The sequence below is a fragment of the Lissotriton helveticus genome, chromosome 7 (assembly GCF_964261635.1).
Source record: "Lissotriton helveticus chromosome 7, aLisHel1.1, whole genome shotgun sequence".
Taxonomy (NCBI): Eukaryota; Metazoa; Chordata; class Amphibia; order Caudata; family Salamandridae; genus Lissotriton; species Lissotriton helveticus.
In genome coordinates, this window is record NC_136068.1 from 1893740100 (window position 1) to 1893884278 (window position 144179).

Genomic DNA, 144179 nt, shown 5'->3' on the forward strand with positions numbered 1-144179 from the left:
TGCACCCGAGAAAAACAGACGCACACCATGGTGAGTGAGACAGACTTGCGTTACTGTACCGATCCAGTACATGCAGGTGGTGAAGCTCTTACTTTTCTATTACGGGTGGCACTGAGAATACTCTGTTAAAAGGGCTACTGCTTAATTAATTTAGCTTTCACCCTACAGTGCAAATGAGTATTAGAAAAGGAAAATGAAGAAGCTGAATAATCTGATTATCTATCCCTTCACATGGCATGTATTTGATGACATATGGGATGATGGGATGACTTTAGGTGCTTTGCTTATTATTGAGTGAACAGTGATACACCCACACATGAATGACGTACTACTAATAAACTAAAGGTATTAAGAGAGGTAGGGAGTGTCCACGGTAATAACCGGATATATGCTGTGCTTGCAGTTGCAATACAAACTACTGCTACTATTCATGGTAGTATTTGGACAAAATTACAACTTCTTTTCCTTGCCTTTCCTACACTGGAACGGACGTGCGGGTGCAGTGTTACATGCTCTTCAAAGTAACACTTAGTTCATCCAGGGACCGTCTACTCTCTCTAGATACACATATGCTATCTAAGAGTCAGATAGTACCATGAATGATCCAGGCATCCATCCATTCAAAGTATATGCACACATACATTTTCTGTTTCACCCACCCAGGCTGTTCTCCTTCCACCCATCCTTGCTTCATCATTCACCCAGCCATGCACCATACCATATTCTTTCCTTCCCAGCCACCTCGGGGACCAAGCAAACACATATCATTCTTCGTTGCCAGTCATCATTACATTTCTCGTCCTTCCACACTTACTTACACCCTTCTTTCGCTTTTCGTTCATCCCATCCATCAAGTTCATCTCAGATCTGATTGGGATTCTTCTCGCCAAACACTTCACAGCTAAGTCAAAGTACTTTTAGAGGAGGCTACTACCTGGTTTATTTATAATACACCCATGCAGAAAGCACACTCTGCAGTCTTTAATCTCAATAAGTAAGGAATATATAGCTTACCTCTGCCCGCCACCACCGTGTCATCCCCCACAGAATTGTCCGGCACTTCCACCGCTTCCTCCCCAGAGTTGTCCTCGTCCAATGCCACCACCACCTCCGCGCTGGCCCCGCCTCCAGATGTTCCACCTACAAAGTACATTTAATAATGTTAGAATACACCACTCACTACTATATAATATTTGGTCTAGGAGGAAGAAAGAAATGTGAAAAAAAACAGTATAAAATTTAATAATTTGTGACTGTCTACTCTAAAGTAAAAATGTCCCTTTTTCCAGGGAAGGCTGTTGTCTTGCTGCACTTTTTGGCACAACTGATGAATGCTTGCTTTTTATTTTTAACACGCACCACTTTTTCTCCTAACAGACAGAAGCTTGACTTCTAAGAACACGAGCAGGATCAAGTTCAAACCAGGTGAGAGCTCGGCTCGACCACAAGAAATGTGTCCAATTAATCGTCAGCACTAAGCACTTTTCCATTTTCAGTTAAACGTTTACTTTTATGACAAACTTGATTTTAATAAATGTGTTTACTTTTAATAAAGCTTTTAAACTTAAATAGAGTCTGTGGTTTTTAGTCCTCCAGACTAGAGTGGATGAGCTAAAGGTTTTGCAATTTTTGCAAGCATGATTCCGTGCCTCTGACATCATTGGGGAATAATCATCGGTGACTTTGGGAGCTAAATGACTCTGCCACACTATCTAGTCAGTAAGGAGATTGGGGGTTCAACTACAAAGTCTGTTATCACTGAGGTATGTGGAAAGTCTAACAGCACCTATTATAATTGATAAGCTAAGCAATGCATTATTTAGTGTCCATAGTTCTGTTTGTGCAGATTTGTCCCTGCAACAGTAGTAGAATGGATTGTCCTCCTATCCAAACCAAAAGTAAAGTAGTATTTTATACTTTCTTGGTGGTCATTCAACTTTTTATTGTTGGCAATTGTCAAAGCATAAACATTTAGAAGACTTGAAAAGACATTATGGACAATCCCAGAGGACTGCACTCAGTGCATAGAGCTATTGCTGACTAGAATATGAGTCCAATGGAATTGCCAAATGTGCAATCTTAGTTAGCTACACAGACAGACTAATAAGAATAATCTAGTAATACCACAGGGAGTCATAGTCGAGGCAGGATAAGAATTTAGATCCAGTCTACAAGAAGATCAAAGACGATTTAGAAAAAATCAAATGAGGAACGCTCGGAAAAAATAAGTACTCTTAATTAAAATTAAAACTTACTGGGGCCAGCAAAGGAGCCCTCGCCTGCCCAATCCTGGCCTGCATCCTGAACAGCACCCTCCTCCTCCTCCTCCTGTGTCCTCCTCTTGCCCCCTGGGGGAAGCTGATGTACAACATGAAAGAAAGAAAAACAGAAAATATGGATGATATTTGTCAACCAAATCAAACATTTCAAAAGAACTAACAAAATATTTTGGCGAAATAGCAAATAGACAACTATTGCACGGGATATATTATTGACCAATCTCATGTGGTCTACTACGTTATTAGTATTGCTTGATTTGCGGACCGTCGAATTGGAAACTTCTTATGTAACTCACTAAACAAAGTACTAAAAAGGTTTGCCTAGGATTGGCAGGCAGCAGTCCGCAGCACGCGAAGTGACAGCCAAAGTCCATCGTTATTGCAGATCAGCGACAACACTAAAGTTTCCTACTGCATTAACCAGTCATTAAAATACTCAAACTATCAATCCACCACCACTATTTCTTCTTATCGCCATGTGTACACAGGAAGGACTGGACTTGAGTCTGTAGGGGCTGATTTAGAAGCCCCTTGCGGCTCTTTTGCTCCATTGTTGCGTGACTTTTGTGACGCAGCAGCAGCACAAAAGAGGCGCAATGGTGCGGCGTATATTAACAACGTGACGCATATGGGAGATGCATCACGTTGTAAAGCCCTGCGCCATCAGGGGGCGTTCCGGCGCAAGGGAGGGCGTTCCTGCGCAGGAACGCATCCTAAAAGTGGCTGAGGGAAATCTACAAGATTTCAATCACTCACTTTAAGGACAATGATGCGTGACTCAAACCCCGCGCCTGCTTGAAGCAGACGTACGGCTTGACGCAGCATTGGGGAGATAGGGCACCCCAGAGCATTGATGGAGCTGCGCCATCGTTGCGACGCAACTCCAGCAATGCGCCGCCCTTACGGCACAGATGCGTAACGCTTTGGTGACGTTTTGGGCCCATGGTGCGCCGCATTGTAAATACGGCGCACCATGGGTGATAGTGGCGTGGCACACAATTACTGGCGCATCCCTGCTACTTTGCAGGGATGCGCCGGTAATTAAAATTCTGAACCTTAGTGTGTAGCATTACGCAGTTCTTTATACTACACTCATTCATAATTTCACAGGCCAATGAAATGAACACAAATTCGAAAACAAATAAGCATAGTAGCAACACTACTGAGAAGGAGAGCAGTGCACCTGAAACGCACAGAAGATTTTGAAATATAATTTACCTACAATGTAATGAGCAGCATTATTGCTATTGGTAAAAAACATACATTTGCAATATAATAACACAGCAGGAGAAAACAGAGTAGTAAAGAAATAGCTACTACTACTCACCAAGCCCGGGGATCTCGAGGCCAAGCAGGTCGAGCAGATCTCGTTCACGGGTCATGACATCCGTCCAGCGGTGGGTGGCCTGGTTGTAGGTGCGCCGGACCCGAGAGTGGTGGTACATGGCCCAGCACACCTTCTCCCACCGCTTCCGGCGCTCCCAGATCCCGTACCCGCTTCCGATCCTGCCGTCTGCCATGATGGTCCTGGGGAGGTGGCGCTGTACATAGAACACTAGTGCGGCCATCTCCTCCGTGCTAAAGATCTCCTGTGGCATCACTAGCTCCCCCCTCAAATGCCCGCACGGGAGCCGGGCACGAGGTGCGGGACCCTTCCCCTTCTCGGGATGCTTCCCGGCTCCCTTCACCATGGTCTGGGCAGAAAGTAATAAAGAAAATAGAATAGGGAAGAGAAGAAAAGAAAAGAAAAGAGTTTAAAAAAGTAGTTTAAAATTAACCAAAAGTAGCAGTAAACACAAAAATATAGGGCTAGAAAAATAGAGGGATAGATAATAAGTAAAATAGATTAAAAAAAACTTCAAACAAGCAAAGGATGGCAGAGATTTAGAGAAGATACAAAAAGCATGCCCAGAACTATAGCAATGAATGAGAAACAAGATGGCCGCGCCCGTTCACGACCGCGCAGGTAAGTTCGCGCGAGATTTTCCTCGCGAACACTTGCGAAATTGTACTGGCGAGCCGCACACTTTGCGAGATTACACTTCGCACCCGGAAACGGAAATACGTCATGCAAACAAGATGGCCGCGCCCTTGAACGACCGCGAGGATAACTTCGCGCCTTGCGCTATAAGCGGCTCGCAAAAAAACGCACAAAACCTTGCGAACTAACACGCTGAAAAAAACAAATCGCATATTCGGACGAATTCGCGGCTTCCGAATCCTATCTCGCGCGTGTTCGCGCCCCGCGAATCCCACGAAATTGCAGAAAAACGAGTTTTGCTAAACTGAAAGCACTCGGCAGGTGCAAGAGTTCAAACTCATCATTAGTAACCATTCCCTGTAGTGCTTCCTGACTGGGGCCCCTCCAGAGTTCAGTTGCTAGTTGCAACAATTGTATGACCCTGCTCTGACCCTCACAGCAGGCTCATAGAATAGCTACAAGTAGGCCACAAAGGTCCTGGAAAAAAAAATTGCACTGCAACAGAAAGCAAATTACTGATAAGGAACCAGGTGCCAGACCTGGAATTTTAAAACAGTGACACATTAATAAACTAACCCCAAATTAATTCATGTCAGTTGAAGCAGGCAGGTGTGCTTGCTTTATCCCCCCCATAATCTACAGTGATGATGAACCAGAGAGTGGCATTGTTGTAACAGAGGGTGGCATGGGTGAAACAGAGGGTGGCAGTGGTGAAACAGAGGGTGCTGGGAACCTGTGATGATGAACCAGACGTAGAAACAACATAGTCGCGACCGTTGAGAGCCGACAAGTAAGTTCGCAATTGCGAACTAGTACCAAACCCTCGTGAACTGGCAGAAACCCTTGCGAACACAAAATTGCGAGTTCACAAATTCGCAAAATTCACGAACGCCAGATTCGAAAAATTCGCCCATGCTTACAGACCACAGCTGCGTACACTTCAGCTTCAGAAGAACTACGACTCACTACTCACTACCACCCGCAACAGGTTCCCCGCAGAAACTGGAACAAGATCACCACCGACCAGCTCACCACATCTCTGAAACAGAACCCCCCCGCCAGCTCAACGGACCCCATCCAAGCAGCCCTCAACCTCGCACAGTGGATCACCAACTGCGCTGACGACCTCGCACCCCTGAAAAACAACCCCAGCAGACCCGGCAGCAAGAAAGTCTTCTGGTTCAACGACGACCTCAAGAAATCCAAGAAGAACTGCGGTACCCTCGAGAAAGCCTGGCGCAAAGACCCAACCACAGACAACATGATCGCCCTCAAGCACGCCTGCCGCATATACCACCAGCTGATCCACACCACCAAGAAGACAGCATTCAAGGAACGAATAGACCACAACGCACACAACAGCAAGGAACTCTCCAACCCCAGTGCAGGAAATAATGACATCACTCCCTCACAAGACCTCTGTGACTCTCTTGCCTCATTCTTCCACAGCAAGATCACCGACATACACAACAGCTTCGGAGCACAGACCATGCACCCAACCGCCGAACCGACGCCCCCCACCAGCACCCTCCGCACCTGGACCCAGGTCAGCACCGAAGACGCCATCCACACGATGAATGCCATTCACTCCGGATCACCAACCAACCCATGCCCCCACCACATCTTCAACAAGGCTGACTCCGTCATCGCACCCCAACTCTGGGATACCATCAATTGCTCCTTCGACACCGCCACCTTCCCGGAGAGCTGAAAGCATGCCGAACTCAGCGCCCTCCTGAAGAAACCATCAGCAGACCCCACCGACCTCAAGAACTACCGCCCCATCTCGCTCCTCCCTTTTCATGCAAAAGTCATCAAGAAGATCGTCAACAGACAGCTTGCCGCCTTCCTCGAGACGAACGGATCCCTCGACCACTCGCAGTCCGGCTTCCGAGCCAACCTCAGCACCGAGACTGCCCTCATTGCAGCCACAGACGACAACGGTGCCCTGCTCGACAATGGGGAAACAGCGGCCCTCATCTTCCTGGACCTCTCCGCAGCATTTAACACTGTCTGCCACCGCACCTAGTACAGCGCCTCAGCAACTCCGTAATCCAAGATAAGACACTAGAGTGGATCATCTCGTTCCTCGCCGGTAGAACTCAGAGAGTATGCCTCCTCCCGTTCAGATCCTAGGCCACCGAAGTCATCTGCGGAGTACCTCAAGGATCATCACTCAGCCCCACCCTCTTCAACGTCTACATGAGCCCCCTCGCAGCCATCGCACACCAACACAACCTCAACATCATCTCCTACGCCGACAACACCCAGCTGATCTTCTCCCTCACCAACGACCCAGCCACCGCCAGGACCAACCTACACGAAGGGATGAAAGACGTAGCCGAGTGGATGATGAACAGCCGCCTGAAACTGAACAAGATGGAAGTCCTCATCCTTGGATCATCACCCTCTGCCTGGGACAACTCCTAGTGGCCCCCTGCCCTGGGCAGCGCACCCAAACCTACGGACTACGCACAAAACATGGGCTTCATCCTGGACTCCTCCCTCTCCATGACTAGACAAGTCAATGCCGTCTCGTCTTCATGCTTCAGCATACTACGCATGCTCCGAAAGATCTTCCGATGGATCCCCACCGAAACCAGGAAGACGGTCACCCAGGCCCTCGTCACCAGCCGACTGGACTACGGAAACACCCTCTACACCGGAACCACAGCCAAACTATAGAAAAGGCTCCAACGCATCCAGAACGCCTCCGCACGACTCATCTTGGACATCCCCCGACACAGCCACATCTCCGGACACCTAAGAGACCTGCACTGGCTCCCTGTCAGCAAGAGAATCACGTTCCGACTCCTCACCCCCGCACACAAGGCCCTCCACGACCTGGGCCCAAGTACCTCAACAACCGCCTGACCTTCTACACTCCCACCCGCCAGCCACACCCTCACCGCCGTCCCACGCATCCATAGAGCCACCATTGGAGGAAGATCCTTCTCCTACCTGGCAGCCAAGACTTGGAACACCCTCCCCATCCACCTCCGCCTGACCCAAGATCACCTCTCCTTCAGGAAGCATCTCAAGACCTGGCTATTCGAGCTGTAACAGACCCCCCCCCCCAAGCGCCTTGAGACCCTCCGGGTGAGTAGCAACCTATATAAATGCCTTGATTGATTGATTGATTGATTGAGAGGGGATTTAGATACAGAAAAAGGTGGCCGCCATCTTGTAGAGGGTTCTGGTGTCTCCGTATCTCTGTGTAATGAGGGCAGGCCCAAGTGTGGCAAAGGGGATGAGGCATTAAGGTGGTGTGTTTAAGAACACAATACATAAAGGAGCCTTTGCAAATTTCTGTAGGGAGCACTGGGCTTACTAATAGGTCGGGAGCCACAATGGGCCACAGTGTTAAAATACAGGGATGGGAGAAAAACCCACTAAAATGCACGGGCTGTCATGTAGCACTGTGTTAATGATGGAAGGGTCGGTATTCTGCACGTACCGGTTCACATTGTAGGTGGGGCAGAATAGGTATCTGTAGAGTTAGGGGGAAGCTTACTTAAGGTACATTAGGCAGGTGTGGTTAGTGGTTACTCAAATTGTTCCACGGTATGTTGTCATTCAAGCATGTCTAGTGGGTAGACAGGCAGTAGCCCACCTCTGTTCTTTATTCAGTAATTTTTCTTGGCTGTTAGGCACATTCAGGTTGATCGTCTCAATCACTACCCATCGAATGTCGTTGGTGGTGTGGCCCATCTCCAGAAAGTGGTTGGTCAATTTGGTGGTGTTCTTTTTGCACCGGATGGTGCTACGGTGTTCACAGATGCGTGTCTTTATTTTCCTGCTAGTCATGCCAATGTATGAGAGGTTGCATGGGCAGGTGATGCGGTAAATTACATGAGTGCTGTTGCAATTGGTGTGGGTACGCAGTTCCCATAATTTCCCTGGTACCAGGGCCAGAGGCTTTGTCGTGACACTACAGTCACCACAGGTGAAATGGCCTGTGATCTTGGGGAGACCCCATGCATTGGTGATGGTGTTTGTGGCGATTTGTGTAGTTTTTGGTCTGGTTGAGATAATAGCATCTTTTATGGATCTGGCTTTTTTGTGGGAGATGAGAGGTGGGTCACTCAGTGGTCTGGGGTGAAAACTGGAGAAGTGTAAAAGGGAGTTACGTGCAGTGGGTTTGTAGTGGGTTTTGCCTTTTAGGAAACATGCGGCTGCCTCTATGTCTAGATCCAGAAAGGTGGTTCTCTGTGTGTCATAACTGTAGGTGAATTTTAGGTTCTGGTCACAGGTGTTGAACCATTTGCAGAAGTTGGTTAGTGACTCTGTGTTGCCTTCCCAGATCAGTAGGATGTCGTCTATCTATCTCTTGTAGAATTTTATTTCTGGAAATGTAGACACATTGTTGGTAAAAAGGTGCACAGATTTGAAATGGTGGTCATACAGCCCTGCTATACTGGGAGCGAAAACGCTCCCCATGGATGCGCCGTATGTCTGTAAGTATAGCTTGCTTTCGAATTCAAACATGTTTTCTTTTAATGCAAGTTTTGCACAGTCCCATATGAATTTGGTGGATGTCCGTAGGGCCAGTCCGTGTTGGCAAGTGCAGTTTCTAGAACTGTTAGTGTGTCGTCCTGTGGTAAGCTGCTATATAGACTTTCCACGTCCAGACGGACAAGGAGAGATGTTGCAGGGTTATAGTTCAATCTGTCTAGGAGCCTGAGTAGGTCTTTAGTGTCCTGCAGGTATGTGTTGGTGATTCTTACCATGGGCTGGAGGAAGAAATCGCAGTAGCGTGATAGTGGTTCCAGAAGTGACCCAATGCCGGAGACAATGGTTCTTCCTGGTGGCGGTGTCTTATTCTTATGGGTCTTTGGTACAATATGGAAGTATGGGATTTTGCCTTCAGTAGTGGTGAGGAACTTTGCTTCACTGGCAGTGATGAGGCCTGTTGTTTCAGCTTCCTCGACTAGGCTGGTGATGCGGGCTCTGAGCTCGTTGCTCCGATCTTACTGTAATCTCCTGTAATTTTTGGTATCACTCAGAAGCCTGATGCATTCCTTTCTGTAGTCCTCTTTGTTCATGATTACCGTGCCCCCTGCCTTGTCGGCAGGTTTTATGATAATTGCCTCATTGGTTCTGGAATGGGTTCTGGAATGGAGGGATGTACGATCTTTGTTGCTGATATTTTGGAAGTAATGTCCCTCTTGGAGTTCCTCAATGTCTTTAAAAACTGCCTGTTCGTATACTGACATTTCAGCTGGGATCGCAGTTGGTGGTGGCATAAAAGTGGATTTAGTCCTGAATTTTGTGTCTCCATCCGCTTTACTGGATGCGTCGAAAGGGGAGTTTTCAAAAAAGGCCTTTAGCTTTAGTTTCCTGAAAAAGGAAGCCAGTTCACAGTGTAACTGGAATTTATCCAGTCGAGCTGTGGGCACGAAACCGAGCCCCTTTTCTAGGACTGCCTGTTCGTCTGGGGTAATGGTGTGTGTGGATAAATTTGTCACCAGGCTTACTCCGTGCTGGGCCCTGGCTGTTGTTCCTTGGCTTTGCTCCTTGTTACTGCCCCGTCGGTCTTGTCCTCCCAGTGTACCTGATTGCCCTGACGTCTTTTGCCTCTGCCTTGTGGGCCTCTTCCTAAAAAAGGGAACCTTTGATTGTGGTTGGGAAAGGGCTGAGGAGGTGGGGGTCCACATGGCTTGTTCCATTCATAGCCATACGGTGGGTGCATTGGTGGGTATTGGCCTGGGAAGTGTCCTTGTGGGCCAGATGGGATTGGGGTCCAGGATAGTCCAGTTAGGATTTCTTCCTCTTCCTTGTCTCTTCTTATAACTGTTGGCGCATGAAGTGCTGCTTCCAGATGAGTCCTCGTCTGAGGATGCACCAGAGGTGTCGCTATTAGAGGTTGCCTTGTAGTCCGGTTCTGAATACAGGTATGTCTTAGCGTATGAAAACTTCTTCAGATCTTTTTGGAATTTGTTTATCTTAGTGTTAGATTCTCCTTGTATTCATTGATTTCTTTGTTTGTCTCATCCAGTCGTTTCTTGAAGGACGTGATGGTAGCTTTGAAATGTGCCTCTGTGGTCTGGATTTCTATCAGGATGGCGTCCGAGAGTCTCTTCACTGTCTGGATTATCAGGATTATCCAATCCCTGGTGCATCTCCACGCTATTTCTGCCCAATCTTTGCTGAAGGTGGGGTCATCTAGGAAGATGTGTGGCGCGTTGGTTACTATCAAACCTCTGGGCGCTGTGTTATTTCTAAGGTACTCTGTGAGTATTACTCCATGAAGGATGGTACGTATACGGATGCGTTTCTTCTCATTAAGGCTCTCCCAGTCCGCTGGTTGGGCGATGGTCGTGCCCATATTGAAATCTGCCATTAGTGGTGGGTTAGATAGGATGTTGTTAATATTGTCTAGGGTGAACCCCTAACCTGGATTCTCGCCATGTTACAGCGAAGGGTGTGTGCACTATGTCGAAAGGGGTAGCTCAAAAAAGGAAGACGGCTCTCACAGCTGTGCACTGTTGAAAACGTAAGGCTAAACAATAGCCTTTATCCTGGTTGCCCCAGAATACCCCTGTCCTGCAGAAGATCTGCACGGCAGAGGCTGTGAATTAACCTTGCGTCCTAAGTCAGATCGAAACGTCGACGCCCTTACATAAGCATAGAGTTACCTTTTTGTGTCTCCTACCATGCAAATTTTGAATATTATTCTGCAGTTTCATACATGACTCAAATTGTGCATAAATATAAGTGGAGCTAGGCTGCTCATGACGGTGAATGATAACCGATCATAGTGCTGTTTGAAAATAATGTGCATCTCCTGTTTTTTCCTATGCCACTGAATTTCCTTCCCTTTTTCTCACTGAGCACACCTCATTCTATTTAGCACATTCCCTCTTTTGGAGCAACCTTTTTTCATGCAATTGATGTTTCTTGAATTACCTATATCGTGAACACTAACCAAAACCAGTACATAAAATTACTTGGTGAACATATATTTATTTTTGGTTTGGTCTGTCTGTCTTGCCTCGTGTACAACTGAGTTTCATGATTATATGGATTCAGGTTCTCAGAAGGCTGCCTCAAGTTGTGATCCCTAGGCTCCTATCCAAATATATAAATCATGTCATTTCAATAACTTTATTCGGTTATATTAGATTAATAACCATGAAAGTACATAAAAAGCACAACGTATAGAATACAAATTATACTTGCACAATTAATAACATTTGAGTTCATACAGATTCATGTAATAGACTCATTACGTTTGAGAATTCAGATGGTTATTGATTTTCGTGAGATAAAAACCTTTTTTAAGAAAAGCAGAGACTGAAGCCACAGAAAATATATTATCAAACTTCTGGATTGCTAAAAAGGCAGGTCGACATATTCTTAAATTCATATACGTTAACATGGGCATAATCCACCTTTTTCTTGGAGTTGAATAAAATTTATACAATTTACAAAAAAATAAAATATGGATGTCAGATTGACTGGACAAATCGTCGTAAAGACATTTAATAATTCCATTTGACCAGTCGTTTACAATAGGAAAACCTGAACAGAATACCAAATCTAAAACGAATCAGGAGAAACCTTTCGAATTCTCTCATCTGCAAAGTTAGATAGGGTTGAATAACATTCGATATTGTTATAAGTTGGTGAGAGAGCACTGTTTTTTTAGTCATCTCTAATGTTTTCCTACGATTCTCCAGATAGGTTATGCATAGCTTTTTCAGTAGTTTCCTCGGAGTTTATAGACTTGATGAATAGCAATCTCCTACTTCTAACTTTGTTACCCCATTGACCAGAACAATAAAAAAAATACCCAAATAGGGGAAAGTTTGAGTAAAGTCTAATGGTTTGGAGTCAATGTACATAGCTCTCTTTCTCTTTTTTGAACGCGAACCGCAATTCATACAAAAGGTTTTAACACAGTTGACTTTCAAATCCAAATTGGTCATAAAAGTGGTAAAGAAGGTAATCATTTTTTGCATCGCTACGGGGGTCATTGCCATCAAAACTGCATCATCAGCATAAATTAATGCTGGAATTGGACGATTTGATGCCACCGGCATATCTTGGCAATCTTGCAGCAAGGTTTTTTAAAAATCATTAATATAGATGGTAAATAAAAATGAGGCAAGGACACATCCTTGCCTCACACCCCTTGCAATGTTAAACATCCTAATACATTCACCATTCTTTCCAAATCTAATAGAGGCCTTGGCACCATTTTACAGGTTTCTAAGGAATTGAATAATATTATCCTCCACCCCCAAACGTTCTAAAATTAACCATAGCTTGCTGTGGGTAACACAATCAAAGGCGGATGTTAAATCCACAAAGGTTAAAAACATCCTACCTCCTTTGGCTTTAGTATACTTCCCTAGGAGTATATATAAATTAAGGCACTGATCTACAGTGCCAACACCTTCCCTAAAGCCATATTGTAGGTCGCTGATAATCTTGTGTTCATCTGCCCAATTATGCAACCTATTTAGGATAACTCTACCAACAATTTTGACTGTCTAGTCGAGCAACGATATAGGGCGATAGCATGCGCAACTAGTCCTATCGCCCTTTTTAAATATAGGAACTATAATCGACTCATACCATGCCTGAACCAAACCAGCCGACACAGACGCATTAAAGAGTCGAGTAAGCAATATCGCCCATAAGGTCTTAATATTTTTAAAGATGTCCACCAGAACACCATCCGGACACGGTGCTTTGCCCCCCAGGCTCAATTTAATACTCGTAGATACCTCTTCTAAAGAAAAATTCAAGTTTATTATACTCCTTAACGGATTAGTCCAGTCCGCCTCTACTATCTCCTTTTGTTTTTCTTCTGTCGAAGCCGGCACGCTATAAAGCATTTCAAAATGTCTCACCCATTCAGCTTCGGAAATAGCAATCTCAATCCGTGCCCTAGAATTATCCTTAAAAAAGGGTGCATTTACTACCTTCCAGAAGGCTGTCATGTCTCGCGATTGGGAAGCTTCAGTTAATGCTTCCCACGCCTCCCTCTTCAGTGCGTCCCTACTTGTTTTTTGCGCCGTTTTATATACCTTACGGAGTTCCCTGATCAAATTCTGATCCTTATCAGTATTATTCAAGGCCCGTTTAAGCTTAGAATAGGCCTTGGTGCACATCGTGTCAAACCAGCTTGATCTTTTACTTTTCGGGTTTTTTAATTCTACCCAAAGACTATCCTTTATATGTGTCGTTATTATCTTAAAATTATTAATTAGCTCAGTGTTGTTGGCATCCATATCCAAACAAATATTAAAACTTGCTTTTCAAGTCCCAATTAGTTTACATAAAAAGTCTTCTGTGACTACCTTGGCCCATTTCAGAGCATATCGGTCCTGTCCTGATAAAGTATTATTGCTAGGATAGGACCTAGGTGTATTATCACAATTAGTAGCAAAGTTTGGATCTAAAATTTCGACCCTGATAGGGAAGTGATCACTTAAAGGGTTTTCCAGGGTACTGTAGTTAGAAACATTATCTCCATAACATGAGGATATCAACATGAAATCAATTATCGAGAATACCCCTCTACCATTGAAAGTGGCGGAAAAGGGTATCTCTGGTTGGCACATTTTATTGGCAAAACCTATATCATTTATAAAAACAATTTCATTTAGAGAATCCCCAGTGTCTGTGTGATCAAAATGTGTCAAGTTTATATCCTTATCCGACGTCAGACCACAAGCCCCCTTTTCACCCCTATGACATGTGGCGCAATTAAAATCACCCCCCCCCACCCCACACAACAACAAACTCTTTAGTTTCCTTGCTTGATAAACTGGTAAGGTCAGTTCTCAGGGTTTTCAAAACTACAGGGACCTCCACTGTGGGAACGGTATTATAAAAATTCACAATCAATAAATAACATTTTTTGTCTATATGTAACCCAACCATGAGATAAAAACAATTATTATAAAAAACCTAAATTCTTTCACATTTGAAAAGGTTCGATACATAGGTGCAGAGCCCACCTTTGGCTCTGCCTCGTGGTGAATCTATGGCTGATGTAAATATAGTTTTAAAACCATTCAAATGTTATACTTCGAGAGCCTACAATATGATATTCATTAATAAGTTTAACCCAATACGGATTATCTAACTTGGCTCTAAGTCCAGCAATATTCCAATAAATAATAGACCAAGTACCCTTGTTCATACGGTTAATAAGACTACAAAGAGTCCCAGCATTTTCTATATTGCCATTATCAGTCTCTTCATTCAGGTTAAAGGCCCTGGTTTCTGCTTCATGTCCTGTATCAGAGTGAACTAACTCCTTAATGATATTGGATGGGAGAGATTGCTCGGTAAGCATGATTTCACCTGATTATCGATTGCCATTTGTGGTAAATGGTTATTAGTATCAGTACTTTTTGGATTTACATGTTCTATTATTGGTCAATCTACTCCCCCAAGCCCCGTCAGAGATTCAAAGTGGTTACCAATTGGGACATTGAATTGATTTTCTAATGGAAAAATGGAGCCACCACAATATAAGTTATAAGACAAGGTGCCACCATAAGGTTATGGGTAAAGGACAATAAGCTTCTGCCAATGAATCAGACAGGGTTTGTGGCAAATTCAGGAACCCGCACCAATTTGCTAGCAATATCAACTGTAGTCGACAGGGCAGTTTTAACCTCAAGATTAGTTCATTGCTGCTTTGTTGACTTCAAAGCAGCATTCGACAGAGTCCCCAGGGAGGCCCTATGGGCCAAACAAAAGATGTGGGGGATTCCAGAGAAATTACTAGAGGGAATAATTCAGCTCCACACTAGGACGTGGGTGCGGGTGAAGTTGGGGACCGGCACACATCTCTCACGTAAAATAATGACAACCAAAGGAGTGAAGCAGGGATGCGTGCTGGCCCCCCTTCTTTTTAATCTATTTGTAGCAGACCTGTCAGTGGCTCTAGAAGACACTAATAGTCACTCTCCGAAGGTGGGTGGCATGATTCTAAGTAATCTTTTATATGCCGATGACTTGGCTCTCTTCAGTTTAACCAGGGTTGGGTTACAAAGACTCCTCGACAAATTGTTTGATTACACGATCAAAAACCTACTCGAGGTTAACCTGAAGAAAACGCAAGTAGTTACATTTGGTAAGAAACGATACACAGGGGCGGTTGGTCATTCAACAATGTCAGTTTAGAAATTGGCCAGTCCTATAAATACCTAGGCGTCCACCTGGACTCAAAATGTGGCTACAAAAAACAGCGCGGAGAGATCGGAGCCAAAGCAGTGACCCTAATGGTGTCACTAGGCAAACTTGCAAAAGATCTTTCCGGCCCAACCTTAGCTCCCCTCTTGGAGGTAATGAGAGCAAAAGTTGGCCCTACTTTATCCTACGGGATTGAGATTTTCAGTGGTAAAATGAACACAACCTTGAACCAACAGACAAATTTATAAAAGGGTGCTTCGGCTGACAAAGACATACTCCGCAGCACAGATTAGGTTGGATATGGGGCTGACAAACTACGAGGCCTCAGCCACCGGGGAGTACCTTAACCTGTGTCATAAGTTAAGACAAGCTGAGCCAGGAACTTTAGAATCCCTAGTCTGGCAAGAAATCAGCCAGATTAACCCAGGGGGTTTGTACGGACTACCTTTTACAGACGCCATTAAGCAAATGTCAGCAAGCGATCTGTGGGCCCTAAACCCTGGCCAGATAGCTTTTAAAAAAGCCATAAAAAAATGTGTGAGAATGACTTCTTGTCTCACTGATAAAGCACTTTTTCTGAAACGTCGCCACCCCTGGGCCATGATACATTCCTACAGACACCCAGCCCCAGTCAGTTATTTGGCCAGCACATACCCATTATACTTGAAACGTGGCTTCATTGCCATCAGACTGGATGACTGGCGGTTCTTGCAGGACTTACCATCATGGCGACGTACATCGGAAGATCTCTCCTGTAGAGGGTGTGGGAAAACAGCGGAAACCATGTTGCATGTAAGTTGCCTCTGCCCATCCTTTAATACAGAATGCAGGTCCGGACTAAAATTAGAATGGAATAGGTTGGGGGTTCGGACCTGCAGGCAAGCCATCATGGCAGCCTTAAACCCAGAAAACATAGTGCTAAACATAAAATTTACAAAATTTGTTCAGTGAGCATATTACATCTTTAACTTAAGGAGACCATGCTAAAGTGCTTAATTTTCCTTTCTCTCACACCGAAATGAGTAACAACTGGCATTATTTTCAGTAATGTTAGACATAATCTGGTGATACTCAATGCAAGCTGGTGCCCTGTTTTAATTTTTGTGATTTTAAAATACACTACGAGACAAAAGTCATGTTTTTTTTTTAAAGATTGCCAATGGATTGTGTTTTTATATTTATATTGTGTTATTTCTTAGAAGTTTTTATCTAAATATTTGGTCAGGTTGTGAATTTGTAAATTGTTCTAAAGATATGTTTTATATCTAAATAAAGATTATCATACAGGTGCCACCATAGATAGCGGGTGAGGAAGGGTAAAAGTAGCTTAAATCGAAAGAAAGAATGCCTCCCAAATTTCTATGATTCTGAAAGCCACTTATATACCGTACCACACATGGGTCTCTGAAATTAACGATGATGCAATTTCCTTCAATGTCCTTTATTCTATGGCCCACCCAACTTACTCTGCATACATTTAAAATTTCACCATGTAGATCAGGTCCTGTCCTGTTTCTACTCAGCCAAAACAGTACCTTATTTTTCAGCTCATGATAAGTTTCAATCTTATCACGTTTCAGCTCAGGGACACCTGCTAACACAACTACATATGGGTATGAATCCGGGGGGAGATCTAATCTTTGACTGTTACTATAACCTTTATTCCTCAATTGTTCAACTTTATCAGATTAATTTGTCCTCGATACATTCTCAGGACTCCTTTCATCTCTGACTTTCTGACTATCAACATGACCTCCCTTTTCCATTAATCTCCCTATCCATAATACCTCACCGTCTTCCCTGCCACTTACTGGTCTGAGTGGTTCTTTATTTACTGGCATGGTATTCTCACGGGATATAATCATTTGTCTATCAGGGGATAAAGTTATAATTCTTTTTTGGGGGGATTTAGACTCCACCAATTTTTTTAATAATGCAGAGTTAGCCTGAGTGGTTTGTTCAAGTGACCCTAACTGTTCACTAATCCTTTTTGTTCGTTCCAATAATTGTAGGATTAAAGATTTAAACAAGTGTTCAATTTTTTCTAGCAAACACTTACGGCCAGATTCATCAAGGGAAATTGCGCTCGCAAAGGGCCAGATTCTGAGAATTGGGATTCATAATCCCAAGTGCAAAATTTGCTATTACAGATTTAGCATTTTAGCGAGGAATAGCATTTAAGGAATCTCTATTTGAGATTCCTTAAATGCAATTCATGACATTTTAAATTTTGCGAATTCGCAATTTCCGGCCGCTATTTACCGCGAAGTCTGACTTCGTGGTAAATAGCCGAAACTTAGAAAAATGCACTTTAGTGCATTTTTCTAAGTGGTATGTTACACACACACATGTCCTTTGGACATGTGTGCGCAAAATCAGGCTACATTTCCATTTCAGGGGTGCTACAGGGTGTCCTTTGGACACCCCTGGCACCATTGAAATCGCAATCTTATTTGCGATTAGCAAATTGCTAATCCCAAATAAGGAATGACTCCCCATTCATTCCTATGGGCCTTTAGGCCCATAGGAATGAATGGGGAGTCATTCCTTATTTGGGATTAGCAATTTGCTAATCGCAAATAAGGAGGCTGTAGGAATCGCAATTTATTTTTTTATTTAAAATCTTTATTTCGGCAAAATAGCCATAAAAGACACATGAATATACATACATAAAAAGAATTTGAATTCCAATTAACAACTGTTTATTTTGCAATTTCTACATAAATCCCGATTTGAGAGTCCTTAATAGCGATTCCTTAATAATCGCTATTAAGGACTCGCAAATCGGGACCATGATGAATTTGGCTGTTAGCCTCCATTAGTAGTGGCTCAGCTATGTCGGCAGGTAGTCTATTGGAGGGGGACCGGATTTCACGGATTGTTTTGTATTCGTTTTTATGCCCTCTGTCAGTTTTACCGCTACCTTAGGTAATACGACTTTGGTCTTTTTTCCCCCTCGTTTCCTCTTAGAGTTGGGGCCTAGCACCACTGAACGGTCAGATAGATTAGGTTCAGTTAAACGCGTATTCGCCGATTGAGTAGATATACAAAGGCCAGGGTCTGTTGTTGGATAAACCATAAAGGAATCAGCGCTTGCATCAATATCGCTTGAGTCCAATATCGTTGATAAATCATGTCGATGTAGTGTTTTAGCATCGAACTGGGAGCTAATTTAACCAGCACCAGATGTCCTATAAGGAGCAGCAGGATTCAACACACAGCCCGCGATTCAAACAGGCGATAAATCTTGTCAGGAAGCCCCTCTGAACGCTGCGGCACCCGCAAAGTGGGTGCGGCGAGGTTTCTTGAGGCGTCTGGTCCGTGGACGGAGCACAATCTCGTGTGCAGGTGTGGGCAGCCCCAAGGACTGTTGGGACAGGCAGTCTGTTAATTCTATGCGGGCGTCACTCGTCCAGCACCCGATGTCCTATTAGGAGCAGCGGGATTCAACACACAGCCCGCGGTTCAAACAGGCGATAAATCTTGTCAGGAAACCCCTCTGAACACTGGGCGAGGTTTCTTGAGGCGTCCGGTCCGTGGGCGGATCACAATCCCGTATGCAGGTGTGGGCAGCCCCAAGGACTGTTGGGACAGGCAGTCTGTTATTTCTAAGCAGGCGTCACTCGTCCAGCACCCAATGTCCTATTAAGAGCAGCAGGATTCAAAACACAGCCCGCGGTTCAAACAGGCGATAAATCTTGTCAGGACGCCCCTCTGAACACTGCGGCAGCCGCGAAGCGGGTGTGGCGAGGTTTCTTGAGGCGTCCAGTCCGTGGGTGGAGCACAATCTTGTGTGCAGGTGTAGGCAGCCACAAGGACTGTTGGGACAGGTAGTTCGTTAATTCTATGCGGGCGTCACTCGTCCAGCACCCGATGTCCTATTAGGAGCAGCAGGATTCAACACACAGCCCGCGGTTCAAACGGGCGATACATCTTGTCAGGAAGCCCCTCTGAACACTGCGGCACCCACAAAGCGGGTGCGGCGAGGTTTCTTGAGGCGTCTGATCCGTGGGCGGACCACAATCTTGTGTGCAGGTGTGGGCAGCCCCAAGGACTGTTGGGACAGGTAGTCCGTTAATTCTATGCGGGCGTCACTCGTCCAGCCCCCGATGTCCTATAAGGAGCAGCAGAATTCAACACACAGCGTGCTGTTCAAACAGGCAATAAATCGTGTCAAGAAGCCCCTCTGAATGCTGCGGGACCCGCGAAGCAGGTGCGTCGAGGTTTTTTGAGGCGTCCGGTCCGTGGGCGGAGCACAATCTTGTGTGCAGGTGTGGGCAGCCCCAAGGACTGTTAGGACAGGTAGTCCGTTAATTCTATGCGGGCGTCACTCGTCCAGCACCCGATGTCCTATTAGGAGCAGCAGGATTCTACACATAGCCTGCGGTTCAAACAGGAGATACATCTTGTCAGTAAGCCCCTCTGAATGCTGCGGCACCCGCAAAGTGGGTGCGGCGAGGTTTCTTGAGGCGTCCGGTCCGTGGGCGGAGCACAATCTCGTGTGCAGGTGTGAGCAGCCCCAAGGACTGTTGGGACAGGTAGTCCGTTAATTCTATGCGGGCGTCACTCGTCCAGCACCCGATGTCCTATTGGGAGCAGCAGGATTCAACAAACAGCCCGCGGTTTAAACAGGGGATAAATCTTGTCAGGAAGCCCCTCTGAACGCTGCGGCACTGGCAAAGCGGGTGCGGCGAAGTTTCTTGAGGCGTTCGGTCCGTGGGCAGAGCACAATATTGTGTGCAGGTGTGGGCAGCCCCAAGGACTGTTGGGACAGGTAGTCTGTTAATTCCATATGGGCGTCACTCGTCCAGCACCCGATGTCCTATTAGGAGCAGCAGGATTCAACACACAGCCCGTGGTTCAAGCAGGCGATAAATCTTGTCAGTAAGCCCCTCTGAACGCTGTGGCACCCGCGAAGGGGGTGCGGCGAGGTTTCTTGAGAAGTCCGGTCCATGGGCGGAGCACAATCTCGTGTGCAGGTGTGGGTAGCCCCAAGGACTGTTGGGACAGGTAGTCCATTATTTCTATGTGGGCGTCACTCGTCCAGCACCCGATGTCCTATTAGGAGCAGCAAGATTCAACACACAGCGCGCGGTTCAAACAGGCGATAAATCTTGTCAGGAACCCCTCTGAACACTGCGGCACCCGCAAAGTGGGTGCGGCGAGGTTTCTTGAGGCGTCCGGTCCGTGGGCGGAGCACAATCTTGTGTGCAGGTGTGGGAAGCCCCAAGGACTGTTGGGACAGGTAGTCCGTTAATTCTATGCAGGCGTCACTCGTCCAGCACCCGATGTCCTATTAGGAGCAGCAGGATTCAACACACAGCCCGCGGTTCAAACAGGCGATAAATCTTGTCAGGAAGCCCCTCTGAAAACTGCGGTAACCGCGAAGCGGGTACGGCGAGGTTTCTTGAGACGTCCGGTCCGTGGGTGGAGCACAATATCGTGTGCAGGTGTGGGCAGCCCCAATAAATGTTGGGACAGGTAGTCTGTTAATTCTATACGGGCGTCACTCGTCCAGCACCCGATGTCCTATTAGGAGCAGCAGGATTCAACACACAGCCCGTGGTTCAAACAGGCGATAATTCTTGTCAGTAAGCCCCTCTGAACCCTGCGGCACCTGCGAAGCGGGTGCAGCGAGGTTTCTTGAGGAGTCCGGTCCGTGGGCAGAGCACAATCACGTGTGCAGGTGTGGGCAGCCCCAAGGACTGTTGGGACAGGTAGTCCATTGATTCTATGCGGGCGTCACTCGTCCAGCACCCGATGTCCTATTAGGAGCAGCAGGATTCAACACACAGCCCGCAGATCAAACAGGCTATAAATCTTGTCAGGAAGCCCCTCTGAACACTGCGGCAACCGCAAAGTGGGTACGGCGAGGTTTCTTGAGGCGTCCGGTCCGTGGGCGGAGCACAATCTCATGTGCAGGTGTGGGCAGCCCCAAGGACTATTGCGACAGGTAGTCCATTAATTCTATGCGGACGTCACTCGTCCAGCACCCGATGTCCTAATAGGAGCAGCAGGATTTAACACACAGCCCGCGGTTCAAACAGGCAATACATTTTGTGAGGAAGACCCTCTGAACGCTGCGGCACCCGCGAAGCAGGTGCGGCGAGGTCTCTTGAGGCGTCTGGTCCGTGGGCGGAGCACAATCTCGTGTGCAGGTGTGGGCAGCCCCAAGGACTGTTGGGACAGGTAGTCCATTAATTTTATGCGGGCATCACTCGTCCAGCACCCGATGTCCTATTAGGAGCAGCAGGATTCAACACACAGCCCGCGGTTCAAACAGACGATAAATGTTGTCAGGAAGCCCCTCTGAACGCTGCGGTACCCGCGAAGTGGGTGCGGCGAGGTTTCTTGAGGCGTCCGGTCCGTTGGCGGAGCACAATCTCGTGTGCAGGGGTGCAGGTGTTCTTTGACCAAATGCTTTTTGTAAATTAGGTTCTAGGACCACTGCATTTCGTATCGTATAATAGGAGTGTAGCTGCTCTCTGTGAGATTTTAATTGACTTTTTTAAGGCTTGGGACGTTTGGTTAATAATTAATTAATGCTATCATATGTGTCTACATCATCTGTGAGGGCTTGGGTAATCTAAATAAGTCATTTGAACTTACGACAGCACCGGCACTTTTTTATTTTGAGAGTGAGAGTACAGGCACTTCTCAAGAGAAATGCAATACCTTTAAATGGAGAGTAACAGCACTTCTCAAGGGAAATGCAATACCTTTAATTGGAGAGTACAGGCGCTTCTCAAGAGAAATGCAATACCTTTAATTGGAGAGTACTGACACTTCTCAAGAGAAATGCAATGAGTTTAATTGGAAAGTACTAGCACTTCTCAAGAGAAATGCAATACCTTTAATTGGAGAGTATCGGCACTTCTCAATAGAAATGCAATACCTTTAATTGGAGAGTACCGGCACTACTCAAGAGAAATGTATTACCTTTTAATGGAGGGCACACACACTTCTCCGGAGAAATGCAATATGTTTAATTGGAAAGTACCAGCACTTCTCAAGAGAAATGCAATACCTTTAATTGGAGAGTACCGGCACTTTTCAAGAGAAATGCAATAGCTTTAATTGGAAAGTACCAGTTAACAGAGTACCTGCACCTTTATTTTTCCAATTCAAGCACTGGTGATGCGTAAAGTTGTGGTCTGGAGGATAGCGGTTAAGGGCAGAGGGGTTAGAGTCAGACAGCAGTTACCTGTCCCCATTATTTCCTTTCAGTTTGTCTCCCATGGTGCTGGCAGCGCTGTTAACACTTCGCACACTCTACCACACTTGCACTATTAAGGTTTGTGGTCTCACAGCCCTCAACCCACGGCGCTGCACGGCCACACTGCACATGTGATAAGTTTATCAGTTCGGCTCACTTCTGATGTGCGTCTGCCTAGGAATTTTGAACAATATTACAGAGCTGACTTTTGTAAAACATCTAACATGATCTCTGAAGACACAGAATTTCAGACTCACTTTCAAAGGCGAGATAAACACAAACTGGAACATGTACACTTACTCGAACAACACCCCCCATACACTCACACACATACAGATATATATGCACACACAAACCAAAGGACACACAATTGCACTCAGTAATACTGATGCACACCCATATTTACACTCAGATGCCTATGGAACCACAAAAGGGAAGATATAATGGTTGTTTAATGATGAAATAAATGCAATGATTCTTAATATTTGTACAATATAACAAACAAACAGAATTAATGTACAATACCTATTTAACATTTTTTAACATGCATAATATATGTACTTCATAATAAAAACAACTACGCTTAAACAATACTCAATAAAAGCAACTAAAAGATGCAAAGTACGTTGTCTTCCTTCACATGGTCTTTAAGGGTGCAATATTCATCTGGTTTCGGGATTCTGTTTAATAGGAATCGAACATAAAACGTTCCTTTAGTAATTTTATTCCACAAATTCATTAACATTTACAAGGCCAAAAGCTCTAACACACACAATTACAAGTCCTATTGCACTTCCAATGCTTGTTTATTTTTCTCACTTCACTGCTCTTTAATACAATATACCACAATTATCCCACAATTGCAAGAAGTGATTAAGTTAAAACTCCCAATACTGGCAAATAGGGGATAGGCAATTCGGAGCACAAAAAGATGGGGGCACACCTGAGGGACTGGTAGCCACGCTGCAACTGCGCTCTACCTCAACACATGAGGCAGGCCGTCACGGTTGTGACCGCTTTTCCCCTCTTTTGCTCACCCGATTGCAAAGTTAGGCCAGGTAACATAACATCATTTGACCGCTGTCCAGGTCGCTGGTCCAAAAGCCCCTAAAATCATCGGCTTAACTGACCACTCAAGAGGATCATCAGAGTTTGCTGATTTGCTGCTTGCTCTGCATCACTGCATCATGATGTCCTGGAGTTTCTGGGCACGTACAAGAACAGTCAGGCTCTCTGGGAAATCTCCTGTTAAAAAATGTAAAAGAAAGACTTAAATACCCGGGTATTTATATAAGTGTGAGAAAACAGGGCTATTTGCAGTGCCCCCATGTTTAACTAGATACTGGTGCCTATTGACTCTTGATTTTGCCTTGGGCCCTGCTAACCAGGCCCAGGGCCAGTGATCTATTAAAAGATAAATAATAACAAGGTGTAATTACTATTGGTATGACTGCCTGTCTGTAGGCCAGTAGATTTAATGCACTTAAGTGTGCACTGCTGAGTTGCCTGCTGTCATTTCAAAAGACAGCCCTGCTTTGCAGGCTGCTTTAAAACAAAACTAAGCCCAATTTTGACTTTGGTATCCAAGGTGCTTCCAAAGTCTTAAGCTTCCTAACTTTTACATATAAGTTACTCCTGCTATATAGCCTGGGCGCACCCATGGAAGTGTGCTATGCCACAACAAGCAGGGATATTCTAAAATGTGTTTTATATGCCCTGGTGAGGAAAAATCTGCCAATTTAGATTTCCCCCTTTGAGGTGCTCTATAGGCTAACATGGAGAGGCGTTATCTAACTTTAGTAAAGTCTAACTATTGACGGGAGTGAGCTAAACTAATAATTCAAAGTGGCTCAATAATATTTAAAATACATACAACAATTTGCCATGGTTAGGTTTATTATAACTATGACAGAAAATAAGTAATTCAACTTGTTTTTGTGATGTCCCTGGACATAGCTCTGGATCACCCTCTCCTGATTGGCCAACATTTGAGAGGCTGGGCCAAGCTGCTTTGATGAGGTGTGAAGTATCCTGATTGGAAATAAATAGACATCTCATGGGAGGAGGTCTGCTGCTGCCGAGAACTGGGAAGGAAGGGGGATGGGAAGCCAAACTGGTCTTCAAAAGCAGAAAGACAGGAAGGGCAGGAACCAGGCCCACCCTACTTCCTGCACCGCCAGCCAACAGGGAGCCACTGTAATTGATTTAGCAGAGCGGTGGGAAAGGGAGCATTAGAGAAACTTGGTCACCCCGGTAAGTTGGGTTAGCCAGTTCTAAAGCTCCAGGAGAGATTTTCCCATTTTGAATTTTTGTGAACAGTGCTTTCTAGTACAAGAATGTGCCACACGTCAGGGAAAGTGCTAATCACAGGGGTGCTGCTCGCAGCCGTAGTGTTTGGGTGTTGTGACTCTGCTGCATTCCTGCTCCTGGGACCATTTTTGTGCATTTTAAGACTCTTGCCGAATTAGGCTGAACTCTGGACGAGACCCTGAGGGCGCGGGACTGCGAGGACCAGCACTCTTTGCGGGCTGTCATCCGTCGCACCTGGGACCTCTTCCCGCCCCCATCTCCCTGCAGTACTTTACGGCTCGCGGCAGTAGTGTTTGGGTGTTGTGACTGCTGCATTCCTGCTCCTGGGACCATTTTTGTGCATTTCAAGACTCTTGCCGAATTGGGCTGAACTCTGGACGAAACCCTGAGGGCGCGGGACTGCGAGAACCAGCACTCTTTGCGGGCTGTCATCCGCCGCACCCGGGACCTCTTCCCACCCCAATCTCCTCATATTTAGTGGCGCCCATATCCGCGAATCGTGGGACGCGTGCGGGCGCGCACCGGGAAAAGCCCGGGACAAGGGCAGGACCGTCTGTAGCCGTCCGAGGCCGGACGAGGCTGGGCTGGGCAACCCCCATAACACCTTACCAGACAATTGGGAACTGCTTCTGAGGTGCTTGTAATTATGTTTCTTTTATTGGCTAATTGTTTAAATATTGTATAACTTCAGTAGTAGGAGGTTTTTGACCCTAAAATTTTACTGCTTGTATTTAGTTTTGTGACTATTTTGGTGCATAAGTTTGGGACAAAGTGTAGTGTGTGACCTCTCAACATATTGTAGCTATGAGTGACAAGGGTAACATGCCTAAGTCTGCTTCCTCTTGCCGTATTACTAGGCTTCAGGTTGCCACGGCACAACCCCTTCCAAGTCTTACTGCCATTGATAAGATGTTACAGAAGACTATTGGAGTTGAGGCTTCTGCAATAGAGAATACGGAGATGCGATTATCTATCACTCCCGCTATTCCCCCTCTTCAAGTCATTGGGGATTTTTCAGCAGGTACAATTAACCCCCCAGTCTTTAGTTCTTCTATTATGTGCTCTTTTGCTGATTTGCCTTGAGCGCAAATAGTTCAAGATGTAATTGACATCTCAGAGGCCTCTAACTCTCCCCCACAAGCTGTAGCTAGAAAAACCCCTAAGCCTCATATGAAAAGTAAGAAAAGGAAAAATAAAAAATTGGTTAAAACTTCCGCAATTGTATCGGATGATGTGCAGCCTGGCGCTGGTCCCCCTTTACATAATTTGGGTACTCCAGTCTGGATGACGCATCTCCCATCTGACTTAGTAGCCCATAGTGAGCAGATCATTCTTTCTTACTTCAAACCATTGTCATCAAGATTAGATAGATTGATTTCTACGATTAATAATGCAGGCTTAGGGAGAGCCCAGTCAAGTAGCCCGCCAGGGAACCCCGTACCAGTAAGCCTACTGTTATCCCCGACCCAAAAATATTACCAGGCGACACAAATATATCATCCCCACTGACCCAGGGAATTGTTAATTCTACCCATGATTCTGTGTTACCCTTGACTAGTGCTGGTACAGTTGAGAAGGAGAAAAGTACTGTGCTGAGGGGGTCTACAGAAAATAGAACAAATGCAGCAAATCACCATTTGAGATCTAGTAGAGTTAGTCTGGAGGAGGGGACCCAATTAGAATTGCCTAACCTAGACCTTCCGGCTGAGTCCCTACCATATGTTGCGGTCCTTGCAGGGGTTCCCCCACTAAGTCAGGGGAAAAGCGAGGATCACACTGAATTAAAAAACAAATGTATACAATGGCTTAACTCAAACAGGCCACTTCCCCCCAACACCTCCGGCGAAATATTGAATGTAAGAAGAGTGGACTGAATAGGGACGGGCCTAAAACTATTGCGGGAAACTGTGTAGTAATTAATTTTAGGAGTACCCAGGCAGTAGAATACATTTGCAATTGGTCGCAATTCTGGTCACACATTTCTCACAAGCCGATTACTGCTCGGATAAAAGCATTTAACTTTGAGTTATCACATGTGCGTACTGCTAGAAGTTGAGCTGAGAGACTTCACTTACATAAGTATATTCTACAGAAAACTGCGCGGGCACATTAAGAAAGTGAAATTGCATGAGGCTTAAAACGGTTTATGTCCGTGCGCAAAGCACATCTGGCGCATAGCAGTTTCCATTTGGTTGGCAGTACTCCTAGTTCAGTGGTTCCCAAACCAAAGCTGTACGCGTGTTATACTGCGCTGAATTGACATGGTGTGGAAGAGGATTTCATAGTAAGTAGTTTATGGGTCTGCTGTGAAGGCACACACTGCTGTAATTATCAAAAATGGAAATTGCTATAATACATTTGTAGTTTTTGGGTTTGCCAATGCTTGTTAAACTAATATCACAAAGCACCTCGGGGTGTGTAATCTTCGTAGTGTTACTCAACCAAGCCATTTATATCCGAAAGAGTTAAATTAATGAAAACTTCATGCGATTAATAATTGAAGATGCACGATTTTTGTTTTTAGATTTTAAAAAATGAATATTAGCACTGGCTCATGAGCTGGCAATCCAAATAGACTGTTCATCTGTTAAGCTAGTGCCTGTCCTAGTTAAATTTAAGAATCTGCATATTATCTCTTCATGTGCGACTCTTCTGCTCGTACCCACTCCTGAAAGGGTACTTCCGGGCCGAGTACTCCTGTATCTGTATTCTTACTAGGCCTGCCAGTAACGGCACCTTTTTTACTGCCAGCCTTGCTTCTCATAAGCAAGGACTATAAGTTTAAAGTGCGTGTTTACACACTGCTTCCAGGTTTTGAAAACACAGAAATAAGTCATTGTAATTTACAATGCCAATAACTCAAACTCCTGCAAATGTGAGACCTATTGCATTGCAAATGCTTGTTTATACTTCCAACCTCTAAAGGGTCTGATGAAAAGCATGATGGACTCAGAAGGAAATAAGTCTTGTGCCCTTTTTACTTTAAAGTGATCCTGTAATCATCATTTGAAAGGAATCCTACTTACAGTCTTAATCTACTTGCTCAAGGATTTGGATGAGCCTTTAGATGTGATTTTAGAAAGTGCCTTGTTTATTTGCTGTATACCAAAGCAAACACATGCACTGTGCAGGTTGTCCATGAAAGATTTACAGCTGCAGGCCTTTACTTATTACCCAAGCGCGCACTGCCCTGTAAGAACGAAAACATTGCAGGAGCTGCGAGCAGCAGAATTTTGCTGGGGCATGACAATGTCAATCAGTTAAGGATCTGACACTTGTTTATGAAAAGGAAATCATCCATCACAGAGGGCAAAGACCCTCATGACAGCTCTCTTCTCAGAGAGCTTTTCAATAGAGTACAGGTGGCAGGGAGTGGTCTACAGTTCCGAATATTTAGAAAAGGTGTGAGCTCCACTGTGTGGTCACCCAAAATAGCCCCCACACTTCGCCCACTCTAATTAGTGCACGTCCCACATATACATTTATGAGTAAACTTACACTAGCAATGTGTTTCCATTTTCATTTTTTTTTTGCTTTCCTTCCAACAATTGTCATAAATCATAGCAATACAGTCTAACAAATGGAAGCTTACATACAGTAACAGATCAAATGCAATCGAGCTGCATTGCAGTATAAGCAAACCTTCAAAAGAAAAGAAAATAAGGACCGCCAAAGGGGCGAACGGTTCCAGCCTTGAGATAGTCTTGTTACATACTACACAAACATGAGAAAATAAAATAATAATAGGAGAGAGAAAAAAGAAAACAAAATAGAAAGCACACAGTGGAGGATTCAATGATTATTATTATGTTTCTTATATAGCGCCTGAATCGACCCCCGAAGGGGTATCTCCGCACTTGCCTTGGGAACCCGTGCTGGCTTTTCCCTGTGAGATAGCCCCTACAGGGCATCCCCAAGGTGAAAGCCAGGCATCCCGCCGCGGGGGGGATGCCTGGCTTATTATTACAAACCATTACAAACCATCAACCCAACGCCAATCCCTCCTTCCATCTCCGTACAGGATCCCAGCTTCTCAGCCCTAACTGCCTCCCTCTCCTACCTTTCGATGCATAAATTGCTTTTTCTAAATTACAAGCCGCCAGAAGGCTTGCCAGCCATTGTTGTAATACAGGGGGCCTTTTATCCAGCCAGGACCTGGCAACAGCAAGTCTGTAAACTGCCATAGCTACAAACATAAATTACCGGAGGTGGATGTCAGAATCTGGGCTGACACCCAGTAGTATCAGGGTCGGTGTAAGTGCAGCTTGAATTCCTAACGATCTAGCTAAAAATAGCACTTTATCTCTAATAAGCATATGAAGTTGAGGGCAGGTAGCGAAGATATGTACAATGTCTGCTTCTGGGAAGTTACAGCGAGGGCAGTTAATCCCCGAGGTGCCACCCCATTGTGCTATTCTGGCAGCGGTGATATACAGGGAATATATTGTTTTATAATGCTGTGCCTGAAGAGGGGCTGAGCAAAGGACCTTACAGCCCAGGTCTAGCGATTCCTGAAACCAGCGTGCCTCGATGCTCAGTTTCTCAGCCCATTTAGCGCCATATTTACATAGATCATCCGGTTTCCCTGCTGCCAAGCATGCGCAGAAACTGCGAATCGTACAGTCGCCCCCTTTCCCTATTTTGTCCAGGATTTCATTATTACCAAAGCCTGTGGGCCCGCCCTGCTTAGTATTCAAGAAGCTCCTAACCTGTAGGTATTTAAAAAGAACTTCTACTGTCTATACGGTATTTAGTCATTAATGCTGTAATCTGTACAACCCCCCTAGATCCACAATATCCCCGATCTGTACTAGCCCATCCAGCCACAGCTGAGTCCGCGAAGACCGCCTCTGGAAAAGATCTATTTTTGTACAACCGCGTATACCTATTAAATCTGCCCAGCCCAATTTTTTCAGGAAGGCAGTCCAAATCTTGACAGCAGCACTGACTGTCTTCAACCTAGTCCTTTTGTAGTATGAGAAATCAGTACAGTTTAAAAAGCAATTTTCAGCCTCTGCCCCCAAAACCGCTGCATAAACATCAGTAGAGGTGCTGGTAATCCTTTGGTCTACTCCGTCACCTCCGATCAAGCCCTGCATGTACTGTAGTGCCGCCGCCCAATAGCATAGCCTAAAATCCAGGGCTCCCCACCCGCCTCTATCTCTTGGGAGGAAAATAAACCTATATGCCCTCCTTGTTTTACCTTGTGCCCAAATAATTCTATTCAAAACTAAATCTAGTGCATTAAACCATCTAACCTCAAAGTATAGGGGAATAGCTCTAAAAAAGTAAAGATATTTGGGCAAAATTAACATCTTAATAACATTGGTGCTGCCAACTAAAGATAGATTAAGGTTATTCATTCTTTCTAGGTCTACCCTCACTCTCGCCATTAGAGGAGCCATATTCTGCTCCACCACCCTGTCAAGATCTGCAGAGATCTCAACGCCTAAGTATACTGCTGAACTAACGACCCGACTATCATTGAAGCATGTATGGGGGTTTTTCACTATCTGGTTCTTAGCCCTGTTAAGTCTATAACCTGAGACCTGGCCAAATTGCTGAGCTTCAGATTCCACCTCTCTAATAGCTAAAGTAGGGTTTGATGTTAGAATCGCCACATCATCCGTGTAAGCCAATGTTTTGAACTCCTTGCCGTTTACACTCAATGGAAGAATTGTAGGGTTAGCCTCTAAGCTACACAGCAAGGAGTCCATATAGAGTGCAAACAACAGAGGGGAGGAAGGGCAGCCCTGCCTGGTCCCCCTACTAATCTTGACCAAGGCTGAATACCCTCTGTTAACCCTAATCCTAGCTGTTGGTTCTCTATACAGGGTCTGAATATCCTTTATGTAGCCCTCCCCTATGCCATACCACCTCATTACTGTCCACAAGTAATCCCAGGAAATCCTATTGAACGCTTTTTCTGCATCTAAAAATGAAGCTGCCATAGGGTCTCTTGGGACTCCCACCGCATCAAACAGTGTAACTACTTGTCTGACATGCTGGGTAGTACTTTTTTGCCAGGAATGAAGCCATGCTGTGATGGGCTCATCAAGCTCTCAATGATTCTGGCTAATCTTTTAGCTAGAATTTTAGATTTTTTTTTTAGCATCGGAATACATTAAGGTAATTGGTTTGTAGGACCCAGGTACAAGCAGAGGTTTCCCTTTCTTCAGGATTACTATGATGTTCGCCCCCCCCCCCATGAGTTAGGAATCGACTCTCCTCGTTGTGTCTGAATCAGGGTATTAAAGATATCAAGGATCAGTACTCCTTAGAACACTTTATAAAATTCTACAGGGATCTGTTCCGGGCCTGCAGCCTTTCCCGATGGGAGGCTAGCCAAAGCTACAGTGACTTCCTCAAGTTGAATTGGTAGATCTAGAGCCATCTTCTCTTCCTTGGGGAGAATCGGGGGTGGGATGTTACTCGGATACCCTGATATATCTACAGACTCATTTCCGCTATCTAAGCTGTAGAGATCCGAATAGAAGTGCCTGAAAACTTCCCTCACGTCATCTGGTTCCGAGACGCAGTTACCCTGCTCATCTGTGATCTTTTTAATATCGGACGCTGAAAGCTTCTGTCGAGTACGGATGGCTAATGTATGGCCCACTCTCTTGCTCAACTCATATGCATCTTCTTTCTTAATTAGGTAATTCACTGCGGCTTTGCTGACGATGCACTCTACAGCTTCCGCTTTGTGCGCCACAACTTTAAGTAGCTGCTGTTCCAGCGGCATTTGCTGCTGAATACCTAAATTTAGCTCTTCTTCTGCCTTGTGCAAATTTTTAACCAATTCCTCTGCCCTCGCCTTTTCCCCCTTCTGTTTATAAAGTGTAAAGCTCTGCGTCTCTCCCCTGATTCCGGCTTTGAAAGTGTCAAATACCATACCTGGGGCTGCAGTCCCTCTGTTCACTTCCCAGAAATTCCTAATCCAGACATTCATATGCTTTATATATACCTCGTCTTTAAGCAATGCTCTCTCAAAAGTCTAATGTGTATCCCGTATATGTGCCTGACCTACTTTAACCGTTAAAATCAATGGGTTGTGATCTGAAATGATCCGAGGATGTTTTTCAATCTGGGAACCCCCAATAAGGGTGCTGGATATCAAAAAATAATCCAGTCTAACCAGGACCTTGTGAGGAGTAGAAACATTTTTACTGCCATCTTTATGCGGGTGTAACTTGACCCACAGGTCTATCAAAGAATTGTGCTGTACCATAGCAGTCAATGCTCTATGTGTTTTCTTCTTCCTCCCTGTATAGCTCCCCCCTACTTGTGTGAATGACCCAAAAGGGTCATGCATATTAGGATCACCGCAGCAGACAATTGGTTCGGGCCACTGAGCCAACTCTGTATCTAAGAATTGAAAGATTTCGGGATCATCCTCGGTGGAGCCATATATTGTGGCCAACGTAAACTTCTCTCCCTTGTAAATTATTTCCTACAACACCCATCTGCCCCATTGGTCCTCTTTATTTCTATTAACAACCACATCTCTTCTTTTACCCAAAACAGCAACCACTCTAGTCTTTGAGCCTTGCTTAGTATTTGCCAACAATGAAAACCCCAGCTGCTCCAAGAGATATCCCTTTGCCCCCTCTATATGTGTTTCTCGTAGACAAACAAGATCCAAACGAAGCGTTTTAGCAACGCAGCCAGTCTCAATCTTTTGTTAACATCATTGAGCCCACATATATTAATCGAAGCTATTTTGCATGTCAATAAAATATCGCAAATGTATGGCCTGCCAATGCAAACGACTCTTTAAATAAATCCAAGCAAAAGAAAAAGAAGATTGTACTGTACTGTATGTGCTGTGAGTGCTGTGCATCCAGTGCATGCTCTCCCTCCCCTCCCACCCCTATCCTGCCCCCTTCCCCCCTCCCACCCCTCCCATACTCCCTGAACCCCCTACAGGCAAATAGGTCACTCATGACCTATGTGTGACAGCTTTTGAGTGCAGCAGCCACAGCCCCCTCTCCTCCGGTGTAGCTCTCGTGTGCAACCCTACTTCTCCTGACCTCCCAATGAAGAAAGTAAGAACATAGCTTCAATACAGCTGACCCTCACCCTAGCTAGCCGTCCTTCTGCTCTCTCAGCTCATTAATATACTGTTGTGCCTTACCTTCGGAAGTGAACATCCTCACATGCCCCTTCACAATAGTCTTAAGCCTTGCTGGGTAGAGCAAATATGCCTTGTGCCCTAGGTTCTGTAGTGGCGCGATCAGCTGTCTGAGCCGCCACCTTCTCTCCACCGTGGCGTGGCAAAAATCAGGTCGTGCAAAACAGGTAACCCCTTCAAATGTACGCCTTGCCTCTGGCCTTGCTTTATCCATTATATCCTGCCTAGCGAGGAAGTTGCCAACATACACAAGAATATGTTATGTTACGTTATGTTATGTTATGTTATGTTATGTTATGTTAATCCTGTTTATATGGCGCATGGCTACCCCAGCAACGGGGCGTCCCAGCGCTTGCGGACATGCCAGAAAGCAAAACAATGCAGCCAGTGAGAGTATGTTTATTGGAAGAGAACAACCAGGTTTTAATCTGTTTTCGAAAGAGCATGTGGTTAGTGGTGGTCCGTGCCTTTAGGGGAATCGAGTTCCAGAGCTTCGGGGCCAGATACCTGAAGAAGCGGCCACCGGCTCTACTTCTCCGGATCTTGATTGTGCGGGAAAGAGAAAGGTCCGCCGAGCGGAGGGCACGCATGGGGACATATAGGGAACAAAGTCCCTGCAAGGTTAAAGGGCCAGCCCCGTAAAGGATTCTTTGGGTTAGGCAGAGAGTTTTAAATTGAATACGTTGTTTGATCGGCAGCCAATGCAGGAATTGAAGGATCGGGGATGTATGGCAGGTTTTTGGTAGTGCAAACAAAATGCGAGCGGCAGCATTCTGAGCTCTTTGTAGCCTATTTATCACTGTCCGTTTAGAACCAAGCATAAGAACATTGCAGTAGTCTAGATGGGATAAGACTAGGGCCTGGACTATGAGCTGACGAGTGGGAGGCTCAAAGAAGCCAAGAATGGGTTTAAGGGAGCGTAGGCGACCATAGCAGGTGCCTGCCACTCTTTTAGCATGGGTCTCTAAAGAAAGTGAATTATCCAGCATCATGCCCAAATTTTTAACTACCTCCTTAGGAATGGGAGGTGGTCCTAGTGTGGGGGGCCACCAGTGTTTGTCCCATTTCTGTGTTTCGCTGCCTATTAAAAGTACCTCCGTTTTAGATGAATTTAACTGGAGACAGTTCTGAGACAACCAGTTGGATATGGCCAAGATATCTTCTTGGAATTTGATTTGGTCCGCCACAGTGTTTTTGGAAAAGCTGAAAATAAGTTGTGTATCGTCCGCGTATGATATTAATTTGATCTTACGTTCCCGAGCCAACATGGCCAGGGGGCAGACATACACATTAAACAATGTGGGGCTGAGCGCAGAGCCCTGCGGAACCCCACATTCAAGAGAGTGCCTGCTGGACGAGTACAGCGGGACATGCACCTGGAAGGAACGGTCGGATAGGAATGACGCGAACCAATCCATGGCACTCTCCCTGACTCCGATCTCCCACAGTCTCTCAAGCAAGATCCTGTGGGAGACCGTGTCAAAGGCCGCACTCAGATCCAGCAGAATCAGAGTTGAGGTCTCGCCCTGGTCCTGCGCCTCCCTTAGGTGTTCCGTGACGGCCAATAAAGCAGACTCCGTGCTGTGTTTAGGACGGAATCCGTTTTGAGACTCGTCCAGAATTCGGTTGGACTCCAGGTAGGTGGTCAAGATGGAATTCACATGGGCTTCCGCCACCTTAGGAAGGTACGGGAGTAGCGAGATAGGTCTAAAACTATCCGGCCTGGCGGGGTCCAACTAGGGTTTTTTTTAAAAGGGGGACTACCTTAGCATGTTTCAATATTTGGGGATGGAGGCTGACTGGAGTGAATTATTGATCAGCGCCTGCCCCTCCCGCAGAATGTAGTCCTGGAATGATCTAAACAATTCAGGTTTTAAGGCCAGGGATTCCATCTCAGTCTGCTCAATAGGTGGAAGGATTTGAAGTGAGTATGGGAGGTCGGTGGGACCTATGGTGGGGCTGGGTGTAGTGTGTATATCCGGGTGTAGAGAGTTGTAAATCCCTTTGACTTTGTCAATAAAGAAACATGATAACTCTTCGCCCTGTACGTCGGATACTATCAAGTTACCTGTTCCCTCCGGAGCCTTGGTCATGTCCTTCACCAGAGCAAAAATAGTTTTGGAACGGTTGGTACTGGAGTTGATCAAGTCAGTGTAGTAACTGGCTTTGGTCATCTTTGTAAAGTTAATGATAAGCTTTAGTAGCAGATCTGAAGTTGATTTTGGCCAGGTGATCATATGATCGCCTCCAGATGTGCTCCAGTAGCTTCCATTGCTTTTTTCAGTTGCGAGTGCCTCAGAGTACCAAGTGATTGCCCACGCTTTGGCCTCAACCATTTTATAGGGATAAAGTGATCAAGTGACTTATTTATCCACTCCCTGTAAGCTGTATCAGCCTCCTCCATATTGCTAGGCCAGATTGGGCGAGAAGTTTTCAGTCTGGGTTCAAACAGGACATTATCCAATTTGTTCCAGGGGCGCCTCAACAGAAGGGGGGGGAGCTTTTCCCTACAGCTAGCTGGAATCTTGATCGAGATGTGGACCGGAAATGATCGGTCCAACTGAGGGGACTAGGAGTAGTGGTTGTAACTTCCTGAATGTTTGTGAACACCAGATCTAATAGGTGACCTGCCTGATGCGATGGCCCATTGACTAGCTGGTTAAGCTGGCAGGCCTCCAGGTCGCCCAGAAACTTTAGTATGGTGGGTGAATCACGACGCTCAAGATGGTGATTGAGGTCCCCCAATACACTAAACTTTGCTGATTGTAAAGCTAGCACCGAGATGGTCGATACCAGTGACTCCTGGAAGGCGCTCGCTGACCCAGGGGGGCGATATATCAGGAGCCCCGTAAGGGTAAAAGTATCTGAGACCCTTATCTTAAATATCGCACTTTCACATCTAACTATGCTTGTGGGTTTGAGGGTACAGGAATAGTTGCTTTTGAAAATCACCGCTAATCCACCCCCCCCCCTTCCTTCGGGTCTATTCTGACAGCCTGGAGGGAGAGCCAAGGCTGCAACCGGCCGAGGAGTCATTGGTTAACCAAGTTTCTGTCAAAAATAGGAGGTCGGGGGAAAGATCTACAAGAAGCTCATGGACGTTTTTGTGGTGTTTCACTAAGGACCTACAATTTAGGCTCAATATGCTTAGTTTTGTGGAATTCTTTGCCACTGAGGCAGCGGATAATGGCGTCGGACAGACCTCTGAGGCCTTAAAGCCGCAGTGGTCGCATTGTGCACAGGGGGAACCGGGGTGCCACAAATGTGCCGTACAGTCAGCCTGACTCCTGATAGCAATCAGTTCCTCTCGAGCGTAAGGGGCCATTCAATTGCCTATCAACCAGGGCTCCAGGTGCCTGGCTGCGACCCGCCGGCGGTCCAAAGCGCGCATCCGCTGCTCGGGAGAAGGTGGTGCTGCCAAAGAAGGCACCGGTCCCGCCTCTGGCTGAAGTGTGACGCCCGCAGGGGCCAGGCCAAAGGTCAGGAACGCCCTCCACACGAGCGGCACAAGCCGTGGTGGAACGGGGCGGCGACCGAGTAAAGAACGAGGTAGGTTGCACAGAAAATACAATTTAATAACAGACTTCAATAATGTTTTTTTAAAATCAGGAGTGAAAGTACACAATCGCTGCTGCCGCGCCTAGCATATCAGGCGCGTCGGCTGCGCGGGAGAAGGTGGTGCTGCCTAAGAAGGCACCGATCAAGCCTCTGGCGGAAGTGTGACGCCCTCAGGGGCCGGGCCAAAGGTCTGTATCTTGCGCAGCCCTGTAGGTTTTCCTTTGAACCAACGGAAACCGATGCGCCCTCTGGACTTCACTCTCCCAGTTCGAGGTTGTAACATCAGGGAAAGCCCCCTTCAGCAAATTAATTACATATACCCTCACATCCTGCCCTTCCAGTCCTTCGGCCACCCCCAAGAATCTTATATTATTATGCCGCTGGCGATTTTCAAAATCTTCAAGTTTCCATTGCATATCCTCAGAAATCTTCTCTTGCGCCTCTTTAAATGCCTGCCATCGGCTAACGTCATCTTCCAGCCTGCCAGTCCGCTCTTCGACATGAGAAACCCTGTCTGCCATCTCCTCGTATAGTTTGTTCATTTTCCTCATGGAGCTCTGGATTTTTTTCGCTGCCACCTTAGCTCTACGACTCTCTGATCTAGCCTCCAACTGCATCTGCTTCAGGGTCGTTTATAATAATCCAGTGAAGTGGCCTGAGGAGCATTATCCAGATTCTCACCCTCAGTTCGCAAGCCCTCACCTGCATCCTCATGATATAGAAGAGAGGTTGCCGAATAGTCCCAACATAGCTTCGTATTTGAGACTGGCACTGAGGGGCTATTTGAAGAGTTTGTTTCAGATTTAGACCTCTTTTTTTTTTTAAACTTTTATGTCCTGGTGGGGCTTTCTGGACAGATGACTTTGCTGCAGATTCAGAGTCCGAGCTTATAGACAGGCTCTCATCTCCCCCATTATTTGAGAGGTATGAATCAGAGTCTTCATTTACTGAGAAGAAGCAGTCACCATCAGGCGTTCCAGGGACCCCCCCTCTGTCAAAAGTTAGGGCATTACTCCCATCCACCTCCTCCATAACTGCCTCGACGATTGCCCTTCTCTTTACTTGATTACTACCCCCGGGGGATCGTGTTTCTCCAAAGAAAACTCCATTAGCCCCTTCAGAGCAGTTCAGTAGGGTCTGGTCACTCCTCGTGTTAGAGTCTACCCCCTTACTTGCATTCTGCTGTTGAGAGTCTTGCCGATTCACGGTTACATCCATCACGCACTTTCCCTCTGCTGCAGCTCTGATTGTGTGAGCTGCATCCTCATCTTTGTGCTTGTTCTGATTCCGCTGCGGCTGTTGCTCGGCAACCACTTTCCCGGCGTCTCCAGCAAGCGATGCCTCGCTTTCTGCCGTGTCACCTGCAGTAGCCGGGAGCTCCAGGGCTTTCAGGGAGAAGGATTCATTCAGGGTCGGTTGACGAAGAGCCAGATCCTTGGTTCCTGTTGCCATCGGCTTCGCTGAAGGGCTGGTGTTAGCGCTATCCTTACCACGGTCGGCGATCCTGTCTTTCGTGGCTCACTGCTGAATTCTGCCTCCATTGCCACGAGACATCTCCGTTTGTTTGCCGAGAATTTTGCGCTGCTGGATCAAAGTGCACGGTGGCAAAGCTGGGGTGTCCTTGCTGTTGTCCTTGCCGCTGCTCGCTGGCGGCGGGCGTTTCGGAGGGTCTACATCCTTCTGCTGCCTAATGTCTTTAGGCGCCATTGCACTGCCCCCTCTGGTGAGACGGAGCTTCCAAGAAAAGGGATGCAGAAGCCGGCTTCTAAGTGCGGCTCTAGCTCTATGCAGCCAGCCGAATGGACCTGACTCCTGTCCCAGGTAGAAAAACTCGATAAATCCAATCATTCCAGCATTCCTGACGTCAGGGTTCTTCCTTGGGAGGAGAGTGAGCTAGGTGCGACTGTCCACGGCAATCAGTCAGCGGCCATCTTGCCTCAACACGTGTTTCCATTTTCTGTGGTAATACTTGGCTGCAAATTTATTTCATGCATGGATACTTCATTAAATCATTGACCGTAGTGGTCAGTCATGAATCAAGAAGAGAAGGCCATAAACATTACTACAGCGCCATAACTCCTTCTGAGTGTCACAAATCACGCTGACAGCATGATAAGCCATAATTACGAGACAGGTCACAAATCATAGTTGACAAGTCATATACCATCTCTGCCGTACAGAAATCATTTTGACATAATCATGAAACCTTGCTGCCTGACAGGTCAATATTCATCACTGGTTGACATGTCTGAAATCATCTCTGCCATACATCAATCACGTCCTTGTTATTTGCCTGTCATAGTTCTGCCACCTTTTGTGATGAGGCCATCCTCCATGCCACTTTTTGGGCAAGTTTTTTTTTTTTTTTGTAGTCCTCATCTCACCTTGTCTAGTCGTTGCGGATCACTTGGGTCATCTCACCTATCCCCTTTTAGTACAGGGACATGGTGTAATCATTGGACCAACTGGGTGAGTCTTAGATTTCGTCCCCAACTCATTAGAGGATGCCAGATGTTAGATGGCTTATCCTTTACACCCTCATATTCCAGCCGGGCCATGGCAAATGCTGCTTTAAGCCAGTCCTCTCTTTTTTGGGGGAAAAGGGTCTTTCCATCTCCTGCAGATTTCTCTCCTCGCCAATAGGATCATATATAATAACAGACCTTTGTCCTGCCATGAAGCAGTCTGATAAAAAAGACCATCTCCAAATAAGACCAGGGAGAGATTTACCTCCACCCTGGTCTTAAAAACTCCCAACAGGGTGTGCCCCACTTCTTCTCAAAAATTTTCCAACTCTGTACATTCATAAAAAACATGTATGTCGTTGGCTAACGAAGTGTGACATCTCGGACACTTAGGTGGAAGTGTTGGGGCAAATTTTGCTATTTTATAAGGTGTATAATAGAGTCTATTGATGACAAAAATATTGTTCTTTTTCAAGCAGGCAGGTTTTATAAACTTATATAGTGTCTTTAAAGATGGTTCAAAGAGGGCCTCTGCCTGCAATGCCATGGGGGATTGACCCCATGCCGCCTCTGAGGGTGGGACCCCAAGATCTTCAGCCTTTAATAAATGATTATACCACATAGATATTTCCTTTTTAACTGGTAGGATGATTTGACACAGCCTCTCAATTTCCCCATTTCCTTTAATCTCATCCCGCAAACCAGGAGGCTAACTGAAGGTATTTAAATCTTGATAATCCAGTCCCTACCTTTGACCTCAGATATTCCCATGGATGTACCCCCTCAATATCTATCAAATCCATCCAGATAGTAATTCCCGCCTTCTTTATTGGTGTTGCCAGGCTATCTCTCAGACATTCCGGGGTTCCAGGCGAGTCCCAAACAGGAGCCAGCTCTGAATAGTAGCCGATCCCCCAGCTGATCCTTACCCTATACCACACCTCCAGGGCTGCCCTTAGAACCTTCAGACGAACTCGCTTGAAACAGTTTGGGGATCTAAACTTATACGTGAAGGCCTCTCCTCCACCTCCCCCTTCTACTCTCACCATTTCACCCAACACTCTGCCCCAGGTTGACCCATCTGGTTTAATAAGTAGCATCCGAATGCTCTTAAACTGAAATGCCACTGCATAGAGACTGATGTCGGGAAGAACCAACCCTCCTTTAAGCAGTCTTCGTCTAAGTTTTTTCCAGTTCAAACAAACCCCTTTATCTCCCCATACAAAGCTTCCTATCTGACTCTGCACCTTACTGATCTTCTTTTTTGGAAAGGGTAAAGGTATAGTGGAATATAGATAGGTAAGTTTGGGAAAATTACCATTTTCAAAAGGTTAATTTTCCCATAAATGGGTAATGGAAGATTCCTCCATCTGCTGAACAAATGGTCAATTTCTCTGGTGACCCTATTTAGATTTAGCTGGGGGATTTTGTCCAGTTACTTCACAAAATACATCCCCAAATATCTGAACTCACTGTGCCCCTCCATTGATCCAAGTTCCAGCACATGACCACCGTTTTTAATCTGTTGACCTCATAGCCTGACATAGACCCGAATTCTGATAGCAACTCCTCAATCTGAGGTATCGCCGCAACCTGATCACTTGTATATAAGATCAGGTCATCTGCGTATAAGGCCAGTTTGGAGCTATAAGGCCCAGACTGGAACGGGGCAATTGATTCTTTTAACCTTTTGGTTTGTGCTAAGGGTTCAATATATATATTAAATAGTAACGGGGAAATAGGGCACCCCTGTCTGGTTCCACGCTGTATACTAAAGCTAGATGTTAATAAGCCATTGAGGAGGATCCGCGCAGAAGCACCCCTGTAGCAATGCTGTAAGGTCTGAATGAATACAGGGCCGAACCCCATTGCCTCCAGGACTGTCCAGAGGTACACCCAGCAGACTCTATCGAACGACTTGGCCGCATCCAATGTGACTATAGCCAAGGGTTCTGATCTTTGTACGGTTAGATCTATATTCCCAATTAAGAGGTGGGTCTGATCTTCAATATGCCTTCCGGCCTCAAACCCCTTCTGGTCTGTATGAATCAACCCAGGAGTCAGTTTAGCCAATCTCCCTGCTAGGACGCCCATAAAGATCTTATAGTCAGCATTCAGCAGGGAGATTGGCTGATATGAGTCCGCACGTAAGGGGTCCTTACCTGGCTTCAAAATCAAAACAATTATTGCCTTTTTCCATGAGTTGGGCACTCTGCCTGCAGGAGAATAAACAGAATTAAAAAGTGTACCCAACACAGGGGACAGCTCTTCTACTAGATGCTTATAAACTTCACTTGGAAGCTAATCAGAGCCTGCAGCTTTTTGGTTTATCGATTTCTTAATCTGCTCTGTTATCTCATCCACAGTGATTGGGGCATCTAAACTGTTCCTGCCCTCCACAGACAGTGTTGGCAGTATTTTATTACTCAGCCATATGCGTATCGTTTTGGGGGATAGAGCAGTATTTTCTTTATATAGATCTGCGAACAGCGAAAGGAGGCAGGTTTGCATGTCCCCGTCTTTACTCGATGTATCCCCGTTGCTATTGACGATTAGTTCTTTAATATCGTTCTTAGCTCGATCTACTCTGGCTTTCCAAGCCAATATTGCTCCTGCCTTCTCCCCATACTCAAAGTTTTCCATATTTCTGGAATCCCATTGAGCTTTACATCTTACATCTAGTTTTCCTCTATACTGCTGTCTTGCCTCGTCCAGTTCCTGCAGATTTTGCAAAAGTAATTCCAAATCAATACTATTCAGGCAAGTTCTATCCAATTCTTGCTGACTAATTCTTCCCTCAATATCCTTCAGTATCTTAGCCTCTGCCCTATTCTAAGCACATATAATGGCATGTAGTCTCCCCCTTACACAGGCCTTATACGCGTCCCAGATAAAATCAAAGGTTGAAAACCCAATATTTTGTGAAAACAATTCTAAAGAAAAGGACTTGATAGATTCGATTACATCCGTTTTAAGACGCATGGCTCTTTTCAACGTCCATCTGGACTGTACTTGCAAACTTCTGCTCAGGAGAACAAACTGTAGGGGAGCTTGATCTGAAAGATGACTAGGCTTAACGACTATCTCCTTGATATTAATAAGAGATTGTCTATCTGTAAAGACATAGTCGATCCTGGAAGAATGTCCGAATTTCTTACTGTGAAATGTAAAGCCCTGTCGGGCACCTTCCTTAGCTCTCCAAACATCCACTAAATCTAAATCATAGATCAAATTTAATAGCGTTCAACGTATCTTAGGTGCCCCTATATAGTGGCTCAAGTTAGACCTATCATTTGTAGGATACAATAACACATTGAAATCTCCCCTGAGGATGTAAGGCGGTGACTCCAACGTCAATATAGATTGTAATTTGAGCAAATAAGAAGGATCATCAATGTTAGGGCCATAAAATCAAGCACATGTTATATCTACATTGTTTAATGTAATTTTGACCACTAACCATCTCCCAGATGTATCTGTTTGAATCCCCTTAATAGAGCAAGAAATGCCTTGTTTTACCAGTTATGCTACACCTCTACTATGTGAGGTCTGATGGGATACAGTGAAGTGTTTTATCCAATGGGCTTTGGAAAAAATTACCTGAGTTTCTATTAGGCTCAGATGGGTCTCTTGCAATAAACAGATTTGAGCACTTGACAATTCCAGATATTTAAGGAATAATCTCTGTCTACGGGAACACCTCATTCCATTGACATTCCAAGTGATAAAAATGGTCTGTCTACCCCTTAATCCTTGGTACCCCGACATCTCTTCTGTTGCCTGCACAGCTTATATTCCTGACTGAGGTGAGATGAGGATATTTTTTATTTTAATTTTTCCCTTATGCTCCCCACCCATGTGACCCCCCTCCTCCGGACCCCAGTGCCTATACCCCTTTACCCCATGAGGAACCCTCCTTTTCAATAGGCTAAGCCTATTTGGATCTACCTCCCCTCATGGGACGCAAGTTTTTTTGTAAAATTATGTTCCTGGGAATTTATCACTCTGAAATACTATATAATCTACAAATGCAAATTTCTTATCTTCTCTATTTCAATCGCTATTTAGACAAAATATACCAACTCTGTAGCTCTTCACTCCCTTTTCCTCCCTGATTTTACAATCAAAGCATCAGCCTCCTCTCCGGATTTAATCAGATGCATACGATTATTCCACATCACCCGAAGGTGTGCAGGGAATTTTAACTGTGCCTTTGCCCACAGTCCATTCAACTCTTCCAACCTTTTCCCTAACTCCCACTGTCTAGTTGCTGTTACATGGGAAATATCAGACCTAATTTGGAAGGTGACAGGGTTAGAAGCATTGAATACAATTGACTTTTCCTTCAGGGCCAAAGACAAGATCTGTACCTTCACTGAGTTGGTCAGGAACTTAAGCAAAATGTTTCTTGGTTTCTGCCTAGCTGGATTCCTTCGAAAGGGGTCCCGATGTACCCTTTGAATTTCTCAAGCTAAATCCACACCATTGACTCATTTTAGGACAGTTCCCATCAGCAGCGAGATCACATACCCCTTTAGGTGTGCCCCTTCAAGAGACTCGGGGACATTCAATAGTTTTAGGTTGTTCCGCCGAGAAGGATTTTCCAGGCGCTCAATATCTTCTTTTAACTCTTTATTCTGTACACACAGTTTAACTACTTCCACTTCTGTAGTTCGAATCGAATCCCGCATCTTCGGAATTTCTTTTTCCATAGCTTCTGTTCTTAAAGTGACGTCGTCCAATCTCTTGGCTGGCACTTCACTGGAGCCCTGAATTGCAGCCTGGTTTACTTCGGAAGTTAAGAATCTACTTGCCATCTCGGCTTGATTGGTTTCTGAAACAGTAAATCTGCTGGTTATTTCCTCCTTCATAGTCAGGAGGATGTCCGCTAATGTGGATGAAGTCACATCTAATTTACTGACATCTGATTTGCTGGTACTTGCCGGAATTGTTAATGGGAGTTCACCGGAGGTGTTATCGTCAGTTTCTACTTCCACTGATGCTTCCCCTGGCGCTCCTTGCTTTTTTGGCTCTTCTGCAGATAGTTGAGATGTAGGGCAAGATTCAGAATTACTGATTACCAGAGCTGAATATTTGTTGGACAGACTTACATCTGGATGTATCGTCATGGGACTTCTACCGCTTCCGTTTCACTTGATGTGTTATTTGCTGCTCTGCTCATTAATTTTATTTTGATACCAGGGCTACTAATGTCAAAATTGGTAAATTTCCCCCGCTGTGCTTTGAGCTGTGTAGCGTTATTGTAGGTATTAAATCTATAGGAGGTATTAGAGGTGTTGAAGCACTACTGGTGGCCATGACTTTATAGTAGGTTTTAAGTGAAGGCGTAACTTTTATCTGGGTTGGTGTGCACTTCTTGGCCTTCCCCCTCCTTCTGTTGACACCAAGGTTGCTCTTTTTTGCACTGACCTCAACACCCTCGTCGGATTTACAGACATTAGTTTTGCCCCGTCTATTGCTGATTCTGATCTCAGAGATGGGGGGAGATATACGAGGGGGATACCCTGATTTTTCCTGTAAGGGGTCTAATACCAACCTAGCTCGAAGGGCATATCTGTTGGTGTTGAAATATCTGTTAAATTTAATATTCTGTGCCTGAGCAGGAACTTTTTTTTTTGGTGTCCCTTCTGCAAATTTCGTGGCCTCCTGTCCAGCTGTGTCTGCAACCTTACTGATAACACCATCCATCCATCTGACTGTTCCCAGCGGGCCACTTTCCTCTCTTTTTAATTCGAGAGATCTCTTAATATAAAGAGCTTCGGTGGGTGCTTTTCAGGATATACTTTATAAAATGCCGACTTCCTACCTTTTCAGCAGCTTTCACCCCAATGTCTCCTTTGGAACCCACAACTCTCTCTTCCTCCACCACCACAGTACTCACGGCACCTCTTTCTCTACCGTTGCCATCTCCCCCACAAGCCACCCAGAACAGGAACAGGAAACATGAGCACAGCCGAGTCGCGTCTCCTTTGCGCTCGAGCCGCCTCCGCCCACCGCACACCAGCCGCTTCGTCCAAAGCCGTCGCTGCCGTGACTGCCCTTGCTGCCCTTGCCGATCTCCTCGGACCTCTCAATCTCCTCGAGACACAGTAAGTTTCCTAATTTCATAATGATTGGAAGAAGGAATCTCCGCAGATCGATGGCTATCCGCTCATAAAGTTCTTCACATTACTGCATCCCTCGGGAGCCGAGCCGTGGCCGTTCAGCAGTTTGTTTGTCTTTTGTTAGTTCTTTCCCTGATCCTGAAGGGGGTATCCTCTTACTGCTGTAAGGGTTCAAATCACTACCTTATCTGTCTGTTTTGTGCCCTGCCAACCGGCGGCTCTGAACTGCGAGTGTCATGCTCCACTTACTCCCCCATTGGCCTACTTACCTTGCCGTAAGGCACCCAAAGGTAAGTGTCCATACACAACAAAGGTACAAAGTTCCCCGGGGAATAGACAAGATAGTGTGTGTTTGTGTGTGGAGGAGGAGAGCAAAGACAGGGAACAGGGTGTTCCCTTGTTGGAACTAGAAGACCTCACACACCCAGTGAGCTAGATGTCATGCTTCATCATTGGCCTCCTGCTACTCGTCAGACTGGCGCTGCAATGTCTGACGGGTGCCTAATAGGCGCTCTTTGTCGGAGTTCTTTTGTTCCAGCCAATGGTTGAGTGCGTGTGAGGGGTAAAGGGAAAGTGTAGTCGTAAGGGAGTGGTGGTTTAAAAGAAGGTGGGTCAGTCCACAAGGACCTGTATTCACGTGGCTGACTCCCTTGATTAAAAGAGTAGGAGGGGAGATAGGATCTGTAAGGTGCACTGCGGACTACCTCAAACCCTCTGATTAGGTCAACATGTTTCTTGCCCAACTGGCAATTCTTCAGGACCTCAGGTGCTCAGTACTACACAGTGACAAAAAAGAAGGAAAGATAAAAAATACAACCTTGCTGGGTCAGTAAGGGGGCAGGCCATGAGGTCCTGCTCTAGTGTGGTGACCTAAAAGAAGTGTACATAAATAAGCCAAACATTTACAGAGGCGTGAACTCAAGCTCAATCGATCACCATAGCTCTCCAAAGTGAATATACACACACACTGAATTTAAAAAACACAATCAGAGAGCATCTCAACAGTAATTGCCCATAGTCACATATGTACAATATACAGGTTAGGAACAGAAATAGGATGAAGATGTCACAACGGATGGAAAACAAGGGCTGATCCTTACCCTAGGGGAGTCCCTAATGGGCCAGGCAGTCTGTTCCCGTGGGGCAGCACGATAAGGTACGGTACCTGAAAGGAGAGGGAGAGATACCGCCCGGGGTGCCAGCTTTAAAAAGGGGGGAGGTTTTTTAAGAGTGGGAAAGCCACTAGGATAGTGGTAGATGGAAAGATGCCTGGATATCAGGTGTCCAAGCATAAACATTGTTGTACTCGCCCTCGCCTCCAAAATCACAGCGAGCCAGCACATGCCCCCAGTACCTCCTGATTGACTAGCGTGCAGTGTACCCCAAGAAATGTATATATAAGAGCGGACAAACAGAGCATGAAAGGGGTTTACTCAGATTTAAACAAGGCCTGTTGATAACATCCCTTTTTGCGGTGGCGGGGAGATGCTGGACAGCTTGCCGAGCTCCCTAACACTCCTCTGTGACCCGGACTACACCATCCAGTGGGGGATCATGTACACAAGCCGCCAATCTTAGCAAGGTCTGGAGAGGGCATGTCAATTGCTCACATGGACCCTCGAAGTCCGTGGATGAACACCGCCAATGAAATGCGGTGGAAGCCTGCATACCACAAAGACCGGCAATTATAAAACGGACACTCATCTTACCTCTAGTGCGTGCAGCCAGAGCTCGCAAACCTACCCACACGCGTGGCGCTCCGAAGGTAGCGCGGAACAGCTGGTGCCGGTTTCCTGAGACTGCCGGGTTTAAAAGCTGTCCGTACTTCTGTATCGAGGACTCTGCTTGTGGGCGTGGTCCCCGGCAATCATGTCTGCGCATGCGTCAAGGAGGTGTATAGGTGTCGTGAGAGGCTGCTAGTGTCAATGAGTAAAATCAGCGGCCATCTCAAGGTGGGGTGTTGGTAAAACCCCAGTGCCTGTGTGGTGATGAAGAGGGACACTGCATCTTGTGATGCTAACACTATAATCGGGTTACCTCAGTGCCTGTGAAAAATACAGGGGGATACTGCATATTCTGATGCTCATAGTGTAGTGGGTATAACTTAAGACAGGGTGCTGATCACGGATACCGGGGCGAATCAATCTCACCCCCCAAAAACAATTTTTTAAAAAGGAGATTAAATGGTGCAGCTTGTCGTCTGGGCAGGTGGTGGAGTAGTGCCTGATTGTCCAAATGGGGATCATCTAGACAGTGACGACCAAGGGACGGAGTCATTAAGGCCCAGTGTATCCAATTGGAGGCGGTGTATCCATCGCTGTTCAATCCTGAACAGGGCTTGTTGTGTCATTGATGGGTGAGATTAAAGTACTAGCCACTTGATGTTATCCGCCTGGTGGCCATGTTGGATGTAGTGCTCATAGAGTTTATATATATATATATTGCTCTTATGCTCCATGATGCTTAATTTCACCTGCCTCATTGTCATACCGATGTAGTTTTTGCCGCAAGGGCAAGTCAGCAAGTAAATACATCTGGGGCTATTGCAGTTCGTGTGTTTGTTCAAATGCCAGGTAAATGTATCGGACAATTTAGTTTCCTTGCACTGTACTGTCTGTGGACATACAACACAACCTCCGCACTGGTAGTGACCAACTACTGGTGGGAGCCCCCACAAGGTACTTTGGCCAGAGATGTTTTGTTTTCTAGGGCGTGTATGGATTAGGGCGTCTTTTAGATTGGACGTGCGTTTGAAGGTAAAACGGGGACGTGGGATGTCCAGGCCCCCTGTGTTCAATATCCCCCAATGTTTATTCACAGTTTTTTTCAGAAACGATGAATTTTTTGTGAAGCAAGTCACGCAAGTGATCAGGTTGTCAGGTTCTTTCGGGTGTGTCTCAAGTAGGGCCTCTCTGGGGTTATTGAGGGCCCTTTTGCGTGAATCGTGGATCAATCTGGTAGGATACCCTCTATCCTGTAGTTTGTGTTGGAGCAGAACAGACTCCTTTTTGTAGTCGGAGCTGGTGGTGCAGTTTCTGCGTACCCTGAGAAACTGGCCAAAGCGTAAGTTATCCCTCGGGCCCTGGGGTGATGACTATTATAAAAGAGAAGGTTGTTCCTATCTGTCTCCTTACGATAAAGGGAGGTGCTCCGTCCTTCTTGGTCTAGGCAGATTGTTAAGTCTAGAAAAGGTATCGTCGTATCTGAGACAGTGCCTGTAAATCTGAGGAATGGATTCTGATTATTGATCCAGGCAAAGGTAAGTGACCTTCCTCCAACACACTACCCTTTGGTGTGCCACCTTTACCAACCAACATGTCCCTTTTTTCCACCTAGCCTGTCCTCTCAGCCCTGCGACAATGTTGATGTTCTGGTGTGGGTCTCCAATTTCCTGCACTTCCCCTGCCCCACAAATATACTTTCTGCAGGGCAGCGCAGTCCTTTTAACACCGATGCCCCAGTTGAGAGTGTGGTGCTGTTCCCCCACAGTTTATTCAAAACATTACTTGGTATTACCGTGCCATCATTGGTCGGGTGTCTTCTAACTACCCTTGATTCAGAAAAGGGGGTGATGAACAGAGTGTCTGAATTAAGCAGACCACTCTTACCCAGTCCAAAGATCAGGGCTTGATCCATCACCGTTTTTTAGCTCACTGCACCATCCCAGCTCAGAACTTGGCTATATGCAAATTAGTCTGACCCTGGCCCAGTGCATCATGGGAACAGGGCAGACCAAACTACCAAGCCAATTCTTCTACTGGGAAGGAAACAAGCTACCGGGGACCGGTTTCTGGCATTTCAGCCGTCTTCGGCCCGGCTTGCTTGAATCCTGATGGTGCAATGAGCTAGGGACTCACATCTGAGTATACCCTTCCACGCTTATGGTGGACAAAAATGATTCAGAAAAGGGGAATTGGCTTGGTAGTTTAGTCTGCCCTGTTCCCATGATGCACTGGGCCAGGGACAGACTGATTTGCATATAGCCAGTGTTAGAACCGGCTGTCTCTAGTTGGCAGAGGTATGCACTTCTGACAAATAGGGACACACCTTTTCTAGTCATGGCAAGGGGATCACACCCTTTGATAACCCCTGCTCACCCCCTTGGTAGCTTGGCAGAGCAGACAGGCTTATCTCAGAGGCTGTGTGTTAAGCATTTATGGCCACATACAGTAATAAAGTGAATACACTACAAATGGACACGACACCGAAGTATTATAAAAATAAGCATTTTTATATAAGGCTTAGCACAAGACCAAATAACGACAAAAATGTACACAATCTGAATAAATACGTTGGGAAGGGAAAAAGGATAGTTCAAAGGTGGTTTCTTCGTTAGCACAAAAGTCTTTAGTATCAAGCAAATCTTCTTCTTGGCAATACAGTTCTTAGCAACAGGGTAACCCACACGGGGGCTACACGACGTCGAGGCAAAGGGGAAACATCACTTACAACGCAACTTTTACAACGACATACCATTACAACGCAACTTTTACATCGCAAAAACTTTTACAACGCATGTATTTACAACAAATGTTTTTACAACGCAGGTACCTTTACAACGCATACCATTACAACGTAAGTATTGGTAAGTATATAATTATATTTTAAATGTTATATGTTTGGGGTAAAGGGGTAATTTTTAGGGTTCAGGGTCAGTTTTGGGTTTTTGGGTAAAGGGGTATTTTTGGGGTTCAGGGTCAGTTTTTAGTTTTTGGGTAAAGGGGTATTTTTGGGGTTCAGGGTCAGTTTTTAATTTTTTGGGTAAAGGGGTATTTTTGGGGTTCAGGGTCAGTTTTTAGTTTTTGGGTAAAGGGGTATTTTTGGGGTTCAGGGTCAGTTTTTAGTTTTTGGGTAAAGGGGTATTTTTAGGGTTCAGGGTCAGTTTTTAGTTTTTGGGTAAAGGGGTATTTTTGGGGTTCAGGGTCAGTTTTTAGTTTTTGGGTAAAGGGGTATTTTTAGGGTTCAGGGTCAGTTTTTAGTTTTTGGGTAAAGGGGTATTTTTGGGGTTCAGGGTCAGTTTTTAGTTTTTGGGTAAAGGGGTATTTTTAGGGTTCAGGGTCAGTTTTTAGTTTTTGGGTAAAGGGGTATTTTTGGGGTTCAGGGTCAGTTTTTAGTTTTTGGGTAAAGGGGAATTTTTAGGGTTCAGGGTCAGTTTTTAGTTTTTGGGTAAAGGGGTATTTTTGGGGTTCAGGGTCAGTTTTTAGTTTTTGGGTAAAGGGGTATTTTTGGGGTTCAGGGTCAGTTTTTAGTTTTTGGGTAAAGGGGTATTTTTGGGGTTCAGGGTCAGTTTTGGGGGTACAGGGGTACAGGGTAAAAATAAATTAAAATTAAATTACATTAAATTATATATTTTTTAATTAATTTACGATTATAAAATTAATATATACTTACCAATACTTACGTTGTAATGGTATGCGTTGTAAAGGTACCTGCGTTGTAAAAACATTCGTTGTAAATACATGCGTTGTAAAAGTTTTTGCGTTGTAAAACATGCGTTGTAAAAGCATGCGTTGTAATAACATGCGTTGTATCAACATAGATCCGAGGCAAAGTTAATCCAAAGGTTCGGCGTCGACCGCGAGGAGCGCTACGTCGAACCCGGAGTCACACGGACCCCCAACAACACAGTACCTTTGGAAAATGAAGCACACGATGATCAGCGGCGTCGAGCAATCCGGCGTCGCGTCTTCGGTGTCGATCGGGCCTCAGCAGGCATCGTCGATGATGCGGTTGCACAGAGTGAGCAGCGCCCACGGCGTCGAGAGGGCACACAGTTGATGCGATCAGCAGCGGTGCAGACACGAGGTCCTCTGGAGCTAGAGCCGTACTCCCACTCACTGGCGTTGCTGCTGGCGTCGGGCGGGCCCGGCGGCCGGTCGTCGAGGAAGCGTGACACTGGGGCCGTTACCCACTGCGTCGAGCTGGATTCGGCGAACGTCCGTCAGCGTCGAGATTGCTGGTTCCTTCAGAGGTGCTGGATTCACGATTCCAGCAAATAGCACTTTAGCAGATGAAGTCTTTTGGCCCTGTGACTTCAGCAGGAGACTGGCACTCTTCCAGTCCTTGGAGATTTTCTTAGCAAGCGTGAGAGTACACACAAAGTTCCTCTCTCCTGGTTCCTTGGCAAAAATAAAGAAGCACTGCAGGATTCCCCCCCAGCAAACAGCACACTGGCAGAAGGGGTAGGCAAGTCCTCAGATCAGCAGGCCTCTTGTCCTTGGTTACAGGGTTCCTTGTCAGAAGTGATCTGATTTCTTAGTTCAGGGGTCCTTCTCTTATACCCCTTTTCGGCTTTGATCCCTTTGTCCATGAAGGGGACTTTCCCAACATCCTGGGTCTGTTGTGGGTGGAGCCAGGCAGAAGCACCTGGCCTATTCACTGAGCAGGGCTGGGTCCTCAGACGCCCAGCAGGAGGTGGAGCCAGCATTGATACTGGCAGGAGCAGAGCATTTGGCCTCCTGGCAGGAGGTGGGGCTAGGATCGTCCATGACAGGCACAGAGCCATCAGCCGCTTGGCAGGAGGTGGAGCCAGCATTGTATCAGGCAGGGCAGGCTATCAGCAACTACTCTCCCCCTACTCTCAACGCAAATGTCCCACTCATCCCACACTGACTCATCCAGACCTGTGGAGCCACCCAGCTCCTGTCACACACACGCAAGACCAGCAGAAACCAGATATGGTTGGACAAGAAAATAGACACTTTCTAAAAGTGCTATTTTCGAACCCAGAGTCCAAACACCATCCACACCAACGGATGCGTAATTAAACCCCGAGTTCAGGGATACCAAACTCGACATTGCACCATGCTCCCCGAGCCAACTAGGATCATAGCATTAATAATCCTGGCAGCCCATTCTAACTACTGGAGAGCAGGCTACCTCGCAATAGTGAAGAACGAAGATGGCTGTAATTCACTATTAGGACATGCCAACTTGGTCAGGCGTGTCCTACGTTATACTTACAACGCACCCTGCCCGCGGGCCTACCATAGGGGTGACTAACATGAAGTCAAGGGAAGGTTCAAGGGGCTGGCAAGTAGGTATACCTGCGCAGCCTGCGTGACAGCACTAGGCTGCACGTGGGTCTCGCAATGACCGACCCGTAGACATTCTTTTACGAGGCCGCTCCTGTGGGTGGCACAACACGTGCTGCAAGCCCACGAGCGGCATTTGTATTTACAAGCCCCGGCACTCCTGGTGCACTAGACTAGGGACTGACAGTAAATCAAATAAGCCAAACATGGATACAATAGATACATCAATTTAACATAGGGAGCACTTGCGCTGTGGCACTGATCAGCAGTGACACCGCGCCCAAAGCATATACCAGCAAAACATCGAAAAACAGTGGAGGCAAACAGAAAAAATGGAGGAGAGACTCAAGCCAATGATGTCAGGTCTAACACGTGTCCCCTCCAGCTGAAATGTGGGGAGAACTACCCTTGACCTAGGGAGTCCTCATCACTAAGGCGGAAAAATCTGGACAGACCATCAGCATTGGCGTGATCTGTGCCAGGGCGGTGTTCCACCGTAAAGTCCATCCCCTGTAGAGAAATGGACCACCTCAACAGTTTCGGATTCTCACCCCTCATCTGCATCAACCATCTGAGGGGCCTGTGGTCTGTCTGAACCCAGAAGTGAGTCCCAAACAGGTAGGGTCTTAGCTTCTTCAGCGCCCAGACCACAGCAAATGCTTCTCTCTCTATCGCACTCCACCTCGTTTCCCTGGGAAGTAACCTCCGACTGATGAAGGCTACAGGCAAGTCTCGGCCCTCTTTATTCACCTGAGCTAGAACAGCCCCCACGCCATGCTCTGAAGCGTCCGTCTGGACAATAAATTCTTTTGAAAAGTCGGGTGCCTGGAGTATAGGTGCTGTGCACATTGCAGTTTTCAGGGTGTCAAAGGCCGTTTGACAGGCATCAGTCCAGATCACGTTTTGTGGCTGCTTCCTGGAAGTCAGCGAAGTCAAGGGGTGCACAATGTTACCGTAATCCTTGACAAACCTCCTGTAATAACCCGTGAGTCCTAAGAAGGCTCTCACCTGAGTTTGGGTTTTGGGCGGCGCCCAAGCCAGGATGGTATCAATCTTGGGTTGCAGGGGGGCAACCTTGCCGCTCCCTACTTGGTGCCCCAAGTACACCACCGAACCCTGCCCAATCTGGCACTTACTGGCTTTGATTGTGAGGCCTGCTCCGCGCAGGGCCAACAACACTTCCTGGAGGTGGCGCAAGTGTTCCTCCCAGCTGGCGCTGAACACTGCGATGTCGTCCAGGTAGGCGGCACTGAAATCCTCCAGTCCAGCCAAGACCTGGTTGACCAACCTCTGGAAGGTGGCAGGGGCATTCTTCATCCCAAAGGGCATCACCCGGAACTGGTATAGCCCATCTGGTGTGGAGAATGCGGACCTCTCCTTTGCCCCATCAGTCAAGGCGATCTGCCAGTACCCAGACGTTAGATCAAACGTACTGAGGTACCGGGCAGCCCCCAACCGATCGATGAGCCCATCAGCTCTGGGGATGGGGTGCGCGTCAGTCTTCGTGACCGAATTGAGTCCTCGGTAATCCACGCAGAACCGGAGTTCCGGTGAAGCACCAGGCGCTGCAGCCTTCGGGACCAAGACGACGGGGCTGGCCCAAGGACTGCTAGAGGACTCAATCACCCCCAACGCAAACATTTTGGAGACCTCCTCCTTAATGTATGCTCGGACCTTGTCAGTCACCCTGTAAGCCTTGTGCTTCACAGGAGGGCTGTCTCCGGTGTCAACGTAATGGCACACCAATGAGTGACACCCGGAACCAAGGAAAACAGATCCGGGAATTGTCCCAACAGGTGGCGACAATCCTGTTTCTGCTCAAGGGTCAGTGTGTCAGAGAGGACCACACCATCTACTGACCCGTCTTGCTCTTTAGCACACAGGAGGTCAGGAAGAGGCTCACTCTCCTCCTCCATTCCATCATCTGTAGCTAGGAGCATGCCCACTTCGGACCTTTCTAAGTGGGGCTTCAAACGGTTGACATGCAGGACCCGCAAGGGGTTCCTGGGACATTTCAAGTCCACCAAGTAGGTGACATCGCTCTTCTTCTCCACAACCTTAAACGGACCAGTCCACCTGTCCTTGAGCGCAAAAGGTTCCACAGGGGACATGACCCACACTTCCTGACCAGGCTGAAGCTCTACCAGAGTGGCATCCCGGTCGTACCACCGCTTCATCTCCTCCTAGCTGGCCTCCAGATTTGCCTGAGCAAGTTCTCTGAAGCGCCGAGTCTGGTTCCGAAAGGCCAGCATGTAGCTGTATACATCCTGGGGAGGTTTCCTGGGAGATTGCTCCCAGCCTTCCTTGACCAGACTCAAAGGCCCTCTTACCGGGTGACCGTACAAAAGCTCAAAGGGGCTGAACCCTAGAGACTTTTGCGGCACCTCTCGGTAAGCAAACAACAGGCATGGCAAGAGGACGTCCCATTTCCGCCTCATTGGTTCTTCAAGACCCATGATCATGCCCTTCAGGGTCCGGTTGAATCTCTCAACCAGCCCATTTCCTTGAGGGTGGTAAGGAGTGGTGAACTTGTAGGTTACCCCACACTCCTTCCACAGAGACTTCATATAGTTCGAAATGAAATTGGTGCCCCGGTCTGACACCACCTCTCTGGGGAACCCCATCCGGGAGAAAACACCCATCAGTGCCCGTCCCACCACGGGGGCCGTCACTGTTCGGAGAGGGATGGCTTCCGGGTACCGTGTGGCATGGTCCACCAAGACCAGGATGAACCTGTTGCCCAGGGCTGTCTTGGGGTCCAGGGGCCCAACAATGTCAATACCCACCCGGTCAAAGGGGGTACTGACCACTGGAAAAGGTTGGAGGGGAGCCTTCTGCTTCCTTCCGCTTTTCCCACTTGCCTGGCAAGTGCGACAAGTCTTGCAATGGATGTCTACATCCCTTCGCATCTGAGGCCAATAGAAATGGGTGACAAGCCTGTCATAGGTCTTGTCCTGCCCCAGATGTCCAGCTAAAGGTACGTCATGAGCCAAACCCAGTAGGAAGGCTCTGAAGCACTGGGGTACCACCAGCACACGGGCTGACCCAGGCTCAGCAGCCTTAGGCTCGCTATACAGGAGGTTGTTCTCCCAGTACACAAAATGTGACCCTGACTGATCACCTGAGGATTGGGCTGAGGCCTGTTGCCTCATGCCCACAAGAGAAGGGCACTCCTTCTGTTCCACACAGAATTCCTCCCTGGAGGGACCACCATCCTGCTGCCAATGGGTCAGCTCGGGCAGATCTCCCAGTTTGGCAATTTGTTCCCCTGTGGGCTCCAGGGCATCCCCCTCGGGGTCTACCTCCTCCTGGACCACGGGAACTACGGGGGCCGGTTTCCCGCGCCTCCTGCCTCTTCTCTTCACAGCTGGGTCCTGGGCCGTACTTTCAGGCTCCGGGACCCCATCAACACCCTTACTCGCTGTCATCGATCGAGTGGTTGCACACACCCACTCTGGCACGCCCAACATTTTCAAGTGCGCCTCTCTCTCCACCTTAGCCCAAGGGGAGTCTTCTAAATCATTGCCCAGGAGACAATCGACAGGCATGGCGGGCCTCACAGCGACCTGAAGAGTTCCTTGAAACTCCCCCCCATTCAAAGGAAACCTGAGCTACCTCACGCTCTTTCTGGGAGTTGTCAGCAGCTATCACAGGGTAGAATGCGTGGGGAACCACCTGCTCTCTGGACACCAAGTGACACTTGACAGCTGTCACACTCGCTCCGGTGTCTCTGAGAGCTTCCACTCTATGGCCATTAATGGTCACCCACTGCCTATATTTACTAGTGTTACTAGGCAGAGGGGGTGGAGGGACCATTTGCATGTCTCCTAGCGAGACCAGGGACATTTCTGCGAGACCCCTCCCACCTTGGACAACCATCTCCTCCCCTCCCAGGGCTACACTCGCCAACTGACGGGGGGTGCACTCGGCGGTGCATTCGATTTCTTCATGGGACACTGGGGATCGTAATACCGGTGTCCCACCTGCCCACAAGTGTAGCAGGTTAGGGGGCCCCTATGAACAGGTTTACCCGTCGGGGCCCCTGGCTTCTTCTCAGGGGGAGGCTGTGAACCTTTCCCTTGGTTCCCTTGGGGATTACTTTGGGGCCCTTTCTGAGACTCCTTCTGTTTGCCCTTGTCCCCCCCACTCTTCTGCTGGGGACCCTGCCCACCTTTGGCTGAATCTCCCACTGGACCCTTGTGGACCCTGGTACTGACCCAGCGGTCCGCCTCCTCAGCAAGTTTCCTAGGGTTAGATATCTTGCTATCAATCAGGTGCTGGCGCAGCTCTGGAAAACAGTTATTAGACAAATGCTCCCAAGCAAACAAATCATAAAGAGCTTCATAACTTTCCACTTTGCTGCCCTTTACCCAACCATCCATGGCTCTGCAAAAATAAGACACATATTCAACCCACGTCATACCAGGAAACTTCTTACATTCTCTAAAAGCTTGTCTGTACTTCTCGGGGGTTAGGCCATACCGCAACATTAAAGCATCCTTCATATGAGTATACGACATCCTATCCGCAACAGGCAGGTCTAACAGGGTATCTCTCCCCTCATTCACAAAGCGACCCCACAATCCCGCTCCCCAATTCTTCTCAGGGACCTGGTGGGCCAACAATGCTAACTCATATGCTTTAAACCACTGACCAATATCTTCGTTCCTATGATAATCTTTTATCACATCTTTGGGAAAGTAAAACTTACTTCCTGCAGGCTCGGATGGGTTGCTGCCACCAGAGGGATTCAATTCTAACTTCTTAGCTTGGATGTCCAACTCCCTCAACTTGGTTTCACGCTCCAAAGCTAACTTCTCTCTTTCAAACTCTAACTTTTTGATCTCCAAATCAGCTTCTCTTCTACCTCTTGCATTTTCTAACTCCAACTGCCCATTTATCTTTAGCCTTGCCATTTCCATGTTGTATGCTCGCTCCTTCGCCCTTTCTTCTCGTTCTTCAGGGAAAAGACCTTTGGAGGAAACACTGCTTTCGGGAGAGGACTCAGGCCCATTCGCTGGCGCCTCCTCATCCCCTTCCACTGGCGGTACCACCACCGGGTCAGTGGGATCTCTGGCTTCCTACCAGGCCTGCAAGGCTTTGAGATAGGTTTCCTTAGCCTTGAGACCTTTGGTAGGAACTTTAAACTTCTTGCAAAAGGATTTCAACTCCTCCAATCTGTAGTCGTTTAACTTCGCTCTGTCGAATTCCTCCTCAACAACAACAACAGGGATAGTGACTCCGGTGTCACTCATGGTCAAAACTGGCAGTGTTCAAAAAATCAAGCTTCAGAAAAGCGGAGAACCAAAAATAGGATCCTTCCCAATTAGATTGTGACTGCGCTATGGTCTGCTTTCACTATGTAGCGCACACTAATCACTGCACATGGGTCATAAATGCAAGGTCCAAATCCTCACCGCTGCATCCAATGTTAGAACTGGCTGTCTCTAGTTGGCAGAGGTATGCACTTCTGACAAATAGGGACACACCTTTTCTAGTCAGGGCAAGGGGATCACACCCTTTGATAACCCCTGCTCACCCCCTTGGTAGCTTGGCAGAGCAGACAGGCTTATCTCAGAGGCTGAGTGTTAAGCATTTATGACCACATACAGTAATAAAGTGAATACACTACAAATGGACACGACACCGAAGTATTATAAAAATAAGTATTTTTATATAAGGCTTAGCACAAGACCAAATAACGACAAAAATGTACACAATCTGAATAAATACGTTGGGAAGGGAAAAAGGATAGTTCAAAGGTAGTTTCTTCGTTAGCACAAAAGTCTTTATTATCAAGCAAATCTTCTTCTTGGCAATACAGTTCTTAGCAACAGGGTAACCCACACGGGGGCTACACGACGTCGAGGCAAAGTAAATCCAAAGGTTCGGCGTCGACCGCGAGGAGCGCTACGTCGTGCCCGGAGTCACACGGACCCCCAACAACACAGTACCTTTGGAAAATGAAGCACACGATGATCAGCGGCGTCGAGCAATCCGGCGTCGCGTCTTCGGTGTCGATCGGGCCTCAGTAGGTGTCGTCGATGATGCGGTTGCACAGGGTGAGCAGCGCCCACGGCGTCGAGAGGGCACACAGTTGATGCGATCAGCAGCGGTGCAGACACGAGGTCCTCTGGAGCTAGAGCCGTACTCCCACTCACTGGCGTTGCCGCTGGCGTCGGTCGGGCCCGGCGGCCGGTCGTCGAGGAAGCGGGACACTGGGGCCGTTACCCACTGCGTCGAGCTGGATTCCTTCAGAGGTGCTGGATTCACGATTCCAGCAAATAGCACTTTAGCAGATGAAGTCTTTTGGCCCTGTGACTTCAGCAGGAGACTGGCACTCTTCCAGTCCTTGGAGATTTTCTTAGCAAGCGTGAGAGTACACACAAAGTTCCTCTCTCCTGGTTCCTTGGCAAAAATAAAGAAGCACTGCAGGATTCCCCCCCAGCAAACAGCACACTGGCAGAAGGGGTAGTCAAGTCCTCAGATCAGCAGGCCTCTTGTCCTTGGTTACAGGGTTCCTTGTCAGAAGTGATCTGATTTCTTAGTTCAGGGGTCCTTCTCTTATACCCCTTTTCGGCTTTGATCCCTTTGTCCATGAAGGGGACTTTCCCAACATCCTGGGTCTGTTGTGGGTGGAGCCAGGCAGAAGCACCTGGCCTATTCACTGAGCAGGGCTGGGTCCTCAGACGCCCAGCAGGAGGTGGAGCCAGCATTGATACTGGCAGGAGCAGAGCTATCGGCCTCCTGGCAGGAGGTGGGGCTAGGATCGTCCATGGCAGGCACAGAGCCATCAGCCGCTTGGCAGGAGGTGAAGCCAGCATTGTATCAGGCAGGGCAGGCTATCAGCAACTACTCTCCCCCTACTCTCAACGCAAATGTCCCACTCATCCCACACTGACTCATCCAGACCTGTGGAGCCACCTAGCTCCTGTCACACACACGCAAGACCAGCAGAAACCAGATATGGTTGGACAAGAAAATAGACACTTTCTAAAAGTGCTATTTTCGAACCCAGAGTCCAAAAACCATCCACACCAACGGATGCGTAATTAAACCCCGAGTTCAGGGATACCAAACTCGACATTGCACCATGCTCCCCGAGCCAACTAGGATCATATCATTAATAATCCCGGCGGCCCATTCTAACTACTGGAGAGCAGGCTACCTCGCAATAGTGAAGAACGAAGAGGGCTGTAATTCACTATTAGGACATGCCAACTTGGTCAGGCGTGTCCTACCTCATACTTACAACGCACCCTGCCCGCGGGCCTACCATAGGGGTGACTAACATGAAGTCAAGGGAAGGTTCAAGGGGCTGGCAAGTAGGTATACCTGCGCAGCCTGCGTGACAGCACTAGGCTGCACGTGGGTCTCGCAATGACCGACCCGTAGACATTCTTTTACGAGGCCGCTCCTGTGGGTGGCACAACACGTGCTGCAAGCCCACGAGTGGCATTTGTATTTACAAGCCCCGGCACTCCTGGTGCACTAGACTAGGGACTGACAGTAAATCAAATAAGCCAAACATGGATACAATAGATACATCAATTTAACATAGGGAGCACTTGCGCTGTGGCACTGATCAGCAGTGACACCGCGCCCAAAGCATATACCAGCAAAACATCGAAAACAGTGGAGGCAAACAGAAAAAATGGAGGAGAGACTCAAGCCAATGATGTCAGGTCTAACAGCCAGGTTCTGAGCTGGGATGGTGCAGTGAGATAAATAACGGTGATGGATCAAGCCCTGATCTTTGGACTGGGTAAGAGTGGTCTGCTTAATTCAGACACTCTGTTCATCACCACCCCCTTTTCTGAATCATTCTAACTACCCTTGGCATGCCTTTCTTACCCTGCTGGTGTCAGGATGCCCCTTCCCTTATTGTGTCAGGCCCTGGCATCTTTTATTGCACCAACCCCAGATTCCCCCTTTGGTGAGAGGACTCTGCCATACAGAATTAGAACGGAGTATGTATGAAGACCTATGCTTTACTATAATCAACAGAGGTCCTATACACTACTGTTCATGATTTAATTTATTATTATTTGTATATTGTATAAAGCTTGAATCACAACCGGGGGTATCTCAGCGCTCAGGACGTGCAGGGAAAGCAGTGGCACTGGCTAGGCTGACAACATAGCGGTTTTCAGATTCTTCCTAACCTCATGTGGGTCTGACTCTGATATTGCAGTCTATCGGCCTGATTCACAAAGGTAAACTTACACTTTCATGTATGTTTATGATTGTTTGTTTTTAGGATCGTTGATACTGACTGCTTGCTTGTCCTGACTGCGAGGGCTGCGAGGAGTTAGGAAAGAGAACGACACGCTAGGCGTTTTAATGTAGATTAGCGGTGATTTTAAATACATGCTGGAATTGATTTTAAAAATCCGCAATTATTACTTTTTGCTGCCTAAATTCCTGATACTCTCCCCCGCATTGTCCGCATTGTGTGGTTCAATACTGAAGCCTGTCCGCCCCGGTCCGACTCGGCAAATATTGCCGTTGAGCGGAGGGCGGCCAGGTAAGAACCAGGCATTAGAATTCACACTTCCGCTAGAGCGGAGGTCAGCGCTCTAGCTGTCACCGCCCTCAGGGCTATTTAGCAACGCCCTTCCTACAAGCGCGCAGCGGTTGCGCGCAGGGGGCGCCTTCGAGCGCGCCTAAGAAGCGCCGAAGAAAAGCCCGTCTGCGCCCGTCCGCGACAGGACAGGACAAGGGACATGGCACGGATCTCTGGTTCATTCAATACTCAGGTTAGCTCACCATTATGTTACTCTAGAGAATCTCTTCTCAGTTTAAACACAACCTTTACTGAGACATGCATACGTGACACTTGGCCTAACTTTGAAGGTCCCTTTTCCTGTGCTAACTGCCATTTCCAGGCTACAAACATATGCCCAATTAGAGATATCCCCACCAATGTGGGCTCTATAACTGCGACTAAACAGTTTGCTCATACTCTTCCCCTAACCGGAGCTGATAGTACAGACAACACTACGCATGTCGCCAGGAAAGGATCCCCAGGACTTAAATGTTTTTTATTGAATATACGTTCGCTACCCAAACACCACCATCATTTGTGGGATCTTATTAATTCCGAATTGCCAGATATTTGTTTTCTCACAGAAATATGGCTTAAACCTCATACCATTCCCACAATCATGTTAGCGATACCTGCCGGGTATAAGATTCTGCACTTAGATCGCCAGATCAAAACCGGAGGTGGGGTGGCCGTTGTCTATAAAGATAACTTAAAGGTCTCAACACTTGACCAGTGTAGCAACGACCAGATGGAATTAATGATTTTTAGATTCTCCTCTTCCCCCAAGGTACAGTGGAAAGGGGCATTATTATATCGCCCCCCTGGCTCCTGTTTGGATTTTTCCTTAAATCTTATGGAACTATTAGCCCCATATTTTAGAGCCAATGAAGATTTTATCCTCCTCGGAGATTTTAATATTCATGTTGATGTATCAAATAATTCTGATACCCGATCTCTACTTGATGATCTATCCAGTTTAGGACTAAAAATTCAAAACAATGGCTCAACACATATAGGAGGCCACACATTAGACCTAATCCTAACTACCTGCCCTAAAATAACATGTTGTTTGCCTACTCCTATTCATTGGTCAGATCATTATCTACTATCCTTTCAATTACTTGGCTCATACTTACGGTCCCAAAAACCTCTTCCTCCCATATGGAAAAGAAAATGGCATAAAATAACACCTGAAGCATTACAGCAAATTTGGAAAGAACCTAACTTTCTTGAAGAGGATAATATTGAAAGTGGATTGGCCAAATTCAATAAAACACTATTAGAAGCCATTGATCAAATTGCTCCACTAGAAGTACATAAACAACGCATTAGGCCAAAGACAGAAATATGGTACACAGAGGAACTAAGAGTCGAAAAACAGAAATGTAGGAGTTTGGAGAAAAAATGGAGAAAAACTCACACCCCTATGAGTAAAACCCTTTATCTAGAAGCCCACTCCAACTACCTTAAAAACATAAAAAAAGCTCGGAGGCACAAACTAGACTCACAAATTAGGGAGGCAGGAAATTCCACTAGGGAGTTGTTCAAAGTTTTACAATCCTTTGTCAAACCTATAGCTTGTGAGAGTCCAGATGATTTCAACCAAAACCTATGCGATGAGATCTCGATGTTTTTTGAGAAAAAGATAGACTTAATCTATGACAAAATTACTAAAACTCCACACAACAATAGAGATATCATAGATAGTCCTAGAGATGAATCCACCCATAATGGAACATGTAGACTCACCTTAACTTCGATTCCAGAAATCAGCCATACCGAAGTAGACATGCTCCTTAATTTAATTAAATCTGGATCACCGACTGATCTACTACCAGCCGCGATGGTTGCGCCACTGGGCAGCATTCTGGCTCCAAGTCTCAGAGCATTGATTAATATTTTCTCTCATTGAAGGTAGGATTCCTCATCATTGGAAAATGGCGGTAGTGAACCCCATTCGTAAAAATACCACGCTACCCTGGTCTGACCTCAATAACCTGCGTCCCATATTCCTCCTACCATACACCAGCAAGATGACGGAGAGACACGTCAACACTCATCTCTCTAAATTCATCGAGGCAACGGATGGCTTGGACCCTTCTCAATCTGGGTTCAGGCCAAATCATAGCACAGAATCAGCTCTCCTCTCCGTGACCAATACCATCCGAATGGCACAGGATAGAGGAGGCTCTATGATTCTGGTGCTATTAGATTTGTCCGCTGCCTTCGACACGGTGTCTCATGACACCTTGATCAGACGTCTGGAGGGAGTAGGAGTGCGGGGAACTGCCATATCATGGTTGAAAAGTTTCATCTCTAACCAATCCCAAAATGTTCGCCTGGGCTCTCACTATTCCACCTCTAGAGAGCTCACTAAGGGGGTTCCACAGGGCTCATGTCTAAGCCCCACATTATTTAATGTGTATGTGGCCCCCCTGGCGAAGGTCGCAAGGAAATTTGGGTTTATACCAATATCCTATGCAGACGACACCCAGCTGCTGTTCCCATTCCAAAACATGACCTCAGCAGTAAGGAATTCCTTTGCTGCTGGAATGAGAGCAATAGCCGGATGGATGACCTCCAATTGCCTACAGTGTAATGTGGGCAAGACGGAGGTCATGCTCTTTGGGAATGGCCCACTCCTTTGGTCACCTGAGTGGTGGCCTCCAGAACTGGGCACAGCTCCTTGTCCTAAGGAAAGTGTGAAAAATCTAGGTGTCAAGTTAGATCAATCCCTGGTATTAAAAGATCATGCCACACAGGTCACGGGAACCTGCATGAGAGTCATTGGCCTACTCAGGAGGGTGTTCCCATACTTAGCTGACTATCATCAGAGAACACTAGTACAAACCTTAGTTATGAGTAGGCTTGACTACTGCAACGGATTGTTTATATCCGCTAATGCAGAACAGCTGAAGAGACTGCAGGTTGTTCAAAATACTGCTGCCAGATTGATCCTCAATGCCCCTGCGAGATCCCCCTCACATCCCTTACTGAGCAAGCTACACTGGCTCCCAATACACCAGAGAGTACAATTTAAGATATGTTGTACCATCCATAAATGCTTGTACGGAACTGGCCCTAGGTACCTGACTGAAATCTTCCAACTCTATCAACCAGGAAGATCCCTAAGATCTGAAAATCAAGCTCTGCTACAGATCCCTAGGATCAAAAGAGAAAGACAAGGAGGCCGGGCCCTGGCATTTAGAGGTCCTACTTTATGGAATTCATTACCCCCTTTCCTAAGACAAAATTCCAATCTTGCTATTTTCAGAAAATACCTAAAGACGTACTTGTTTCCTACCCAGCAATCTTAGATATGTCATACAAACTTTCTGTCCCTACTTATCTTCGGAACAACACAGCGCGGAGATATCTCCTCGGAGATCGAATTCCTGCGCTCTACAAGAAATATAAATAAATAAATAAATAAATTCACAACTCTTCAGGTGTCTTCCTAAGTTGGATTGATTCAAGAATAAAATACTGACAACTAGCCTGTTCAGCAGTTGGGTCCAACTGACAGTATTTAAACATTTGCATGATGTTGGCCTGTAGGGCATTATGTTGTGATCACTGACCTAGGCAGGGTTTTAGTTACCCAGGCTAAGAATGACCTAATACAAATCTTATATATAAAGTATCACACAGTTATAATGGTAATGGCGCACTATCGCCGCACTCTGTAAAGTTCCCATAATAGCAGAAAAGGTGCTTAATTCCAGGCTGAACCAGTACTAAACCCTAATATTACAAACTCTTTCAAACAGGCAGAAGGAGCACTAAAGCGAGTTAACTGTGTGTAAATTGCCTACTAGGCTTAAACTTTAAACAAGCATAATCTGTTATGAATTCCAAAGAAAGACGTGTCAAAACACGTCTTTTTTCAGTGTTCTTTTCTTTATTTTCTCATTTTCAGAATGGACATAGACTCAGCCAGCATGTTTCATCCTGAAACATAGGGACTTCTTCAGGGCTGTTAAGAACATTTAAAGCAAAGCCTTATAAGCAAGTTAACTTCACAAACATGTATGACACTAACATTTCAAACACTGCATACACACATAGATGACAAACATTACACATAAATGTCAAAAACAATTGACAATCCTTTAAAATTACATATGTGTAACACCAATTGACATCCAAACTAAGAGCAATATTTATATATCAACAAAGATCACATTCATATCCCTTTGGCCCTTCTTTCAGCTCTTTCCTCCATTAAAAACACCTCACTATCTTGGCAAGCTATAAAACTTAAAAAACATTTAGCGGTCGCAATAGTCTTACACAGTGTTCAGACTTGCTCTTAGTAGGGGATGCCCTTTGAATGCCATTTGCGACTCGCTAAACAAGGTTTGTACATGGCCCATTTATTTTTTGCATGCACAAACCATTTGTGCATGCAAAAAAAAGGTCATACATCTGGCCCTAAGTGACATGGAGCTGGGTTGAAACAGCTGCATGAGTGAGCACCACAGATATGCCACTGATGGGAACACTAAGCATCACACACTGAACCAGTCACAGATCCTTTGCGGATTGATTGGCAAAAGTAATTTACCTCTTCAATTTCTTAACACACGGCAGTGGCATCAAGTGAGAACTCATCAGGGCCTGGTAAACCGATACTGGCATTTTAGACTGACCATCACTGCCAAGCCAGCCAATTAATGCCTGTGTTTATACTTTATTTTGTAATCAATAAGAATTCTGAAAGTAATTAAGACTACTGAGCGAGATTATTTTCATAGACTCATATTTAACTGTGATAAACAGTGGTACTTTAGCAAAAGAAAATATGGTATTTCTAGAACAAAAGTGTAAACACCTCATCATTTATAAAGTTTTAAATAACAGTGTAGTTGACACATTGTGCACTGCTGCCTTGCCCTGAAGAGTGTGCTTTATGAAATGCCCATTGAAGCCCAAGGTATGGCCGGTGTGAGGGTGGCATCCAGCTGTGTCCCCCACTGATCTGTAATTGGGGAGCCTGTGGAATTCCCGTTCGTGGCATTACAGGTGTGTAAGGGGTTTGACTGTCTGAAGCGTGGCATTCACCACCCTCTTAGCAGCACTCAGTGGCAGCCTTGCATGTGAGGGGGTTGTTGGAGCAAGAGGAGACCAGTTGGCCTGATCCAGGCATGGAAAAAGTGCTCAGGAGGGAAAGAAAGAGGGAATGCACCAGTGATTATGAAACAGACCAGATGGCTCTCAGCAGGGAAAGCGCCAAGTTAGCTGCTGAGCACAACGTGAGTGGAGGTCAAAAATATTTATCAGGATTTCCAGGTGCTTCAGACCTGGGCTGTTATACCTTCCACGAGTTCACCCCATTTGTCTCAAAATTTGCCTCACACAAAATGAAAGAAAACTTCATTTTAATCTTTCAAATGGGAATCACTATTTATAACTTTCAAAAAAATCACTGTAAGACTATGATTTAGAAAACAATCCACTGTTTGCTCAAATGCTTTAGAATAAGCCTTATCTTCCTTTCAATTATGACACCTACTATTTTTGCCAACGGTATAGTGGAGCCTTCTACATTGTAAAAGTAAGACTGCAAATGAATGCTTACTTATGACATGCTGAGTATTACTTATGACACGCCCTTATTTATGAGGCCTTGCGTCAGTTTTGCGCCACCAGTGCGTCACTTTTTGTGACGCACCAGCGGCGTAAAATATGCGCCTTGTTGCGCCATATTTAAAAAGTGACGCATCTAGGTAGATGCGTCACTTTTTAAACCCCTGCGCCACATTATACCTGCGTCAGGTATAATGTATGCAGAGGGGGCGTTCCCCTGCAAAAAGCCTCGTAATAGTGACGCAGTAAAATCTATGAGATTTCACTGCGTCACTTTTAAGATGCTGTTGCGTCAAAATCTTGCGCCTGCCTCACAGCAGGGGTAAGACTGACGCAGGCCCTTTCACATGGGGCTTTCCCATGTGAAAGGACGCATTGCTGGAGTTGCGTCACTTTAGTGACACACTCCAGCAATGCGTCACTTTTGCGCTTACAGATACGTCAGAAATACTGACGTATCTGTAACTCCTTGCGACATGATGATTCATACATTAAATATGACGCATCATTGGTGTCGCAAGGAGTGCGCAGTGAAAAGTGACGCATCGCTGTTTTCACGCAGCGATGCGTCACTTTTCATAAATGAGGCCCTGAGTATTTTACAAACGTGTGTAGGTGTTACTAGTTAATCAGGAGGGGTATAAATTAGTGGAGTTAGGATTTTCTGAAAAAAAGTCTTCAGCTACTTCCTGAAATGTGGGAATGAACTGTCCAGTCCCAGGCCTACCTACACAGAGCTGCCACCTAGGCACTCTTTTCAAGTTGAAATATGGTCAATTATTACTAACACAGGATAGGCAAATCGCACGGTTACCATGAAAGGTTCCACTCTCTCCCCAGTATTTAAACTTGCATTTTAAAATCACATGCACAGCACGAGGAACGCACACTTTACTTAAATCACAACTGTTGCTATATTTACATTGAGAATTTGTAGCTTTAACAACTAAATCGCAAAACATTTAGTCAAACATGTATGAACTAAATCTCATAATTCCTCCAGCATTGTTTGTAGATAACAGATTGATTTTGATGATCTGGCACACTTCAGAATTCTAATGTAAATTTAGAAATGGCTGGATCTGGATGATGGGTTGCAATATTCGGGGGTGACCTCTTGCCTTTCCGAGAGATTTCACGCAGATCTGCTGGGACATGAGTATTAAACAACCCATTTCCGGGTCCAGAGGGGCAGTGCCGATGATGTTGTAAACTTTACGCAAAAGAGGTACCACCAGACCTCCATACCGGCCAGGTACAATACCTAGACCACCTTGTTACTAACAGGTACACAATCCGAAGGTGCTGAAGAAAGCCCACTTGACCCCTTCCGGGCAACTATAGGGCTGAAACATGTTGACCTTTTTACTGGACATATAATAGTGCGGAAGACTCCTAATCACTCTTCCTACGCACACCATTATTTTAATTAGCCTCATACCAAGACTTAATAAAACTTACTTTTCTATGGTCATTAGGGCTTTTTTAATATTTTTCTTTAACTCCACTTACCACAGTTGTCTCTCATCACTACTGTATTAACCAGTGGTTCACATCCATGTGGAGGTCGCACAACAACTAACCCTATGATGATGCTATCACGTAATAAGTGAGGCGGAGAAACAAGATATACCGCCAATCAATCCTAAGTACGTGAATGAGGGTATTTTATCGGTAGAGGAACGAAAATTTGAAATAACCCTGGTTACTCAGGACAAGTGATCCCTTCTCCCTCCACTATTGATTTTTGGCTATTAAACAACTCTCACAGGAGGAGTGCCACTGCCCGTCCCCATCCTGCACTGACCTACCCACAGACGGACCCCTCTCACACAGCACAGGCATGGAGGGTGGTACTGCAAGGAAATGCCACAGTGAAAACAGAATAGAGCCAGAGAGGGCTGCAGGCTCACACAGTGTTCCTGCACGCAGAGCAGCTGGGGACCCGGGGCCCCAGGCTGCAGTCACAGCCGACATTACAGGCGGTGGGGGGGTGGAAATGGGGTTGTCGTGCCCCGAAGGGGATGAGGGAGGAGGCGGGAGGGGTTTAAGGGGAAAAAAAAAGACTATTTCAGCAGAAGTGCGGTCATGTTTTGAATGCTTTGGCGAATCAGAATTGTATTCACAATATGTCATGCCTACTTGAAATATTTCAGCATGTTTCAATAAAAAAGGCTTCTCCTATGTGTGACATAAAGAATGCCTAGCAGTAGTTTTACACCACTTTATCAATACATCCTTGGTCCTGAGTTTCTTTTTTTTTTCAGCCACAGAAATCTGTCTTTATAGTAAATGCAAAAGGAGGAAGCTCGCGCCTTTTAAGATCCGGGCTGTCTTGTCGTTAAATGATTCAGAAAGAGAAAATATTGTTAAAAAAGAAAGAAGTTACAGCTCTTCTATTCTCCACCTCACAGTACGAAAGACGATGATCCGTGGGAGTTAGTTCTGCATCACGGTACTAATCCAACTCCAGGCAATAACAGTCCGGGTGTTTCATCTTCCCGTCCCGTGAATGATTAATGTGCATTTAACCGAAGTGACGACCACTACTTTCAAAAACTCTTAGCATGCACTCAAGCAGCCCCCCTTCGCCACTCAGATATGAGTCATAAATAATGAGCATTCTCTATACATCCCGACTTATTATATGTAAAATAACAAACAGGCAAACAGGTTTTCAGAAACAATACCCACTGAAAATTGCAACACTAAAAAAACCTGTCTGAAGAAATCACGTGTTCTTTAACCCCTTCTACGCTCATGACAAGGTCAGCTCGTCATGGGCGTAACCTGCGCTACGCGGATGACGAGCTGACCTTGTCACGTAACGCGGGATTTTTAAAATCGCAGCGCGCAGCGGGAAAACCGCTAGCGCGCATGCGGTTAAACGCAAGCAATCTATACACTTTTAAGATATCTATTCGACCAATTTTAATTTGTAACATGTTTGCTCGTCCATAGAGATATGATGTATTCGTCAATTCCATCCACTGATGCTTTTATTTCAGATTATTTTTGATCATGTATTGCTGTATCTGTGTATCTTAAAAAAGATATTAAAAAAAGTAAAGTTTAAACTTACCATTCCGGAGACTCCACGATTCCCGCTGAGGTTCTTTAATTTCGACTCCATCTTACATTCGCCGCCATTTTGTGTTGCCTTAACACAGGCTGCTCGATGAACGAAGTGTCTCTGCCCTTTGGACTGCAACATGTCGAAATTCCCCTCCGTCCTTGTTTTGAAACCAATCTCAGACACCAGCCGGCCTAAATAATCCTTGTCTGGACTACCTAATCCCCGTATCAACTATCTGTTAGCCTTTAGTATTCTTCTCTTGCCGTATCTTATCTTTTGGCCTTCGCTATTCTCTCCCTGTGTTTTCCTATTTCACTACCTTTCTTTTAAAGCATACAGACATGTCCTGCCATTGCAACTGTAGCGTTCTAATCTAGGACCCTGATCGATACTGTGACCTTATGCCCCTATACGGCTATAAATCCATTTATTCCCTATATTGGCATAACCGATCAAATGCAATATTCAGAAACTCGTCTCTGGCCTCACACGAACAGAGCCACATTTCAGAATCGCTTTCTCTGCCACTTCCTTTGCAGCCAATTAGTGCAATGACATAGCAGAAGTTACTATCTAAGATTCCTAGATTAACACTCCGAGTTCTTCAACAAGATAAAAACTCAGCAACCTGGGAAAGCCCCGCTTGCTATGTTTTGATTAGTAATAGAACTCTAATGAGCACTGATAGACGATCACTTCCTAGTGACATCTTTATTGACGTCTTATGTCCAAAAACTTACGTCAAACAAGGCATCTTTCAGGTATAAATATTACCAACGTTGCCTTAAGCAAAGGCTAGCTGCCTCAATGCCATCGCTGCTGACGAAGCTGCTGTTATGCTGATGATACCATAGCTGCTATCACTACTGCTATCGCTGCTAACTAGCGAACGATGGTGTGGTGAACTTAGGAGCTGAACAGCCGTCCCCTGCAAGAGGCCAGCAGATGCAAGCTGCCCGCGGACGCTGCCCCTCCTCCTCTTCCTCGACGCGCTGAGAGAGACGCTGTCTTTTCTCCTGCAGAGAAATCCAGCTCCGGCGTTTCCAGGGTACCCTTGCGGGTGACTGGGATATCGACCCCCTGAAGGAGATACCAGACCTCCATCATTCTATTCCAGAGGTATGGTGTTGACTAAATCCTTAGAGAGATTTCTTGAAGCAAACCTTGGCAAAACCAACTTAACTTAAAGCTACTTACTTACTCCCCTCCCAAGTATTAGGCTTAGGTCAGGTACACTGGGGTAGGCGTAGTTAGAAGCACCAGTTGAGTATTTTAGCTTAATGTATATATGAATGTATATATTTTTTCTTCATTTTAAACCATTGTATGGCTAAGAAACCATATCAATGCTTTTACAGTATTATTTCGTAATACTCATCTTATTGTACGTCCTTTTTATAATAATAAGTCTTGCAATTGTGGCAATTCATTTCTCTTATACGAGAAGAAAGACTGTTCAATAAATGTTACCCTTTATTGACAACGCCCGTCTCTCTATTCTCTACATATTGTGAAAGTAAACTGCACAACCACTGACTGAGTAAAATAACTGTCTATTGTTTCACACGACCCTAGAGATTGACTCTTATCTGAGGAGCAAAGTTGTCATGTTGCACGGTTGTTGGAAAACTGAATCCCTTCTTGTCTGTACCAGGGAAGCTGATCACTTCCTATTCAGAGAAGAAAGTTTCCAGTGACCTCTGAGCTAGTTGGTAACAAACCCAATTAAGTTTAGCATAGTCAGTAGAGGCCTGGAAAATCTGCACTTCTACGTCGATACTACTGTTTATGTTATTACAATGCGCAGGGCCTATATGGCGCCCAACGTTTGGTAAGGCGATAAACTAAAGCAAGACGTTAGAGTAACTAAGTCGTGCATATTTCACACAGACCCCTTTCTCCCGTAAATACTCCAATAGACGTCTGGAGTGGGTGAAAGGTTATAATCCGCCCGAACTCAGTAGGAAGAGATTCCTATGTAAAGCTCTGGTTTATTCAACGTTGAAGGATACAGTGTTCCAAAATATTGTGCACCTAATCTTTGTCTCCTTGGAGACCTACTCTGCAAAAAACCTTCCTGACAAATAAAAATGTCAGACAGTGAAGAAGAAAGGGAAGCAGCTAGACTGGCAACCCTACTAATAGAGGAAGACACGAGTCTCCTACAGACTGAACCGGGTGCAATAATCATCCCGGTACATTTAAGAAAATCTATAACGTTAAAACGTATAGAAAATGGACTGACACCACAAGGTGGTACAGTCGTCTTCGTGATAGAGGCACACGAATATCGGCAGACAGAGGTATTCTATTCATGGATAAACTTTCCAGCGGCAAACGCTAGAACAAAAGAGTTTCACTATTACAAAATAGAGAAACCACCGGAAGAGTACGCTCCTTTCGAGGAGACTGAAATCCCACTAAAATACCAAGAACATTTACTTTGGTTTAAAGGCGCCCTAAAACATAATGATCATATTACCAGGCTCGGTCCACTAGGTAGACCAGGAGCAACGTGGCCGGTTCTAGCCAGCTACACCCCACATCCGGACATTGAAAAAATGTCAAAGGAAGAGCTGTTAGTACAGCTAAAAACACTTATAAAAATACATAGGCAATTAGTCCAATATGTAATGCGGACTGCAACTGTCCAACCAGCTGTTAATGTACCACAGCTGACCCCTCATTAGGGGAACACTAATAAAATCACACCACAGAACATACAATCATGTCTTGGTAAAACACCTGTAAAACGGGAACAAATTCCGTTCTGGTTAGCGCAGAAAATCACTCAAATAGAGGCAGTATTGCCGGATACTTCCCCTATCGAGAAACACAGAATCTTGACCATCTGCCTTCCTATGGGAATCGCACCACACGTGGAGGACTGTGACACTTGGGGTACAGTCTTTGCTTCCATTTACAGAAAAACACATGGTGTTCCGTCTATGGCGGTAATACCAGATGTACTAAGACAGATTCAAAATGAATACGGTCCAGAACCTGCTTTAACTCTTGGTATGAAATTACTGAAAGACTTCAAGCAGGTCTCCGCTATATTATTAGCCAACATAAAAGGAGAAGCAGCATCTGTGGCGATCCGTCAGAAGTTGAAGGAAACAGATATAACAGATCAACCATCGAGCTTGCCAGAATCATAGAAAAATGCTATGAAGAATTAGGTAGAGACAGCTTGGGTGGAAAACCAGTAAAGCTCCAACTGCTCGAAAATCCTGAAAAATTATTTATTAAAAATAATTCAAACACTCCTAAAAAGAGCTGGGATGGAAATAAACAATCCACTCCCAAGGAAAAAAATTTCCAGTCCAGAGGTAGGTCTCCTCGAGGGAGGGAAAGAACTCCGATTGAAGAACACCAGTCTCCCCAGAGGGAGCCCTCTGAGAAAAGATATACCCTTAGAAATAGGGATAATCTGAAAAAATCTGATAGATATCAAAGTATTGATGCACGTCCCTCTCGATCTTTTTCGCAGAAATCGGAAAGAAGAGGACGGTCAGACCCAGGAGAGCACACCAAGTCCAAAGACAAGGAACCTGCTCAGAGTAAAAAATCTCAATTTCCAAAAAAGAAGGTAGCCAGTATTAGACTAATCAACCATGCCGAGAATACTGAGGACACAGTTGAAAAATGGGGAGTGGGCACAGACAATGTTGGACAGTGCAGCAGAAATCACTATAGCCCGCAAGATCTTGATGAGTCATCTGGAGACAGTGGACACGAATGAACACATTCAGGTTGAAACTGCCGACACCAGACTTAGCGAGCCCCATAAGATATACGAAATAACATTGCGTATAGAGGGTGATAAGACTAGGAGAATAAAGGGTCTATTTTGGGATAAACTCTCAAAAGGCTATGATATTCTGTTAGCTGAAAAGGATTGGCCCCCAGAGTTTGTCAGGGAGTGCCCTCGTGGCGAAGAAATGATTATGCCTGCCTTCTCGAATCACATTCCGATTCACAAAAAATATACTTATGCAAGGAAATGGGCAGTAGCCCAGGCACCGGCATTATATAAAAATCATGTAGGATGGGATGAGGACTCACCTCCTCACAAAATCCAGTTAAAAAGTGAACCAACTGCCCAAAGGCAGTATCCCATTAAGCAAGAAGCTAAAAAACAAGTCAGGGAGATCTTAGATCAACTTGAATACCAGGGGGTGATTGAAACATGCACCTCTCAAATGAACAATCCTTTGTTTCCTGTCTCCAAGCCAGACAATTCATATCGTCTAGTTCTGGACTACAGACACCTTAATGCATGTTGCAAGACATTTGCAGTACAAAACTCGCATAGTGCTGCACTAATGAATAACATAGTTAGGAAAAAATATAAAACGACATTAGACATATCGAATGGTTTCTTTTGTCAAAACATTGCACCAGAAAGCAGGTATTTGACCGCTTTCTCCGTAATGGGGTCTCAGAAAAATTTCTGTAGGCTCCCACAGGGGTTCAAGAACAGCCCAGGACTATTCTCAGCTAGAGTAACAGAGTTACTACAAATGTATGATGATGAGGCATTATCTTACGTAGATGATATCTATCTCACAGACGACGACTTGGAGACTCACTTGAAAAGAGTGAACACCATTATACTTGGGTTCGCAGCAGAGGGTTACAAATTCAACTTTAAAAAGTCTCGAATTGCCCATCTGACAGTATTATTTTTAGGATACAAACTATCGAGTGAAGGAAAAAGCCTAGCGGACAACTTCTTAGAGAAGTGCGCTGTACTCCAAGCTCCAAAAACGCTGAAGAATTTACAATCCATACTAGGTTTTCTGAATTTCGGAAGAACTTTCATTCTAAATTACGCTGAGAGGGTTAAACCTCTCTATGAACTAATAAAACCTGATTTTAAACAATTCAATTGGACTCAAAAACACACAGAAATTTTGAGATCACTACAAACGGACATGTTAGCAAAAACAAAATTAGATACACGTGACAACACACGCGATCTTGTAATCCGAGTCATCCCAGGAGGATGCGGATTCACGTACCTGACCTCTAATGAGGGAGAAAAGGTACCAATTTCAATTAAATCTCACTTGTACACACAAGTAGAAAAAAAATTCAGTCACACAGAAAGAACTGTGAAAGCAGTGCAAATTGCTTTAGCGAATGAACGGGAACTAGCACACGGCAAAAGGATTAATATCCTCACAGCGGAATCCGCCTTCGAGGCGCTATTCAGCCCAGTAAACCTGCCTACAGTGTCACTGGATCCGAAATAGATACAGTGTATAGATTCTCTAGGAGCGGAAGATGTGAAATACTATTTCGCCCCGCAATTCGAAGAACTGAATGATTTAGAATATGAAGAAGAATATACTCTGCCAATCGAACTTCTGCCTCTCCCACAGTACGCCTGTATAATCTATACAGATAGATTTGTACAGCATTTCAACGTAGAGAACAAATCCTACAATGCAGCCTATGCGATTGTTAAAGGTCGCTGGCTCAGCGGTAAATTCAGGCCGAAAGTAACAAAAACTGAATCAGTGAAGTACTGTTCGGCTCAGAGAGCTGAAATCAGATCTTTAAAGATGGCGCTCGAAAATGCAGAACGCGAATTCCCCACACTAATCGTGTGCGATTCTCATTTATGCGTCAACTCTTACAATAATAAGTTGCAGAGCTGGATTGAAAACAATTACAAAGATGACACAGGTGCCACAATAAAGCATGAATTGCTCTGGAACCAGGTAGCTCTTTTACAGAAAGAACTACAAAAGACTCACGTGATACACGCACAGAGTCTTCAACGTGATGGCGTTCACATTGCAGGGAATTCATTGGCTAATACAGCCACAGCGGAAGCAACTAAACCGGCTTCCGTAGCCACAAAAAAGCGTGCAGAAAAATACATAGACGGGGAAACCATGCTGGCAGTCAAAACGACCGTAAAAGGCGACTGTGCAGCACTACCCGTGAACTATCCACTCAATTATGCATACGTAATCGATGCAAACTCCGTTCCTTTTGCTCGAATCCCTGAAATGGGGGATAGGGTAATTCCAAACAGGGATCGGAGGGGCTTCCTAGTACAGGAAGCACATATGGGGTTGGGTCTGAGACACCAAACAATCAGGGACTCTCTGAGAGAATTGCAATCAGAGTACTGGTGGCCGGAAATGAGTGAAGGCATTCATGAGTTTGCAAAAAACTGTGAAGACTGCAACAGAGATCGCAGTGAAGAACCGGCCAGTGTAGTCTAAGAAGCCCTAATAGAAAGCATCAGGCAATCTATCCGCGCTATCAAAAAAGAGAAACGCGTCCCATTGTACATCATTAAGGCTAAACACACTTAAAAAATGTGGCCTCCAGCGCTCGGCTGACGCCAGAATGGTTATAAAAGATCTGCGAGTCTTTATCGGCACATACGCAATTGCCATGTTCCATTCTGACCAGGGTCCTGCTTTCAGCTCTCGAGCTTATAAGGAGGCCATGGCCAGCATGGGAGTTGGGTTGCGGTATTCTTGTCCGTCACACCCCGAAGCGAATAGTGTGGTAGAAAGAAAAAAACGAGACATAAAGCGATATATAACAGCGAAGGTATTAGGTTCAGGCGCTGGTTGGGTCAAACATCAAATAAGTGTCCAAATCAGTCTTAATAACTTGCCAAGAAATTCTCTAAAAGGTTTCAGCCCATACGAACTATTGTTCGGAACTAGAATGAAAGTTCAGGACTCAGATAGTCAAGTATCAGTGGTACAAGATAAGAAAACAGACTTTGACATCAAAGATCGTTTGGCTGTTTTACAGGACTTGAACGAAACAAGAAAATCCTTAAGCAACATAAAAGTAAAGCAACAGCCAGATACCACTGACGAGGCACCACAAGCAACAGCCCCAGCAAGGCCTGTCTGGATTCCAAAGATTGGGGATCTAGTCAGAGAAAAAATAGCGGTGAAGAAGGAATTTGGGCCTTCTTACAGAAAAGCAGTACCTGTCTTGGCAGTCACCGGAACAAGATCAGTAGTACTACCGCCCCTTGCTGGTAAAAAGGAGAACAGAGTTGTATCTATCGACCTGGTAAAACAGCAAGCATGTGGCCTATAATCAACAGTATTGGTATATATAGGGGGATTGATTCAATTAAGGACTTCAGAGGCTGGAATCGGTAACACTATTTCAACACAAAGGATACCTCTGACACCATAAATTACACTTATTGTTTTTAACACATAAGTCCCTTTTATTGACTATGTGCTGTCTTGCGTTTTGACTTTTTCTTTATATCTCTTATTGTATATTGGTATCTACATTCGTTTCAAAGCTCTCCTTTATACATATCATATATTGCTATTAAAAGACAAAATACATTTAAATTCACAGTACATTCAACTGTACACAAAACATATATACACTGTACATGCTACTAATTATTTCATTATGTGCATGTTCATTTAGTTAGTTTAATCAGATCATTCCAAGAAGCAATAATAGTATTCAATAGGTCCTACTCAATATAGTCAGGGATTCGCTAACTGGGGAGATTAGATATTTAGTCCCTCAGTTAAAAACTGTGTTTCTGGTCCTAGATAGTGTAGGAGGGTATCACTATATACAATGATGCTCTGCTGGAAAATTGTTCTATTGTCCAGTGTTCCTCATATAAGTAAGATCAAAAGAGCATCATTGTCTCCAATCCACTATTAGATGCCAACGCGTTTCGACCGTCTTAGGGTTAGGACAAGGTAAGTATTCTGTGTGCGGTCTTCATCAGGGCTGTGTGCTTGGGCTGTAGGACGTCACCTGAAAATTATAATGATACATTTTCAGTATGTGTATGCACTTAACTTAGAACCAACTGAATGTGCTTATGGAGCTTTATGATCACGTACCCTTAGTTTTCTTAATCCATTGTGATGGGTTCAGTTCTCCCAACACTGTGTCTCTGTTGCACATGTCAACGTCTGTTCTGTATGGGGAAAGGAAAAAATAGGCAAATTGTTTTTTTTGTATTTCACTATGATGCCTAAGATTCCCTGTCTGTGTGAGTGACTGTTGTAGTCTTACTCTTAAAGTACCGTGTCTCATGGGGACTGTTGACTGTGACCATGCTATCTGTGGTGGGTTTGGGGCTGGTCAACCCCTTTGGAGTTCATAAAAAACCACAGTAGCGCTGAAGCGATGGAGCTTTCTGGTGGCGCTGGTGCTATCTGAGTGAGGATCTGTAATGTTCGGGCTCTTATCTTGTCTTGTTCTTCATCTGTGTTAAGTCTCCCCTTTTAAGGTTTGTGAAAAGCTTGTAAAACTTGTCAGAGACTCCCTTAGCGTTGGCGCTCGTGTGTTTTCTGTGGCGCTGGTGCTCAAAAAGACCTGTGCTCGCGTTGCGCTCTGTTTTGTAAGGGCGGGACGCGGTCGCGTTGCGCTCTATTTTGTGAGGGCGGGACTCGGTTTGTGACCGGTCTAAGTTCATACCTTCTGAGTTTTCTTCTTGTTCCGCGGCTTGTTTCTTTCTTGCTCCCGGCTCCATATGCATCTACGTGCGAAGCTCCGCTGCGGTTTGTTTTACCGGAGGTAGATGGGGTTTGATTGGCTCCAGTTAACTACGTGAGGATTGGTCAGAATCACGTGGTGCGTGCTTGTTGTTTTGCCGCGGTTGCTAGGTAACTGGATGTGGTTTGACTTCTCTCGGTTTGGTGTCCCCGCGGTGGGGATCTGATGTTATGAATCTTTTAGAGGGATTATCTCGCTTGTGGAATACAGCTGATGTTCTCCACTTTATTAGGGGGTGAAGTATGTAGAGATGTTGATTTTATTAGTTGTAGTTGGTTAGCTCCGACATTTCATTTAGTCCATTGTTCATTGTTTCCAGGTATAGTATAGTTTTTGCTTCCAATCTCGAAAGGGTGTTCTCCCTGTTTTTTCCTGTAATGTGTCTCAACACTGTCCATTTTAAATCTTCTGGTCTGTGGCCGTTCTCCGAGCAGTGTGTTACCATTGGTGCATTGGGAGTCGTGCGTCGAATTCTTGAGCGATGTTGTGAGATTCGGGCTTTGACAGGTTGGCTTGTTTTTCCAATGTATGCCATAGCGCAGGGGCATATAATGACATATATGACGTTGTGCGTATTGCAGTTGGTAAATTCTTCATGGAGGATATATTTGTTTCCATATTCAAACTTTGTTCCTTCTAAGGTGCTGTCACAAGATACACAGTTCCCACATTTACGATGGCCTTGGATGGGTGGTAGGCTCAACATGGACCTTAGGGACATCTCTTGTCTTGGCATATAGGTGTCTGCTCTCACCAGCATGTTTCTAATGTTATTGTTTCTCTTTAGGGCGAATATTGGTGCACTTTCAAAGGGTTCCAGGCCTTTTACTGTGTTCCAGTTCTTGCGAACAATTTTCTGGATATCATTTGTGGCCCCAGAGAATGTCGTGACACATACCAAGGGTGTTTCTTTGTTTCTTGCTTTTGGGGTGAGGAGAGACTCCCGTGGGGAGAACCATGCCCTTTTCATGGCTCGCTTTAATAGCTTCTTTGGGTACTTTCTTTCTTCCAGCTTTCTTGAGAGCTCTTTGGCATTGACGAAATAATCTTCTTTTTTGGAGCAGTTTCTTCTGAGTCTGAAGAACTGGCTTAATGGCAGGTTTTCTCTCAAATTGCGTTGATGAAAGCTATTAAAATGTAGGAAAGTGTTTCTATCAGTTTCCTTCGTATATAGCGATGTGTAGATTTCACAATTTTCTTGTTTTATCATTAGGTCCAAGAAGTTAATTTCTCTTTTGTTGTGGGATATTGTAAATTTGATGTTGGGATTCCTATCATTCAACCAGGTTGCAAATTCGTGTAGTTGTTCTTCACTTCCTCTCCATAGCATGAAAACGTCATCTATGTAACGACGCCATATTTTAATATGGACGTCGTAGGGGTTGTTGTTGTAGATCCACTGTTCTTCATATAGCGCCATATACATAATCGCCATCTCCGGCGCGAAAGGACAACCCATCGCGGTTCCCATTGTTTGCAAATACTGTACATTATTAAAGGTGAAGAAGTTGTACTTGAGGCATATTTCTGCTAGTTTGAGCAGGAAGTTGGATGGGACGTTGTGTGGTCTTTCTCTTGTGTCTAAGAAAAATTCTAAGGCTTCTAGGCCTTCTTCTTGGGGAATGTTCGAATAAAGGCTGACTATATCCATAGTTACCAGTATTTCACACTCCTCATCGAATGGATGTTTTTCAAGAAAGTTTATTGCTTGCGTGGTGTCTTTGATGTAACTTAACGTAGAGCTCACCAGAGGTTTTAAAAACGTATCTACGTATTTTGCTGGCCGCTCTAGTATTGAGTTGACTCCCGAAATGATGGGGCGTCCTGGCGGATTTCTTGGGTCTTTGTGAACCTTGGGGAGAACATATAACATCGGTGTTCTTGGTGTTTGGTTTATAAGATAGTCTCCCTCTTTTTTGGAGAGCCATCCTTCCTCTTCTCCCAGATCTTTAAGTTTGGTCAGTTTTTCTTTTATGTTCTTGTTCCAATCTTCTTCTGTTTTCCGATAGTATCTTTCGTCCGCTAGTTGTCTTAATACCTCAGTTTCATACATGTCGCGTGGTAGAATCACGATTCCGCCGCCTTTGTCGGCCGGCTTTATTATAAGGTTGCTGTTTTCCTTCAGTTTGTCCAGAGCTTGTTTTTCTTCCTTTTGTAAGTTCCATTTGGTATAGTACTTCTTTTTGTTGTCGAGATTATCCATATCTCGCATTACGTTTTTTTCGAACGTTAGAAGTTCTATTGGCATCATGTTGGTTTGAGGGAAGAATGTGGATACATTTTTTAACCCCGAGTAATTGCGAGAGGTCGTCATCTCTTGGTTTTGAAAGAATATTTTTAGGCGCATCTTGCGGAACAGTTGAATTAGCTCCAATTTAGACTGGCATAGGTCTGGTTTGACCGCGGGCACAAAAGATAAGCCCTTATTTAGGGCGTTGATCTCATGGGTTGATAGGGTGTGGTTAGATAGGTTGAATATTGCTCCTTCACTGTTGCCTACCATCTGTAAGTGTTCCGTCTGGTCGTGATTTCTCCTTGGAATTGATTGGGTCGTCGGTTGAACCATCTGTTCCCCCTTGGGCGGCCCCTGGCACGGCCTGTACCTCTGTCTAAAAAAGGTGCCGGTTGGTAGAATTGGCGTTGTTGGTCGTTTCTGTTGTTGGTGGGTAGTTCAGTGTCACTTAGATTATCAGATAATGATGAAGCGTCTGAAAAAGTAACGAACTGTCTACGGCTTCTTCCGCCGTATGTCCTTAGTGCCCCTGTGTTTTGTGGTTGTTTATAAAAGTCTTTTTCTAGATATGGGTACGTTTTCTTTTCTGAGTAATTTAGGATATCTTTTTGGAGCTTTTGTCTTTTTATATCCTCAGTGGTTTTTTGGAAGATTTGATTTTCTTTCTCTAGTTTTGCAAGTAGGGCTTGGGCGTTTTCTACGGCTTGATTGTTTCGGAAAGCTTCTTCCAATTCTTTAATCAATTCTTGTTCTTTCAGACCTAGCCTTTCAGCTGTTTTGATGGAATGAAACATCCAGTCTCTGGAGCACTTTGTTCCAATGTGGCTGAATCCTTGTAGGTATTCTGGATCTTCGGTGAAGATTACAGGCACGTTTTTAACTTGGAGACCAACAGGCGTAGTGCCTGCCCTCAGATGTTCCAGTAGTACTTCCCCGTGCAGTGAAGTGCGAATTAGTTTTTTCTTAAGACGAGTTATTTTTTCTAACTCTGTTGTTTGGCTAGAGTTAATTGCTGTGTTTCCTGGGTTCAATGTCGATGGTCTTCTGAGTAGGGCTTCGATGTCCTCTTCTCTGATGCTTAGTGTTTTTGGCTCACCCATTTAAGGATAGATTTGGTTGAGAGGATCACCAGTGGGTATGGGAGTTTGGGTACGTGATCGTGTGGAGGCGCTTATGTGTAGACTGATTTCAGGCTTTTTCACAAGGGTGGTACCAATATGTAGGGGTTTATAGTGGGAGGGTTAATCTCCCACTGGAAGAGAAAATGAAATCTCCTGTTTTGTCTGAAATTAATTCAGGTACTTCCCTCGTAGACAGGTGTCTACACGAAGTTTTGGTATATATAGGGGGATTGATTCAATTAAGGACTTCAGAGGCTGGAATCGGTAACACTATTTCAACACAAAGGATACCTCTGACACCATAAATTACACTTATTGTTTTTAACACATAAGTCCCTTTTATTGACTATGTGCTGTCTTGCGTTTTGACTTTTTCTTTATATCTCTTATTGTATATTGGTATCTACATTCGTTTCAAAGCTCTCCTTTATACATATCATATATTGCTATTAAAAGACAAAATACATTTAAATTCATGCTCTTTTGATCTTACTTATATGAGGAACACTGGACAATAGAACAATTTTCCAGCAGAGCATCATTGTATATAGTGATACCCTCCTACACTATCTAGGACCAGAAACACAGTTTTTAACTGAGGGACTAAATATCTAATCTCCCCAGTTAGCGAATCCCTGACTATATTGAGTAGGACCTATTGAATACTATTATTGCTTCTTGGAATGATCTGATTAAACTAACTAAATGAACATGCACATAATGAAATAATTAGTAGCATGTACAGTGTATATATGTTTTGTGTACAGTTGAATGTACTGTGAATTTAAATGTATTTTGTCTTTTAATAGCAATATATGATATGTATAAAGGAGAGCTTTGAAACGAATGTAGATACCAATATACAATAAGAGATATAAAGAAAAAGTCAAAACGCAAGACAGCACATAGTCAATAAAAGGGACTTATGTGTTAAAAACAATAAGTGTAATTTATGGTGTCAGAGGTATCCTTTGTGTTGAAATACTATAATCAACAGTAGGCCCAGTGGACTCCCAAGAAACAACAGAATACCCAAACTTACAACAATCCAAGAGGTTCAAACTGAAAGACTAATCACATTCGATCAGCCTGCAGTGCACAGAGAAGGACTATGCAATAATGCCATGGAACTCGTGCCTCTTGAGACACAGATTGAAACAGTTAGTCAAGAAACACCAGTCTACAATAATGTGGCATCAGAAAGTGCTACCAAAAGACAGATTGAAAGAACAATCCCAACAATTGACAGAACTGCCTCTGGTTATTTCATCAACTTCGACAACTTTTCCGAGGATCAAAGTAACCCCGAAGTGATGCCAGAAATAAAAAAGACTTTTAAAGAAAAAACAACGGAACTCTTTCACCAACTGAAGGAAATCTACCTTATTTCCCCTTGGTTAGAGTTCTGGTTCGGTCTAGGTGTATTTTTCCTCCTGCTTTGGCTCATCATGGTACTTTGTTTGGGAAAATTCATTGAGGGAAAATATAGTACAATGGACACAGCAAGTCAGAACATCAACTTAGTCCTCAAACCACACAGATCATCCCACGTGAAGAAAAGAGAACTGTCAACAGTAAATGTCACAGCCATTCCAATACCCGGTGGGGTAGTTTGGGAGAAAACTGACCATGAGATCTATGGTCCGGTCGAGATCCTGAAGTATCCTCATCAACTGAAGGTTTCCTTAAGTGACTTTGTAAAACCTAGTACATTCTCTGATGATTGGGACTTTAACAGTATTAATGACATGATGTCTGATTTAGTAATGTCAGCTAGATTCACAGAACATGATTATTTACAAGGTTCGTCTAGTTATGAACAAATGTTCTGTTTTACACATTATGGCGATCATTATTTGCATAAATCTGCACAGCCTAGAAATGTTTTTAAGTATAATCAATGGGAACATTGTGCTACACCACCTAAAAGCAGTTCTAAAACATTCAAGTACTTCTCAGGGTTTAACACCAGTGATGCAGAAACGTTTTTTTACAAACTATTAGACAAAACAGGATTGAAAACAATGCTGACAAACACTAAATTAATATATTCAGAAGCATTTTATGAAAAAATGATGACATTTGGTTTTGATTATTGGAAAAATAACATTGAAACAAAAATCATTTGGGGTACGAAAGATTGGCAGGTACAAGGCTTAGAAGCACTATTCAGAACCTGCATGATACCAGAACAAATGATGTTTTTAAATGACACAATTCACCAAACATCCTGTCTTGGCCTAGCTAAGATCAAAGACCTAAACAAACCGTCTATTCCGAAGCCAATACCTGATAATGCAACAACAGATATTGAGATAGACGTAACTAAAATTTTACATTTTAACAGAACACATCCTGATTGGAAAAAGTGGTTAATCTGGCCTACTGACACAAACAACTGTCAAGATAGATTCCTGAATAAAACACAGTGGTTAAAAATGACCAGACAAGACCCTAGATACTCCCAGAGACAACATCCATGGATAGTAACAACATACAGTGTAGGGAAACTCTGCCTCGAATAGCTAGGATCATCCACACTGGCTGAAATTAAGCAACACTTGTCTTTACTTAAAGAGGGTGCTGATTTGCGCGATTTTATTATGGGACCACGCAAACAGCGTCAAAAGCGTTTCATAGCGGCCAGCATCTATGCTGCGTACAACGAGGCTTGGAAAGTCACACAAATTGAAACAGCAGAAAAAATACGAGAAATTGATCGTATTCATTTGGAAAAATCACTTTCTGTAGTGGACAATGGGTTAATGACTCTGTCCTCCAGAATATATTTGTTGGACAATATTGTATCCTCTGCCTTTGATATAATAGACAGAGACTTGCTAATGTTACAGCATGGCCAGTCGCAATTACGTTCTATTGTACAATTAGGCTGGACGCTGCAAAATCTTCGTTCAGGCTATGTGCCTTGGCGTTTAATCAACACAACGTCATTGTTTTCCATTTTTAACCTTACTGATAAACAAATCAGCTTGGCACAGAAAGGAGCAGACTATACAATCCTGAGCATCGAAAAACTTGAGAGATTACCATTGACAATGTCAGAAAGTCCTGTCATTGAATGGATAATACACGGAATTATCACTATTCCGATAACAACTTTCCGATTTAAAAAGTGCCTTGAATACATACCTACTGGCCAGTATGAACGATTAGGTAAAGGTTATGTTAAGTCAGCATGGAAATTACCATACACACATTCATGCTATAGTGACAGCGACAAAAATGTATTTCTTAGTGGAGAAAACTGTAAACGTTCACTAAGCGGTATACTTTTGTGCCAGGGTATTAATTTACACGGAGCCTGTGAAGGTAATTCTAACAACCTTTCATGCCACCAGCTTGTCACACCTGCAACGCAGATAGAGCCCTTCTTTATGCAACTCGCAAATGGGAGTTACATTCCAAGAACGGATCACAGATGTTGTGGCCTTTTGCCAGGAAAAGCGTATCTCGTAAGCGTAACTTCCATGGTCAAATGCTGTATGCAAGCATTGTTCCCGAGTGGACCTGGAGACATAGAGACTCCCATCTGGCCTCGTCTGCATTTCTCTTCTATACGAATTGATACTTTAAGCAAAATGAAGTCTGTGCTTTTGCAGACAACAGTGCCCATCACGTCATCAAAAGAGACGTATGATCTCCTAGTTGCAAGGACAGCTTCGGAAGTTCATGACCTTTTATCAACAAATTGCCCCATGCATTTCGTAGAAATGTTGAGCCAACTCCTTAACATGTCTAGTGCCACAGGCATCCCAGGCATATTTAAGACGATTTTTTCGGGACTGCTAACACCATTTCAAGCAATTCTGGGAATCGTTCCAAATTATGTCCACTCTGTTTTTGGCGGCATACCCCTATTTTTGGGACTTGTAGCAGGGATTTTATTTTTGGCCCTCCTGCTTCGATATGGCAAGCCACAGCTCAGACATGACTCCTATGGGAATGGAAGAAACAATCCTAGCAGTGCGCTACCGGGACAGAATAACTAAAGTCCTTGGATTGGCCAGGCTGAGAGATCTAAAGATGACCTGGTTCCTTTCATTCAGACCGATATGGCAAAACTGCATCTTACCTGTACTTCGATGTATGCTATGCGGAGATGAGTGCGTGTTGGACACCTGTCTTTCACTTCCATCAGCAGTACCAATGGATATCGATACTTTGCTCAGTCCGATAACGGCTCACGCATTGTGTTGTCCCCAGCGGCTACCAATCCTGATGACGGCATTCGTTGAGACTCCTCTGCTACGACTAGGTGGTAACAGGTGAGCGAGTGACAAAAGCAACATCACCCAGGTACGACCTTCTGTGAGCATTGCTGATCCAGCCTTTGATGACAGCAATCATTCTCACACCTGCCAAGTACAGCACTATCGAATTTGGTCGAACTGTCACCTGATTTTGTAGACCAATTCTTTGAGAGCCTGTCTGATATGATGTTCTCACCCGAACAGAAACAATAACTTTAGAGAAGCATTCCGACACACAGCGTTCCCATGAACTCTGAATTCGGCCTACAGTTTTGAACAACAAAAACTGCTAAAAGCGTTGGAACTCTATTTTCCCCGTTCAAGCAATAATTTTTTTGAATTGAACACTTTTTAAAAGATTCACCTTTTTCTGGCACGAAATTCTTTGCTTAAGGTAGAACTATTCATAGAGAACAGAAGCTTCTACTTCTATTTCTAAATACATCTAGAGACATAATAACTTTACACCAGCCTCTAGCACATTTTACTGCAATGCATTTATATGTGATGAAATTATCTCGCCCTTCCTTTCTGTATTCAGAGATATTTTTATGTGTAATTCTTTTTGCAGAATCGTTCATTGATTTCATATGCTATAATTTTTGAATGATTTCTATGCTTCAAAAACGTACAGTACCTAAATTTTCACGTATTACAAATACGCCTATTTCAAATGCATACATGTATTTTGGGGTGGGTAATGTTACACATGCATCTTATTGCTCTAGTTTTAGTAATTTGATGGACATGAATTCATGGAGTGGGTATAGCGTTCTAATCTAGGACCCTGATCGATACTGGGACCTTATGCCCCTATACGGCTATAAATCCATTTATTTCCTATATTGGCATAACCGATGAAATGCAATATTCAGAAACTCGTCTCTGGCCTCACACGAACAGAGCCACATTTCAGAATCGCTTTCTCTGCCACTTCCTTTGCAGCCAATTAGTGCAATGACATAGCAGAAGTTACTATCTAAGATTCCTAGATTAACACTCCGAGTTCTTCAACAAGATAAAAACTCAGCAACCTGGGAAAGCCCTGCTTGCTATGTTTTGATTAGTAATAGAACTCTAATGAGCACTGATAGACGATCACTTCCTAGTGACATCTTTATTGGCGTCTTATGTCCAAAAACCTACGTCAAACAAGGCACCTTTCAGGTATAAATATTACCAACGTTGCCTTAAGCAAAGGCTAGCTGCCTCAATGCCATCGCTGCTGACGAAGCTGCTGTTATGCTGATGATACCATAGCTGCTATCGCTACTGCTATCGCTGCTAACTAGCAAACGATGGTGTGGTGAACTTAGGAGCTGAACAGCCGTCCCCTGCAAGAGCCCAGCAGATGCAAGCTGCCCGCGGACGCTGCCCCTCCTCCTCTTCCTCGACGCGCTGAGAGAGACGCTGTCTTTTCTCCTGCAGAGAAATCCATTCCGGCGTTTCCAGGCTACCCTTGCGGGTGACTGGGATATCGACCCCCTGAAGGAGATACCAGACCTCCATCATTCTATTCCAGAGGTATGGTGTTGACTAAATCCTTAGAGAGAATTCATGAAGCAAACCTTGGCAAAACCAACTTAACTTAAAGCTACTTACTTACTCCCCTCCCAAGTATTAGGCTTAGGTCAGGTACACTGGGGTAGGCGTAGTTAGAAGCACCAGTTGAGTATTTTAGCCTAATGTATATATGAATGTATATATGTTTTATTCATTTTAAAAAAATGTATGGCTAAGAAACCATATCAATGCTTTTACAGTATTATTTCGTAATACTCATCTTACTGTACGTACTTTTTATAATAATAAGTCTTGCAATTGTGGCAATTCATTTCTCTTGTACGAGAAGAAAGACTGTTCAATAAATGTTACCCTTTATTGACAACGCCCGTCTCTCTATTCTCTACATATTGTGAAAGTAAACTGCACAACCACTGACTGAGTAAAATAACTGTCTATTGTTTCACAAGACCCTAGAGATTGACTCTTATCTGAGGAGCAAAGTTGTCATGTTGCACTGTTGTTGGAAAACTGAATCCCTTCTTGTCTATACCAGGGAAGCTGATCACTTCCTATTCAGAGAAGAAAGTTTCCAGTGACCTCTGAGCTAGTTGGTAACAAACCCAATTAAGTTTAGCATAGTCAGTAGAGGCCTTGAAGATCCGCACTTCTACGTCGATACTACTGTTTATGTTATTCCAATGCGCAGGGCCTATTGGGAAAATAGGAACTACACTACACAACACTGAACCATGGGTACCAGTATTGATTAACTTTGGGGGCTGGATAACACACAACATGCAAGCAGAGAGCATTCTGGTTGCACAACACCTTGTTTTCAAACTCTTCTGATTGGCTAAAACTTTGTGCATTGGGTGTCTGTTTGTACATATGTATTTTGGCTATAAAAGTGGCAGTCTCCCGAGAACCTACTTGGTGTAATTCTTGGACAACTGTGCTTAGCTGCAGCTAATAAACTTGGTTTTCTACGTCAACAGAGTATTCCGTGTCTCTGTGCAACAAGGCAGGTGAACTCGAAGATTTCAGGCATGCCCTGCGCCGCCAGGCCCAAAGGCCTGGTTCTTCAGTTGACAGCCCCACGTGGGGCGGCTTCAGAGCTTCAGAGGTAGCGGTTGAGTCCAAGGATCGTGAGGAGCCCTGCAGGAGAATTCCAGAGGAGGCACCCGCACACCAGCGACCCCTGTATGTCAAAAAGTGGACCGATGGTCTTTTGAAGTGTGGCTTCTACTTTTCCAACGGCTACTGGTAACTGCTGCCCTGACTGCCACCCTGCCTTGGTCCCTTTTGGTGATGACTGGTACTGCGAGACGTTAGACGGACCTCTGTTGGCGTGAGAAGACATTTGGTTCAGTACTGGTGGGTAGCTCTCACTTCTTTGTTTTTGGGTTCTTTGATTCGAAAATTGCAATTGTCGAAGCCAAGGGGTGAGTACGTTTGTGCTGCTTTTGATTAGCCCCTTGTTGTTTGTAGGAAGCCAGTGAAAGTAACTATGCCTGGTTTCAGTAAGTTTCGAAGATGGTGTTGTTTTTGTTGCGATATGGACTCCCGTCTGGAGGATTCTTGTCCAATTCCTCCGGTTAGAACTCCTACTTATGAGCTTTATTCTAAACATGGTGTGGGCCCCATCACCTTTAATGAAGTGTGGGTCCCCTATACAAAAAAATTTGATGTTTTGCAGTGGCCACAAAATGGTAGTTTTGAGTCTGATATTTTAGACAATTTAGAAGCTACTTTGTTTAAAAGAAAAGCCCGGCCGGCTATGTTTGACTCTTTTCGCCTTTAGCGCAAGGAAGCCAAACAGAAAGAAATTAAACAGGCAAAAAGAGATAGGAAAGAAAGAGGCATGACTGTTATACAGGCTGCCCAACAGTTTAAAGATGATGAAATAGATTATGCGATAGAAGTTTCAGATAGGCAACATCGCATGGGGATTGATAAATGTTACCCGGTGCTGCCAACTTCTCCTCCGAATCCCGATGTTGATCCTGAGAAGGATCCTTCAATGTCTCACTTGTTAAGATCACCCCCGCCCTATGTACAAGGTGCCAATGCACCCCCGCTTTTGTTACCCGTCCAGCAACCTGTTATTCTCCGAACAGCTCCAGCTCCTGCACCTCCACCACAGCCCTTTGTGGCACCACCACTCCCGCCATTTACTTTGCCTTCAGCTCCCTTGCTTCAAGTTCCTCTGCCTCCGACTCCTTTTGCCTCAGCCTTCTTTGCCCTCGACTTCTCTTCTATCTGTTGCTTCCTCTCCTGCTCCATCTCATGCCTTATCCCCTGTTCGTTTGTCGCCTTCTCATTCTGTTCGTAAACGGATGATTGATCCCGTTTCTGGCATTTTATCTCCTTTCTGTGGGCCAGTAAGTTTGACTCCTGTTCTTCCCCATAGGCAGACACGAAGCTCACTCCCAGATTCCCAATAATGAGATGCGTTAATGGGTCTTGCTCGCAAGTGGATCCTGAGTGATCTCGAATATACTGTTCGAGATATCGTGGATACTTTTGAGCAGTGGGATGCCCCTGTACAAAGATTCATTTTCAATGCCATTTGTGACATCCTAGGTCAGGAATGGGAGGCTACAGGATTGGGTTTAGCTCCTAAGGGTTTGCTGGATATTAGGACTGATTTTGATAAGGGAATTATTGTGGGTCCTGAGGTTGAGAATGCTGTAGGGACATTTATCACTTTTAGATCAATGTTCTTTTCCCGGTCCTTGTCTGAACCTGATCCTTCTGTTAGATGTAGACAGAAGAATTATCCTATGAGAGAGGTTCCTCCAGTGTGGAGAGAAGTGGTTGGAGCCCAGGATGGTAATCAGCCTATACCAGCTCACTTCCAGCGTATATGGGTACATGTACCTTGGAAGAGATCTGAGGTTCTGGCCCTTAAACAGTCCATACCTGACCCCCGTAAAAACCCTGCGGGTTATTACAAGGAATTGTCTCAGACGGTTGATGCTTGTATTATGAATTTGGCTGATATAGATATGTTGATGGGAAATGTTGTTCCACAACCGTTGTGGGCTAGGATTCGGAAAGAGAACCACGCCAATGAATTAGGAGGTGATTGGGATGCTATAGTTGCTGCTGATAGACTTCAAGTGGGTGGTGCTAAACCTGATGATTTAATTGCGGAACTTCCTAGTAGAATAATCACCTTAATGAAAACTATGATGCCCGCTCTGCGAGTTAATTGGGATAAGTTAGCTGCCTGTAAGCAGAAGAAGGATGAGAGTGTCTCCGACTTCTTTACTCATTTCGAGGACACGTTTCTTGATCACAGTGGTCAGGATATGAGCACAGAGGGTGGACAGCGATTGTTCGTAGATAAATTTGTATTTAATTTGCTTCCTGAACTCTCTAATAAATTAAAGGATTCCAAAAGTTCATGGGCTGTTTCTTCTTCAGCCCAGATATTGGCTACTGCCCAATATTACGAAATGAGGGATAAGGAAGAAAAGGACAAATTGGATAAAAAGACTAAAGAGTTAAAGACGAAGGTTCTTTTGCAACAGGCTTATCCTCCTCGTCCTGCTCAGCGCCAGTTTCAGCCGACTCCCCTGTTTCAGAAGTTGTTGCAGAAACCTGAGCCCTTTGTTCCACGGCCTCCACTGGGTCCTAATCAATGTGCCAATTGTAAAGAAGAAGGTCACTTCAAGAATAATTGCCCGGTTTTATTACAGCGTGCTGGTGGTACGCCAGGGCCGCGAGGTCGAGGTGGCTTCCAGGCAACCCCTAAGGGGAGGGGGCGAAGTACAATGTCCCAGGATCAACATTCCTTTCCGCCTCAAAATTCCATGAACTATTTTGATCAGCAAAATACTCAGTCTGACCATTATTATAATGACGATTATTATATGGAGGATGGGAATCAGGATTTTGATTCTAGCTAGGACAGCCATAGGCAAAGTGAGGGAGTCATTTCAGTTCCAGTGGACCAAAATGGGCCTTATGTTGTTGTTGCGCTTGGTGTGCCATTTCTCTTGGATTCTGGTGCAACAAAGAGTTCTATCATCCACTCTAAACTCCCTGGGGCACCTTTGTCTGGCTTAACAAATATTTCTGTAGGATTTTCTGGCGCCCCAGTTCGTAACCCAGTTTCTTGTCCTTTGCCTATCTCCATTGGTCCTTATGATTTGGGGGCTCCGCGTATTTTAAAGCCTGGTTGTGGTGAGAATTTGTTGGGGTTGGACTTGTTAAAGAGATTGTATGCGACTCTGCATTGTTCTCCATCTTACTTTAGGTAAGAGATTGACCTCCCTGACATATTTGTCTAGAGACCAACTCCCTTCTGAATTACATTCCCTGTCTGCTACTCTTACGGCTACAGGCCCCAATGATGTTGGTCTCTTGCAGATTCCACCCTATGTTGTCACCCCCAAGTCAAATATTAGGTTACTTTGCATTCCTCAGTACAGAATTTCGAGTGATGGTGAGAGAGCGCTGATGGCTATCATTTATGATTTCGTTGAGAAAGGTGTGGTTGAAGAGACTAGAGGAAATGTGTGCAATAGTCCTGTTCTGCCTGTCGTTAAACGTACTGACTCTTCCCAGCCACCTGTTTATCGTTTTGTGATCGATCTCCGGGAGGTCAACAAGATTGTTGTACCCCAGTTTCCTGTTGTCCCAGACATCACTGCTTTATTAATAATGATACCTGCTTCGGCTGCCTGGTTTTCGGTCATTGACCTTAAGAATGCTTTCTTTAGCATTCCCATTGCTGAAGAAAGTAGGGATATTTTTGGTTTCTCTTTGGGAGGCCAAAGTTTCCGGTTCAAGCGTGCACCTCAAGGCTATTGTGAAAGTCCCTCCATTTATAGCCAGGCTTAGAAAACTCAGCTCAATGCTTTCACTTTGCCTCCAGGTGCCACCCTTATTCAGTACGTAGATGATCTGCTGGTTGCTGCTGATTCTGAAGAAATTTGTAAACAAGTTACTGTTTCATTGTTGCATCGCTTGTCTGACCTTCATCATAAGGTTTCGCCCTCCAAATTACAATATTGTCACCAAGAGGTCACCTACTTAGGTCATCTCTTGTCGAAGGAGGGACGGCGATTGACCCCAGAAAGAATCCAAGCCATTGCACAAATGTCTGTACCATCCACACAGAGAGAGGTGCGTGGATTTTTGGGCATTACCTCTTACTGTAGACAATGGATTCCGATTTTTTCTTTGTTAGCGAAACCTTTGTTAGCACTTACGCTTAAAGATACACCCCAACCTCTCCCTTGGACAGAGGAATGCCAGAAAAGTTTTACTGATTTGCGTACTTCCTTGTGTTCTGCTCCTGTGTTGGGTACTCCGGATTACAGCAAACCTTTCACACTTTATGTGCACGAGAGAGAAGGTTGCGCGGTGTCAGTTTTGACACAACAATTTGGTGACAAGCAACGCCTGTGTGCTTATTTCTCGGCTACGTTAGAACCTGTAGCTAAAGCATTACCTAGTTGTCTGAAAGCTACAGCAGCAGCTGCAGTTTCCATTCGCCAATCTGCTGAATTGGTGCTAGACAATACGCTTATTGTCATTGTGCCACATGCAGTGGATACACTTCTAAACAGGACAAAAACTCAGCATCTGACGAGCGCCCGTTTATCGGGGTATGAGCTGACGCTCTTGGCCAGTTACGTGCACATCAAGCTATGTAATACCCTAAATCCAGCTACACTGTTGCCGATCTCAGTAGAGAAAGACATTCAAGAGCAATATGATTGTTTTCTCCGTACAGGGGAGGAGACAAAAGGTAGGATTGATTTAAAAGATACGCCGCTCCTGTACCTGGATGGGATCCTATGGGTGGATGGTTCTTGTTTTAAGCTCCCCAATGGTGAAACGACTGCAGCCTATGCTGTTACCACTTTGCATACAGTTGTAGAGACAGCACGCATTAGGCAGAATTCAGCCCAAGCAGCTGAATTGATAGCTCTGACTAGAGCTTGTGTATGGCTAAAGGAAAGAGAGTGAATGTGTTCACCGACAGCCAATATGCATTTGGGGTGGCCCACAGTTTTGGCCGCCTTTGGAGGGAAAGAGGATTCTTTACCTCACATGGTACTAAAATACAGCATGGTCAGTTAGTGAATGACCTTTTGGAATCACTTGCTTTACCCACTCAGATAGCAATTGTGAAGTGTAGTGCGCATAAGAGGATCACTGATGATGTGGGTGAAGGAAATGCTTTTGCGGATCAGATATCGAAAGAGACAGCGAGAGATGTGACGAGTCATATGTATGTTGCTAGACCTGCTAGATGGGTCAGTCAAGGAGGAATGTGTGAGGACACAATAGAAAGTGTGAAAATGATTCAGGAAGAAGCTACAGAAAAAGAATTGAGTAAGTGGAAAGATGGTACGGGAATGTTGGATGCAACGGGGTGTTGGATAGAATTGTCGGAACACCAACGTTGGCTGTTACCAGACGCCTATGTACTTCCAGTAGTAGCTATGGCGCATGGTCCAGCCCACATCAGTGCGAAAGGAATATGCAAGCTTTTGGCTCCGGTATGGAAGAACGCAGGGATTCCTAAATGTGCAGACAATCTTGTTAAACATTGCATTGTTTGTTTGATGCATAACCCAGGAAGAGGGACACCAACCCCAGCAGGCCATTTTGCTCCCCCAACGTATCCTTTTGAGGTATTGCAGATAGACTACATTCATATGGAGAGATGCAATAACCTAAAGTATGTCCTTGTGGTGGTGTGTGCTTTTCTAGATGGATAGAGGCCTACCCCATAAAGGATAATACTGCCTTGTCTACAGCCAAGGTCCTTCTGAAAGAATACTTCCCGAGGTTTGGTTTACCTCGAATTGTCTGGAGTGACAACGGAAGTGAATTCGTGGATCAAATCATGCAGAAAGTATGTGCAGGTCTTGGTATTAAGCAGAAATTCCATGCGGCAAACCACCCTCAGTCAGCGGGTTTGGTAGAGTGCTATAATGGCACTCTCAAGCTTAAACTTGCGAAGATACAAGCCAGCACAGGTCTTGACTGGCCCGATGCTTTACCTTTAGCCCTCCTGTCAACTCGAACAACTGTTCATTCTCGTGTGGGACTTAGCCCATATGAGATTGTGTTTGGATGCCTGGTTAATGTCTGGGGTGTCCCTAGACCCAAGAAGTACTCTGACATAGAATACCCAATGTTGATTGACTATTTGCATGATCTCACCACTAAATTGCGTGTTCTCCATCAGCAGGTACAAGACACTTTGCCACAGGCTTCCTCGGATCCTGGGCACACCCTCAAACCTGGCGACTGGGGGTGCCTTAAACATTCTCAAAGGAAGAGGAATTTGGAGCCTCGCTGGCGAGAGCCGAGACAGGTTCTGCTGATGACACGCACAGCCGTGAAAGTTGTTGGGAAAAAGAATTGGATCCATGGTGTGCATTGCAAAAAGGTACTCTTGCCTTTGCCTTATGATCAGTGGGTTCGCAAAGGCATAGGTATAGGAACGAAAGAAAAAATGTCAAATGTCTTTGGTCACTCTAGGCCTCAAATTGTATCTATCCTTGTTTGGCACAGTCTGGTTTTGAAAAAGTGTCTCTGGATCAGTTGTATCTATTCTAAGATGTGATGATACAGCTTCTTGCAAAACATCATCGTCTTCTGTCTCAGTCCGAGTCCATTCTAGGTGTGCATCGCTAAAAGGTACAAACCGGGGGACACTCTCTCCTTCACAATCACCTAATTTCTAATTTAAAACATTTGTAGAGCGCAGCATATACCGTACGGTTTCTTGGCGCTAGTAGTTCGTTTGACTCCTGAAGAAGATGAGACCGGTCTTGGGTGGGGAGGGGCATTATACAGGAAAGGCTTGTTTGAAGAGAAAGGTTTTTAAGTCCTTGCGGAACGAAAGATAATGGGTAGAATAACGGAGGTGATCAGGGAGGGAATTCCAAAATGTGGGGGCAAGGGTGGCAAAATTGGTTCCGCCCCATTTTTTACGTTTGAAACGTGGGGTTAGGAGGAGGGATTTAGAGGAAGAACGAAGCTCTCTAGAAGGAACATATTCCTTTAGTAATGAGGCAATAAAGGCTGGAGCAGTGCCTTGTCGGGCCTGAAAGACCATGCACCCGATCTTGAACAGGGAACGTTCTTTGACCGGGAGCCAGTGGAGCTCTTTGAGGAGGGGTGTGGAATGGTGGTACCGTGGGAGACCATAGACCAGACGGGCCGCCTGGTTCTGGACCAACTGGAGTCTCCGCAGGCTGTATAATGGGATGCCGCTGTAAATGGCATTAGCGTAATCTAGCCTAGAGATGACCAGTGCAGCCATGATCATCTTAAGTGCCTGTGGGGAAAAAAAACAGGAGACGGAGCGGATAGTGCGAAGGGTGAGGAAGCAGGAAGATACAACGGTACTAATTTGTGAGTGGAGGGTGAGCTGGTTGTTGATTTTGACCCCCAGTGTTTTGACTGTGGGTGACGGAGAGGGGGGGGGACCAAGAGAGGGTGGCCAGAAATGAGAGTTCCACGGACTGGACGAACCACCGGTGAGAACCAGCTCGGTTTTGTCTGGGTTCAATTTCAGCTGGTTGTGGTTCATCCAGTCCCGGATGAAGGTCAAAGTCGACTGAAAGTTAGAAACGGAAGAAGGGGAAGTAGACAGATCGAAGATGAGCTGGAGGTCATCCGCGTAGTTGTACACGGTGACCTCCAGCTGCTCTTCAGCAGCTGGAGGTCACCGTGTACAACTACGCGGATGACCTCCAGCTGCTCTTCAGCAGCTGGAGGTCACCGTGTACAACTACGCGGATGACCTCCAGCTCATCTTCGATCTGTCTACTTCCCCTTCTTCCGTTTCTAACTTTCAGTCGACTTTGACCTTCATCCGGGACTGGATGAACCACAACCAGCTGAAATTGAACCCAGACAAAACCGAGCTGGTTCTCACCGGTGGTTCGTCCAGTCCGTGGAACTCTCATTTCTGGCCACCCTCTCTTGGTCCCCCCCCCTCTCCGTCACCCACAGTCAAAACACTGGGGGTCAAAATCAACAACCAGCTCACCCTCCACTCACAAATTAGTACCGTTGTATCTTCCTGCTTCCTCACCCTTCGCACTATCCGCTCCGTCTCCCGTTTTTTTTCCCCACAGGCACTTAAGATGATCATGGCTGCACTGGTCATCTCTAGGCTAGATTACGCTAATGCCATTTACAGCGGCATCCCATTATACAGCCTGCGGAGACTCCAGTTGGTCCAGAACCAGGCGGCCCGTCTGGTCTATGGTCTCCCACGGTACCACCATTCCACACCCCTCCTCAAAGAGCTCCACTGGCTCCCGGTCAAAGAACGTTCCCTGTTCAAGATCGGGTGCATGGTCTTTCAGGCCCGACAAGGCACTGCTCCAGCCTTTATTGCCTCATTACTAAAGGAATATGTTCCTTCTAGAGAGCTTCGTTCTTCCTCTAAATCCCTCCTCCTAACCCCACGTTTCAAACGTAAAAAATGGGGCGGAACCAATTTTGCCACCCTTGCCCCCACATTTTGGAATTCCCTCCCTGATCACCTCCGTTATTCTACCCATTATCTTTCGTTCCGCAAGGACTTAAAAACCTTTCTCTTCAAACAAGCCTTTCCTGTATAATGCCCCTCCCCACCCAAGACCGGTCTCATCTTCTTCAGGAGTCAAACGAACTACTAGCGCCAAGAAACCGTACGGTATATGCTGCGCTCTACAAATGTTTTAAATTAGAAATTAGGTGATTGTGAAGGAGAGAGTGTCCCCCGGTTTGTACCTTTTAGCGATGCACACCTAGAATGGACTCGGACTGAGACAGAAGACGATGATGTTTTGCAAGAAGCTGTATCATCACATCTTAGAATAGATACAACTGATCCAGAGACACTTTTTCAAAACCAGACTGTGCCAAACAAGGATAGATACAATTTGAGGCCTAGAGTGACCAAAGACATTTGACATTTTTTCTTTCGTTCCTAAATTGCATTTTTTTTATCCTTAGATTGCATTTTTAAATTTTGAATTGTATATATTTTCTTCCCTATGTGATACTGGATTCATCTCATTTTAAGTTGCAGGGTCGTGGTAGGAAACTTGGTTTGTGACCTGAGTAGTGGCAATAGGTCTGCAGGACTTGCAGTGTCATAGGACGGCTAATAACCACAGCTAAGTGAGATAGGAAGATTGCCACGAGCAACACTTTAGAAAATGAATTCCAGTGAATTAGAGAATGATAAAAGAATGAAAATGAGGAAGAAATATTGTAAATTATTATTTAGTAGATGTGGCGTAGTATTATGTGTTTTTAATTTGCTATGTGTTTTATTAGCTCGTGTGGGTTGGGTTACTCACACTTTGCAGCCAACATCGGTACCTATATCTACCTCCCAGCCCATACTTTTTTGCACTACTCCCTCCCCACACCAATTCCATACGCTACCAGAGCATGAGCAAATTAGGAGAATGGAGTATTTCAACAATTCCTTCATTCAATTGTTAAACCAGCATCAATACCACCGATTGCCTGGGTATGTGGACTTTTACCCCATAATACAGATAAAGGAATGCCATATTTAGTTCTACCCTTGTCCCTAAAAGGATCTGCTTAGGCTTACACCTCTATGTTCGCCAATGCCTATGAGAACCAACATCGATATCCTGTTGGTCCATATAGGGATGGAATTGACGTTAGTCATGATGCACTAATAAAAGGAATAGTGGCAATGTCAAAACATTATAAGAAATTTAATGAATTCCCCACTGACGAACGACAAGCATACATTGACTGGAATGTGACACATTACATCACTAGTCTTACAGACCGAGCCAAATGGAAAAGATCCCCACCTATATATACACTGTACCCCACCAAGGTCACCTATGTCTCCAAGCAAATGGTCAAAGTACCAAGACTCAATTGGGAAAGAGCACTTGTAACATTACATATATCTATACATCCCGAACGTCTCCACCACTGGTAGCTTCTCAAGGGACAGATTTCGTTTGTCATGACAGAGCCTATACATGGCTATCAGCCGATTTCCCACGAACTTGTTATATGGCTTTTCTCCTCCCTCCGACATATACAGCTCCTTCGGGACATCACAAAACAAGGTACGGTAGAGGGGTTATTGCTTTGGAAGACACAGTAGGACAAGAAGGAGGCGACTTCCTTAAAGGCTTCCTCCCATTTTGGGGCCCTATGGCCAATAGTAGAAATATCAAGCATCTCATTCGTGTTGTTGAAGCAACAATAAATGAAACTGTCGGAGCACTGGGTAATATCACTGCTGAGTTTCAGGCGGACCGCCTTATGACATTACAAAACAGAATGGTGCTAGACATCATTCTTGCAGATCATGGTGGAGTCTGTAATTTGATTGGATCCAGTTGTTGCATTTATATACCTGATAACGCCCCTACAGTATACCAGGCCATTTCTAAATTACACCACATTGCTGAGTCCATCCACCAGGACGAAGGAAATTGGTCTCTGATGGGATGGTTTTGGGGACTACTGTCCACATGGAATGGGAGGTATTGCCTTTTGTTGGAGTAGTTTTGGCCATCATCTTTTCGTGTTGCCTTTGTTTGCAATGTGGCCCCGCAATCTGTGGTCCGTGTGCCACCATGTGTGTCCCAAGACCCATGTCACAGAAAACAGAGAATATGAAGATGATGTTGCAGCAACAGCTTGACGACCTCATGACCATCGACATTGATTCAGATTAGCATGAGTCTTTGTGTATTGCCTGCGTAATGGCAAAAGGAGGGTCTGAGGATCTTTAATTTCGACTCCATCTTACATTCACCGCCATTTTGTGTTGCCTTTACACAGGTTGCTCGATGAACGAAGTGTCTCTGCCCTTTGGACTGCAACATGTCGAAAACCCCCTCCGACACCAGCCGGCCTAACTAATCCTTGTCTGGACTACCTAATCCCCATATCAACTATCTGTTAGCCTTTAGTATTCTTCTCTTGCTGTATCTTATCTTTTGGCCTTCGCTATTCTCTCCCTGTGTTTTCCTATTTCACTACCTTTCTTTTAAAGCATACAGACATGTCCTGCCATTGCAACACTGAACCATGGGTACCAGTATTGATGATCTTTGGGGGCTGGATAACACACAACATGCAAGCAGAGAGCATTCTGGTTGCACAACACCATGTTTTCAAACTCTTCTGATTGGCTAAAACTTTGTGCATTGGGTCTATGTTTGTACAGATGTATTTTGGCTATAAAAGCTTGTGAGCCACGGAGTAAAGTGGCAGTCTCCTGAGAACCTACTTGGTGTACTTCTTGGACAACTGTCCTTAGCTGCAGCTAATAAACTTGGTTTTCTACGCCAACAGAGTATTCCGTGTCTCTGTGCAACAAGGCAGGTGAACTCGAAGATTTCAGGCGTGCCCTGTGCTGCCAGGCCCAAAGGCCCGGTTCTTCAGTTGGCAGCCCAACGTGGGGCGGCTTCAGAGGAAGCGGTTTAGCCCAAGGATCTAGAGGAGGCACCCCCACACCAGCGACCCCTGTATGTCGAAAAGTGGACCGATGGTCTTTTGAAGTGTGGCTTCTCCTTTTCCAACGGCTACTGGTGACTGGTGCCCTGACTGCCGCCCTGCCTTTGTCCCTTTTGCTGATGACTGGTATTGCGAGACGTTAGACGGACCTCTGTTGGCGTGAGAAGACATTTGGTTCAGTACTGGTGGGTAGCTCCCACTTCTTTGTTTTTGGGTTGTTTGATTTGAAAATTGCAATTGTCGAAGAAAAGGGGTAAGTACGTTTGTGCTGCTTTTGATTAGCCCCTTGTTGTTTGTAGGAAGCCAGTGAAAGTAACAATGCCTAGTTTCAGTAAGTTTAGAAGATGGTGTTGTTTTTGTTGCGATATGGACTCCCGTCTGGAGGATTCTTGTCCAATTCCTCCGGTTGGAGCTCCGACTGAGCTCTATTCTAAATATGGTGTGGACCCCATCACCTTTAATGAAGTGTGGGTCCGCTATACAAAGAAAGATGGTGTTTTGCAGTGGCCACAAAATGGTAGTTTTGAGCCGGATATTTTAGACAATTCCAATCCAAAAATTCTTTATTTCGCCCATTTAGGCCATAAAAGATGCATAAAAGACATACATACATTTAAAATTCAAACATATAAAATGCAACAGGGAGCAAGTGACAACATTCATGACATTTAAAATCAGGTATATGGAGTGCATAAAAGAAATAAGCAACAACATTTCATATCATTGAGAATGGAATAGACGAAGTGTGATAGGAGACGTTGTCAGCGGGAGCCAGATGTTTCAATGTCACAGTGGTGTAGGCATTAAGCATGGGCGAATTTTGCGAATCTCGCGTTCGCGAATTTTGCGGATTTGCGAACTCGCAATCCGCAAAATCCGCGAATTCTCGCGAATTTGCGGATTTTTTTTTTGTGTTCGCGCGGGTTTCTGCCAGTTCGCGAGGGTTTTGTACAATTTTGCAAACGCGAACTTACCTGTCGGGTCGCAAGTTTTGCGAACTTGTTGTTTCTACGTGTACAGCCTGTTTGGGACACTCTTCTTCATCACTGCCACTCTCTGTCACCACTGCCACTCTCTGACTACTCATGCCACCCTCTGGCCCACCCATGCCACCCTCTGTTTCATCACAGAACCCTCTGGTTGTCCAGTGTACATTATTGGGGCAAAGCAAAGCACACCTTCCCTGCCTCAAGTGACCTGAATTAATTTGGGGCTGATTAATGTGTCACAGAATATTTTTTTAGCTGGCACCTGCTTCCTTAGTGCTTCCTGATTAGTGATCTTTTGCACTTGCTAAGTGCTTTCATTGTTGCAAAATTAGTTACAACACCTGCCCTGCCCCAACTGACAATAATGAATTAGGGGCTGATTAATGTGTCACTGGATTTGAACTTCCAGCCTGGCTCCTGCTTGTCTGCCTTAGCTGTAATTCAGGACCTTTGTGTAACTATTCTGAGGGTCAGAGCAGGGTCACATAATAGTTGCAAGTAGGCAACTGAACTCTGGAGGGGCCCCTTAGGAAGCACTACAGGAAATGGCTACTAATGATGAGCTTGAACTTTTGAACCCGGTAAGTAGTTTCAGTTTTGCTAAGATCGTATTTCTGCAATTTAGCGCTTATTCGCGGGGCGCGAAGTTGAACTGGGAAGCCGCGAACTCACGCGAACAGTGCGAGCAAGCCATAAAATCCGCTGCTCGCGGATTTGCGGATTTTACGGGAAATTCGCGAATCTCGCGGATTGCGAATTTATCAAAAAATCACAAAATCCGCGAGCGTAACGGATTTTACGCCCATGCTTAGTAGGCATACATCCTATGATGGTTTTGCCTTAATCAACTTGGACCTAATGCGCCACATGGCCAAGAGATATTTTGCGACCGTGAAGACAATGTGGGGGGAGGAATCAGTTTTCAGTATTCTGAAAGATGTTACACAGTTCCTTATTGCCAAATTCCTGCATAAGGGCACAAGCCAATATTTCCTAGGTGACTTGTAGGAAGGGCAGAAAAACAGAACATGAATTTCCTCTTCATCGCAGGAATTACAGCCAGGGCATGTTTTGTCCCCTCCATTAGTCCATTTACTGGTAAAGGATTTGATAGGAAGAGTGCCAAACCGCCACTGTAAAAATAGCTTCCTTGCCATAATTGGGTAAATAAAATCCATAAAGGTTTCGAACTTATAAGAATTTTTGGATTCAGTAAAACGATGTGTTAGGGTGCCGATGCGGGGTGCAATCACATGAGAGACAAGATTTTGTTCCTTGTAAGCTACCACAAGTCTTTTCCGGGGGACCCTAATACAGCCTGTTTCCGGGGCCTCCCACAGCTCGTTAAAACCGAGCCGGAACAGTTCTCTTTTGACTAAGGATAGCCAAGGGATCTTATCACTGTGATTTAGATTCATAACATGCACAAGATCTTGCCTGTAGTGTCTGAGCTCATTTGTTGACCAAAGTCTGTGCCAGAATTTTAAAGGTTTGGATTCAAGGTCCTCCCTAATGGATGGTAAACCCAAATCTAGGCGTAGGGGAAACAGAGGAGTTGCAGTTGGGAGGGCCAAAAGACGCCTCAGAAAGTTGTTTTCGACACGCACCAACTCATTTGCAGCTTGATGTCCCCATTGTTCACTACCGTTGAGTGCAGCTGATTTCGCTTGTGTTTTGTACATCTCAACTGCAGGAGGTATGGGTTTGTAGGTTGAGGTGTTCGTAGCCCTTAAAATAGCCCCAGAGAGTTGAGAAAGCCTTATTCGCGAACTTAAGATCTGTGGTCCCCAGGATAGGTTTTCATGTAGGGTTACGCCCAGGTACTGGAATATTTTAACCCTCTCCAATTCCGTGGAATTTAGGGATGGGTTAGGTCTGGTTGTGGGAGAGGGGTTGAAGATCATGAATTTGGTCTTCCCTGTGTTGATCTCAAGGCCGTACTGCCTGCAGAAAAGACCAAATCCATCTAGGATTCGCTGAATTCCCATGGGGGATTTGGAGAGCAGGAGGGTGTCGTCAGCAAACATAATTGCCTGCACCCTCCTGCCTGCCAAAACCGGGGCGTCATTGTCCCTAACGTTGACTAAGTGTGAGATGATATTGTTCACGTAGAGACAAAAGAGGGTAGGGGCCAGGACACATCCCTGCCTAACCCCCGGGAAACAGGAAACCTTTTTGTCAGAACTCCACCGCGCCCACATCGTACCTGGGCGAAGTTGCCCTGATGGAGTCTTATTATGGCCTGTAGTAAGTTAGTGGGCACTCCCATCTCCTTCAGGACCTCCCAGAGTTTTTTCCGTGGTACCAGGTCAAAAGCTGACTTCAGGTCTACGAACACTATGTACAGTCTCCCTCCCTCGATGCTCACCGATTTCCAAAAAAGGAGGACAAGGTGGAAGATTTGGTCCATGGTGGACGTATTTTTCCTGAAGCCAGCCTGGAGGGGGCTTAAGATTTCATTATCCTCCATCCAGTCCAGGAGTTGGTCCAGTAGAAGTCGTGAATAAAGCTTTTGGGGGACATCTATGAGGCTAATTGGCCTGTAGTTGGATGGGAGCAGAGAACAGCCCTTCTTGAAGATTGGGACTATCTCTGCCCCCAACCAAGTACAGGGGATCGCATTCCACGTGCAATTGAATTGAAAAGAATATGAAGGTAAGGCGCCCAGATCTCTGGTTGGGACCTAAAAAGGTCACCTGGTAATTTGTCAAGGCCCGGTGCCTTTCCCAGCGCCAGACCTTCTATTGCACAGACCACTTCCCCTAGCGTAAACTCTAAGGTGTCTACTGGAAGGGATAGGAGTGTAGCAGCAACGGCATCAGTATTCTCTAGGGTATCTGCATAAAGTTTGCTGAAATGATGTTCCCATATGTGTGCAGCAATATTGGGTTCAGCTGCAGCTTTGGGTTCCCCTGAGCCAGTGGTGACTAGTGACCAGAACCTTCGTAAGTCCTTGGTTGTCAGGGCTGCTGAAAGATCCTGCCATCTGTCCCAGTCCCAGTCTGACCTCGCACGGGCCATTGTGGACTTGTACTGACGCCGCAGATCGGCCACCCTGGTCCAAGCAACACCATCTTTGACTGCAGTAATAAGGTCAGATTTGGCCTTTCTGCAGTCAGAGTTGTACCAGGAGGAGGTTCTGGTCTTTTGCTTGGACTTTGGCACCTCAGGGTAGAGGACCTCACCTAGAACTCCCACTAGGTCTTCATGAATGAGAGGTAGAGTTTTAAGTAAATCCTGGGAACTGGATTGGCTAACTAAATCACAAGGCCTCGAGTTTAGGCAGCACCAAATCGTAGATTTTCCCAATATTTTCTTCTGACTTGGAAATTTTCTGCCATTTCACCCTACGCCTATTAGAGGTTAGTACCAAATTACCCCGATCATCTCTGTCCTCAAGTGTTGGTGATCCGGGATATACTGGGAGGTAAGCCAGGGAAAGTAGGAGAGCATTGTGGTCACTATCTGTGCGGGGAATTATTTTGAAATCCTTTAGCTTTGGCCAGAGACTGGTATCTACAAAGATGTAGTCCAGTCGTGACTCATGATTTTTTCTATTAAATGTACATTTTGAGGGGGTGTCTGAGGGTGTACGTCCATTGCAAGCTCTTAGCGCAAAATTAAGGGTCATCGACATAATTTGGACCGCAAGTGGGGACCAGGATCTTGGGTGGGGCGATTGACACACTGGAATGCCCCAGAAATCGTCTTCAGCCGTAAGGGCCCCTTCCCTCAGGCCCTCTAAGGGCTCGAAGTGGCAGTTAAAATCTCCACCCATTACCACCTTATAATCGGTCGGCAACTGACCCAAAAAGGACGTAAGATCTTCTAGTGTGGTGGACTCCGCCGTAGGGCCAACTGGGCGAGAATAAACATTTATAATTGCCAGCTTGGGGGCGCCCGACCAATTCAGTACAACGCACTGGATGTCTTGAGAGGACGTGGCTATGGTTTCTGCTGTGCAACCAATGTGACACGCTATCCACACCGCCAGACCACCCGAGGGCCTCCCCTTGCCATTCCAGGTAGCATGAATTTCAAATGTTGCATAGCCAGTTTTGAGCACGGGTTCCCTCGCCCATGTCTCTTGGAAGAGACAAATGTCACTATTTGTTATTAGGGAGTCCCAGTCTTCAGTGTGCAATTTATTGACAATGCCTGCAACATTCCATGACAGTACCCTCAGAGCTCTAGAAGGAGTATGCAATGTGGATCCCTGCCCCCCTGTAGTATCACTATCACAGCTTGCATGTGAGATTGGAATCCCTGAAGGAGGAGATGGACTATGGATGGAAGTGACTGAAAGGGTTTGAGTCGTGCCATGGGAATCACTTGGCATCTGAGGAGGGGAGTTTGCACCAGATGAATAAGAATTAACATCCTGTGCGCTTAACCCCCTCTCTAGAGCAGGATGACTAGGGGAAGTACCCAGGCGTCAATCACATGAGTCCAAGCCAGAAAAAGCTTCGAATCTATTACTAACTTCCAGGGGTGTGAAAGGAAGCAAATGGTCCATCCCCCCTGTTTCAAGAGAATAGTCCGACCTCCTAAGGTTGGTACCATATCCCCTTTGCGGTATGGATTCCCACCCATATGCATTCTTTGAGACCATAGGGCCAGGCTGCGGGGGGAAGTAGTGGGAGAGCATCTAACTTACCTGCCACACGCCGGAGCACGCAGCACCTACCTGCCTCACGCCAGGACAGTCAGCCCACGCCGCCACCGCCGAGAGTCACTTTCTCAGCACTCTGGTCGCGCCGCCGCTCCGGGACTGCGATTCCCGGCAGCCTACGCGGCGGCGCGCGTTGTGACACTGCGAGGGCGCCAGGGGAGGCGCACAAAAGCGCCGAAGGGCCGGCGGAGCACTGGGAGAGCATCTAACTTACCTGCCACACGCCGGAGCACGCAGCACCTACCTGCCTCACGCCAGGACAGTCAGCCCACGCCGCCACCGCCGAGAGTCACTTTCTCAGCACTCTGGTCGCGCCGCCGCTCCGGGACTATGATTCCCGGCAGCCTACGCGGCGGCGCGCGTTGTGACACCGCGAGGGCGCCAGGGGAGGCGCACAAAAGCGCCGAAGGGCCAGCTACGCGGGACGCGAGCGGGACGCCCGGGGCGAAGCCCGGGCAAAGGGCGGGCCGTCTGAGGCCGTCCAAGGTCGGGTTGGGCCAGGGACTCTGCAGATTTTTCCATAGCCTAGCTAAGGTCTGCTGTAACCCGGATTCATCAACTCACAGGTACATTTATTACATCTTTTAACCTGTTTTGAGCTCCAAACCTGTGCTACCTTTGTATATTGTTGCACATATGCCAGGAATAAAGCTTACCCCTGTTGCAAACACCATGGAGAACTACTTAGTCCAAAAAGTGACTAAGATAAATAGTGATAGAAGGTCCTCTTTGGGCTTAGAGTCATCTATGCTATCTCCATCTTTAGACGAGGAGCTGGAGCCCGAGGATCCCTTCGATCTGCTAAATAGTAGTCTCTCTGGTGAGGCGCATGCTTCTGTTCAGGATTCTGTTATCATTCAACTCAGTGGTACAGTAGCTAGTACTGCTGATAACAATGTTCATGAAGTGGTGACTGCGAACTCTTCAAACAGTGAGTCCAGCACTGTAAAGTCTGTTCCTGTACCAGCACCGAGGGCCACAAGGGCCAAGAGGAAAGTTATTCAGAAACGGGGGGGACTAAGGTCAGCTAAAAATAAAACATTTTCGCCACCAAGGACAAAGTCTGATGATGAGGCGGACGATTCGTCTGATGAAACTTGTCTGTCCTTCTCTAATGCTCAGTTTCAGAAATTTTGCAGCATGATGGATACAAAAATTAAAGGGATAGTTAAACCTTTGATAAGCAAAATCGATAAACTATCCGCAGAGGTTTCCAAACTGGAAGGCTTACTTGGAAAAACCCTGGGAGAGGTGGGAAAACTCCCAGAAGTCATTACCTCTAGTGTCCAAACCTTGGCGAGCGAAATTCAACTGACCAAACCTACTGAACTGATCCCTACAGTCGCCTCTAATCCTCCAATGGCCCCATTGATAAGTCTAACGGATGATATGCCTACTGCTGTACCTTATGTTCCTCTTCCTGGTGAACCTAACACTGCGCAAGGGTCTTGTGAGCTGGTGGTGGAAGCGTCACCATTAGTTCTTGTATTAGCTAATGTGCCTTCATTGGGCTCTGGCGAAGTAGAATCAACAGCATCACTCCTTAATAAATCTTTATCTTGGCTATCTGATAATATGTCCATATCTCCATGGGGCAAGCAGCAACTAGCCGAGGAGTTGGTCAACGCAAGAAGAGTTGAGTGGATCGGGAATAAGGAAAAGAAGTTTAAAGGTGACTGTGTAGTTATCAATCTTTCTGATCCTGAGGTACTACCAAACATCCTGCCCCACATTTTTCCGCCGCAGAGACGATCTACCTCTATTGTACCTTTAACTCTTGACTTTTTCTATCCTCGAAAAGGCAGAGGCCTAAATCCATGCACTCTGAGAACAAAGTGGAATGTTATACCCAAAAGGGGCAGTAAGAATTTTGGCTCCGTTGGGTGGGGTCTAGGTTTGGAAAATAGATTTTCTGCTCTTTCTAACTTAGATGCCTGTGATTGACATACAAAGTGCCGTTTACCACTGATAGAAATTTGTTCAGATGTTTGTTCAACTGAGGGGTATAGCCGAGCCAGAGGTGGGACAAGTGATTTATGTCATCTTGATGTCGCCATGGGATTACCTCTTGTAAGTAATAATGTTAACATTACATCAGATACAGAGTTAAATGGGTCTGATCACAGTCCTGTATTAAGTACGGTACTAGCCTCTGAAAATTTATTATCATGGAACATAGTTGGGCTTAGTTCCAAAATGGTCTGTGGAGAATGGTTAGGGTTCGTGAGCAAGTACGATGTTTGTATTTTTCAAGAAACATGGGCCTGTGATCCTGTCTTCGCTTTGGGGTACTTGAATTTTTATGTACCGGCTTCCAAGGGCCCCAAAGGGAGACCGATGGGGGGTCTCACTATATGGGTCCGCCAGTCCCTGAGGATTGTAGTAAAAAATCTGGTGCTTAACCTCAAAGACATACAGCTTATTAGAATTACGAGGGACTCCTCCCCTTCCATTGATATTTATAATGTATATGCTAGGGGTGGTAGTGGAGGTAAATCAGCAGTCCTATCGTCTCTGTATAGTCTCCTAGAAACTCACTCCTCTGGGAACAATATTATACTGGCTGGAGACCTAAATCGTACTTTTGAACCCCTTGATACTGGAGAGGCTTATTTAGGTGCGGAGGAAGATAAGATCTGGGATATCCCCGCACTTGATTCAATCCCAATAACCCGTTGGACTGAGGATGTTCTCGGCCTAAATGCTATGTGCCTTGAACACGGGTTAAGGGCTCTGAATGGTCGTACTAAGTCTGACAGAGTGCCAGCCATGACTTTTAATAATGGCAGATCCAAGAGTCGCATTGATTATGTTATTTGTAGTATGTTCTTATGGTCATATATAATTGATATGGAGGTCAAGGAAAGGCCAGAGAGTGACCATAATCCCTTATGTGTTCGTCACAAACTGTGCCTGTCTGATGTTATTGCATCTAGTATTTTTGCTGATTCTTTACCCCCACTGATTGTGCCAACTAATGATTTACGCAGGCTCAGGTGGACTGCTGTTAAAACTGATCAGCTGGTCCTGGAAAAAATAAGTATGGCAACTGAAAAGGCTATCATGGCCCTCGAGGGTGCGGTTGCGCACCCCCTGAATAAAAACAATGTTAGCAATGTCCATGAAGCTCTTTTCAAGGAAATTAAATGCCATTTTTTGAAACCAGCAAACAAAAGGCGCATTTGCACCTATAGAGCAGCAAAATGGTACAATCATGAATGTAGGGTGGCAAGAACATCCTTGGGAGGAGCAATTAAAAATAAAAATCTAGAGGCTATCAGAGTAGCCAGGAAGCAATACAAGCAGTGCATAGCAAAAGCGAAAAAGGATTGGGACGAGGCACATTGGAATAATTTAAAGAATGCGAGTGACCATAAAGATTCTAGGTTATTTTGGCATATAGTCAAATGGGGACAAGACCGTTTAGAAGGGGCTACCTCTAATAATGTCCCTCAGGATGCTTGGGTTAAGTTTTTTGGTGATCAGTATGCTTGCAGAGAACAGGCAGTAGACAGAAGATGTATGCCCGCGCAACCAGTAGAGGAGGACATGTTCACCCAGAGTGAAATTATTAGTGCTCTCAAAACTGTGCGAAGGGGGCGGGCTCCTGGAATTGACGGGGTTCCGGCAGATGTCTTCCTGAATGACATCAACAAATGGTGCAAATACATTTACCTGTTATTAAATTTCATCAGCAGAGGTGCAGACATCCCAGTAACTTGGCGGGGTGCTGTTATTATTCCTATATTCAAGAAGGGAGACCGAGCCCAGCCTGGTAACTATCGCCCCATCAGTTTAATTGATACTATCCAGAAGGTTGTGGGGCGAGTAATTGTCAACAGGTTGTTAGATTGGATTGAGGATAATAACATTCTATCCCCGTTCCAGGCCGGATTCCGCAGGGCAACCAGCACTGTGGATCAAGTCTTCCGTTTTCAACTGATACAGTGGAAGACCGTGGTGCTAGGCGGAGGTAGTTTGTATGCAGCATTTGTTGACCTGCGGGCTGCCTTCGACCTGGTACCTAGGGCTAAACTGTGGGAAGTGCTAGAGACACTAGGTGTTCCTGGGGACCTGTTGACTTTAATTATGCGTTTGCATGAGGGCACCTATGCCAAGATACGTTGGGGAGGGTACGGGAATGACACTGCCGAATTTCCCGTAGAGCGCGGGGTTCGACAGGGTTGTTCAATGGCCCCTACATTGTTTACCCTTTTTATCAATGGTGTAGTTGCCCGCATGCAAGCGCGGGCTGTGGATGCCCCTTCTTTGGCAGGCGTGAAAGTCCCTATTTTAATGTTCGCCGATGATACTCTGGTTTTATCAAAAACACCGAGTGGTCTGCAAAAGGCCTTGGCAATATTTGATGAGTTTTGTGTCGACCATGGTTTGGAAGTGAATGCGTCCAAGACAAAACTCATGGCTTTTAATCCACATAGAAATTTTAAACCAAATATCTCCATGAGTGGTCGCACTCTGGAACTAGTAAAATCTTTTACTTATTTGGGGATTCTTATCTCCAATGACAACAAGTGGCAACAACATCTAAATATTGCTACACTGAGGCACAAGCAGCTAGCTGGTATTATCATCAAGGAGTATAAGAAATCATTGACAAAACCCATTAAACCGCCTTTGATAATATACGAGGCAAAAGCGATTGGGTCTGCCTTGTATGGGGCGGAGCTTTGGGGGAATGAAAACCTCCAAGAGCTCCAAATATCAGAAAATAAATTCTTTAGGTTGCTAACAGGTGTCCCGCAGAGCAGTCCACTCTTGCCCCTGCGTTATGAACTAGGAAGGAGAGAAATCTCGGAAAAGGCTAAATTACGTCCGATTCTATTCTGGCGTAGACTTTGGACTACGCCAGAGCTCTCCCACTACGCAGACGGGTTTATTGATGTTATTAAATCTGACCATTACCACAAAATCAGATGGTTTAAAACATTGAAAACTGTATTGTTTAATCTAGGACTAAATGCTCTATGGACTGATCCTGCTGGGGCTTTATTTCCCACTAAGATTGCCCTAAAAAATATTTTCTGGGAACATGTTGCCAATAGGAGCATGCTTAGTACCAACAATGGGACCTTGACTACTAGTTTCTTAGAAATTAAGTTGTATCCCAATTATGAAAAGTATTGGGATTACATCACAATCCCCATGGACAGAAAATTGTTATTCCAACTGAGGGCAGGATCGCTCCCTCTTCGCAAATTTACATCCAAATGGGAATCGGGGGGCATGGCCATTTGCCCAGTCTGTGGGGTAGGAAACGAAACTCTAGGTCACTTTTTGTTTTGTTGCCCAGCATATTCTGTTCCAAGGCGTGTTTGGTTGGCTCCTATGTGTAGGAACCTAGGCACAAAAAGTAGTATAGTGGCATTGCGTATTGCAAAATCCACTACTGAAGAATGGATTAATATTGCCATTGCAAAATATTTGGGGTGGGCTTGGGTCTTAAGGCAGAGACTGTTGGCAAATTAAACCACCCTCTACCAAATTGCCCACGGACTGCTAGACAAATGTCTATTCTCTGTATCTGTTTAATAATAGCTCAGAGATTGCTAAACTATTGTTTACTCTCTGTAATTGTTGACCAGAGACTGCTAGATCTTTGTCTATTTTATGCTAAGGATTATTCAATGTATCATCGGTTAGAACTTTTAATGTTATGGATGTTAGAGGACTCTCACAATATCATCATGACTGCTATTCCTCTGGCTTTTTTTGATGGAAATGTTCTTTTTGCACCTGTATACATGATTGTCAGAATTTTAACAATTGTTTAACACTGGTGGTGTTACATTTTTTAAATGCTTATATTGTATGTGTGCTTTGTCCTAATTGACTTTGTAAATTTAATTGCTTTTTATTATATGTTTGTACGTCTTGCTTTTATGAGTAATACTCGAATAAAGCACTTTGAACTTGAACTTGGTTGTTATGTTTTGGGCCTAGAGTACCTGTCAGGGCCATAGAAGGCCAGGGACATGACAGGGGAGCTACTAGGGCTCTGGGATAGAAGTAAGTGAGATCGCACGGCATAATTGATTTGCCTAGGTTCCCTGGCATCTAGCTCAAAATGTGCCTAACAGCTTCTGGATCCCTAAAGTTGATCACAATCAAATCGCCCTCAATGTCTTTCTCTCGCCCCCCCAACCAGGGGAGTCGACGCATGTGCACTATGTCCCCATTAACATTACCTGGGAGTGGCCTATTCTTAGACAACCAATACATAGTTTTATTTTTAAGCTGCTGTGGACCTTCTCGCTTGTCAGGGTCAAGGATGGGAACACCCGTAAGCACCACTACATAGGGTAGTGCTTCCGGAGGAAGTTCAACCTGAGGAATTCTACGTTTTGCTGCTCTGCTTAGGGATTCCCTCTCTCTAGCCGGCTGCGATGGTCTTGCAGCCGTACTGTTTCCGCCCTTCGGAATGGCACCATCCGTATGCATGGCAGGTCGGGGGGGAATGGTAGAGGTTGTAAACCCTTGAGGATTGTGGGTCACTATTTTAGTAGGAGCATTGGGTTTAGGGAATAAGGCCGTTGTGGTGGTAATGGATGTTGTATGAGCCGCCTTGGCTGAAGTAGGTTTTAAGGTATTGGTTGAACCGACCGTAGCCAATGCTGTGTTAGAAATAGGAGGGGCCTTCTGCTTGTCCGGCTTGTTGACAATAGCCTGTTCCAAGTTCCCTAGCCGTTGTTCAATAGCCAATAATCTATCTACAATAGGAGAAGTGAACGTCTTGAGCATTTGCTCAAGAAGCTCCAGGGTGGGGACAATCGGCTGAGTACCCTCGGTTTTGGCACCTGAGGGGGTAGTGACAGTTGTAAGTGGTGGTGTTTCTTGAGTAGTCACTAAAGTGATTACAGGTCTTGTATCCACTGTGGGTTTAGAGACAGAAGCTACACCCCCCCTTTCCCCTTGCCGAATTCAGAGTGGCTAATTTTGCCCTTTTGAATAGAACCCCCCTTCCTCCTTCTCTTATTGGGCGGTGGACCATGAATTTTCGGGACCTCTATCTTCCTCGGTTGATTTTTAGCGGTGATTTTACCAGTATGGAGGGTAGCTGGTGTAGCTTCCCGACCTACCACAGAAGTACAGGAAGGTGAAGGAACGATAGTAGGTGGGCTAAGTGGGGCCCTGGGAGAGGGTGGTGTGGGAGAGGTATCCCTTAAAAGTTCAGGAATTCCCTGGGTTGCGAAATTGTCCTCAGTAATAGGGGCCACCCCTGAACTAGATGTAATGAGTTGCGGGGATGCTGTCAAAGAGAGTCTGGCCTTATAACCCTCGATGGAACGACGGCGCTCCACCCTTCTCTCCGCTAGAGCTTCTTCCCTTTCGATTTCTGAAGTAGATATCTTGAAGTAATTATCTAATGTGCCCTTGTTGAGTTTTCCCCCCGCGATCCCAGGTGAAGCAGTGTCCATATTAACAGGGCAATACAATGGGGCTTAAGCAAGAATATCAGTTCAGGACCTGAAGGTACTAGAATGAAATTTGAACCTAGGGGTGAAAGGAAAGAAGAAGGAAGAAAAGACGGCCTAACCAAGCAATGCTAAAGGAACAATTACTGGCACAGAATGGTAGAGTCAGCGACACAGTACTACGCAAAGGGAAAATATAAATACTGTTATAAACGTAGGGAGCTCAGGTCTAGGGGACAAAACAATGGGGAAGAAAGAGACAGGGCCCAGCCCAGCCTCTCCAGCCACCTAACGGCCACACAATGGCCCGCCCTTTGCCCGGGCTTCGCCCGCGCTTCCGTCCGCGCGTGTCCCGTGTACGCGTCTGGAGGCTGGGCTAAGTAGGAGGAGGAGGGGGGCGGGAAGAGGCACCAGGTGCGCGCGATGACCAGGCGCAAGCACCTCTGGGCCTCGCAGTCCCGCTCCCGCTGACTGCCTCGACTCCCTCAGGTGCTGGGCAAACCCGGAGATGGAGCACACGGGCTCAGGCAGAGTTCCATTTTCCAGGGCAGATTAGTCCAGGTGGAGAAAGAGCACACGGGCTCAATGGTCAAAGGTCCCGACTTCAGGGCTGGTAAAGGCAATAAGAATCCCTCGGCGAACACAGGACACTGTCACGACTACGAGCGGCTCCAGCGGAGCGGGGGCCGCGAGTCGTTAAGTGCTGACAGGGAGGAGGGTGCGGGAAGAGGCACAAGGTGCGCGCGATGACCAGGCGCAAGCACCTCTGGGCCTCGCAGTCCCGCTCCCGCTGACTGCCTCGACTCCCTCAGCTGCTGGGCAAACCCGGAGATGGAGCACACGGGCTCAGGCAGAGTTCCGTTTTCCAGGGCAGATTAGTCAAGGTGGAGAAAGAGCGCACAGGCTCAATGGTCAAAGGTCCCGACTTCAGGGCTGGTAAAGGCAATAAGAATCCCTCGGCGAACACAGGACACTGTCACAACTACGAGCGGCACAATTTAAAAGACAATTTAAAAGCTACTTTGATTAAAAGAAAAGCCCGGCCGGCTATGTTTGACTCTTTTCGCCTTTGGCACAAGGAAGCCAAACAGAAAGAAATTAAACAGGCAAAAAGAGATAGGAAAGAAAGAGGTATGACTGTTATACAGGCTGTCCAACAGTTTAAAGATGATGAAATAGATAATGCGATAGAAGTTTCAGATAGGCAGTGGTGTCAAGTCAGACCATAAAAAGAAGAGTCAAACTGTGCCTCTTCATGGATATTAGGTTTGTGTAATGCTGCATGCTAGACGTGCTAGTTGACTTCAGGGAGCATGGTGTCACTATGCAGTAGTAGATTCTGGAGGGATTAAAGAGAAAGGGAGAGGTATAGAGAGAGAGAGAGAGAGGGAGAGAGAAAGGGAGAGAGAGAGAGAGAAGTAGCAAAACCATCAGTGGTATAAACATGGCTAAAAAGTTTAAGATCAGAAAGCAGTGTGTAGGCAGTTTTTGTACTGTTCACTATTTTCAGTGGGTGACCACTAAGTCATAAATCAATTCAGTCACAAAAGTCACTGTCTCTTCCATTTCCATATATGCAGCTCCTGCAGTAAAGTGATATCGGAGGCAACACAGCATGTAATGAGGAGGACATTCACCTATTCCTGTTTAGAACCAGCTTCCTGCTTGAAGTGTTGGCAGCCAATCAGATTTCAGCACAGGGACTGTCGGATCCTCAAAACTGCTGAACGGATTTACACCAATTTACAAAAAGGTTGCTTACTGGACCAACAGCTACCTTTCTGCCAAATTTGGTGTAATTACATCCAGCGATCATTTGATGTGTCATCAGTGATGTCACTGACCATGTCATGAGTAAAGTATTATGGGAGGACTTAAGCAGTGCAACTGCTGAGTTTCACTGGGTTTGTATGAGTGAAATCTGAGTCTAAGTATAACGTCCCTGTATCCTTTGTTTTTTTCAGTGAATTTCTAAGGTTTTTTTTAATTTTATTTCCTTATTTTAACAACCCTGTAACCTTTGGTTGTTTGGGTGGATTTCAAAGGTTTCTCAAATTCAAATTCCTAGCTATAACGTCCATGTAACTTTTGTTTTTTTAAGTGAACTTCTATGGATTTTTAACTAGGAGTCATGTTTGCAGTGCGATGGAGGAAGGGGTCTGGGCCTCCGACCTCCAGTCAGGATTCCTGCTGTGTTGGACTTACAGAAGGTAAAAGGAGAGCTTCGGGGCTCCCAAGAACCCTCAGAATCCGAGAGGATCTCATCCCCCAACCTGCAGTGCACCAGGGGGCGCGTTTGAAGAGTGTTGAAGAAAGGCAATGTGTCATCTGAAGACCTCTATGTAATCATGTTATGTGGCCTTTCTGGAGATAACAGGAGGACTTGTTGGCAGCTAAGGACCCACTGAAGCTAAGGGGACATCATCCCCATCCAGTATTGTGCCCAGAGGTGCATTTGCAGGGTGGTGAACAAGGGGCATGGCCTCTAAATACCTCTCAGTAATCCCGCTGTGTGGGAATTACTGGAGGTAACAATAGTGCTTGTTGGCCCCAAGGACCCACTGCAGCCAAGGGGACTTCATCCCCACTCACCAGGGCACCAGGAGGTGCATTTGCAGAGTGGTGGAGAAAGGGGATAGGGCTTCTGGTGACTTGTTGGTCCTGCATTTATTGTATTTTTTATTTTTTATGTGGGGGCATATGGTACCATTATGTGGGCTGAATTGTGCCCCGGGGACCCCATGCCCCTGGGTCAGCCCTTTTCCAATGGGGGCCCGCATGGCCCACTTCCCTGGGCGATTTCAGCCCCCTTCCCCCAAGGCCCGGCTTAGAGTGTGGGTGCCCTGTTCCCACCCATGGCACCAACTCTCTACTGTTGGGGACTGAGGTGGGAGCACAACGAGACCCTCACCCCCTGCCAGTTCACTGCCTCCTGCGAGTGCCGTCATTGCTTTGGCACAGAGGGAGCTGCCAACATTCAAATCTCCTCTATGTCAAAGCAGTTGTGCTCCACTTGAAGCAAGCAAGAGCAAAATGCTCTCACTGGCTCAAAGCGAGCACAGTTTGAATGGCTGGGTGGGAACGGAAATGCTCTTGCCAAGCAATAGCAAACAGCTTTGTCCCAGGGGACATAGCAGGACACTGCCCTGGTGTCGTGGCGATCCCCAGGGCCATGTTGGCTCCAGGAGGAGGGCCGTGAGGCCCCCTCCTTTGTTAGATTTTGCCCCAGTTGTGGTCCCTGGGGCTGCTGAAGGGTCCGTGCGGCCCCCACACTAATTTATATTAAAGCCCTTGAAAGGTGGTGGTTGTTGGGGCTGGAGAGTGGCCACGCACCCCCCACTGTATTGAATTAAAGCCCCTGGATGGTTGCGGTCTCTGATTTTTTAAAATGATTTTTTGGCTGTAGCAGGGTCTGTTGGAGACCCCTACACCACGGCCAAGATCTCAAGGTGTCCCTAGCATGGCCCCTTTTCGTTTTTAAATTTTTTTTTTGTGGGAATCGACTTTAAGCCAAGTCCAAAAGGGGCTGCCAATACTTTCTGGTTTAAGTGTTGGGAGCCAATCAGAGGACAGCACTGGGATAGTTGGATTTGCGGATAATCCGCATCCCAGATATCCAAATTTGGTTTCCAGTTAATAGTTCCCAAACTACTATTTACAACAATGCTCAAAAAGCACGAACCGACATCTAGTTTCCTGACTAGTTTTGTATAATTCCCTTCCGCGGATTGAGCAGTAGGCTTGTTCAAATTCCTATGGGAATTAACATGGGGAAAACCCATTTTAGGGAACAGCTTTCTTTCTTGGTCCCCACTTGACGGATCACCCCAAAACTTTCCAGACTCCATCTGAAGTATGGGGTAAATTTTTAGGATCATTTCATGGAGATTCATCAACCGGTGGCAAAGATATAGGGGCCACATGTATCATGCATTTTAGCGTTCACAAACGGGAAGATTCTGCGAATCTGCCCGCTTGAGAAAGCAAAAATTGCTTTTCCAATGCAGAAAACCTAATTTTGCGACTCTCTAACCTGCAAAATGGGTTTGCGATTCGGTATTAGGACGGGGCGTGTTTAGGGCATACCTTCCTAATACCAAATCGCATTGGTATGTGTGAATGTTTTGTGACTGCATTTGCGGTGGCAAAACATTCGCATTTTACCACCTATTTCAAGTAGGTGGTAGCCCATTCGCAAATGGGAGAGGGTTTCCAAGGGATCTCAGCAGGCCACCATCTCCGTGATTTTGCGATTCCAAGGAAGTCGCAAATTGCGACCTACCTCAATAATATTCCTGAGGTAGGTCATTTGTGACCCACTAGAAATCGCAAAAGGTGTGCTATGCACCTTCATACATAGCATTTTGTGATTTCCTAATTGCAGATCCTTGTGATTCACAATTAGGGAATCGCAAAATGCAATCTAAATACATCTGACCCATAGACACCTATGGAAAATAGGTCCTAACTATATATTTGCCCCGTTTGTGTAAAAGTTCTTCTTATTGGGTAGTTGAGAGTGGAAAGATTTGGGGTGATCCGTTGAGCAGAGGCCAAGAAAAGGGGCTCCCAAAATGCATTTTGCCCACTATTTTTTACATAGGAACTTCAGACACCACTACCACTCAAACCCCTGAACAGATTACCATACAAATTTGGCAGAGAGTAGATTTTTTCCAGAAAAAGTGCTCAAAAGGAGGTGGTAACCCTTCCCATTTGTAAATGGTGAACAAAAAGTTAAGGCTGGGAAGTTTTTTTTTAAGAGTAGCCACTGCCTAAAAAAATACCTTAATAAAAATGTGTAAACAATGTTTTTTTTTAAATAATCCTGTTTTCGTTTAAGAGAAATGGACTGCAGTTAAAAAAAAGATTACTTTATTTAAAAATAATGTCAGACATTATGGTCGCATGGCCCCAGCAGGCAATTTGCAACCTACCTCATTATTTGCATTTGGTAAAATTGTGACCCTTTTCACAATGCATCCTTAGCACATGAGGCCCTAAATCCCTCATTTTGAGTTAGGGATTTATTGTGCTATAGCTATTTGGAGATGCAGGACTACTCCAGAATTATAAAAATGTCTCATGTGGAATGGGGAATGACCAAAGAAATCTGTATTAAAGTAACAATCTCCACAGATAATTTCACAATGTCAGCCCTTTATTTGGGGACAAACTCCCCTGTGACTGACCTGTTGATTGTGTCAACTGAAATATCCAGAGTAAACATTCTTTATTTAACTGGTAATATTAAAGAATTCTCATCAAATCAGAATGAGCACCTAAGGAGCAGTATAAACGGTACCAAGTTACAACTCTTAGTCCGTGTTTACAAGGTGTGCAAACAAATCAGTAATATCACTCCCTTGATTATCAGTACCACCATGAAAAGAAATTCTTAAGCATATATTTATTAAAATTTCATTCAACATACCATAGCAACCGAAGTTGATGCGCTGTGTTGCAAGAGTGGGAGAAAGTACTGATTATACTAAGATAGGGCCCTGTCCTGTTCTCTCCCTAGTGCCCTGGCACTGGTGCACACCTAGGCTGTCTAACACCATGTGCACACCTTTGCCCCACAGAGCAAACATATGTGCAATGTCTAGCATTGGTTTTTGTGCTGAATCAATATTTTTACTGTGCAAAATACCATATCTAGACACACTTTAATGTGTGCCGTACACTGCAACTTACAAACAAAAACAGAAAAGTTTGGAAAGATAAAATATTTTTTTCAAATTAGGGCCACTCTCAAAAAGGCTTGTGTAAGTAGAAAGGACTTTGAATTAAAACCTATGAATGATTGCAGGGCAATACCCATGTACCACCTATGAAATGCTACCCTGGCGCAAAGTAATCCAAAGCTGTGCTTTACGTTAACTTCAGGCAACTTTACAATGCAAGACACGTTTTGCACTGGAGAGTAAATTCAAAATAAAGATTTGACGCTGATTTGCTTCAATGCAAGTAAATCTGCCCCTTGGTGTGGTATTACTGCCCTAGTATAAGTGATGGGCCTGAAAATGGTGAATTTCATTGTGAATCGACTCCTGCATTACATTGAGTGGGGCACACTGAGTGGAATGAATGTCTGTAATGATAGTTATTTTATTCCCTGTGCCTCCTAAAGAGCATTTATATGTGTGAACGGGATGAAATAAGTTGATGCGAGGAAGGTAGGAAGCTGTTTGGGCAAATAGAATACTCCCTTCCAGTGCTGTCAGAAGTACTAAAGTCTGGATTGCAAAACATTTTGTCTTTTGTTATATTACATTTCGTCACCTGTAGGTGGTGCAATTCTTCTTTTAAACAATTTATACAGCTTGATTATGAAACATGAGTTTGTTGAATGGTGTTGTCTGGTTATTACATATATAAAAAAGACAGATTTGATCATAGAGACTACTTGGAAATGAAAAAAAACAAAAAGACACTTTTTCATCTTCTTTGGGATGCTCTCTTACTTGCTCCGGGTACCGTTGTCCTCATCCCATTCATGACAAAGTGGAGATAATCATCTCCCAACAGAAAAAAAGACAAGAGGAAAGCTGGGACCCTAATACTACCCCTCCCACTGGGAGTACATAAGCAGTACTTATCCAGCATTCCACCTGAACTACCAAGCCCCCATCAGGAAGGCTGGCTGGCCGGGAGGGAGGGTGGGGCGTAATGAACAGGATGAGGACTAGGGGACTCGGAGGAATATGACTCATTACAACGCAAGTCATTACATTGTGTAGCATTACAACGCGGTTGTTACAATGACTGCATTGTTACCACGAAATGCCATTACACCGACTTGCAGTAGATGGCGCGCTGACATTAGAAATGTATAATTTAGTGGAGGAGCTACGCTACCGAACAAGATGGCCACCTAGGCTCCCGGCTCCGCCGACCCCCGTCTCCTGCCAGATGATCCTGTAATTTATCCTGTGTTTGAGCCTTACATCCGTGTGTATGAACCAGACGGCAGCTCGAAGGTGCGATCCTGAGATTTCTACCGATCGGGTGGACTGAGTTACGTCGTGTCAAAGTTTGCGGCCTAGCCCAGCTTAGGAGCCGGGGTCTCGAGTAATGGCCCTGCCTGGCTCCAGTTGAACAACATCGGCCGTGGATGTGTGGCAGGGTCCGGTCTAGTTCTGTGGAGGTTTTCTTGGCCCGATTTTGATGGCGGTCTGCTGAGTTTGCCAACATTGAAGGAGGGGTGACAAAGCTCGACTGAGGCTGTGGGCGAAGGTCCCGGATCCAGTGGCCCGGTTGCCCCCTCGCCAAAGTTCGCCGGGTCAGGATTTTTGCTTGCAGTGACGGATTACAGAACGAAATAGCGGTGAACGTTGAGTCCCCCTCTGCTATTGTCCGTTCCTCTATTGACTGTCCCCCCGGGAAGACCGTGCTTTCTGGGGGACGGAAAAATGGTCGGTATCGAGCTAGGACCTGTGGAGCGGACTGAGAATGGACCATCGCTACGAACGGTGCTGGCTGCCATTGGGGCTCTCCATACTCAAGTGGATGCCCTTATCTGCAAAATGATAGCCCGTCCGTTTGCAAATGGGTGCATTAGACTGGGCCCTGCTCTGTTACATGGAGTGAGGCAGCTGGAGGTACCCGCGATAGCCATTTCGAGAGAGGAAGAAGGCGCCGTGCAACGAGAGGAGTCGGAACCGCTGGCTGATGTGATGGCCGATAAGAACGAGATCAATGCTTTAAATGGAAGGTCAAGCTCGCTATCATTGCAGACTATTGGAGATCTAATCGATGTCCCCTTTCCTGAGACTTCTGCTGAGAACTTTTTTGGGCTTAAAACCGCGTTTCTCCCCTATCCGCCCGTGCCAGCAAGATGGCGGAGGAAACAACGTTGGGAGTTCATGGTGGTTGGGAGAGTCCTCGGACCTGCTGGAGTTCTCAGTGACTTTACATCTTGGCTTCACCTCAGTTTAAACCTTGACTATCCTGTAGAGGCGGCGATTCGTTCCGAAGGGGAGCACACGTCCGAACGGAAGGAACAAGGATGAGACTTATAGCTTGGATTTGACATAGTGGTATTGATGGATGTGGGATTGGCTACCGTGATTCTTGTGGGAGGTTGGGCGCTGTTTTACAGTTTCCCCTGTTGAGTAATATATTTGCTTCCTAATAGATTAGGGTTTTTACTCCTGGGGGTTCTTAGTTCTGGCGGGGGGAGGGGAAACCGGGGGCATGTATACATATTCCCTCCTCCATTTTCTATTTTTTAGTATTTAGTTAGATGGGGCGACAGGCACACTGCTAGTTGGGGTTCAGCGAAAGCCATATGCAGGGGTGCAGGGTGGGGGGATGGGTGTTAGTATAGTTAGTGTAGGCTGTGGCGAGTATCTTTTATACGGTTATCCTGACTATACTTTTTTTGTATCTAGGGGCAATACGCCTTTCTTTATCCTGTCCTGGTGGGTGGAGGGAACTGAGCACCGTAGCGCATCTAACGTAGCCTAAGTGTATGCAGTCGCCAATGTTGAACGATTTACGCGTCAGTGTCTTGTTGCCCCACAAATTGTTTATAGATATCCTGATATCCAAAATGTCTGCTGATAATTGTAACCGAGTGTGATGACCCAGATACGTCTTTGTTTCATTTTGTTTTATATATGAAAATAAAAAGAAATGTAAAAAAAAAAAGAAATGTATAATTTACTATTTCAACTCCAGCCTACGTAACAGTAGGGAAGGTGTTGGAATAGTACACTATAGTATTCCTAATGTACACTGTTTTGTGCCTTATGGGGATGGGATAATGTATTTTCCCTTCTTTTGATCATTGACGTATAGCTTATTTATTTATCATTTTCACGCAGTGTGTTTGATTGGTACAGACCTGTTATATTTGCCAATGCTTGTTGTATTTAGGTATTATTTATATCAGTGTTATGTCATGGAAGCTCCACTGTTAGTGACGATAGCACAGTATAAGGAAGTTTTCATTTTGATCAAGTTTGGCATAAAGATTATTCTGACACATCTATGTAATACTTCTATTATTTGATATGGATGTTCTGCTTTGGCACTGGACAAAATCAGTAATTCATCCAAATAGACAAAGACATAGGCTTTTATTAGAAAACTGAATACTGAATACAGATGTTGAAATGCAACAGGAGCATTGCATTATACGTAGTGTGATTGCTATATATTCATAGTGCCCTATATATGTATTAACGGTCGCCTTCTATTAATCTACTTACTTTTTAAGATCCACTTTAAATCAAGCATTATCATTGCATAACTAATTAAGAAGAACCAAAATTACGGGTAAGGAATTCCTCTTTTTAATGGCAATAACATTTACTTCACCGTATTTCATGCAAGTTTAGGATACAGAAAATATAAGCTACTGCTAGTGAGAAATAGGGGGGAATTCTCATTGGGTAAACTTACACTTACACTGTTGAATATCTTTACAACTTTTGGCCATGTACAAAGTCTGAGTGTAAAGTTCCTCAAAATTGTTGACTTACACATCTCCACCTCATGAAAAAATGGGGTGGAGCCAAATTTATGAGTGTTATTTACTTTTCTCAAATGGAACAGTTGTAGGGCCAGCACCACACATGGCCCACCTCTGTTATTGCAACACTCTATAACAGATAATAATGGCAACAGGGACTTCAAATAAAATAATGTGAAATTAAATTAAAATTTGAAACATAGTGCACACATAAATAATTATAATTTAAAGTTAACCAATATGTAAATGTAATGTAAATGTAATGAGTTTTTATATAGCGCGGTTTGCACTCCAAGGAGCATCTTGGCGCTTTAGAAAAAGATAGGCAGAGTCAGGTGAGGATCTGGCTGGTGAAAGGGGGACTGCTTTATCAGATTAGGGATTTGCACATGGTGCTTGATAGATTAAATATCCATGTTTTTAGGGCAGTTCTGAAGTCTGTTTCTTTTTCTATTTGGCGAAGGGGGGCAGAAGAATGTTCCAGGCCTTAGACCCCAGGACTGCCAGAGCCTTTCCTCCTCTAGTTTTTAGTTGGGAATGGTCAGGAGGTTGGCTTTTTGAGATCTAACATTGCGCAGGGGGGAGTAGTGTTTAAACATGCTCTGGATGTAACTGGGTCCTTACCCATGAAAGGCCCTAAAGGTTATTAGGAGGACTTTGAAAAGGACCCGTTTCTGGATCGGCAGCCAATGTATTATGTCCATTGCTGCTGTGGCTGAGGTTCTTCTGTTCCCGCCCAACACCAGTCTTGCCGCGGCATGTTGTACCATTTGTAGTTTATGGCAAATTGTTTTGTTTGTCCCTGCATATAGGCTGTTGCAGTAGTCGAGGCAGGATGTTATAAGTGCTTCTGCAGCCATTTTCCGTGCCTGGAAAGGTATGAGGTCAAAGAATTTTCCAAGTGTTTCTATGAGGCCAAAACATGTTCCAGACACCGCTACTGCCTGGTGTTTAAAAGTCAGCGAGGAGTCAAATCTGATCCCTAAATTCTGGACTAACGTAACAGTGTTTGGGGGGACATCCACGTCCTCCGGCCACCATAGGGGGGGGTTGTATATATACAACTAAAACATATTTAATAATGTTATAAGATACATTAATTCATTTTTTCAATTTAAAAATTAAGTAACATTAAAAATTACTTTCAATTACCTTTATATATACTTTTTAATCATTATTAAAATATCATATAACCAGATTTTTTAACTTTAAATGGGAATCTATTTTTAATTAAACTTCAGAAAAAAAATGTTAATTTAAAATAAAATAACTAAGTTAGTTAAAGATTTCATGAAAAATTAAGTTAATAGTACTGTCATACTTTTAAAAAAAAGTTTCCAAGTTTAATAAACGTTACTTTTTTCTCTATACTTTACCATACATAGATCTTCACTTTGACTGTGGAGGCTCCCTGTGGTATAGTAGAGTGAAAAGTAAACAAATATTCAATCCGGATTGGCAGAGAGCGCTTTAAAAACAGAAATACAAATTCCACAGGTTTATAATCTAATTATTCACTATTTTTACCTAAGCTGCCACCCGTGGCACCACTTCTGCTGGATTCATCCTATTTCTCAGTTTAGTGTACCCTCCTTTGCTACTATTAATCACTAAATGCATGGTCAAGAGGTTTGGCTGGTCATCGTAACATTGGTCACTAATTCTTTCTGGTAATGAAATACCAGATTTATTTCTCAGCTGAGCTTGACCTGATTAAGAGCTCACTGAACCCTCCTGGTCATTGGCCAGCCTGAGCATCTATCCCTAGATGCAGAGGCCAGCTGTTTCTCTTGCACGGGAAGCTTCCTCTATACCTTTGAATTACAATTTGAGGCGTAGACAACTGTTATCCGGGAGCGGTGTGGGTAAGCACCAAACTCAACTAAAGTTGGTTGCGTCTGACCTCTGTCCACACAAGGGATTCATGTCTCTAGGACTGCTGCCTGATTGAGGCCCAGTGTGTAGGACAATGCAGACTGCGAACCCTCTGATCTGGGGGAAATACTTGTGACTGATTCTTTCAAGGAGGCTGGATTTCAGTTGGGTGGTGAGGCTGCCACCAACAACACCACATTTCTGAAACAGCAGGTACTGTTCAAAATAAAAGGCTGGAACCTCTTGAATCAGGGCACGTTCAATCAATCAATCAATCAATCAATCAAAGCACTTGTATAGCGTGCTACTCACCCGGAAGGGTCTCAAGGCGCTTGGGGGAGGGGGGCCGCTACTGCTCGAACAGCCAGGTATTGAGTTGTCTCCTGAAGGCGAGGTGGTCCTGGGTCAGCCGAAGGTGGATGGGGAGGGAGTTCCATGTCTTGGCAGCCAGGTAGGAGAAGGATCTGCCTCCGGCGGTGGCTCGTCTGGTGGCGTGATACGGCGGGGATGGCGAGGCTGGTGGACCGTAGCTGGCGGGTGGGCGTGTGGAAGGTCAGGCGGTCGTTGAGGTACTTGGGGCCCAGGTTGTGGAGAGATTTGTGTGCGTGGGTGAGGAGCCTGAACGTGATCCTCTTGTTGACGGGGAGCCAGTGCAGGTTCCTCAGGTGGCCGGAGATGTGGCTGCGTCAAAGGATGTCCAGGATGAGTCGGGCGGAGGCGTTCTGGATGCGTTGTAGTCTTTTCTGTAGCTTGGCTGTTGTTCCGATGTAGAGGGTGTTTCCGTAGTCCAGCCGGCTGGTGACGAGGGCCTGGGTGACCGTCTTCCTGGTTTCGATCGGGATCCATCGGAAGATCTTGCGGAGCATGCAGAGGGTGTGAAAGCATGAAGAGGAGACGGCGTTGACTTGTCTGGTCATCGAGAGGGAGGAGTCCAGGATGAAGCCCAGGTTGCGTGCGTGGTCTGTCGGCTTTGGGGCGGTGCCCAGGGCTGGGGGCCACCAGGAGTCGTCCCAGGCGGAGGGTGATGGTCCAAGGATGAGGACTTCCGTCTTGTCTGAGTTCAGTTTCAAGCGGCTGTTCTTCATCCACTCGGCGACGTCTTTCATCCCTTCGTGGAGGTTGGTTCTGGCGGTGTCGGGGTCTCTGGTGAGGGAGAGGATCAGCTGGGTGTCGTCGGCGTAGGAGATGATGTTGAGGTTGTGTTGCCGTGCGATGGCTGCGAGAGGTCTCATGTAGATGTTGAAGAGGGTGGGGCTGAGTGATGATCCTTGCGGGATGCCGCAGATGATTTCGGTGGCCTCGGAGCAAAATGGGGGGAGGCGAGGAACCAGATGATCCACTTCAATGCCTTCTCTTGAATGCCGGTGTTGCTGAGGCGTTGGGCTAGGGTGCGGTGGCAGACAGTCTTGAATGCGGCGGAGAGGTCCAGGAGGATGAGTGCCGCTGTTTTCCCGTTGTGGAGAATGGCTCGGATGTCATCGGTGGCTGCGATGAGGGCGGTCTCGGTGCTGTGGTTGGCTCTGAAACCGGACTGCGAGGGGTCGAGGGATCCATTAGTCTCGAGGAAGGCGGCAAGCTGTCTGTTGGCGATCTTCCCGATGACTTTGGCAGGAAAAGGGAGGAGCGAGATGGGGCAGAAGTTTTTGAGGTCGGTGGGGTCCGCTGTTGGTTTCTTCAGTAGTGCGCTGAGCTCTGCGTGCTTCCAGCTCTCCGGGAAGGTGGCGGTGTCGAAGGAGGTGTTGATGACATCTCGGAGTTGAGGTGAGATAGTGGAGTCGGCCTTGTTGAAGATGTGGTGGGGGCAGGGGTCAGTCGGAGATCCGGAGTGGATGGTGTTCATCGTGCGGGCTGTGTCTTCGGTGGTCACTGCAGTCCAGGTGCGGAGGGTGGCGGTGGGGTGCGTTGGTTCAGCGGTTGGGTGCAAGGATGGTGCGCTGAAGCTGTTGTGGATGTCGGCAATCTTGCGGTGGAAGAACGAGGCGAGGGAGTCGCAGAGATCTTGTGAAGGGGTGATGTCGTTGTTGCCGGTGCTGGAGTTGGAGAACTCCTTGACAATGCTGAAGAGTTCCTTGCTGTCGTGGGCATTGTTGTCCAGTCGATCCTTCAGTGATTTCTTCTTGGTGGTGCGGATGAGCTGGTGGTGCTTGCAGGTCACGTGTTTGAGGGCGGTCAAGTTGTCAGTGGTCCGGTCGAGGAGCCAGGTTTTCTCGAGGGTGCGGCAGGTCTTCTTGGAGTCCTTGAGTTCGTTGGTGAACCAGGGGGCCTTCTTGCTTCTGGGTTTGCTGGGAGGGTTCTTCATTGGTGCGAGGTCGTCGGCGCAGGCGGTCAGCCACTGCGTGAAGTTGCAGGCTGCTTCGTTGGGGTCTGGTGTGCTGGCAGGTGGGTTCTGGCTGAGGGAGGTGGTGAGCTGGTCGGCGGTGATCTTGCTCCAGCTTCTGTGGGGAGCCTGTTGCGGGTGGTGGTGGGTGGTGGTTTTTCTGAAGTAGAAGTGGACGCAGCTGTGGTCGGTCCAGTGAAGTCCGGTGGAGTGGCTGAAGGCAATGTGCTTGCTGGATGAGAAGGCGGGGTCCTTGTTGTTCTCCAGGTGGAAGTTGAGGTCCCCTAGGAGGATGTAGTCGGCGGAGGGGAGGGAGTGCGAGCTGATGAAGTCTGTGATGTCTTCGCTGAATTGTGTGTGTGGTCCCGGGGGTCTGTAGACGAGGGTGCCCCTGAGGGTCGTCTTAGGGTCGGTGTGAATCTGGAAGTGGAGGTGTTCGGCGGTGGTGTAGGGGTCGTCGGTGTTGGTCGTAATGCGGAAGGTGTTCCTGTGGACGATGGCGATGCCTCCCCCAGTCTGGTTGATGCGGTCTCTCCTGATGATCTTGTATCCATCCGGGATGGCGATGGCGATGTCTGGGGCTGAGGAGGCGTTCATCCAGGTTTCAGTGAGGAACGCGACGTCTGGTGATGTTGTGTCGAGCAGGTTCCAGAGTTCGACGGCGTGTCTGTGGACGGAGTGGGTGTTGAGCAGGATGCACTTGAGGTCGGTGCTGGGGTTTCGCTTGGCATGTGTGATGCATGTTCGGAGGCAGGTGAACTTGCAGGTTGTGCAGGTGAAGGGTCCGTGGAAGCGTTTCGGGGCGGCCCGGCAGCAGGCGGGGTTCCGGCCGGCATTGAGTGCGTTGAGTGCGGCGTCGTCGTAGGTGTGACGGGTCGTCTGTCGTCGGTGGGGGCCAGGGGTCCTGGCGTTGGGCGCGGTCCAGGCGTGGATGGGCGCAGACGGGCTTGCCTTAGGCGCGCCTCCGCTGCGCGGCCTCGCAGCGACCGCCATTTAGGGGTATCTGGGGGAGGAGGGGTCAGCTGGGAGGTGGGCGGCGGGAGGGTAGGCGTGGAAGAGACCGATTAGCGGGCAAAACGGCGGGAAAGGGTGGCGGGGGGACGGGAAAAGAGTGAGGGGGGAATCTGTGGAGAGAAATGGTGAACAGAGGCACACAGAGAGGTCAAAAAACGAAGGGGGATCTGTGGAGAGAAAAGAGGGTAAACAGAGGCACACAGAGAGGTCATAAACGAAGGGGAATCTGTGGAGAGAAAAGAGGGTGAACAGAGGCACACAGAGAGGTCATAAACGAAGGGGAATCTGTGGAGAGAAAAGAGGGTGAACAGAGGCACACAGAGAGGTCAAAAAACGAAGGGGAATCTGTGGAGAGAAAAGAGGGTGAACAGAGGCACACAGCGAGGTCAAAAAACGAAGGGGAATCTGTGGAGAGACAAGGGGGTGAACAGAGGCACACAGAGAGGTCAAAAAACGAAGGGGAATCTGTAGAGAGAAAAGAGGGTGAACAGAGGCACGCAGAGTGGTCAAAAAACGAAGGGGAATCTGTGGAGAGAAAGGAGAGTGCAAAAGACTGGCAGATGGCGGAGAGCACTGGTGGCGCTGCACGATGCAGGGGGAGCGACCTACCCTTGGGTCAACGTTAACTTGCACCTAGACTATTTGGACATCCTACTGCAAAGCAACACTTTGTGAAGGATCCTTTAGCGAAGTGCTGTGGATTATTTGGCAATAATGAGATAGAATGAGCAGTGAAATGAGTCTCTCCTGCAACCAATTTCCCTAACTGGATGACAGGACTTTTGAAATTTCCATTAATACAGGCAATAGTCTTCAGAAGTAAACGATTACCTCAGAGACTTAAATCACAGGAACTGAATGGCCAAAAAGTCTTCATCCGTCTCCTTGTCCTGGAGTTGCTTTTCACTCCCTGCATGGGAGAGATCCTCCAATACCAGATGTGAAGATCAATGCCCAAAAATGTGGGAACATCTGTGCCTTCTTATTGCCACTCCCTTAAGTCCAATATGTTGGTCACTGCACAAATGCTTCGTTAGGTTATGAACTTCATTTATAAGCTATGGAGGGATATGCAAGCGCCTAAAAGCACATTGGGTCGAGCTTTAGATATTTTTATCACTTTATAATGCCTTTTGACCTTTTGCAAGGTGATATTTCAGGAGTCTCTACCTTTGAGTTGGAAACCCTTTCTGGGTGGATATCAAATGTGGTTTGCGTCTTGCACTAAATCCATCCTGTACATTGCAGAATGGGTAACTTCATCAAGTCCTCCGCGCTCAACACAATGGAGAATGACAAAATATCCATAGTGTTTGGGGTGAGGTTCTGAAAGAAGTTTCCACATTTGTGGGAATGTTTGCCCCATGCAGGGGGGAGAGGAATCCTGCTTCCAGAGCTGCTGCTGTTTTGTCACCCATTGGGTTTACTCATGGGGGGTGTCCTTGGCAGTGGGTCAGATGTCTTCCTACAAAGGGTGGCTGAGATACTCTGTAGCCTGCCTGAGGTTGTTACAAGGCTTATACCTTGCATAATATTAGCCTCCATGCCTTGCTATATATCTTGCTAGAGAATGTAGATATTCTCAATTCCTCAATTTGAAATAATGATTTTGTTTAAGTCTGGAAGTAAATATTATTCCACTCATCTGCTTAAGCTCCTGAATAATATGTTTTTCTCCTGTTTTAGCTGTTTTGAATAGTTTTGCACAACGTGGTTAATTCTTTGTAGCGACTTAAGATTGATCAGGCCATTCATAATGGTATTCCTCTTGATAACCATTTACACTTCAAAAGCATTGCCTACACCAATAATTCCCCCCTGGAACACCCGGTGTGGGGATATTGGCTTTGCTAATGGTTTTTTCTCTTCACAGAATGCATTTCAAGTTTGCAGGAGTGTGCACACAAGGATTGCAACCATCTTCGAATTTCCCCAAAACAACTCAAAACACTTCACAAGTTGGCTAGAGTATTTATGTGTGCTGGCATTGTGGTCATCCCAGAATGGGTTGTTGTGCATTAAAACCAAAAGGCATTCCAAGATGGCTGCAGTGCCTGCATTCCTAATATCTACATCAGTGCTGCTGTCGCACAGCATTGGCACAAAAGGGTGATGATGTACACATGCATCATCACACGAGCTTTGGTAGCTCAGGTATCACAATGCTCGCATGCACGCGGCATGATGTTGCGCTGTTTTAAATTACCTTTCCAAAATGGTGAAGCGCATCTTGGAGTAGTAAATTAAATAAAAATAGAAAGTGACTCAAAGCAAATGTTATTTTAGAAAGTGGTGTCCCAGCAGGAATTTGTAGCTACCCAGTCCTTAAAAAAAAATAAAGACAAAAAAAACGAGATGGGGAGGAAGGAGCTACAATGAAGCAGGTAGGTGATGTAAGCGCTAATGAGCGGCGGAAGAATCAGTGAAGAAACTGGATGGGCTTCACTGACCAAACCAAGAAACCCCCGGAGGGGCAGTAATCTCAAAAGATCAGCTGATGTGCAGGAGAGGAGCAACACAGAGTAGGTGGGTGTGACAGGGCTTTGAATGGGTAACTTAAGCAACACATGATGGAGGGAGAAAGCATACACATGCACCCACAAGGAATAAAGGGAGGAAAAGAAAAAGTAATTAGCTGAATATAGGCAGTGGATGGACAGAAGCCTTTTAATGAAAAGAGTTAAAAATAAGATATTCACCACTAGAGAGTCACATAGAATAAAAGAAAGGTGATCCGTGGAATAAGAAGCAAGCAAAGAAGATTGACAAGAATGCCAAACAATGGTAAACAATTGGGAGACTCAAAGGCAATTATAGAAGGGGCGTAACACAGGCCCCCGCAGCCCCCACGTTGCGGGGGGTGGGGGCCCGTGCTCCAGGGGGCCCCGTGCTCCAGGGGTCCCCTTAGTGAAGCAAGCATTTTTTGGTAATTAATACATGACGCCCACCGCCCTCGCTCGTTGCACCTCGCCATGGCCTCTTTATATTGGTGCGCAGATGTCATCGCCTCCGCAGCTGCGTGGTCCTCACCCTTAGGGTGGGGCTGGCATGGGGAACGTTGTCATGCGCATCGTGCACATAAAAGTGCGCGCATGACTGGTGAGGTGAGGTATCACAGAGGCCGGAGATGACTGATAGGGACCGTGCTGACGCCGGACATAATTAATTAGTTCTAGCCCATGGCTAGCCTTGCAGTCTTCCCCGTCTTCTGCCGCCCGCAGGTGAGTCTCTGACCTCTCCGAGCCAGGAACAAGAAATCCGTCTCAGAGGGTGGGGGGTGAAATTGGATGCATCATGGTGCGGGCGGCCGGGGTTAAGTGAGTACAATGTAGTATAGGCCCTCAATCCGTTCTGTGCAGTGCAGACCCCGAAGATTGCTCAAGTTTGAGAGAGCGGGGATGATGGTTGCAGCTTGTGCGCCATCGCGTGGCTGCAATAAATCAAACATTTTAATCATGATGATTGTCACCTTTGCAATCATCATGATTAAAATGTTTGGCTTATTGCAGCCACGCGATGGTGCACAAGCTGCAACCATCACCCCCCTCTCCTCTCAGTCTCAGAAACTGCACCCCCAGCTCCGTGAATTGCAGAGGGAGTGACATATTTCAGGACTGGAATCTGAGGAGGCGGGCGACCGGGCCGGTCAGCCCCCTATACCCCCCCCCCCGCCCCCTCCGGCAATTAACCCATCGCTACAGCTTGCGGCCTGGTAAGCGGTAGTAAGGTCAATCTCGCTGGGCATGTATGCAGGCTCGAGGTTGCCGGTGTCTGGTTTTGAGTGTCAGTGTTGCTGACAGAGAGTCTGTGGCGCCTTCAACAACAGAAACACCATCTACCTCCCGTACAGGAGGCGGGCACATTGAAAAGTAAGGAGAGCCTTAGGAGACTGAGACATCTGCCTATTGAGCCGGTGTGCCACCCACTACTAGCATTCTGTAAATCAGGCGCAAATGCGTGCGAGGATCTCCGTAGAAAAGTTTCGTAATTTAAAAGAGGCAGCAACATCTGCTCTTAACGTCGTTTATTGTTTAATAGAGAACCACATATTTGGAACTGAAATAGACTTTTATGCAAATCCCATTGGATGTATTTATTTTTTTTCAGAACACTGTGCATCGCCTTTCGGTTACTTCAGAGTACTCTGTAATTCAGAAATTTACATATTTGTCAAGTCAAGTCAAATGATCTCTATTCGGAATTAATACATCCATAAAAGTACACACAGGTTAGAAAAATACAATAAAAATCTGATAAAAACAAGTTCATTATACTGTTGAGCAAAACATCAGAATATTATTAAAAATATACATAAAAATGATCTTTTCCAAATACAAGGGAACAGCTATATATCAGAAACATCGGAAGTGCAAGAGGCAGTAGTACAGGAGTTCACAGTGTGTGGATATTTTACAGATGGGGTTCCACAAAAATCGTTTCCAGTGAGCCCAAACGTCTACATATCTATGCACTAATATGCAATACTCAGATGTGCAAAAACGCGAATGTGCAAAGAAACAGAGTACAAATGTTCATCAGGCAAGTTCCATAGTTGCCCGTGAACGCACACAAGCTTTAAGGAAACAGCTCACAATAAATATCACTTCATCTGAGATCATCATTTGAAAAGTTCTCATTGCCTGAGTAAAGTCCCTTAAATCATGTTTACGACAATACGGCATTAGATATTGGGAAGTATAAAATTTGTAAAAACCACAGAAGAAAAAATAGTGTGTCAAACTTTGTTTACCGCCCTCAGAACAAGGACAATCCAGCTGTTCCAGATGTTTATTATAACCAAGGGGAAAGCTTAATAGATTTACAACGCTTCCATCCCGAAACCAGAACAGAAGGCTCCTCTTCCATCTTCCTAATGTAATGAGCAGATACCTCGGTGGTGAAGCTAAAGTGCCATTATCAGGCTCAGCATAGGAAATGTATTTGATAACTGAAGGTTTGGGGTGTTCTAATCTTATCTGCTCCTCCCCATATAAAACATACAGTGCCCTTTTAAATATGTTCTTATGTGAGTGGACAATGGTGTTTGGGGAGCTAAACAAAAGGCCCTGGCCCACACTGGACAGGCTTTTCTCGACTGCTTTCAACCATGGTACAAGGTGGGACCTTTCACTTTGTAAGCAGTCAGATATTATTGGACAAAAATCCAGAGCACACTTAGTGTATCAAATCAAATTTCAAGCTTCAAATGGTCAAATGGCCAAACCAATGGGATAGATCAAACCAGTCATAAGTTTTCAAAAGTTTTATTGTTCAACAGTGTTCTTTTCTCAGAATCACTGTTGAACAATAAAACTTTTGAAAACTTATGACTGGTTTGATCTATCCCATTGGTTTGGCCATTTGACCATTTGAAGCTTGAAATTTGATTTGATACACTAAGTGTGCTCTGGATTTTTGTCCAATTACATTAGAGAGAGGCCCCTGATCCTCTTCTCTTACAGAGGTTAAGGTTTTCCTCTGCCAAGAAGCACCTAATTCTATACCATGACACCTTAATACTTACCGTGATAAGTTGAGCGCCACAGTTCTGAACACTTAAAAACCTGTTCACAGATTGTATAAAAAGTCAGATATTATGCTGCGAGTTAAGTGGGCCGCAGGATTTAGCCAAATTTTTAGCCAGAAATGAGCGGGCCTTGATCGAATAAAGTCCTCAATATACAGTAACTTAAGCTCATTATGACAGATGAATGTTGGAGCACAGAAGACTCCCCCCAAGACTTTTCTGCAAAATCTGTTTTCCTCCGTCTGAATGGGCACACAATTAGAATATCCCCACACTTCTGCGCCGTAAGTTCCCGTAGGTTGGCATTGAGTACGGTAAATCTTTAGCAAAGAAGTGATAACGTCAGCCTGTTTAGGTTGCCGTAGGGAGAGAATCGAGTTGATGGATTTGCCAATTTTGTTTCTCCCATAGGCAACATGAGGTTGCCAGGAACCCGTATTAGAAAATAGCAATCCTAAGTATGGAAAAGTGCTTGTACATTTTAAGATGTTTTCTCCTGATTTAATTGAGGTTATGTTATATTTTTTGGGCCCACAGTTCATGATGAAGGATTTTTTAAAATTGGTATTGAGGCCCAAATCTGACATAAAAGCAACAAAACCAGAGATTAAAATACGCGCGGCATTGGGTGTGCGGCCCATTAGCAACGCGCCATCCGCATACAACAAAGCGGGGATGGGGTTGCCATTTATAATTGGGACATCATTAGTTATCGCACACAAGTTGCTGCTCAGCCCATTAATATACAAGATAAAAAGCAGAGGGGCGAGTACGCAGCCCTGTCTAACACCCCTGCCAATTAAAATATCATTCGAGACTTCTCCCTCAGTGTTAATGCGCACTCTGGCCTTTAAGTCCCTATGCAAATAAGAAAGGAAATAAACCAAGGAATCATCCAAACCATAACTAAGCAAAAGTGACCACAAACTAGAACGATTAACGAAATCAAAGGCTGAACTTAAATCCATAAAGCCAAGGTACAAAGGAGATTTTTTTTACAATAGTGTACTTTGCCATTAATAGGTTCAAATTCAAGCATTGTTCAACAGTGCCCACATGGCTTCTAAAACCGAGCTGGCAATGTCCTCTTATTGTCCTCTGCCCAGCTCCTGATCCTGTTAAAAATTACCCTCCCAAGAACCTTCAGTGTATTGTCAATTAGTGATATCGGGCGGTAACAGCCAGGGTCTAGTCTGTCGCCTTTTTTAAATATTGGTACAATAACACTATTTGACCATGATTCTGGGATTGAATTGTCGGATAAATTATTGAACAAATTGCATAATAAAGGGGCCCAAAAATTAATTTCAGATTTAATTTGATCTATTGATAGGCCGTCCGGGCCAGGTGCTTTATTGCCCGCGCTTTCAACTATAGCATCCTCAACCTCGGATAATGCGATTTTCAAAGGTCTAGCGGTCATAACAGGAGGAGCAGTATCTATAAGAAGCCCCGGTACAGCGTAGATTTTAGAAAAATGCTCTACTCACACATCTCCTGTTATGTTACAATTAATAGCTTTAATATTGGAACCAAAAGATCTTAGAGACTTGACCTCTTTCCAAAATCCAGTGGTATCTTTCAATGCCGCGGTGCGGACAAGGGATTCCCAGTGGTCTATCACTAGAGCCTCAGATTGGGTGCGTAGCGTGGTTTTATACCTTGCTCTCAGGTCTCTTACAAGTGACAGATCCCTCGGTTTAGTTTTCAGGGCCTCCCTCAGCTCTCTATTGGCCCTGGAGCATGAAGAGTCAAACCAGCGGGGGCCGCAGTCTTTATTAGCCCTAGCTGGTTTCGAGGATTCTCTTTTAATAGCCGAACAGAGGTTACTAAAGGAATCAACCACATCACTGCCTGATCTATCAAGGGAAAGACAGTTCTCAATTAATGTTGGGTGTTTGTTAATGACTCTAGCTAGAATATCTTTGTTGTCGACCCCTTTCCATACCACTCTTAATCTATCAGTAGATGCTTCTAGGTTTTGCGCCCCAATTTCTGCTCTCGTTACGTTCTTTATATTCCCTGGGTTATTTAGATGTACTATAATTGGGTAATGGTCGCTGTAGATGGAACAAGCGACCTCTGCTTTTAAAATAATGTCGCTAAGTGAGGAGGAAATAAACATATAATCTATTGTGGAAGCACACCCCTGACCAATGTAAGTGGGGGTCAGCATGTTATTCCCTCCTGTACCGGCGATTTCCATGGCATTCACTAAGTCACAGGATGCTAGATAATCCTTCAGTTCCTCACCATTTCTGCAGGGGGGATTATTACGATACATGTGGGCATTTAAGTCTCCTCCAATACAGATTCCATCAAAGGTTCCATATTTCTGCCCCACTATAATTTCATCAATAAAGTTAAACAAAATTAAAAAGTTATTATTGGGATGGGTCACAAAATCATTAATATAAAAATTAATTAAACATAATTTCAACCTGTTAGTGTATTTTATGGCCATAAAACATTTTCCATGGGTCTGGATCAGTTTAGTTTGTACACCAGCTTTTATTTGAGCCCAAATAGAAAGGCCCCCACTAGGACGACCCATAGATGAAGTGGATGCGGTTAGGTTATGGCAGCTGAAGCCTTTTAATATGGGCGTGGTTGTGCACCAGGTCTCCTGTAACATCAGTGTATCGCAATTTGTATATACCCAGTCTGACCACTCTTTAATTTTTAGTTTCAATTTAAGACCCACTATATTCCAACTCACAAGGGATAGTTCAGAGCCCTGTATGATAGTTCTTTGGTTAACAGATTGCTGACTAGCTACAGTGAGTGGGGGAAGCGGAGGGATATGTGGTAATATTTCTAGATTGGGTACCTGGGATAGCTGATCAACATTCATAATATCCGGATTGGTAACTGATGGTCAGTCTAACATGTCCCATTCAGATAAGGGTGAAAACCTATTGTGCATCTTAAGGGGAAAAGAGGCTGGATGGAATTGCCTTAGTGGTGGTCTATAGAAATAGCTTAGAGGTAGTAGAGTTACAACGGTGGAGATACCAGAGCGGATGTTATTTCTATTGAGCAAGAATCTTACGGTGCCTGGATTCTTAAAGTTAAGGACTATACAGTCACCTTCAATGTCTTTAAATAACGGCCCCACGAATGACACCCTACGGGCTGATAGGATTTCTCTGGAGATGTCATAACCAACGCCTTTGTGCTTAGTTAGCCAATCAATACATTTATTATGCAATTGAACCCATGATTCCCCCTGTCCCTCCCTCAATGGTGGTATGCCTGCTAAGACCAGAACGAAGGGGCAGGCATCAGGGGGTAAATGCAAAGCAGGCCCCTGATGTTTAATTGGCCTGCTGTCCCCAGGTTGACCCACACCCCTGTTGTCAACAGAGGTAGACCCCACCACTACAGTTGTCTGGATGGAGCCACTGTTCTGATTGTCAGTGCTGGGTTTCACAATAGATGGTAATAGTGAATTTATAGGTGTGGGCAGGGGTTTGGATGGTAAATTATCTGCTGCCTTGTTGTTCCCGGCATTATTACATCTGGGTTGGATGGTGGGTAGTACAATGGGCAGTTGGGGTCCAGAAGTGCTAGGACCCCCGGCCGGTTTAAGACTACAACATAAGGGATCCGGCTTCCCACATGATAAGGTACTACTAACTGACTCAAGCTCTTTCAATAGGCGGTCACCCCTAATTTGGTCCAGGGTGACAGTCCCCTTTCTTTTTACCTCTTCGTTGTTTTACAAGGTTTTCTAATCTGTCCAGTCTTTTAAAAACATTATTAAACTGTTTTATCATTTGCTTCTCTAAACGGTTAAAAATAGTATCAACTATAGTCTCTATGAGATTCCCATTTTGTTTCGATACGGTATTATTTTCTCCCACTGAGACAGTCTGTGTCCATACCGTGTTGTGATTTCCAGTGGAGTTACTGGTAGTAGCAATAGAGATGCCGTCCATATCCGCTGAGTCCTTATCGTCAATGCAGATAGTATCTGCCCCTGTTGATTTTTGTTTGTTCCACAGGCTCTGTGGCGTAGGTTGGCTCTTGTGGATTAACGGTTGTTTTCTTTTGTTGGCACTAGGTTTAGATGCACCTCTTTTACGCTTTTCCCCTCCTGGTTTATTACTGCCTTCCAAAGACCCGATGGCAATAACATCCACCTGAGAATTAATTGTTATTGCAGGATCCTCCACCACCAATAGAGGCTCGGGAGGTATGGATGCTGAAACGGGTTTGGCAATTAAAACTGTGGGGGATAAAGGAATTCTGGGGCTTATTTGCGAGGATGTTGGCCGTGTGGAAATATTTGAACAGCTCAAGGACATTCTCCTTTCCGTGTCGGCGATTTCGTTAGATACCAAGTTAAGAGCATTTTCAAATAAAGTCTCAAATGTGGGAGGGGGAAATGGAAAGTCATCCTGGACAGCTGTCTTATCCATTGACTCCATAATAACAAGTTTTTAACTCACTACAGTAGAAGCGTTAGAGGGGTGGCCCGCCCGACCACTGTAGTCCCCTGACGGCCACAGACGGCCCACCCTCTGCCCGGGCTCAGCCCGGCGCCGCCAGCGCGCGTCCCGCGGGACGGGAGGCGTGCCCTTCTCTTAAGGCGCCACGGGGCGCGTTGTTTACGTTGCTCCCACCGCGCCTGCCGCGGTGCTGCTGGGAGTTGTAGTTCCCGGTGGTGTCGGTGGTGGTGACTGTGCCGTTGCCCTCACGGCATGGAAGACAAGCAAAATACAGGTAGGGCTGCTGGAACTGCTGTTTCCCTCACGGCGCGGTGTGCTGATCGAGAAAGTGCCCCAGGAGTGCTCGGCGCGCCCTTCTCTTAAGGCGCCGCGGGGCGCGTTATTTACGTTGCTCCCGCCGCGCCTGCCGCGGTGCTGCTGGGAGTTGTAGTTCCCGGTGGTGCCGGTGGTGGTGACTGTGCCGTTGCCCTCACGGCAGGGAAGACAAGCAAAATACAGGTAGGGCTGCTGGAACTGCCGTTTCCCTCACGGCACGGTGTGCTGATCGAGAAAGTGCCCCAGGAGCGCTCGGCACGCCCTTCTCTTAAGGCGCCGCGGGGCGCGTTGTTTACGTTGCTCCCGCCACGCCTGCCGCGGTGCTGCTGGGAGTTGTAGTTCCCGGTAGTGCCGGTGGTGGTGACTGTGCCGTTGCCCTCATGGCAGGGAAGATAAGCAAAATACAGGTAGGGCTGCTGGAACTGCTGTTTCCCTCACGGCGCGGTGTGCTGATCCTAATAACCTAAGAAATAGCTAACTAATGTGTCTCTGGCACAAAGGATGATGAAATTAAACACATGTTATCCCAATTCATTTACTGCTAGTTACTACCTGGAGGTCGAATTCACCCATTGAAAAAAAAATCACTGCTGCCTTCTTACTTTTGCCCTCTTCTCTGCGCTAGGATACCTGTATAGTTAGCAGAGCATTACTGAAACTGTTAACATATTGGAAACGGAACGTGAGCTACCCCTAACACAGCTGCACCAGGCTTATAGAGCAAACGTGGTAAATGAGTGAAAGTGCTATCTGAAAGACCTCGAATGGGGGCCCAAATTTGCTGCATCTCAATGTCCGGCCTTTATCTTGCATTTAGATAAAACCACACACCGGTGCCGGTGGGCTGCAACTAGGTGTGTGCCTCAAAGAGCCTAAAACTGCCTTGGCAGTGAGCTCTGTAGTTTGGCGCCATAACAAAGACCATGAATCCAGCTCCACTAAAGAAGTACCTGTAGACTACAGTTTTAAATTATAGAGCAGTGATGCCATAAGCACTCTTCATTAGGATGTTATTGAGGCTACACTGCTGTAGTGTAGCCTCCATAGCATCTTAATGATTTAAATACCTTTACAAGAAAGGCCTTGGGTGACTCGGTGGGCTCTGTGATTGCAATCACAATTGAAATGACGCACTTAAGCAATGTAAAAAACTTGGCAGCAATGCCGCAGGTACGTGCACGCATTATTTCAAGCGCTTGTTGGTAAATGCAGCCGGCTTTTTGGCATCCGTGCTCCGTTTGCATCTTGGGGGTAATCATTTAAGTGGGTCTCTTCTGACACTCATACTAGCTGTTGGTTTTGCCGTGAGATTACTGCACAGCTCCTGCCTCAGCCTGAGGATAATGCAGTATAGTGCAGTAGAGAAGTGTGGCTCAATGGTTAGAGCGGCAGACCCTGATGCAGAGGTCTAGCCCGGGACCAGGGTTCAATTCCCCACCTCGGCGGGTCTTGGGCTCAAAATTCCACGGACCTGATAATTCTCGCCTCGGTGCCTATTCTAATCATGGAGCCCAACTCTGGGCAATAGCTTGCTTAATCTCCACAATGGCCCCAACAACGCTGAGGATGCCTGACTTCACCTTGGGGGTGCCCAGGAGTGGACACCTCACAGGGAAAGGCCAGGAAGGGTTCCTCGGCAGTATTCGTACAAGCGCTGAGATGCCTACGGGTAGTCGTGCGCTATACAAGTGCGTAATCATTTCATTTCTGTCCGTGTCACACTGCTAAAATTGATCCGTGTGTTGTAACTGGTCATATTGGGATTACCTCACATCCTGTTAGGTCGGGTCTCACGTGGACACAGAGGCCCTGGAGTCCTGGTGCTCTCCTGATTGATTGCTGGCAGGGAGGGGGCCCAGTGTGGACAAAGGCTGGCACTCTTAGGGGCGCTTCAGCAGCAGGAAGCAAACTTGTATTTCATAAAAGCACATAGGAATATGCAGATTAAGTATCAGGAGGTGTTTTAAATATTCCTTTACCCCACATATAACATGGGGGTTTCATGATGTTTAACACAAGGCATTTCATGTGCTCAAACTGTGTTCCCAGCTTCCCTGTGTTATAAAACACTCCGAATAGCTTCTGACAAAACACACTTCCAACCCATAGGTTGGTAAAACCCTTTAATTTCTGTTTCCCGGCATGAGGTTTAGGTATGTGTATTTTAATGAAGCTTGACCCAGGGGTTAGTTTGTATCATGGTGGTTCTATGCTGCCAGCAGTGTGCCCTGTGTATTGCGGTGCAGTTTCTATGCCCTGCAGGTGTGTGTCTTCAACAATTGTGCGGCTTAGAAATGGCCCATTGGCCTCTGTGGAAGGGAAGGACACGCACAGTACATCACCATTTACTATACAAGAAGCCATATTGTGCCATTCCATGACTGAGCGCCCTTCCATTTCTGGTGCTTTGCACCATTTCTGGTGTTTTAAGATCTTCAAGTTTCTTCTTGCTCAAATGGGTGTAATTTCTGATATTTCTTTTTTTGATCGTTTCTGTCAAGGTTCCCTTCGGTCTTCGCAGAAGCAGAATGGATGCTAGTTCCTATGCCCACCCGCCGGTAACGCCGCTTAACTAACTGGGGGGAAAAGGGGAAGTGGACAGAGAGAGACACTCCAACTACAGCTGACACTCGGCGAACCTTTCAGGAATCTTCTAGGTAGTTTCAGGACCGCTTGTCTGGTACCTAATGCACAGATGGGGAAGAGAACATAAATACTTCCTTCTAGCAGTACAACTACCTTCAAATAAAGTTAAGGACAATTCCTACCAGCTGTCTTCGGAGTATTGCCCCTCTCTTATGAGTAGTTACTATGCATGAGTATACTAGTGGAGATATGCAGTTCTACAAGAAGAGGTAACAAAGTTAAATTCAGCAATGACCAAATGACCTTCACTATAAGTGCATTGACAGGAATCTCTACCTTCTCCAACTGTGCTTCCTTCAGGAAATAATTCAGTCTAGTAAAGTTAATGAACGCTGCTCAGTTGATTCACAGAAGCTCCAATATGTGCGCGCAAAAAGGAACTAGGGAGGGAAGATAGGGAGGGTAAGTAATGGGTAAGCGCAAGGGGAAATTATCCTTCAGTTGAATGAGGGAAAAGTTGTAGCGCATTTGACGATTTAGATAGTAGTTCTTACTTGAGAGATGCGCGGTCTCAAAGTCTTTCGTTAGAAGCCTTCTAATTCCGCCACTCTCCTCGACCAAGAAGAGAGAGAGAGAAGCGAAGGCTGCTTCCTGCTGGTTGGTTCTTCTGAGAGGACAGTAACTTAGCGACAGGAGAGATGTCCGTTAACTCAGCTGACTCACGGACTAATTCTTCCTTCACAAAACTTCTTGCAAAGTCTATAGTCACAGTGTACTGCAAAGCGGTACACTCACGAACAACCTTAGTACTCTGGAATTGCTTTAAACTCCGTTTTCCTCAGAAACACGGAGGACGTCTTTGAAACTGCTCTTCGTAGTTCAAGTTCAAGTTCGGGCATTTGTATAGCGCACTGCTCACCTAGAGGGTCTTAAGGCGCTTGGGGAAGGGGATCATTATTTGTCGAATAGCCAGGTTTTAAGTTCTTTTCTGAAGGAGATGTGGTTCTGAGTAAGGCGGAGGTGAGTGGGGAGAGAGTTCCAAGTCTTGGCAGCCAGGAAGGAGAAGGATCTGCCACCCATGGAGGATTTTCGGATGCGCGGGACTGCGGCGAGGGCTTGATTGGACGATCTTAGTTGGCGGGTGGGTTTGTAGAAGGACAGTCGAGTGTTGAGGCATTCGGGTCCTAGATTGTAGAGGGCCTTGTGTGCGTGGGTGAGAAGGCGGAAAGTAATTCTTTTGTTGACGGGAAGCCAGTGGAGGTCTTTTAGATGTCTGGTGATGTGATCTTGGCGAGGGATGTCTAGTATGAGTCTCGCTGACGCGTTTTGGATGCGTTGGAGTTTTTTCTGTAATTTTGCTGTGATTCCGGCGTATAGTGTGTTACCATAATCTAGTCGACTCGTGACCAGTGCGTGGGTGACAGTCTTTCTTGTTTCGACGGGGATCCAGCGGAAGATCTTTTTGAGAATGCGAAGTACGTTGAAGCAGGAGGACAAGACTGCGTTGACTTGTCTGGACATCGAGAGAGAGGAGTTTAGGATGAAGCCTAGGTTACATGCATGGTCTGTGGGTGTGGGTGCTGTGCCCAAAGCGGAAGGCCACCAGGAGTCGTACCAGGCTGAGGGGGAGGATCCTAGGATGAGCACCTCCGTATTGTCTGAGTTGAGTTTTAGGCGGCTATGTTTAATCCATACGGCTACCTCTTTCATGCCTTCGTGAAGATTGGTTTTGGCGATGTTGGGGTCTTTGGTGAGGGAAAGGATTAACTGGGTGTCGTCGGCGTACGAGATGATGTTGAGGTTGTGTTGACGCGCGATGGAGGCGAGAGGACTCATGTAGACGTTGAAGAGGGTGGGACTGAGTGAGGATCCTTGAGGTACGCCACAGATGACTTCGGTGGCCTCTGAGTAGAATGGGGGAAGTCGGACTCTTTGAGTTCTCCCGGCGAGGAATGATATGATCCAGTCCAAGGCTTTTCCTTGTATGCCGATGTTGCTGAGGCGATGTATAAGGGTGCTGTGGCAGACTGTGTCGAAAGCGGCGGATAGGTCGAGTAGGATGAGGGCCACTGTTTCTCCGTTGTCCAGGAGTGTTCGGATGTCGTCGGTCGCTGCAATGAAGGCGGTTTCGGTGCTGTGTTTGGCTCGAAACCCAGATTGAGATGGATCAAGGGATTTGTTGGATTCAAGGAAGGCGGCGAGCTGGCTGTTGACGGCTTTCTCAATGACTTTGGCTGGGAATGGGAGGAGGGATATGGGTCGGTAGTTTTTAAGTTCAGAGGGGTCTGCTGTGGGTTTCTTCAGGAGGGCGCTGAGTTCGGCGTGTTTCCAGCTTTCTGGAAAGGTGGCAGAGTTGAACGAGCAGTTGATGATATCACGGGGATGGGGTGCGATGATGGAGTCAGCTTTGTTAAAGATGTGGTGGGGGCAGGGGTCGGTTGGCGAGCCAGAGTGGATTGAGTTCATTAGGCGAATGGTGTCTTCAGTGGTTATAGGGTTCCTGGCGCTAAGGTTGTTAGTTGGTGGAGTAGGATCTGAGGGGGTGGGGAGGGTTGATCGCTGGGAGTGTTCTCGAAGCTGTTGTGGATGTCGGCAATTTTGTTGTAGAAGAAGGAGGATAATGCGTCGCAGAGGTCTTGGGAGGGAGTGATGTCGTTAGATGCTGCGGTGGGGTTGGTGAATTCTTTGACGATGTTGAAGAGTTCCTTGCTGTTGTGAGTGTTGTTGTCGAGACGATCCTTGAATGCTGATTTCTTGGCGGATCGAATCAGTTGGTGGTGCTTGCGGGTGGCTGTCTTGAGGGTGGCCATGTTGTCGGAGGTTGGGTTTTTTCTCCATATCTTCTCCAGGGTGCGGCATAACTTCTGGGATTTTTTAAGGTCATCATTGAACCAGGGAGCCTTTTTGCTGGCTGATTTGATCTGGTGCTTTTTCAGGGGTGCTAATTCGTCAGCACTGTGGGTAATCCAGTGCCTGATATTGGTGGCCGCTTGGTTTGGGTCCATTGATACGGTGGGAGGGTTTTGGTTGAGTGAAGTGAGGAGTTGGTCGGAGGTGATTTTGTTCCAGTTTCTCAGAGGAATAGGTTGTGGACGGTTGTGGGTCAGGGTGGTTTTGTAGCTGAAGTGTACACAGTAGTGATCTGTCCAGTGGAGAGCTGTGGTGCGATCATAGGAGATATGCTTGCTGGAGGTGAAGATAGGGTCGAGCGTGTGTCCGGCTGTGTGGGTGGGGGTGTCTACAAGTTGTTTGAGTCCAAGATTGGCCATATTGTCCAGAAGGGTGGTGGTGTTGCTGTCGTGTTTGTTTTCAAGGTGGTAGTTGAGGTCTCCTAAAAGAATGTAGTTCTCGGAGGCGAGGGCGTGTGGGCTGACGAAGTCCGTGATGTCATCGCTGAATTGAGTGCGGGTACCTGGAGGCCTGTAGATGAGGGTGCCTCTAAGTGTGGTCCTGGGGTCGGTGTGGATCTGAAAGTGGAGATGTTCGGCGGTTGCAAGATTGTCGTCGGAGCTGGTCATGATTTTGATGGTGTTCCTGTGGATGATGGCGATGCCTCCTCCTGTTTGGTTGGTGCGGTCTTTCCGCATAATCTTGTAAGCGTCCGGTATGGCTATGGCGATGTCGGGTGCTGATGATGTGTTCATCCATGTTTCTGTAAGGAAGGCGATGTCAGGTGACGCAGTGTCGAGTAGGTCCCAGAGTTCTGTAGCGTGTCTGTGGACCGAGCGGGTGTTAAGCAGGATGCACTTCAGGTGGTTAGAGTCGGAGCTGTGTGTGGAGGAAGTGGGTTTGGTCAGGGTCCTGAGGCAGTTGAACTTGCAGGAGAGGCAGGCAAATGGGCCATGAGTACGTCCTGGGGTAGCTTCGCAGCATAGTG